General features: G+C 42.7%; 3 protein-coding genes across 5 annotated transcripts; 2 read left to right on the top strand and 1 right to left on the bottom strand.

The window, feature by feature from the left end:
* Positions 1 to 87,355: 87,355 nt before the first annotated feature.
* LOC134641563 (A disintegrin and metalloproteinase with thrombospondin motifs 15-like) lies at positions 87,356 to 105,475 on the bottom strand. Its single transcript, XM_063494037.2, has 8 exons — positions 104,649 to 105,475; positions 99,418 to 99,550; positions 97,307 to 97,474; positions 93,044 to 93,327; positions 92,780 to 92,957; positions 89,512 to 89,687; positions 88,650 to 88,825; positions 87,356 to 88,133 (listed from the first exon to the last, which is right to left on the bottom strand). The coding sequence occupies exons 1-8, from the start codon at positions 105,453 to 105,455 to the stop codon at positions 87,356 to 87,358; spliced, it is 2,700 nt and encodes an 899-aa protein (XP_063350107.2). The 5' UTR covers positions 105,456 to 105,475.
* A 1,248-nt stretch (positions 105,476 to 106,723) lies between these two features.
* Positions 106,724 to 124,373, top strand: LOC134641375 (A disintegrin and metalloproteinase with thrombospondin motifs 8-like). Its single transcript, XM_063493771.1, has 9 exons — positions 106,724 to 108,122; positions 110,056 to 110,295; positions 114,636 to 114,768; positions 114,892 to 115,059; positions 115,866 to 116,158; positions 118,429 to 118,615; positions 120,741 to 120,913; positions 121,203 to 121,378; positions 121,881 to 124,373. Exons 1-9 carry the CDS (start codon positions 107,406 to 107,408, stop codon positions 122,623 to 122,625), a joined length of 2,832 nt encoding a protein of 943 aa, XP_063349841.1. The 5' UTR covers positions 106,724 to 107,405; the 3' UTR covers positions 122,626 to 124,373.
* A 1,965-nt stretch (positions 124,374 to 126,338) lies between these two features.
* zbtb44 (zinc finger and BTB domain containing 44) lies at positions 126,339 to 142,514 on the top strand. Of its 3 annotated transcripts, XM_063493077.1 has the most exons (7): positions 126,339 to 126,403; positions 126,498 to 126,636; positions 130,692 to 131,791; positions 132,303 to 132,387; positions 132,909 to 133,060; positions 133,499 to 133,799; positions 138,321 to 142,514. In XM_063493077.1, the coding sequence occupies exons 3-7, from the start codon at positions 130,726 to 130,728 to the stop codon at positions 138,730 to 138,732; spliced, it is 2,016 nt and encodes a 671-aa protein (XP_063349147.1). In that variant the 5' UTR covers positions 126,339 to 126,403; positions 126,498 to 126,636; positions 130,692 to 130,725; the 3' UTR covers positions 138,733 to 142,514. The 3 variants fall into 3 exon arrangements, with proteins under 3 accessions (XP_063349147.1, XP_063349146.1, XP_063349148.1); XM_063493076.1 differs by having other exon boundaries at positions 126,350 to 126,636; XM_063493078.1 differs by having other exon boundaries at positions 126,350 to 126,636; positions 133,499 to 133,582; positions 138,321 to 138,463.
* Positions 142,515 to 144,179: the final 1,665 nt, after the last annotated feature.

The following is a 144,179-nucleotide window of genomic DNA, read 5'->3' as shown; positions in this document are numbered from 1 at the left end:
CGTGATTTTGTTTTGTGGTCAATAGCCAGTGAATGGGAATACTAGGGGGCCGGGGCATAAATTTGAGCGCATCAAAATCGATACAGTAAAAAAAAACAGCCCAGGTTGCGTTTTGGCAATAGTTATCCTTTAAATCTACTCAGGGCTCTAGACTAACTTTTTGACATGGGCGCACCGGTACGCCTAACTTTAAAAATTTAGGCGTACCGGCACAAAAGTTAGGCGCACTCAAATTTTTGAACCGCATCGCTTATCACTGCAGTTTTACATGTGCACTTTCTTTGGGGGGAAGTCCATACAGAAAATATTCATTTCTAAATTATTAACCCTGATGCTCCCCGCCAGGGGGGATCGTCGGCGGCGGGGTCGGGGGATGCGGGTCCCCCCCCCGCGGAGGTAGTAAGGAAGGAAGGCGGCTGGGGTCGCGAGGGCCCCCCGACGGGGTGGGACAGAGGGAGAGAGGGAGGAGGGAATATGCGGGGGTCGCGAGATCCCCCCGAGGGGACGGGAGACAAAGAAGAGAGAGAGAGAGAGAGAGAGAGAGAGAGAGACACGGGCGGAGGGGATCGAGAAACACGCCGGCGAAAGCCCAGCGTGTCGCGCGCCAAAATGATAAGAGTGAGGATGGCGGGTACTAAGCGTGTCGGGGTTTGGTTACAGAGGCGGTGTCCCAGCGCGCGCCGTACAACAACAACAACAACAACAACGACAACAAGGTGCCACCGAGAAAGAAGAAGAAGACAAATACAATGTCACGCACTAGACCGTGGGACCCAAAGAGCACTAAGGTCGGCGCCGGCGGATCGCTTTCGCCGGCGGTGTCGGCGGTGTCGTCGTCGTCGTCCCCTTCCTCCCGCTCCCCATCACCGTCGCCATCTCCAGCGCGTCTGGCGTACGCGGGGTGGGCTCCGGCGGCTCCGTTGTTGCGACCGGCCACGTTTCGCTACGGCGGTCTAGGGGTCGAGGAAGACCAAGACCAAGAGCATCAGCAGCAGCAGCAGCTGCATCAGCAGCAGCAGGAGGAGAAATCAGAGGAGGAGAACTCAGAGGAGGAGGAGAACTCAGAGGAGGAAGAGGAAGAGGAGGAAGAGACCGAGGAACAGGAGCAAGAGGCCGAGGGGGATAACGACTCGACAGCCCGAACGCTCGCAGACGAGGAGCGGTACTCGGAGGATCAGGAGGACGAAAACGATGGGGTTGCGGACCCGCATAGGTACTTTGCGGAAGAGGACTACGAAATGGCATCGCAACTCTGCCAGGACGGCGGCTCGCAAGGCGAGTCGAACTGCCGAGAGGGAGAGGAAGAAGCAGGCGCTGAACCGGGGCGGGGGACTTGGGAGATTTGGCAAGAGGACGACGCCGGCCGTGCTGCAGGTGGCATTCATGATCTTGGGCGCGATCGCAGCCACGGCGCTGTCGGTGAAACTCGCGACGCAGATGTAGCCGATGCTTATGACTATGACGATGATGAAGAAGACAAAGACTATGAAGAAGAAGAAGAAGAAAAAGAAGAAGAAGCAGAAGACGTCCTCGCCGATGATGATGATGATGATGATGAAGAAGAAGAAAAAGAAGAAGAAGAAGACGTCCTCGCCGATGATTATGACGATGACGATGAAGAAGAAGAATTAGAAGAAGAAGAAGAAGAAGAACAATTAGAAGAATTAGAAGAAGAAGACGACGACCTCGACCCCGACCCGCACGAACGAGGCCCCACCGAAGAGGCCGTGGCGGCGGCGGCGCGAGACGAGGCCTCCGCGTTCATGGCCTACTTCCCGCCGCAGATAGAGGACTCGGTGATCGCCATGACCAACCTCGAAGCGGACAGGCGCAGGCCCGCCATCGACGGGTGGAAGCGCATGGGTCGCGTCGAGTTCAGGGCCTACGTGGGGCTGCTCGTGCTCGCCGGCGTGTACAGGTCCCGGGGAGAGGCCTGCGAGAGCCTGTGGGACGCAGAGAGCGGCAGGTCCGTGTTCAGAGCCGCGATGCCGCTCAAGACCTTTCGAGCCTACTCGAGCGCGCTGCGCTTCGACGACAGAGAGACCAGACGAGCCGCGTGAGGCGAGGGCGGCCACGACAAACTGGCCCCCATCAGAGCCGTGTGGGACGAGTGGTGCGCGAGGCTGCCCGCCATGTACCGACCGGGACCGGAGGTCACCGTCGACGAGAGACTGGTGCCGTTCAGAGGTATGTTTGGCGCGTGTTGTGCGCGACTGGGGGAAGAGAGGAGGAAGAGTAGCGGGCACGACGACGACAACGCTAGCTTTGGTGTATTGCTGTTGGGTTCTGCGTTTGTGCTGCTTTGTACATGACTTTATCTTCCACGTGTGCTCTCTGTCAAACTCACGTCTCTTCTTCCGTTTCTGCCCGAATCTCTCCCCACTTTCCCACACCTCTCTCTCTCTCTCTCTGTCTCTCTCTCTGTCTCTCTCTCGCCATCAGGAAGGTGTCCGTTCAGACAGTACATGCCCAGCAAACCGGCCAGGTACGGGATCAAGATATGGGTGGCGTGCGACGCGCGTTCCAGCTACGCGTGGAAGATGCAAGTGTACACCGGCAAGCCCGACAAGCGCGGCCCTCCCGAAAAGCACCTGGCCACTCGAGTGGTCGTGGACCTCACCGAGGGATTGCCGCCGGGACGCAACGTCACGTGCGACAACTTTTTCACCTCGCGCGAGCTCGCCGACAGGCTCTTTCGCGAAAGAGGCCACACCGTGCTGGGCACTCTGCGATCGAACAGACCCGAGGTCCCCAGGGAGCTGCGTTGCGTCAAGGGCAGGGCCGTGGGCTCCGTCGAATCCGTAGTACTCGGCGGCTCCGCGGGACCGAGAGGAGGAGGAGGAGGAGGAGGAGGAAGAGGGCCCGACACGATCATCCTCTCCTACGTGGCCAAGAAGAACAAGAACGTGCTGCTCCTCACCACCGCTCCTCGTTACCACCGCCGCCGCCGCTCCGGCCCCGAGCCCCGGCCTAGCCGCCGCATCAGCAACGGCAACAACGGCAGCAGCAGCAGCGGCAGCGGCAACGGCGGCGGCGGTGGAGGAAAACCTCCCTTGGTTCTGCACTACAACCGCACCAAAGGAGGCGTCGACAACCTGGACAAGGTCGTGAGCACGTACAGCTGCAGGAGAAAGACCTGCAGGTGGCCCGTGGCCCTCTTCCACAACATGGTCGACGTGGCGGCCTACAACGCGTTCGTGCTCTGGAGGGAAATTCACCCCGACTGGATGGCGGGCAAGCTCAACAAACGACGGCTCTTCCTCGAGCGACTGGGCAAAGCGCTCGCGCGCCCCATGATGGAAGCCAGGGCGTTAGCGCGAGGAGGAGGAGGAGGAGGAGGCCGAGGAGGAGGAGGAGGAGGAGGAGGCCGAGTCGCGGCTCGAGGTACTACTGCTACCATCACTACTACCGAGGCCGACGATGCCGACGCTAGTACTACTCGCACCGCCGCCGACGCTACGCCCCGCGACTCCTCTCCGGTCAAGAGGCGAAGGTGCCGCGTGTGTCCCAGGAGCAAAGACGTCAAGACCAAGATCCTGTGCCGCGAGTGCCGAGCGCACGTGTGCATCAACTGCGCCGTCACGTACTGTCCCAACTGCGCCGCTTCACGCACCGCCGCTTCCCAGACGCCGCCGCCGCAGTAGTAACACAAGCGCCCCTCGGGGGTCGCTAGGACCCCCGCCCCCACCCTAATCATCATCATCATCATCATCATCATCATCATCATAACACACGCGCCCCTCGGGGGTCGCTAGGACCCCCACCATCATCATCATCATCATCATAACACACACGACTCCCACCGTAAACATCATAACACATATGCCCGAGGGGGTCCTAGCGACCCCCCCCAATCATCATCATCATAACACATATGCCCGAGGGGGTCCTAGCGACCCCCACCGTAAACATCATAACACATATGCCCGAGGGGGTCCTAGCGACCCCCCCCCCCCAATCATCATCATCATAACACATATGCCCGAGGGGGTCCTAGCGACCCCCCACCCCCACCCCCAATCATCATCATAACACATATGCCCCTCGGGGGTCCTAGCGACCCCCCCCCCCCCCAATCATCATCATAACACATATGCCCCTCGGGGGTCCTAGCGACCCCCCACCCTAAACATCATCATCATCATCATCATCATCATCATCATCATCATAATAACACACAGGCACCTCGGGGTCGCCACGACCCACGCCCCGAGAACAGCCGGGCGCACAAGGGTTAACTAACAATCTTGTGCTTAAAGTGCTTTGTCAATATTGTAGAAAATGTTAAACTTAATCATCATCTTGGCCTCCTCTGACGACCTGTTTGCTGCTGCCTGCTGCTGAAAGGCAGTGGGGAGAGGGGACACTTGGGCAGTGCATTTATTGCAGCATATAATGTGTTTTCTGGATACACTGTGCTTTTTCAGCATTCAAAGATTGATGGCACCGTGTCAGAGCTGGCTATGAATTTCAGATGGATCAGGCCTTAACTTAACAAAAAAGTTATCAATAGTTCTTTTCATCTTTTCTTATTACCCACAGCTACATCCACTTCTGTCGGGCCTAGGCTGCTCACTAGGGCTGGGTATCATCACTGATTTCTATAATCCATGCGATTCCGGTTTTCAAAGTCCCGATTCGATTCAGTTTAGCCTCAGACAGTCAGAAATATTATAATTCTGATCATTTATCAGTACTGATACATGTGAGACTTCATCAGAATTGTGAACATCACAGCAGATGCCTTTGTGTGAAAGTAACTGAGGATAAAACAGAAAAACATGAAGGAGATTTTCCTGGTCTGGCTTTTTATAGCAGATAACCTTAAAAATATTCTGCAATTTTGCATAATTTTAAGAAGTTTAAATTTCTTCAGTATTGAACAACAGAAATTAGGTTTTCTTGTCCGAGGTCATTTAAGTGAAAAAAGAAAAAGACAGCGCTGTAAACAACAGTAGACTGGTGGGTAGTAAGCGAATGAATAATGCAGAAAACAGATTTGAGACGGGAAACTGTTCTTGAAGTACAGAGAGAGAGAGAGAGAGCTGTGCATGAAGTGTGATTTTTATCGTGGTGGAAGCAAAACAGCAAAAGTCAGAGGGAATTCATGACGACATTGATCAAATGTGAAGCGTAGTTTGCTGCTTCTTTTGCTGCTGGCTCGGCGAATTTTGGTTGGAGAGAGACAAAACCTGCAGCTCAGAATCAGCGCAAAAAGACGGAAACAGCGCAGACCCGACGCATCAGAATCGCTGAGCTCCGACAGCGTGTCCGTGTTCGGGCCGTGGGGTGAGAAAGCCGAGAAAGACAAAGCTGATTCTGATGCGTCGGGTCCGCTCTGTGTTTACGTCTTTGTGTGGAATCCGTTAATGAATTGATATCGCTTTATTCAAGCTACTCACCTCTCTCTTCCACCTGCACTTTCAACTGGACCACGGCCAATCAGAGAGGTCTCGCCCCTGACTATCTCTGATTGGTTTAGTCCGCGATAGGGCATAATGTGTGTATGTTGTTGACCACATGGAGAGTTGCAGGGATTTCTTTTTTTTTTTGTTACCTGAAAATATTTTTTTTTAGTCGCACCACTGAAAAATTTGGTCGCACTCTAGAGCCCTGCTACTTATGTAAAAGTGATACATAGACAACGCAGCCCTAATCACAATCATAATTTGTTGGAAAACGTATTTAAGTTTCCTATTGATTTATCATAGAACTTGAAGTTAATGGCTGAATGCATGGTGATGAGACCTATCATTCAATCTACATTTTATAGCGTATGAAACTGCTCACCTGGACATGAACCTGAGCTCGGCCGATTAAGATTAGTGTCTCCTGTCCATCTTTCTTTAGCAAAACTTGAATAATACCACTGCTTACCTCTTATTGAATCTTTGGGTGCAGACTTAATTGAAGAGCCTCGTATAAACAGGCAGGGTGTGATGTTTAGGGAAACCAAAGAATACAGGTGCCATCATTTCTGCCAGAAGACTCATGGGGTGCAACGAAGCTTTCATTGTGGACTGGCTAGATACCTTCTGCATTCAGAAAGAAAACAAGAAGGGCATACACCATAAACAATAATAACTGACAAAAATAATGAGACAAGAAATTAAAGTAACAAAATAAGTGCAAATCAAGTTTCCCTGTGTTGCAGTGTAGCTGAATGTTTTTCAACAATTTGATTTACGGTAAAACACATACCAAATATTTCCAGCCAAGGTTTGTTTCAATCTTCAGCATGTTATTCCTGCCATTGTCTTGAAACTGTTTCATCTGTCCCTCTCATTTGATGCTGTTTACAAAAACAAAACAGCAATATTGTAAAGGGAAAAAGGAAAATGAATTTAATGGAAAAAAAGAAAAAAAGATTATGACCTGAAATCTCACCATTTCCTGAGAGTCACAGGTCCTTTGAGTATCCTTATGGTTTCTGCTCAAATTCAGTGTCTGAAAAGGGCAGGAACAAAACAAACTTTTTTAATCATAATAAAGACAAAATAAGATTTAGAGACAGACAAAGAAATGTGTAAAATATTTACATTTATATTTAAATATTTACACCGAAAGAAACAACGTGGCTCATTCCGATGCAGTTTACAATGAAGCACGTAGCCCCTTGATGACTGAACTACCTTACCACAGAAATTACAGGTTAACATAACTCCATGTACTTTGGTAATTCCTCCCTAGCAAATTAAGCAGCCAAACACAGAAACTAATCCAGAGCAATGCTTCCCTCGCGACAGTAATGCTAACTCAACTCACAAATGCTAACTAAATTCACAACCTCACTCATAAAAAACGAACTGCTAAAATTATCTATAAACGCTGGGCTGGTGGATTTTTATAACAGAGATAACTTGAAGTTGCATGTACTCACCTCACCTCGAACTAATTATAAGCTGCCAGGATGTCTACAAATTCCGAAGATGCTGTGGTCCAAGCAGCAATAAATGGCGCTAATATACGAGTTCAAAACTGTGTCCGTTAGCCAACTTGAGTCTCCTGCATGAAAAAAAGAGCGGTTGGCACACAGCTCAGCAGCGCACCGCGCTATTGGTCATTTTCAGGTGACGTCATCCCGCAATGTAATGTCGCTCTTTGTTTCTTTAGGAGGAGGTTCGAATTTGATCAGAAGTCACGTCTGCAGACCGCTGCAGCCACGTCTTGCCTTGCTTCCCCTTTTTTTGGTGAAATGGTTCGCTCATACTGCACAATGTTGCTACCAGAATTTTTTTTTCTGTACACAGTTTACCAGCAGTTTAGCTACCAATCAACAGCGATCACACAAACTCAAAATTTAAGGCGGACCCACTTAAGGTGGTCTGATAATATGGCGTGAAACACAACAACATCAAGTTGTTTTAAAATAATAATTAAAAAAGATTATTGAAATCAATTTTATTCACAGCCATGAACTTTATTTTTAACATCTTCTTTTGCTGTTGATTTTTTTAATCAGAAGGTTAACAATGATATACTGCAGGCCTAACTTTTAATCTGTATATCAGTATCTGAATTTTAAAATAAAAAAAAATACTATCAATTTTATTGTCTTTCACTGCTGATATTTGCTTTTTTTTTTTTTTTAAATGGTATTTACTGGTTGTATTATTACAGTGGACCCTATTTTTTTTAACATCTTGCTTCTGTGAAAATGAATGTTTTTGTTTGCTTAAAAATCTACAGCTTTATACTGTGAATTCCAATGTGCACAACCCCAAAAGATGTAGTTTTACTCAAATAATACCGTAAAGTTTTTCAGACATTTTCAACATTACAATATTTAATTGTAAATTGTATGCATGTTTATTTGTTTTCGCAGACAATATTTATAATTTCAACATTTTATTACAGTAAAAAACAAAGTTTTATCCAGTCTCACAATTAACGGTTATTCAATCTATTTAATACAGTAAAAGGAAGTTTTTGGTTTTACGCTCCATTACCGTTGGAATTTGACGGTGTTTTGCCGTATATTTTACTGACTTTTTTTACAGTGTAGGCTGGGCAAGAACCTGGCCAAGATAAGAGAGTGAAGTAAGTAAATATCAAAAATCTGTCCTTCTAATTTAAAAACAATCATTTCCTTCTGATTTCTTTACGTCACTGTTTTACTTGGAAGTGTTTTTGTCTTGAAGAGCAAACAGGAAGTGTAAAAGCATAGATGTGCATACTAGCAACATGCGCACTGCGGGAAGTGAACAAAGACTGTTCACCACATGGGAATCTTTACAGGGGCGATTGCACACACACACACACACACACACACACACGACCCCGTTCAGCTATCTTAGTGAGGACCTTCATTGACTTAATGGTTTCCCTAGCCCCTGACCCTAACCCTAACCATAACCCTGACACTATATAAATAAAATTGAATTGAATTGAATTGACTGACACTAAAACCACATTTTGAGCCTCAAAAATGCCTTTAAATGCCTTCAAATTTGTGAGGACCGGGTTGTGTGTCCTCACAAGTGACTTTTGGTTCTCACAAGTATAGTAGAATGCAGATTTCGGTCCTCACAAAGATAGCTAGACAGGAACACACACACACACACACACACAGTTGTTAGCTGGTAGTTTTACAGCATTCCAGAACTGATGAAGACATCCTGATAGAAGCTCAGAGGACTTTGGTGACCCTTGGGGGGGGGAAGGCCAACAAAACGTTTCTTGGAATTTGCTAAATGATTTTTTCAGATCTGGGACAGTGAGGATTCACAGTGACCGGCTCACCTTTTGGATGATGGTGTCAAAGCAGCCCGCTGGCCAACTTTACTGGTGTCAGTGTTTTCCACTGCTCTGCCTGCCAGTGTACTGACCTCACATCAGTTTCACCACCTCCAGGACGGCTGAATGTGCGGAAAAATTGCACCTGCCTTGCTTATTGCGTTTGTCCCTCCAGGACATCATTCCTTACCCTCACCTGTCATTAGTTAGAGGTTTAAAGGGCGACGTCCTTCTCGTGTAACAAACAGACCTGCTTTTACTAAAGTCCTCACATATAAAGGATTTGTTTTTGTCCGGTCTCACCTTGGCAGTTAACTGATCAGGGTTAGATTTTCTTTGTTCTGTTTTAAAAATAATTTAGATGCTGTTTCTGTCAACTAATTCCAAGAAAAGATCAATCAGTATCAAACCATCCTATTCAGAGTCCATCACTGTGCTCGCTGATGACAGAGGATCGTTTCCCCCTGAACTTTCCTCAAGTATAATCAGGTTAAAATAAAGAATATATAAATATTAAAGTTCAATCTTTGAAGATCATACACCATTATCCTAAACCTGAGACACTTTAGGCATAAACCTTTAAGGATCAACTAATGACAGGATGGGAAGAAGCAATCCTGATGAGTTCAAAAGCTATATGTGCTGATAGATCAGATATCAATTAGACCCAGGTCTCCCCTTTATGTATTTACTAGCCTTTTTACTGTTCTTTCATCTTTCATATCATAAAAATGAATCAGAATCTGTAATTTAGGCCTGCAAGTACTGTACATCCAAGATATATGACAGCTGGCAAGTTAAAAAATATTCCAAAAATTAAAACCATCCTTCGCAATAAAAATGAAAATCACTTTTCAAAAGACAGCTAGTGACAGTTTGTGAATGGCATATTGTTGTATTTCACAATAATGGAAAACAAAACATGTAGAATACTTTTAACATGAAATTTCACAAAAATTCAAGTTTAAAATATACTACGAGGAATTCATATATTTATTATATTTATGTTCAGATGTTTGCCTTAGATTTCACTGTGCACAAAAAATGGTCTGAAAGTGGGAGGACGAGCCAAAAAATAAATATCTCGAAAAGTATTTTTAAATGCGAAGGAAAACATTTCAGAGTAATCATCATACGTGTCCAAATTTAAACCATAAACCAAACATCTGTTGTACCTAAATCAGTCCTTTTTGGCCACAGTGCCTTCTTATTGTGTCAGTCAGTAGAACTAAATAAACTGCTGGGACTCTATTCTTCAATGGCATGAAAGTTCTTTCTCACTTTGCATTTAAGTGTTTCTTTAAAAGGGAAAAATTCTCCAGTGTCTTTACTCTTGCATGGCTATCCTAATTCAGTTCAATTTTTAGTTCAGTCTTTTGCCCATCTATGAGAGTCCAATCAGGATCTTTGATATGAACCTTCTGTCATTGAACCCCTTTCAACCTTAACTCACGAAAAAAATCTATAAATGGAGAAAAATAGAATATAAGAAACTAGCCCCAGGTGGAGAAGTTCAAGTGTCTCAGGGTCTTGTTCACGAGTGACGGGAGAAGGCAGCCGGAGATCGACAGACGGATTGGTGCTGCGGCCGCAGTGATGTGGACGCTGCACCGGTCCGTCGAGGTGAAGAGAGAGCTGAGTGCAAAAGCAAAGCTCTTGATTTACTGTTCGATCTATGTTCCTACCCTCACCTATGGTCACGAGCTGTGGGTAGTGACTGAAAGAAGGAGATCGCAGATATAAGAGGCGGAAATGAGCTTCCTCCGAAGGGTGGCTGGCCTCTCCCTTAGAGATAGGATGAGGAGTTCGGCCATCCGCGAGGGGCTGCTTCTTCACATCAAAAGAAGCCAATTGAGGTTGAGGTAACCCTTTTTCCATGGATGCCTCCTGGGCGCCTCCTGGGTGAGGTGTTCTGGGCATGTCCCACCAGGAGGATGCCCCAGGGCAGACTCAGGACACGCTGGAGAGATTATATCTCTTGGGAACGCCTTGGTGTTCCCCCGGACAAGCTGGGTAGAGGGAGGTCTGGACTTCTCTGCTCAGGTTGCTGCCCCTCTCGACCCGGCCCGGATAAGCAGAAGAAGATGGATGGATGGATAAAAGAAAATAAATGGAGAAGTATTTAATGAATGCCTAGACATTGAAACTACTAAGACTACAAACTGTTAAAGTGTTAACTGATGAGGGATGACAGGAGATCCAAAGAGTCTTTCTCCTTTAGGCTTCTATCCACTCAGATGTTGTTCTGACCTTAAAAACGTCTCCCCCTGCAGGCTGTTAAACACTACGCACTTTTAAGATGTAAGGTTTTCATTAAAAAAACGCTGGTGTTGTGCATGTTGGGTCTCCAGCTGTCTGACTTCTCTAAAAATAGATCTTACTGGTTGTCAACTATTCTGTCTTGTTGTTGCATCATTAGCCAGTTCACAGCCATCTTAATTTGATGAGCAGCTCAAAAGTGAAGCCTTACAGCATTCTGGCTTCTTCTCAAAGCTATTTTTTTTGTTCTGTAAAAAAAGCTATTTTGACCTCTGGTGCAGTCAGATGAAGTCGGGGCTGTTGACTAAAAGATGAATGTTGAGGTCTGTGAGCAGGATCAGCCATCCCTCCATACGCCCATCTAATTGTCAGTTCTGTTACGTTTAATAATTGCTTTGCCTCGAGCTGTGTTTGACTGTTTTTCCTCTCACCCACTGAGGACAGTGAAGCTACTGTTGCATTTATTTCAAAACACAAAGGGTCTTTATTCTCACGGGCTTCTTAAATTCCCTCCAGAATTCAGTCTTATTGTTGTTGTAATTGTTGCAGATGTCTCAGTGTTGTAGACAACTGCACAAAAAAAGTTTCTCCAACATTAGTGATGGGATTTCCGGCTCTTTTTAGAGAACCGGCTCTTTCGGCTCGGCTCACTAAAAAGAGCCGGCTCTTTCGGCTCCCAACCGGCTCTTCAGGTTGTTTTGTTGCTTTAATTTATTTATTATTAACAATAATATAAAATTATGCACAAAAGGAATTACTAATGTAAAAAAAAAGTGGTTTTATTTATATATGTTTATATATAAATATATACGGTGGCCCCTAGAGACAAAGCACGTACAAACTCCAAAACACATTTCTAGCGTTAACTGAACTTCCAAAACAGAGCTACCTAGATCACTTAAATTACACAGTTGAAAGCATATGTGTATTGTTTGTGTATTTATGCACAAGCACTCATATATATTCAAATAATTAAAAAAAATGTTCATTTACCTGTTACTACCACACACCAAATCCGGTCGTTGGTACTTGCTGGTTTGTGTAGCCACTAGGTAACAAAAGCTCAACACTGTGCCTAGCATCCTGGAGCACTTCTGTTGTCTTTTGTATGTGTTTTGGAGTTTGTACGTGCTTCGGAGTTTTTACGTGTTTTGGAGTTTTTACGTGTTTTGGAGTTTGTACGTGTTTTGTCTCTAGGGGCCACCATAAATAGACATTTATTTATTCACTCCACATAAAATGTAATAAATAAATCATATAATACAAAAACCAACTATTCACAGTTCAACTTTTAACTATTTAAATTTTCAGCTTTTTCCTTTTAAACAAATTTAAAGTGAAACAACACAAAACACTACAAACCACAACACAGTTAAATATAAATTAAAATAGGAAAACAAAAGAAGATGCACATTCTCTGTCATATGGGCCTGCATGAATAAACTTTCTGAATCCTTTATCATCCGCAACTGAAAATAGTTGTGGATGATTACTATACCTTTCTAATGTGACGTTGTTGTCCCTGGCTCTCTCTCTCCCTCCCGCTCTGTTCCTGTGCTACTGCGAGTGTAACTACCGCCCCTCCCCCCTCTGCCCAGCGCAAAGCACAAGGCTCGCGTGCGGAGTGAAGCGAAAAAAAAAAGTGCGAGAGAGAGGATGAGAGAAAGAGAAAAACTGCTGGCTGACTTCTGGCATGATAAGTGGTATGTCATCCAGATATGGGCCAGGCCTGGCATAGATGGCACTGTCTATGTGATGGCATGCCGCATCTGGCCCAATTGTAGTTTGGTTTGTGGCCCAGGCTCATAGAAAACAGGTCTGGCCGGGAATCTGGCATCAAGCTGGCACTTCTGACTGACTGGTGTCACGGCAGGGTGTATGTCAACCAGATGTGGGCCAGGTCTGGCAATGATGGCACTATTTATGTTCCTATTTTCCTGTTTTAGTTAGAAGACCCAAATGCCATGTTGTAATACTATACTGCTATGGTAGCCAACGTTTCAAATGCAGGTTTGACAGGTTAGTGAGTGTACACTTTATCTAGTGACGGTTTACTCATGTTTACCACTGGGTGACTGTAGCTCAGGAGGTAGAGCAGGTCAACTACTGATCAGTAGGTTAGGGCTTCGATCCCCGCCTCCTCCAGTCTGCATGTCAAGAGTTTGAATGTAGTTAGGAAGCACTCAGTTTAGCAAAAGTGTGTGAATGTGTCATGTTGTACAGAGCACTTTGAGTAATCTGGGAGAGTAGAAAAGCGTTATATAAGAATCAGTCCATTCACTGTGCGAACAGAGTTTCGTCATGTTACTTTTGCACTATTACGTTCTGGCACATGTTGTTATTACACATGGTACACATGAGGCTGACTTGTGGGGCCTGAGCTGAAACTGTTCTGGGCCAGCACAGGACCACCAGTGTGTCTACCTTGTGCTGGCCCATGTGTGGGCCTCCTCTGGCAAACCAGATCTGGGCCACCAAAGGGCCGTCATTCTTTGCAGGGCCATGTGTAAGCACATTGTGTGGGCCAGATCCAGGCCATACCAATTTTGCTATGTGAGTAACTGATTGACTGTTGCAATGTTGCTTCTGCTTGTTTCTGAGAGCGAGGAGGCTTCGGTCTGTTTGGGGTTGCTGACTGTCATCGATTGAGCCCACCTCTCCAAACACCCATCACTGATGATTGACTTGAGACAGAAAAGAGGAGATTTTCATCAAATCAGCAAAACAATTCTAATGACAAACTTATCTGCACACAATCTCCTGCAATAGTTTTAAACCATCACAGGTGAAACTAAACGATGCTTTGTGACCTTTTTATATGTAACCAGTGCCAGCTTATGAAGACTAAACCTGTGCTTTGCTACTTGGGCCTCATTTATAAATTATGTTGCCAGACTTAACAGTCATACGGTCCATGTATTGCTACTGTCACCAGTGTAAATGACTTCTTCAGATGAGCAGTGTCACTTGTTTTAGAAAGTAGAAAATTAAACATGTACATTGCTGTACTTTGTACTGTGTTTTTACCCTGAGTAATTACACTTTGCATGTGGAATGAACACATGATATTTTGGTATTGCTAACCATATGACATGTTGCAAATATGAACCTGTTACTCCTTTGGAACCCGTGCAGACCTTTTTGGCTTGTGAAAAGGTGCACATAGTTACTGTGAGGTCCAATAATTAGCCCTAGATAGCACACTGGTACCCACAGGAACAAAAATGTACTTGTACTCTACCCCTAATTTTGAGTTTGTACTTGTTAACTACATTACAATATGCGTTTAAAATAGTCTGTAGCACACAACAGTGGACTTGTGCAGCTGGATTTAAGCTTAGTTATTCTTCTCCATTAATGTGCCACTTTTTTAATGATACTTGATTTGTTGCAGTAGCTAATCCTGAGAGCTGATCTATCGAAAAAGCATAAACTTATCACTGAATGTTGGTAATATCAAACACAAGGACAAACTAGATTTGTTTGCTTTTTGTGCAAAAACGTGACATGTAGGATAAATACACAAATGAGCAAAATGACCTCCAAATGGAAGGCAAATGTGTGATCTTATTACAACCCATAAAAGCACAATAGCTAACATTTATATTACATCATCTCCCAAGGTGAAAATGATTGTAAGCATAATCACGAGCTGCTCTGACAAAATGTAAGAAGAATGCAGGAATCAGTTATAGCAGTGCTCCAAGTAGGCACTCATTCTTCAGGTTAATGGTTCGGTTGTAGAGCAGTCTACCGCTGGCCTCTGAGGAGCAGGTGTTAGTTGTAAAATCCAACTGCTAAGCTCCCTCCTGCTGTTTACTAGCCCAGCAGGCCAGGCTGGGTGTGAGTCTAGTGCTAATTGAACATCGGTACTCGGCCCTACAACAGGCAATCTCTACCAGGTGCTGCCATCCATGCGTAGTTGTGCTTAGAATAAACAGTCCTGCCCTGCACACCATTCACACCATTAACATATTATTTAAGGGACATTACACCATAACACAAGTGCGCACACACACACACACACACACACACACACACACACACACACACACACACACACACACACACACACACACACACCCAGACCCACACACACACAAAGTCCAGGCACAAAGAGTTCCTTTTTATCCCAGACCACATTTAGAGGAAGTTACACTCTCACAATCATTTTTAAAGATTTACAAGGCACAGTATAATTAACTGGCTCAATTTAACACAGTGTAAATGGTCATTTTTCACTTCATCTGTAAAACGTGCTCCACAGGGATCCTGTGAGTCTAATGAAAACTGGTCTGCACAGATACAGCTGAAACAAACTGGAATAAGATGAACATTATATCATGCTATTAGGCTTTAAGATGTGTTACTGTCCATTAGAGTTGGATGTCTCGAGACCGGTCTTGGTCTCGAGACCACTTTTACGTGGTCTTGGTCTTGTCTTGGTCTCGACTGACTTTGGTCTCGGTCTTGGTCTCGGTCTTGCGTTCTCAAATCGACGTAGTGTTCGGGAGATTTGGAGTCAACCATCAGCGGAGCGGGGGGGTGGCTTACTGGGCTTAAGCCCGGGTCATTTTTTCAGAAGCATGGGGTCTTTGGGAATGTAATTTGTTAGTTAGATGCCTGACTGACAACTGTATAAAACAAAAACAACACACGAAGCACATAGCGCACCGTCGTAAATTCCCCCTAATTTTGGTATGGTCCCAGCTCAGGCACTAGGCGACTGAGCACTTACGCATGTGAGCGAGGGGGGAGAAGCTGCTGCCTGCGAGTTTGCTGCAGACAGAGGAGAGCTTAAGTTTGACCAGGTACCAAAGCAAATCATTCGTACTGTACAAATAATGTAAATATGACGGTGTATCACAAAAGATTGATGTCAAACTGATCACTTGACCCATATTACGTTACTTGCTCTTCGAGTGAATCAACAAATGGCGAAATGAAAAACTGAACAACAACAATGCTGTTTTTTTTAGAGAGTCTTAGCTTACATGTGTGTTTATTTCATATTTTCAGTTGTTTCCCTCCACGGCTAAATAAAACACTCTAAATCAGTTTCAGTTATGTACTGATGAACACAACAATGGACACTAACAATGGCTTCTTTCAAAGAAAAAACTCTGGTAGATGTTATTTTATATATTATGCTTTGTATGTTGTTCAGTATATTTCTATGCAAAACAAGAGGAATTTCAATACACAGCAGTATATTCACAGTTGAAACCAGATATTTACATACACTTAAGGGAAAAAATATAAAAACATTTTTTTTACTGTTAAACATCAATTTAGAGTAAACTTGTTTTGTTTTAGATAAATAAATATTGAAATATCTTTTGAATTAGTTAAATGTCAGAATAAAAAGAGAGGGAGCTGACTCTTTTTTTATCACTTTCATCAAATTTAGGAGTACATGTACACTAAGTTTATTGTTAATTAATAAGAAAACTCCAGACGATTCCATTCTGAGCTTAAGAAGCTTCTGATAGGTTAGTAGAGTCCATGTGAGTAAATTGGTGGCACACCTGTGGATGCATATAAGGCAAAACACAGAGCCTGTTTCTGTGACATGGGAACATCAAGAAATATCAACCAAAACACCAGGAAAAGAATTGTGGAGCTCCATAAGTGTGGCTCAGTTTTGAATACAATTTGGTGATACAGACAGAAATACAGACAATTTCTCTCTTTACTCTTAAATTTAACAAATATGTTTTTATATTTATCAATCTAAAAAAATAAACATTTAGTCTGATTTGATGTTACAATTAAAAAAGTGTTTTTATCTGAAGAGTTTATAAATATCTGGTTTCAACTGTATATTTGATGATGTTGGTGTTTGGCTTGATTGTCAGCACAAAGAGAGAGAGAGAGGAACAGAGAGGGAGAGAGAGGAACAGAGAGGGAGAGAGAGGAGCAGAGAGGGAGAGAGAGGAGCAGAGAGGGAGAGAGAGGAACAGAGAGGGAGAGAGAGGAGCAGAGAGAGAGAGAGAGAGAGAGAGAGAGAGAGAGAGGAACAGAGAGAGAGAGAGAGAGAGGGAGAGAGAGGAACAGAGAGAGAGAGAGAGAGAGAGAGGAACAGAGAGAGAGAGAGAGAGAGAGGGAGAGAGAGGGACAGAGAGGGAGAGAGAGGGAGAGAGAGGAACAGAGAGGGAGAGAGAGGGAGAGAGAGGAACAGAGAGGGAGAGAGAGGAGCAGAGAGGGAGAGAGAGGAGCAGAGAGGGAGAGAGAGGGAGAGAGAGGAACAGAGAGGGAGAGAGAGGAACAGAGAGGGAGAGAGAGGAGCAGAGAGAGAGAGAGAGAGAGAGAGAGAGAGAGAGGAACAGAGAGAGAGAGAGGGAGAGAGAGGAACAGAGAGAGAGAGAGAGAGAGAGAGAGGAACAGAGAGAGAGAGAGAGAGAGAGGGAGAGAGAGGGACAGAGAGGGAGAGAGAGGGAGAGAGAGGAACAGAGAGGGAGAGAGAGGGAGAGAGAGGAACAGAGAGGGAGAGAGAGGAGCAGAGAGGGAGAGAGAGGAGCAGAGAGGGAGAGAGAGGAACAGAGAGGGAGAGAGAGGGAGAGAGAGGAACAGAGAGGGAGAGAGAGGAACAGAGAGGGAGAGAGAGGAGCAGAGAGAGAGAGAGAGAGAGAGAGAGAGAGAGAGGAACAGAGAGAGAGAGAGAGAGAGGGAGAGAGAGGAACAGAGAGAGAGAGAGAGAGAGAGAGGAACAGAGAGAGAGAGAGAGAGAGAGGGAGAGAGAGGGACAGAGAGGGAGAGAGAGGGAGAGAGAGGAACAGAGAGGGAGAGAGAGGGAGAGAGAGGAACAGAGAGGGAGAGAGAGGAGCAGAGAGGGAGAGAGAGGAGCAGAGAGGGAGAGAGAGGGAGAGAGAGGAGCAGAGAGGGAGAATGAGGACAGAACAGAGAGGGAGAGAGAGGAGCAGAGAGGGAGAGAGAGGGAGAGAGAGGAGCAGAGAGGGAGAGAGAGGAGCAGAGAGGGAGAGAGAGGAGCAGAGAGGGAGAGAGAGGAGCAGAGAGGGAGAATGAGGACAGAACAGAGAGGGAGAGAGAGCAGGTGAGACACACATGTCAGTCAAATGGTTGTTTGCCAAAACTCATCAGAACATGTATCTCGTACCGAGTGTAACTTTTTAGATTCCGTTTGTTATTTTTCAAATTCTATATTTATTAAGTTATGCAGGCTTGTTTGCACAACAAAGCTAAATAATTATATAAACTTTTCTGAATCTAAATAGTGTACTTTGGTAGAATTAAAAAATAAGTGTAGTGCAGGTCTATGATGATTTTTAGTGCTACTATCATCTAGTTTTGATTCTGGTTCTGTCTTGGTTAAGTCCTAAGTAGTCCTGATTTTGAACTGTTGTAGTCCTGTTTTAATTCCGGATCAGTTCTGGGTCTGGTTGAATTGGGGTTTAGTCCCTGTGTCTTGATACAGCCCTGACTTTGTTCTGCCTTGCTGCTTAATTAAAAAACTAGTTTAAGGTGTCCTGCATGTGTGATATAGATTTTTCCCTATATGAAGTCATTCTTTTTTGAACAAAACTCAAAACAGAGCCTAATAAATCTTTCAGTCATTTCTACCCTCACTTAATTTCCTTTGGCTGCTCAGCTCTCACACAGTGGCTCAGCTATGCTCCAATCCCTCCATATTGTGGCCAATCACATGCGAGGATATAGGATAATATCATTATGTGAAGAACAGAGAGGGTGAGAGACGCGACAGTCAAGTGGAGCGTGCATCTGTCCTCTCAGTGAGTGAGTGAGACAGTAGACAGCGGTGAGGAGGGCTGTGCGAAAGCAAAAACACATAAATATGCCTGACACCCGTAAACGAAGCAGCATCTGGCTGCAGTTTAAAGACTTTTTTTGTCTCAGTCTTGGTCTTGGTCTTGGTCTCGTCTCGACTTGGTTTCGGTCTTGGTCTTGTCTCGACTTGGTCTCGGTCTTGGTTTCGTCTCGACTTGGTCTCGGTCTTGGTCTCGTCTCGACTTGGTCTCGGTCTTGGTTTCGTCTCGACTTGGTCTCGGTCTTGGTCTCGTCTCGACTTGGTCTTGGTCTTGTCTTGGTCTCGGATTAGGCGGTCTTGACTACAAGTCTACTGTCCATTAATACCATTAATTAATACTGAATGGTCTTAAATGTGATCTCTCAATTATTGGACTTTGTTCTTCAGGCCTTTACACCATTACTTAAAAACCAGCTGTCTTAGCTAATTATAGGCCAATCTCCAACCTCTCTTATCAGGAATCATTTAAATATATAAAGACCTGGATAATTCTAACTCTAATGTCCTGCTTCTAACTTCAGATAAAACTTTGAATCCACTTTGGTCCTGTAAATGGTAAATGGACAGGTTCTTATGTAGTGCTTTTTTCCTATACGCCATGGTCTTTTTAGAAATAAGCATCTTTCTCCTGGCAGCCTTTCTAAACTAGTCATCTTTGTCTTTTTTGTATTGTCATGAATGTTAATATTTAATATGGTAACTGAGGCCTTTAGAGTTTGAGCTCTTGGGTTTCTTCTTTCCTAGGAAGCTGTAGCTACGGCCAACATCAACACATACTGTTCAGTTTCTATAAAAGTGACGAGTCTCTTGTTTGTTTATCTTCAACACTGTGCATGTCAACAAAACATGTAAGAAACTACTGTTTTACTGTGTATGCCCTGTTATTATAAGGAAGCTTTTTCTTTCAGCAATATATCATTTTGATTTAAAGCCTCTTATCATTTACACTGGGATCTGTAAGATTAGAGATAAAACATAAGAAACAGTCCTTGGACCAGTGTATACCTCTGCTATGTGACTCTTGGGACTTTTAGTTGTGATCAGATTCTTACATGTTTACATTCGTACCATGGGAATAAATGTCAAAGTAATTTTAGGGTTTTAATACTTTCTGTGAACTGTTCTTTTTCCAAGGTCGAATGTTTATAACATACACGTTACATTTAACGACTTTAAAATACAAGAACTGAGGACACACGTTTGAATTCATTTATTTTCATTTTTAAAGGGTCAGAAGTATACAGGCTCAAATGCATACATATATTGCTGCTGACATTTGGTTCAGTTTTCCAAACTGCACCTCTGCTGGACACTTTGGCAGTGGTGAAGCTGAAGAATTCAGAGCTAATCCTCCCTCATTATTACATCCACTTTGTGCAAAATACCAGTAACACTGGCAGTCTGATGCATGAGGCACCACTGCATCGCTGGTACACCGATCTTAGGTTTGAAATCGTCACTTTTAGTCATCCAAAGATACCTCTTGTCATTTTGGACAAATACAGTGCATGCACCGCGATACATGTCACTCAACAATCTAGTGTTGACTGAAGCTCAGCCACTCGGTTAAATAGTGAGCCAGTGACAACGATCATCAGTATGACTGTCAGCAGGTGTGGCTGGCTTCAGGTGCATCATGTTTCCACTGATCATCCATCAGATGTTTCTACAACTTGACTGGAATCCACATGAGGTAAATTCAGTCAAATGGACATTATTTGGAAAGGCGCACACCTGTCTCTGTGTAGCTGGCAGTGTAATCAAGCACAAACAAAGCCTTGTAGTCCATGTAAGTGTCTAAAGACCATGGGAATAGGATTGTAACAAGCACAGATCTGGGGAAGAAACATTTCTGCAGCTTTAATGGTCCCATTGAGCACAGTGGCCTCCATCATCCATAAATGAAGAAATGAAGAAGTTTGGAACCACCAGGACTCTCCTAGTGCTGAGACAAATTAGACACAACGAGACAGAAGAAGCAAAACTAAACACACTGAACATGGAGCGCAAAATAAAACAGGAAACACTAAGACGCAGACTAAATCACAACATGACACGAGAACTGAGAGGAAATGAGATGGATTAGAGAGATAACAGGAGGAGATAACGAGGGGGACGCAGGAACAGTTAACGGAGACAAGACAGAGAGCAAGGGAACAGTTTGGCTTCAGGGGACATTTGAATTGTCCAAGTGGGCGGCTGCAGATCTCAGTCAAGCTTGATAGTGCTGATTTTGGAGTAGGGGCACCGTGTCAGCCCATGTTGATGTAAAGCTTGCTTCACTGTGAGCCTTGATGCTGGTGTTCCACCAGTTCATGGCAGGTTTGAACCGTGGTTGTTCCTGAACATCCTACTCAGTTTTATTTCATTTGGGTGTGACAGTTTGGATCTTCTTCCAGACCTCGCCAAAATGGTGACTCATCTCAATAACTTGTACTCGCATATAATTATAATTATAATGTTGAACTGATGATTTCTACAGTTCTTGGACCCTCCTATTGTTGTAAACATTGGCCAATCCGAAGAGTGTGGTCAAACGAATTATGATTTGATGAAAAGTTAAAAGAAATTATCCTTGTAAAGTTAAAAAAAAACATCATAGAACCTTCAGCCCCACCTATTAAAAGATTTAAGTGCCTGTATACTGATACTGTTTGGATTAGAGAAAACCCCAAATGTTAGAGTGAATTGTTAAATGTTTGTCATTTTTATGCTTGCCAACTTTGATGAAAGGGATTCCACTGTCCTTCCCCCCAGATTCTCGGGGTTCTGGGTAGGGGGCTGTAAGGTTTTATTGCAGATACATCCTATCTGGAGGATCTACTTCTTTTGATCTAAGCTTCCTGAGTTTATGACCCTTTGATCAGCAGCACACACACACACACACACACACACACACACACACACACACACACACACACACACACACATTCCTACTTACATATAGAAGTTCACACATATACATACAATGCGGGGGGCGTTGCTTTGCTGTGTTTTGTGTGAACTGTCTCTCAATAAAAGCCAGCGAGAGGAGCCCATCATGGGGTTCATTGTCGTGCTGGACACAGATGTGGCCTCCCTTGCGCAAGTAATCGATCGAACACTGTTGCCTTGTTTTTCTTTCATGGGAATAAGTCCTGGATACAGCGGGGTCTGAGTTTAGACCCAACATTTATTTGGTCCTTCGAGCCGGATCCTAACACATCGCATCCACCGCGAGGAGAGGGAGAGGACGCCACCGTAACGTCTGGGATGATTGACGGAAAGCCCTAGTGCCTTGCTTGTCACTAGGCCGGAAAGTTTGCGTCTGAACTCCCCTCGGGATGGATGGCGATTGACGGGATACAGAGACTCTTCCCATGAACGGAAACAACACGAACAGTAAGTACAGAAGGCCTTAGAGAGCGGCTACGTGACCCTGCGTTGACCGCAGGTACGGGAGCGCGCTAGCCGCGTGAGAGAGACGCAGGCTTCTCCGCCGTGTGGGGCGTGGAGATAACCTAGGATCGGTAGCTCCGCCGTGAGGAGTGTTCGGAATCTCCGCCATTTGGGGCGTTTGGAGAGTGTCCGACGGTTGAATTCTCCGCCATATGGGGCGTTTGAGAGTTTTCAACAGAGAGCGCTAGCTGTGCGTGTAGACGCAAGCGATAGGCCTATGTGTGTGTGTGTGGGCCAGACGTGGTCTGCGTGAGTGTGGCTGATTGTTGTCTTGTGTGAGAATAAAATGTGTAAGGCTGCCTTAGAAGGGGATGTAAAATTTGTGGAGAAATTTTCACCGGGCAGCACGTAGTATGTAGGTTGTTGGCGTAAGAAATATGGATTTGAAGGGACATTAGTGGAAGTTCAATGTAAAATGCTTGTAGAAAGAATAACTGTAAGTGCGGCAGGTAAAACAGGGACAGCTAAGCAGAGGAATGAATTGCTGTTAGCAGTCGCTCAGTTGTGGCTGGAGCAGGCTCAGAAGAGGAGAGAAGCACAGAATGTTAAAAGAGCAATATTGCAAGCAGTAGTTGTGAAACCTGAGGATGAAACTACAGCTCAATCCACTGCAACTACTCTAGAACAACACCGTAGAAAAGTATTAGAAAGAGCAAGAATGTTAGCAGAAAGGAGAGCCAGAGAAGTGAGAGAGAGAGAGAGGTGTGTGTTGTTTTAAGCAGTGATGAGAATAATGAAAATGTGATGAGAGAGGAATACAAAAACATACAGAAATGCATTAACTATACTAACCCTACATGCATATACACAATAAATGATACTCATGAAGATCAGACAGAGTCTAAGCATGAGATTCTGTTTGTCATCTTGTCCAAGTCACTAGTAAGATGAAAGTGATACATAGACTAGTGGACTGAATATTATAGGAGGACAGATGGTTGCATCATAAAGGAGAAAACAGAATGCTGATGAGGGGTCTTACATGAGTGAGCTGATTGTGAGTTTCTGGTGTGTGAAGAAGTTTTACCATGGCACACATTTGGTTACATGAGAAGAAACGTATTATGTGATGAGACAACAGGGTTATGCTGTATGTTGTGTGTGGCTGATTGGATGAATGTTTGAGATTGATCTAGCTGTTGATTTGTCTTTTGTTACTAAGTTGAGCCTGCCAAATGGGTTGTTACGATTTATCCCCCTGGCATGAAAAACACGTGTCATGACTTAAACAAGGCCTTTCTTTCCTTTGCTTTCCTTTATTTTCTTTCCTTTCTTTTTATTTTGTTACTTTCATGGTGCACTGAAAGTTTCGTTTGATGATCTCTGTTTGAGCAGAGATGCGCGATTAGAACAGAAGCGCTATACGACTCGTCGTCAAGAAAACTGTTGTGAAAGTGAGTTTCTCCAAAAATTAAAATGGGCTTGGGAGAAAGCCACTTATTTGGGACGATCAGAAAACAAGTCCCTGCCAAAAAGGATTCAGCGACGTAATCCGATTCTAAAGTTTTTCTTTTTTGAAATGACGTCATTGCTGGCAGTAGAAACTTATTGCGTCACGAGAGGTTCTACTGTCAGCAAATAAAAAATGAGTGGAAAGACTTACTGACAAAAGCTGACAAGACTGACTGACTTAACACCATTGTGTGAAGTTAACCCCCACCTGACAAAGGTGTGGATGTATCTCTGTGTGTGTCTTCTGTTGCAGGAGCAGAAGGAGACCACAGGAGGAAACTTGGGTCACATGACTATGTGAACTCTGCAAATTTAACCTTTTAGTTTAAAATTTTCTGTGTCTGTGAATTTACCATGGGTTTGTTATTAACTACTTTGTGTTGCTCACAGAGATTACTGTGAGAAAGAGTGTATACGAATGCGCAGGGCTAACATTTACCTTTCTTTTTACAGCAGATGGTTAATCATGTGATTCGATCATGTGATTTATAGCAGGACACATCTTAATGATGTTTTTCTATCACAGGATTACTGAGATTTTGTGTGAAGAAAACTGTAGTTACAGGCTGTGTGTTGGTGATTAAATTACACTGTGTTGTGGAGAAAATGTTGGAAATTACAGGGAAGAAGTGAATACAGTGTGAGATATATTGTATTTGAAACTAGTGTTACTTTTCTCACAGCAGAGTGTTAACTTTATGACCATTCACAGCTCCTCTGGAATTTGGATGGCCAACACCTGACCACCAGGATGAACTGTGTGTTAATGTTTTTTTTTTCTTTAAGACTGCTTGTAAAGGATTCAGCACAGACAGACAAGTGACAATTGAACAAATGTGCAGTGGTTACAGAATAGTTGAATATGGGGCTCATTAGCTGGCCACTATTGAGCTCACAGTGATAAAATGAGTGGAGTGACAAACTTAAGGAAAGTCACCGATTAAATTGTGGAATAAATTGGGATGATTCATGATTTGGGACAAATTATGATAATAATAATAGTGATTTAATGACTGGAGAAAACTTGCACATGATATTTGTCTTTTATGCTGAATACTTTATTACTTTATTGGTTGAAAATGCGAAGTTTGATTTAAAGACTTTGTCTTCCAGGATACAAGCTCCAGGTGGAGCTGGGAGTTAGACAAGCCAAACATTTAGTTGCCAACTAATGTTTTTACACAGGGTTACAGGTTGGAGTGAAGCTGCTCCAAGGGACAAACCCTGGAGATTGTTTTAGGGAGACTGTGCAACATTCTTGTACATGTCTCGTTGGGGAGTTGACACATGGCGGAAGCCATGTGGCGAGAGGAGTGTCATTTTAATTTGCAGATGTCGCAAGATGCCATGACGAGGAGGAGTGACTGAGGAGATCGTCCTTAAGATGGAAGCTGAGGCCTGGAGAGAGGCTTCAGGAGGCTCGGAGATCAGAGCAGAGAGCTGTGCTACTGAGCTTCCAGGAGATCGTCATGAGGAGACTCTGCACAACAAAATCTTAAATGAGATAAAAGACTTTCAACGTTGACGTTGAGGAAGACAACTAAGGTGTACGACGTGCTCTGCCTTTAAAATCTTCAGCAAAGTTGAATCATGAGAACCTGAGGGAGCGTGCCAGGCTCCAAAAAGTGACAGCGCAGAGGAGGTCCAGCGATGGACTTGTGGTTTCGTGAACAGCACAAATGCCAGGTGACTGTGAAATAACTAACAGCATTTTTTCCACAGGTGAAGCCAGTAACTTACTATCCTACCAGATTAGCTCTAGTTGCTTGTGCTTTACCTCCATGCGTGAGATCAGTATGTGCAGCAGCTTAAGCTGTGCAATGTTTCAGGAAATAGTTTATTTCACCTTTTTGACACTGTTAGTTCAACACGAGGTAGATGTCTACTACTGTAGACTAAAATTACATTTCTGTCACCTACAAAACACTTGTCTTTAATGTTACTGTTACTCTTATAACCATACATAACCATAAAGTGATGCACAATTCTGAATCCGTTACACCTTTTGCCAACGGAAGAAGAGGGCACTTCTCATGAGTGTAGACAGCACATAGAGAAGGAGTGTAAGCTGAGGGATGACTTAATAGCTGTGCCACTTGGTGAGGGAAAGGTTTGGTTTGTTGATGTTTTGAGTTAACAACAGTAGAGGGACAGACTAAAACAGGTTTTACTGTAGTAGATAGTGAGGAAGTTATCTGTGCAGGACAACTAGCATGTTTCCTATTTGCTTGAGCAGCAGAGATGCTAGCTTTAATGGAAGTGTGTAAAGCTGCAGAGAGATAAGATGTGACAATATACACTGATAGCCAGTATGCATTTGCTACATTACATTTCTTTGTAGTACAGTGGGTGAGACGAGGTGTGACAGCCTCTACAGGGAAACCTGTAGAACACGCCAAACTCTTGCAAAATCTGCTGAAGGCAGAGTTATTACCCAGTAGGATTGCCGGTTGCAAATGTGTAGCACACATGTGAGGGAAAGATCCGGTTGCATTAGAGAATGCTTTTGCACATAAGATCGTGAAAGAGGCAACTTTAGGAGAACATGTTGTTAACGTTTTAGCAGTGCAATGCCAGCAGACGTTGGCTATTATGCGGGATGCACTGGTAGACATGCAGGGCCACTGACCTACTGCAGGGAAACAATTGTGATATACAGAAGGAGCGAGTTTGCAGGATGGTGTTTGTTATCTGTGTGATAAACCAATACTGCCTTAGACTTTGTATAAGACTGCTGCTATTTTGTGCCATGGGCTTTGCCATGTCGCAACAGGAGGGAGATAATGAGTAGTTTATACTTTAAGATTAAATACCCTTTAAAAAAAACTTTTTTGTAGGTCATGTATGATATGTTCAAGCACAATTCTCGGGGTAATTTGAGACCTAAGAGAGGGAAATTCCCTAGACCCAGTCACCCATTACAAGTTACTCACATGGACTATAGGGCTGTCCAGCTGTAATAACTATGAGTATTGTTTAGTGATAATGGTTCACATTTTGTAAATGAAGTGATTGGATTAATGGCACAACATCTAGGGATAACACTAAAACATCATTGTTTATATCACCCACAAAGTGCAGGGTTGGTAGAGAGACCTAATGGAATAGTAAAGTTAAGACTTAGGAAGAGACGCAGGACATGGTTAAACTGTAAAGAATGTACATGAGGATTACTCCAATAGAGAATGGTCTGACTCGTTGAGATTATATATGTTAGAGTATTTAGAGTTCTATTCTTCTGTAGTGATGATAGAAGAGCAGAAGAGAGAGCATATTAGCAGATTAGATGCTTAAAATGTTCAAAAATAAAGACGTCTTGAGAACAAATGATCTGCCAGATGATTCTGTTTCTCCGCAGGAGCAGAATCTGAAGTCTGGAGATTGGATGTTGACAAGGCCATGGAGAGGAAGTGCTGGTCCAGTCCACGGTGGGAATGTCCATATCGGATGCTGCTGACGATGACCACAGCAGTGAAGATCGCTGAAAGGAACACTTGGATACATCAAGCGCACTGCAAGAAGGTAACACACTTCCTGGCCGACTCTGGGTGATGGTGAAAAGGCCAGCGGTACAAAGGGGGGAGTATATCTCTAGGACCTCTCATCTCAATCCTGGTGAAGAAACCAACGGATCCTGAACCCAATTTAGAATGGCTGGGAATGTGCTGTTCGCCTTCTTGTGCCTGTGGACCCAGAGTGGGATGACAGGAGCGCACTGGGACAGAGCGAACCACACCCAGTACCCGCATTGGGTCTTCAACAACTACTGGTGGCAGTTTGGGAACACAACCGCTCACATAAAGAACGAGACCAATGGTTATGCTTGTGATGCCACTGGCTACACATTCTTCTGGACTGTGGCCATATAGCATCACTGAGAGCGAGACAGTTTGTTTGGTTGCCTTGGCAACACATCCAGGAGTAAACATACTTGGGACACTGCCAACTTTTCAACTTCTGAACCTGAATGGACGGTTGATTCACCAGTAGCTGGGACGGTGAACTGCTCTGGTACGACAGACCTGCTAGTCTGACTCCAAGAATCTGACTTGCTGCAGGACATTGAACAACTAAACGAACTGGAAACAGGCCAGTTGCCTATGTGAATGAAGGGCAATGGATTAGTCCAAGTTGGAGATTTATCATGGAATTTGTACAACATCACCTATTCTTTGTGTCCTCTGCAAGAAGGATGCAAACAGAGAAGCCTTTTGTCTACATTTACATGAACTGAGTTACATGAACACTTCTCTAAGCTGGTTGAGGCTTTGAGCCAAGAAGATCAAAACACCTTGATCCAATTTCCTTTACAAAGCTTTTCCTGTGGTGACAACAGGACAGGAGAAGAGTTGCAAATGCAGATAATTCACCACTTGACTCTAACCCCCACAGGATGCCCACAGTGTGAAGGTTTGGGGGATTGATAGGAGTCATAAAGAAGGGTGTTGACCAGGCTACAGCTTTGAAGTTAGCTGAGAGCCACATGGACAAACAATAAAGTCAACTGATGTGTTTGAATGTCTATGTCTGTATACAGTTGGATTGTAGTGACATATGATTTTTGAGTATTTTGATTATTCTTGTTTGACTGTTACATTCAGTTGTTTACTTGCGGGAATACATAATGAATCACATGACAGGAGTAGATGCACCACAAGGCTGGATAACTTGGTTAATGTCTGGTCCTTGGTGGCATTTTCTTTTGAAAATATTAATTCCTGTTTTTGGACTGTTGACATTTGATTTGTTTATGTATAGGATGAATTTTACCGTGTAAAAGATCAATGCGAACTAAGATGATTTCTGATACATTTGTTAATTATGTCCTTTTACAACAGTATGAATTGACTGACATGAATGATATGACAGAAGCCTGTGTATAAATGACGCCTGCGCTGAAATTGGCAAGCAAGAGGTGCATGGATAAGAATATACTACACAGGAATAATTTGGAGCATAAAAATCACAAAACAGGAGGGAATGTTAGAGTGAATTGTTAAATGTTTGTCATTTTTATGCTTGCCAACTTTGATGAAAGGGATTCCACTGTCCTTCCCCCCAGATTCTCGGGGTTCTGGGTAGGGGGCTGTAAGGTTTTATTGCAGATACATCCTATCTGGAGGATCTACTTCTTTTGATCTAAGCTTCCTGAGTTTATGACCCTTTGATCAGCAGCAGCACACACACACACACACACACACACACACACACACACATTCCTACTTACATATAGAAGTTCACACATATACATACAATGCGGGGGGCGTTGCTTTGCTGTGTTTTGTGTGAACTGTCTCTCAATAAAAGCCAGCGAGAGGAGCCCATCATGGGGTTCATTGTCGTGCTGGACACAGATGTGGCCTCCCTTGCGCAAGTAATCGATCGAACACTGTTGCCTTGTTTTTCTTTCATGGGAATAAGTCCTGGATACAGCGGGGTCTGAGTTTAGACCCAACACCAAACAAACCCAATTCTTTTTTTTTTTCCAACAGTAATGGGGGTCGCTTGGATGGGTGACGAAACGTTGGTCCCACTGAAAACGCTACATCCAGATGAACGGAATCAACTTTTCCTGGGATTTCCTTACCTGGATGATGGAGCATGCATCAAGATAATGCACTTACCTTGAAACACAAAGTCTTGTTGTGTGTTCCTGACAGCCACAAGACCTGCACCAGCTGGGCTCTCACCCCCTCACAGCTATAAAGCCTCATGTCTTATGGGGTGACTCAAACACAATAAACCACAAAATAACAGACAAATTGGGACAGATGGGAGAGGGAGATGAGGAGGGAAAAGTTTGTCTGGGAAAGACGAAAAGGACGGGGGGGGGGGTAAACAGAGAAAACATAGAGGTGCATGACGTGGCATCAATAAAACAAGAAAAGAGGAAGATGTGTTTTGTCTGTTGACGGGTAAAACAGGTAAAAACCCTGTGAAACAATCAGTTTTTCTAGGTGATTTCTGGAACATACACCTTTATTAACTTTGACAGCAAAGGTAATATTTGAAACAAAAGAAATTCAGTAAAAACAAAGAAAATAAATCTCTTAGGACTGTTTAGCTGTATCTCAATTTATCAGAACTAAAAAAAACTTTTTAGTTGAATGAGTAAGAGTGGGAATTCATCATAACTATAATGAATTAATAATACTATAATATAACAGGTGACAGAAGGGCAAAACACCCAGCACCTTTTATATTATTGTGATGATGTCAGTAAATAAATGAAGGCCTCTGTACCTTAGTTAGACTACATTGCCAAAAGTATTCATTTGTCTGCCTTCATATGAACTTAAGTGATATCCAATTCTTATTCCATAGGCCTACCCTTTGCAGCTTCAACACTTCTTGGGAGGCTTTCCATAAGGTTTAGTAGTGTGTTTCTGAGATCCTGAGAATCTCTGAGACTGATGTTGGACGAGAAGGCCTGGCTTGCAGTCCCCACTCTAATTCATCCCTGTCACGGGTTGCCAGGGCAAGCCGTGTAAATTATAAACGGACCCAAGATGCAGACTGCGTAGTAGTGAGCGAGCTTTATTAACAAAAGGGTGAAGTACAACACAAAAGAAAGGGTGGCGAGAAACAGAACTGAAAATATTCTAAACTGGGAAAACTAAAACTTAAACAACAAAACCAGAACATGAATGAGGGGAGAATGCACAAGGAGACGGAGGAAAATACACAGAAAGACGGAGGGGAATAACACAGACGAACCAGCAACTACTACAACAGAAGACACGACTAAAATACACTCAGAGAAACACAGGGAGATTACACACAGGTGGGGGACACAGCTGGGAGTGATTAACGTGACGAGACCAGGGAAGCAAACTGAAAACACTCACATAAGACGCAGACCTTCACAATAAAACAAGAAACACATACACGTAATGACACAATACACAGACTGGGAAACACAGAACATAGGGACATGAAACGTGAAAAAGGAGCGTACAAGAAACCCAAAATAAACAAAACCACAGAATAATAATAACTAAAACATAAACACGGAGTCGCAGACTCCGGACCATGACAATCCCAAAGGTGTTGAGTTGAGGTCAGGACTCTGTGCAGGCCAGTCAAGTTCTTCCACACCAAACTCACTCAATCATATCTTTGTGGACATTGCTTTGTACACTGGTGCACAGGCATGTTGGAACAGGAAGGTCTATCCCCAACCTGTTCTCACAAAGCTGGGAGGATGAAATGACCCAAAATGTCTTGGTGTGCTTTTTATTTATTTTTATTTAACCTTTATTTAACCAGGAATGTCCCATTGAGATTAAAAACCTCTTTTTCAAGGGAGTCCTGGCCAAGAGGCAGCACATTTCCAAACAAATACATACAAACAAACAAGATTAAAAATTACACAAAACAATTACACATTATTGAGGCAGTCTGTAGGCCTTTGAGTTTAGTTTTAAAAACATTTAAAGACAACAATTCAGTCAGTTTCCAGTCTTTCTGTAACAGGTTCCATGAAAAAGGCGCAGAGTGGACAAAGGCTTTCTTACCCAACTCTGTGCGGACAAGGGGAACAGACAGCAGCAGCTGATCATTTGAACGCAAGGAGTAAGAACCACTATTTGTCCTTGTGACCAAAGTACAAATATAAGGAGGCAACAATCCAAGCATAGCTTTGTAAATAAAAGTGTACCAATGCCCCTGTCTTCTAATGGCCAAAGAAGGCCAATTTACTCTTAAGTACAAGTCACAATGATGGGTCAAATATCTACAATTGGTGATAAACCTCAAGGAAGCATGATACATCGTGTCCAACATTAGAAGACATGAGGAAGAAGCGTTCATATACAGAATGTCACCATAATCTAACACAGATAAAAAGGTTGCAGTGACAAGACGTTTTTTTACTGCAAACGAAAAACACTGTTTATTACGGGGAAAAAAACGAAGTTTCAGCCTCAGTTTCTTTACAAGTCTCTCTATATGTGGTTTAAAGGTAAAGGAGTCATCTATCCAGACACCAAGGTATTTATATTCATGAACTATCTCTATGACATTTCCTTCAAGGGTGGACACCACTGGAATAGGCTCTGGGACCTTCTTTGACTTAGAAAACAACATTAGCTTAGTCTTGTCAGCATTGAGAACTAATTTTAGCTGGATAACTGAATGCTGGAAAGCAACAAAGGCTTTCTGTAAGGTTTCAATGGCCTGAGTAAGAGATGATCCATAGCAGTAAATAACTGTATCGTCAGCATAAAAATGCAAATTTGTGTCTGAGACATTTTGACCCAAGTCATTGATATATAAAAGAAACAGAAGGGGACCCAAAACTGAGCCCTGTGGCACCCCCTTGTGGACAGCAACAAATTTAGAACAAAGACCTTCAAGTTTAATGCACTGGGTTCTATTATTCAGATAATTTGAGAACCACGCTATTGCATGTTCTGACAATCCAAGGCTGAGCAGTCTGTTTTTTAGGACAGCATGATCAACAGTGTCAAAAGCTTTTGAGAGGTCAATAAAGAGTGACGCACAGTACAATTTCTTATCAAGTGCCATAATAATATCATTTATCACTTTCATAGTGGCAGTGTTAGTACTGTGTTTTTTCCTGAAGCCTGACTGAAATTTAGAGACAATATCATTAGAGTACAAAAACTCCTTCAACTGGTCACAAACTAGAGATTCCATGATTTTGGATAAAACACACAAATTTGATATTGGCCTATAATTAGTCAACACTGATGGATCACCTCCTTTCAATAAAGGCAGGACAAAAGCTGATTTCCAAACCGATGGAATTTCTTTGGTTTTAATTGAAAAATTAAATAGAATTGAAAGTGGTTCTGCAATATAATCCGCTGCCAGCTTCAAAAAATAAGGTTCCATCAAGTCTGGACCAGGAGGTTTTCTGTGATCCAAAGCCTTTAAAGCTTTATGCACTTCATAAACACTAAAAGGTACAAAGTTAAAACGGTCTCCAGAAAACATAGAGAATTCTGGGCAAGAATTTGTTAAAAAAGTTTCTGCAGAATCAAACAAGGAACCCACTGATAAAAAGTGTTCATTAAAGCAATTCAAAATTTCAGTTTTATCATTAATTGAGACTGAATCTTTTACAACAAATTTAGGAAAGGTTTGAGTCATTTTATTGACAGAGAGGGACTTGATTACTTTCCAAAATTTCTGTGGATCGTTGAGATTCTCAGTGGTGACAGACAAAAAGTATTCGGATTTGGCCTTTTTAATAAGAGAAGTGCATTTATTTCTAAGCTGTTTGAAAACAGACCAATCAGTGGTAGTATCTGTTTGCCTCGCCTTGTCCCATGCTCTATTACGCTTGTGTATGTTATCTGCGAGTGTCTGCGAAAACCAGGGATTTTCTCGACCTTTAATTCTAACTTTCCGTAAGGGGGCATGTTTATTAACAATTTCCATAAAGCTTTCCTTAAAATATGTCCAGGCTAACTCTACATCTGGTAATAATCCGATTTTTTCCCAATTAACTACTGACAAATCATGATGAAAAGCCTGTTCATTGAATTGTTTAAGATTCCTTTTACACACTATGCGCGGCTTACATTTTGGAATTTTAGCATTTCTACAAACAGCAACAACACAGTGATCACTTAGGTCATTACAGAAGACACCAAGTGAAGAGAATTTATGAGGTACATTTGTTAAAACCAAATCAATTAATGTGGACTTTTCAGGGCATTTAAGATTTGGCCTGGTAGGAAGATAGACTAGCTGGGTAAGATTAATTGAATCGCAAAATTCTTTAAATTCACCAGAAGTTGCATTTAGCCAGTCCCAGTTCAAATCTCCAGCCATTAGTAGTTCAGTGTAATTTAATTTAGCCAAAAGGTGCTTTACTGAAGATAATGCCTCTTTTGAAGCAGATGGGGGCCTGTAACACCCAACAATGGTTATCAAAAGAGTATTAGCAATATCTACATTCAAAGCCAAAAACTCCATTTGTTTACATATCGATTGGGACAGAACAATCGAGGCATTAAATCTTGATTTGACATAAATAGCTACACCGCCTCCTTTTTTTGGCCTATCAGTACGATATACGTCGTACCCATATATGTTAATGTCTTCGTTAGTAATAGATTTAGTTAACCAAGTTTCAGAAATTATAACAACATCTGCATCTGTAGATTTAACCCAAATTTTGACCATGTCCATCTTCGGTAGTAGGCTGCGCACATTAAGATGAATATATTTGACACCAGACATTATTTTAAAATCAGAAGGAGTCTGGGAATATTGCAGCTCAGGGCCAGGATTTGGTTGCACATTTCCTGACAAAAATAGGAGCAAGACAATCAACAACCTCTGTTTCACCTTTGATTTGGGTTCAGAACTTTGATATGTTGAACCCGAGCTGAAGCCTCCATTAAATGGGCAAATGAAATAAGTATGCAAGACCAGAGTAGACTGAAGTTTAGGGAAGTCTCTGGGCAAAACAGGCATGAAACTAATGTCATGATCCAACTGAGCTGGTAACTGCTCTATTTTTTGCAACATTATAGAGCATGTGCCTTTTTCAGAATTCTCTTGCAGATAAAGATCATTTTCAGAGATTCCCCTGCTATGTGTCCATATGCAATTGCTTATCCGAGGGTCCAAAAAGGCCAAGAGGAATATAAGAATAGTAAATACTGCCATCATCCACAATTTTAGTACTTAACAAAAGTGAACAGTACAGACCTGTGGGTGAAGCAAACCAGTTAGCTCCAGGAAAATGGCATAGGGCCAGGCCTAAGCGAGTTAACTCCAAAAGGATAGCGCTTGGCCAGGCCTGAGCCGGTTAACTCCTGGAGGACAGTGCAGGGCCAGATCTTGGCCAGTTTGCTCCTGTGGGAAGATGCTGGACCGGGCCTAAGCCAATTAGCTCCTGAAGGACGGTGCAGGGCCAGGCCTAAGCCAGTTAACTCATGGGAGATGGTACAAGGCCGGACCTAAGCCAGTTAGCTCCACAAGGATGGCACAGGGCCAGGCCTAAGCCAATTAGCTCCTGGAGGATGGTGCAGGGCCAGACCTTAGCCAGTTAGCTCCTGGAAGATGGTGTAGAGCCGGGTCTAGGCCAGTTAACTCCAGGAGAACGGTACAGGGCCTTAACCATGAAGAGTTCTTTTCACTGGAAATAAGGGCCAGAAACCAAGTCCTGGAAAACAGTCCCGCACCATAATCCCCCCTCCGCCAAACTCTACACTTAGCACAGTGCAGTCAGGCTAGTACTGTTCCCCTGGCAACCGTCAAACCCAGATTCACTGATTGGACTGCCAGATGGATAAGTTGCTCTAGAGAACATCTCTTGACTGCTATATATTACAGAGGCAGTGTGCTTCTCATGTACCACACTGCACTACAGTGAGCTCCTAAGAGCGACCCATTCTTTCACAAACGTATGTAGAAGCAGTCTGCTTGCCTTGATTTTATGCAGCTGTGCCCATGACAGTGATTGGAACACTTGATTACAGGGATTTGGACGGGCGAGTCAATGTGTGTAGGTACCAACACACCACCTGTACAACAGGAGTACAGTCACATGCGGCTTTCCTTCCTCTGCTGCTTGTAAATGAATGATTGTGAATAAGAGATGTTTTCCTCAGTAATAACACCTCTGTCATTATCACAGACAAGAGAAACTTTGTTTCTTTTTAGGTAAGCTTATTAAAAGTCACTTCATTGGTATGTTTGTTAAAACCCTCCTTAAATCCAGATTAAGCTGTTCAAGATTCAACACAAGCATGGAGATCTGAATAGGATTATTTGCAAAGATTAATTTCACTAATATTTCCACTTGCATGGTTGGATGGTAGGTCACAGTTGCTCTTTCATAGCATAACTTTACAGAGAATTAGTGAACTGACTTTAATTGATAGTTGTTTAATTTATTAAATTTTAGGATGAATGCAATGAGTTCAAATATCTCTTGTTTATTTAGTTGTATAGAGATGAGTAATTGTTAATTAATGGAAGGTGTTTTTGTTGTTATACAGATGCTCATAGTTATTTATTTGTTAGTATATGAAAAAATATATAAAAGGAGACTTAACTGGGCTTATGCTGTGTAAACTAGCTCTTCATTCTGTTGATGCAGCAGAAGGCAATTTCTTTTCAAACAACTGGAGTGAAAAAAACAACACAAAATATTGCAACATTTTTAAACTGGCCTGTAGATACTCGCAAAGAGCTTTCTTCAGATCCAAACCAAAGTGGCAACGAGCACAATCCAAGCCAGACAACATAAATCAATAATTTGAACTGAGCAAAGAAAAATCCCTGTGATCCTTTAACATTCCACACTGTTCAGTTTAAAGTGGAGGAAATAATTGTTTGATCCACTGCTAGGGTTTAAGTTTGCTCACATTCCAACAACATTACATAAAAATTATTAATTGACTTACATGTCACTGAGCAAAATAAGTATTTGATCCCCAACCAAAACATGGCTTTTGGTGGAGAAAGCACGGTGGTAAGAGGTTTGTTGTAGCTGGTCACACACCTCAGGAGGGATTTTGGTCCACTCTTCTTTACTGGAACTCTGAATCCTTTCAGTGTCTTGTTGCTGCTTTGTACCTCAAACTTTCAGCTTCCTCCATGTATTTTCTATAGGACTGAGGTCTGCAGACTGGCTAGGCCACCCAATGACTGGAAAGTGCTTGCCACTACTTTGCTGCCTTGGTGGTGGTTATAGAAGATCCATCCGCATCCCATCCTCAGTGTTCTGATTGAGGGAAGAGTTTCTTTTAAAAGTTAAAGTTAGGGATCCTTATTTTAAAGGGAAAGAGTCCACATAGGGAAACATGATCCTTCTCATTTCCGGCCATTTTAATTACCAACCCTTCTCTAAATCCAGCCAAGATGACTTTTGTCCCTAACCCGACTTGTAGGGACAAAGGACGGTGGTTCTAAAGTGCACTGACAAATCACGTAGTGGTATTTGATTTGAAATTACTGCTAAATGTGTAGTATTTAACCTACCTGGTACCCTGCCACACCCCTTGAGCCTGTTAATTATTGTACTTTGAATTCTTTCAGTTATGTAAACAGCTATGCTTCTGCTACTCTTACACATTGTACACACTCCTTCATTACTGAGGAACAGATAGCTCTGTCTTATGACAAGCTAAGAAATCATCCAGCTTTGCTCTCTGGACAACTGTTTTTTCTTTTTTTCTTGCAAGGTTGAAGTTTGGCAGAAAATACATTCATAATCACACATATTTCTCTATTTCCAAAATGTTGTCAGAGCAATGTGCAGACTTTCCTGATTACCCGCTGACTGAATTTACCACAAATGCAGCTAAAAACTTTTAAAAAAGCAAGACCCTGGTTTTTTTTTTAATTTTTGAGTAGATTTAATAAGAAATGGTGAAATATGCAGGTCATCCATCAGAAGCAGTCAGAATGGGCCTCTCTTCTTCTCCCTGTCCTGCCTGCAGCTAGCACGTCTTACACAAGGAATCTGAGAATGATGAATGGAGCTGGAACCTGTTAGGAAAACACCCTCGTCACGCCCACACTTCTTTATCTCTGCTCCTCGTAGCATCATCGCACCGCTGCTTTCTGTCGTTAAAGTCTTTAAAGCCGGGTCACACTGGCTTTTTCTTTGTACTGTTTAAACTTTGCGTTTTACGTTTGCTGATATTTGGATGTACATGGCTACAATTTAAAAGCCTGTAAAAGTCACTGTAAAATCTATAACATCCAAAAGCAGGAACAGCAGGTGTTAACAGTAAGTTAACATGACTGTCACACACTAATGTTTTACACATTTTGGTTTCTTTAATATTTGCACACCCTGAAAGGGAAAATTCTGGTATTATTTTAACCCACTGGATACCCGACATAGTCCGAGGTCATCATCGCAGCTTCCTCTGACTGATTTGTTCGAGAATAAAGTTGCAGGTATTTAGTACTTTGATAGTCTTACTGACCATTCAATGAACTTTATGTGCAAAGCAACATATTAAAACAGCACTCTGTCGTGTACATTATAAGCACTTTATCCATCTCATATCTACCACTGTTACCAATTTAGACCAATCAGTCTAATATGTGGAGGGAACCAAACAGGCACAGGAAGAATATGCAGTTCAATGTCTTGTCATGGTATGTTTCAGTGTGCTCAACATCCCACAAACTTTACCTCTGGGGCATTTTCTGACAGACCAGTTTGTACAAAAAGCCTCGTGGATCTCTGCATGTTTGCATCATAGTTTCTGCGGATGAGCCTCACCAGCATTTTAAACAAAGTAGGAGCCTGAGAAACTCGAATCAGAGGGAAAGGACGTTTTAAGCAGCTCACATTGAGCACCGCGGTTCATGCAGCACTTTAAACATCTGCAACAATGGCTTTTAGGACGTCGCCAAATAAAATGTGTCCATGTAACGATGTATGGAAAAAACAAACACACATGAAAGGGAGAGCCATTAACACTCCTTACATCTTACTGTGTGCAACTATCAAATAACTCCAAACAAAACAAACAGTTCAGCAGTTATTATTTCATTTTGATTTCTTTAAATTCAGTTTCATTTAGTTCTTGCGTTTTGTAAATGTTTACTTTTAATTTCATTTTATTCATTTCAGGCTGGTTTATGTGGCTGATGTTTCTCAAGCACAATATTAAATATCAAAGAGCCGTCCCTGTGTTCATAACGATCTGCATCAGAGTTTATTTATGTTTACGTTGACCATGCTGACAAAGACGTTTTCTGTGTATTTTTTATTTTATTTTAGTTTGTACGCAACATCATTTCATTCGTTTTTTTTCCCTTTTTTCTATTATGATTATTTTATTTCAGTTTATTGCATTTCTCTAAACTACTGAACATGTATGACTAAGATGCCATAGGCTTTGTTCAATCACAGTATTTAATGGTCTGTGAAGAAGAGAAGGCTGATCGTTAGCTGATAAAGACATTATAGCCACATTGTTTCTAAAACAAAACACTAAATATACTTCAGTAAGGACAGATCATTAGAAAGACTGAACCTGATTTATTGATGAACAGATACAGATTGATGTTTGGCGGTTAGCCCATCCTGGCTGTGAAAGGGATTAGAGCCGGAGCCCCTGGAGCCTCGACGCTGGTGGTGGAGATGAAGGAGGCTTGAATGGAGCTTGAGTGATGAGAGGTGGAGATGGGGAGGAGGTGGGTTGCACAATGGCATCTGCGAGGACAAAGACAGATGCACACTGATATTTAAAGTACGTGGCATGAATGCTGATTGGCCTGGAGAAGGCCGGGTGAAGGTGATTGGACTAGACCAGTGATGTCACAAAGAGCTTGACGGCGTATAAAGTTTAGATTTAGCTGGAAGCACCTGGGAGCGGACACATGTGAGACCATAGATCCTCCTCTTGAATTTAAGTCGCCCTAAATAAGACCAGCTTTTTTTTTCTGCACTAAAATTCAGTTTTCAGTCATTAAAGCAAAAAAAAATGAATTCCCATTTATGATGTTTACAGAGATTTTATTTTGAAAGGTCGAATGTAAGGCGAAAGGAAAAGATATAGAAAAAAGGACAACGAGGAAACGGGAGATGAACAAGTTAGCGCTGCAGACTGTGTTACCGCTGCAAGCCTGAGAATTAAAGAATGTAACTGAGAAATACTGAAGGTGTCATCATTAATGTTTGAGGCATGCAAACATTACACCATTGCTATTAATATTATAACTTGCCTGTTACTATGAGACAGCCTTTACAACAATAATGTAAGATTACTCTTTCCAGTTTCTCCATGCATGCTTGAACCATAGCGTTCAGGAGATCCTTCCAGTGTACAGTCCATGAAAAAGGATTCATTGGACAGCAGAAGATGTCGGTGAGGGTGGTCTGATAGAACGGCGTCCTTCAAATAAGGTCCTAGTCTGGAAAATGCAAATGGGTCAGCCATAATGATCTAGAATCAATAATGACTGGTGAGGTGTAATTGTTGCAGCTGATAGTCAGCTGATTGATGAATGCTCTTAACCCTGGAAACTGGATATAATCTGCTCTGCTCTATGAGCAGAGCAGCTATCTGAACACTACCCCATCAGAGGTCGATTATCTTGTTAATAATTTTACCTCCTCACTACGTACGACTCTGGATACTGTAGCTCCTGTGAAAACTAAGGCCTCAAATCAGAAGTCCCTGACTCCGTGGTATAATTCTCAAACACGTAGCCTAAAGCAGATAACTCGTAAGCTGGAGAGGAAATGGCGTGTCACAAATTTAGAGGATCATCATTTAGCCTGGAGAAATAGTTTGTTGCTTTATAAGAAAGCCCTCCGCAAAGCCAGAACATCTTACTATTCATCACTGATTGAAGAAAATAAGAACAACCCCAGGTTTCTCTTCAGCACTGTAGCCAGGCTGACAAACAGAGCTCTGTTGAGCCAACCATCCCTTTAACGTTAACTAGTAATGACTTCATGAACTTCTTCACAAATAAAATTTTAATCATTAGAGAAAAAATTACCAATAATCATCCCACAGATGTAATATTATCTACAGCTACTTTCAGTACCATTGATGTTAAGTTAGACTCTTTTTCTCTGATTGATCTTTCTGAGTTAACTTCAATAATTACTTCCTCCAAACCATCAACGTGTCTTTTAGACCCCATTCCTACAAAACTGCTCAAAGAAGTCCTGCCATTAATTAATGCTTCAATCTTAAATATCATCAACCTATCTCTAATAATCAGCTATGTACCACAGGCCTTCAAGCTGGCTGTAGTTAAACCCTTACTTAAAAAGCAATCTCTAGACCCAGCTGTCTTAGCTAATTATAGGCCAATCTCCAACCTTCCTTTCATATCAAAAATCCTTGAAAGAGTAGTTGTCAAACAGCTAACAGATCATCTGCAGAGGAATGGCTTATTTGAAGAGTTTCAGTCAGGTTTCAGAGCTCATCACAGCACAGAAACAGCTTTAGTGAAGGTTACAAATGATCTTCTTATGGCCTCTGACAGTGGACTCATCTCTGTGCTTGTCCTGCTAGACCTCAGTGCAGCGTTCCATACTGTCGACCATAATATCCTATTAGAGCGATTAGAACATGCTGTAGGTATTACAGGTACTGCACTGCAGTGGTTTGTATCATATCTATCTAATAGACTCCAATTTGTGCATGTAAATGGAGAGTCCTCTTCACACACTGAGGTTAATTATGGAGTTCCACAGGGTTCAGTGCTCTGTTTACATTATACATGCTTCCCTTAGGCAGCATCATTAGAAGAATAGCATAAATGTACACTGCTATGCAGATGACACCCAGCTCTATCTGTCCATGAAGCCAGATAACACACACCAATGAGTTAAACTGCAGGAATGTCTTAAAGACATAAAGACCTGGATGGCCGCTAACTTTCTGCTTCTTAATTCAGATCAAACTGAGGTTATTGTACTCGGCCCTGAAAATCTTAGAAATATGGTATCTAACCAGATTCTTACTCTGGATGGCATTACCTTGGCCTCCAGTAATGCTGTGAGGAACCTTGGAGTCATTTTTGACCAGGACATGTCCTTCAAGGCACATATTAAACAAATATGTAAGACTGCTTTCTTCCATTTGCGCAACATCTCTAAAGTTAGAAATATCCTGTCTCAGAGTGATGCTGAAAAACTAGTTCATGCCTTCATTACTTCCAGGCTGGACTACTGTAATTCTTTATTATCAGGATGTCCTAAAAACTCCCTGAAAAGCCTTCAGTTAATCCAAAATGCTGCAGCAAGAGTCCTGACAGGGACTAGAAAGAGAGAGCAGATTTCTCCTGTTTTGGCTTCCCTTCATTGGCTTCCTGTTAAATCCAGAATTGAATTCAAAATCCTGCTCCTCACATACAAGGTCTTAAATAATCAGGCCCCATCTTATCTTAATGACCTTGTAGTACCATATCACCCTATTAGAGCACTTCGCTCTCACACTGCAGGCTTACTTGTTGTTCCTAGAGTATTTAAAAGTAGAATGGGAGGCAGAGCCTTCAGTTTTCAGGCCCCTCTTCTGTGGAACCAGCTTCCAGTTTGGATTCAGGAGACAGACACTATCTCTACTTTCAAGATTAGGCTTCAAACTTTCCTTTTTGCTAAAGCATATAGTTAGGGCTGGACCAGGTGACCCTGAATCCTTCCTTAGTTATGCTGCAACAGACGTAGGCTGCCGGGGATTCCCATGATGCATCGAGTTTTTCCTTTCCAGTCACCTTTCTCACTCACTATGTGTTAACAGACCTCTCTACATTGAATCATACCTGTTATTAATCTCTGTCTCTCTTCCACAGCATGTCTTTATCCTGTCTTCCTTCTCTCTCCCCAACCGGTCGCAGCAGATGGCCCCGCCCCTCCCTGAGCCTGGTTCTGCTGGAGGTTTCTTCCTGTTAAAAGGGAGTTTTTCCTTCCCGCTGTCGCCAAAGTGCTTGCTCATAGGGGGTCATATGATTGTTGGGCTTTTCTCTGTATCTACTGTACAATATAAAGCGCCTTGAGGCGACTTTTGTTGTGATTTGGCGCTATATAAATAAAATTGAATTGAATTGAATAATCAAGAGGAAACTTCCAACGCTGAACTGTTAAAAACTGCAGTTTTTCTAACAGCCGTTTGAGGGTCCTCCAAAAAAAACCTAACACTGGTAGGGAAGGTTTGAGTGCAGAGTTAGATTTAGTTTTAGTGGACTAAATATCACAAGATCATCAAAGGTTAAATCTGATTCAGAAATACAGAGTGAAAAAGTTTGTCGTGTTTTTACCGCTGAAAGTTTATAAACTGTGTTATTGTCTTTGACATAAAAAAACAGAGTTTGTTGTTTAAAGAACTGTTGGTGAAACCTTGTCGTGTCAGAGACAGACAGCAGTCAAATATTACCTGGTGTTTCTATTTCTGAGCCACGCTCTGATTTTTAGTTTCCTGCTGGCTGATACTGAAAACTGCACTTGGTGTTTGTGGGTGGACTGTGAAGTTTATGTGTCCTGTATCTGTGCCGGCCTTTCTGAGCCGAGCTTATAGTCGTTCCTATTCAGAGACTGTTGTGCTGCTGATTTGACTCCCCAAGGACTGAACTGTATGTTCCCAAGCTAACCTACTCTGACTGTAACTCTGCCCAAAGCCTGAGCTGGAGGTCCTTGTTCGCTCTGGTCCCTCAGATAATTCGGAGCTGAAACAGCAGCAGTCCCTATCTCCTGTAAAGTTGGCAGGGCGATCTGCTGAGAGGCTCCAGCTTCCAGCATCTGCTGTGAATTCTGCATATTCCAGTTACTGGATGCCACCAGCAGGCTCCGTTATGTAGGATCGTTACCATTTCATCTTTTTTGTGCCTCATATTGAATGTAATTGTCTTAGTTAGCTAACGACCTGTGGCTGTGTCGTGTGGCTTTATTTTGATCTGTTCTTTCATTAGGTACAGGATAGAAAAGGGTCATTTTCTGCCACTCTGTCACACATTGAAAATGATGCTGCAAACCTGTAAACAAAATGAACCACTGTTGGAAAAAGCACCCACTGTAGATGATGTTTTGGTGCACGTATCCTGTCGAAGAGAGGCCCAGTGACTCATGCCTTTGTTAATGAGCTGTGCTACATTTTGTTGTTGCCTGCCTTTTTAACAGGGCTGTGTGGGTTTTTTCTTATGTGGATGACTGGTGGATGATATCATAAAGCAGGCTGCAGCAGATGTTTCACATGGCATTTGGACAGGCATTTCTGTGGCTTACTTCACACAGAACAAATAATGGACCAGGTCTGGCTTTTGTCCTGAGTGCTGAGGCGGGTGAGAGGTGGCTTTTTAAAATCCCCATCCCATCTCTGCCTTTTCACAGGCATCAAAGCGTAGGTCACTTTTGCCATTTACCTGTGTGGCAGTACGCCAGAGACTTGTTCTAAGATCCTCTAATATCCTCTCCTTTTTATTTCTCAGATAATTTAGCGGCTAGATCATCGATTTTAGCATGACAGAGGGTGTTTCATTTCTGTTGGCAGACCCCATGTTGTAAAGAAATTCACTCACAGATCTGTGAGGTATTTTGGATAAAAGCCCTGAGAAACACTTCATGCTCTAAATCTTTTTTCTTCTTTTTTGTTTTCTTACTTGGGTAATTGAGCACAAAGTCCAACATGTTTATATTAAGCATTTCAACACCGTCTTTAATAAAGCTGACATTTATGGCACAGTTGTTTCCACTTGTGTCAGATTGGTGAACAGTGTACAATGATGGACGAAGCCTAAGTGTCAGGATCTGGGTGTGAAAGATATTTTCAGACCGTGTCCTCTCCCTTTTTTGCTGACTGGAGGAAGTTTGATTCTCATGGTTTGTTCCAAAGACATTAGGCTTCTCATAACTGAGAGGCAGATGAGGAAAGTGTTAATGTCCAAATCCATCTGTGACGTGTGACAGCCAAGAGAAAGCTGAGGGGAGAAAAAAATGAGGTGAATATGGGGAAAGGCTGTTATATTGAACTAAAGGCTAACTGGCCTAATGGATTTCATGTGACTTTAAATGGTTAAACTAGGCCACTTTAAATTGCATATATTCAAACTAGTCATTATTGTATTGATTGCTGAGAAACTGTCAGTCTGAAACTGGAAACACTCCTACAAACCTGCATAGGTGGGGAATGAGGGAGGTCTCACAGCGCAGGTTATGTGGGGAGAGGAACAATGGTGCACATTTTGCTCTTAGATAGGGAAGACACGAATGGTGTCATGACAAGGTCCTAGGGTGTTGGCCAACAGTTTGGAGCAGCAACAATGGAGAAAACATCAAGTTTGGGCAAGACCAATGCTATCCATCCAGTTTATCAGGGAGGGAGAGAAGCCTTCATCCTCCAAGAAGACCAGGAAGGGTCAGCAACATCATGGGAGATGAGGTCTGATCTGGGAATGAAACTTCACTTTCCTCAGGTCATGCACTCTGTGCAGGCCAGTCAAGTTCTTCCACACCAAACTCGCTCATCCATGTCTCTATGGACTTTGTGCACTGGTGTGCAGTCATGCTGGAACAGGAAGGTCTATCTATTGTGAAAGTAATCAGTGAATTTGATGATTTGAACAGGTGAATGAATACTTTAGCAATGCAGTGTGTGTGAATACCAAACTTTATTATAGATTGTCCAAAATTTACAGGCATTCTTGGTATCAAGTGGTTGCGCATTTGTGACTTTAATGAGCCTACCAATGTTCCTCTACCACCACCAGCAGGACAGACCATTCTGTTTAACAGCTACTGTTTAGACTGCCACAGAACTGTGAACAGAAATTCAAAGGCAGGTAATGCAACCAGTTTGACCAGTGCTGGGTCTCCAAAGCAAAGCACATCTCTCCAAGCTCCCCCTAGAGACGGCTGAGCTCCACACAGATCGTGTCTTTTGGCTTCACGTATACCTTCCAAGATCATCTCTAAACTGGGTCACAGTTCAGTTCCCGATTCTGGAAACAGCTAAGTGTCTGCTCTTTTTTACCCACAGGCAAATGGACAGATGGACAGACAACAAATCAGTGCAATATGCGGTGCACTCCAGTCCACCGGGAGTTCACAGCTCTGCCACTGGCCTCTCACCTTGCTATCTGCTCCTCCCAGCCCAAGAGAGCGAGCTGACCTGTCCAGCATCACCTCCAATGCTGTCGTCACCTCTGTAGGATCACTAGGGCTGCCCTACTAAGAACCCAGGAACAGAATAAAAAGCCTCACCACCACTGACTCCCAACTACTTATCAAGTCACAAAGTTAACTGTTTTCCAAAAATATTTCCTTGAGAAGTGAGTCCATGAAACTAACCCCTAATTTCATTGGTCTGCTTGAAATTAAGGCACTCGTTAATCCTGTCACTGTCCATCTGAAGCAAACGTAGAAACATCCACACGTCCTGCCACAACACCCGGTTGAAGCATCTCTGAAAGAAAGAAAGCTTGCAAAAATATAAGTTAACAGATTTATCAGTATCATATCTCTATCACTGAGATACTTTAGAAGCTGCAGCCCCAGCGGTGTTTAACAGTCTGAGATCAAGTAAAGTTAAAAACGAATATGATACAAGGTCAGGGAGTAAAAATAGCTGCTCTGTCATATCCAGTGTTCTTGAAAAAAGTAATGCCTTAAAGCAATGCAGTATGTTACTTAATTACTCAGCATAGAAAGTAATTTGTTACATTATCCGTTACATTATGTATTGTCTCATAATTACCATTTAACAACATAAACCTGAGGCTAACACATGCGCACTCAGTTTTATCATCACTCTGGGTGCTTTGCTAGCTTGGTGTTAGCATGCTGCCTGCAAAGAGTCAAAGTTGTGTTAGCAGTATTGCGCAGTCCTTTCTGTCCTGGAAGCAGTTTGCACATCACCATCACACTCTTCTCTTTATTGCATCAAAAATAAAAGTGTTGTCCAGAATGCCCGACTGTAAGTAATCTCCACTGCAGCCTTTATTGTCTACGAACTTGTTGATCTTTACTCTGGCACATAACCTCATCCAAACCAAGTTAGGTTCACAGCATGATTTACCATGGCTTTGTAAGTGAAGCACCTTTGTAGTACAAAAAGTATGAATACACATGTACGGATCAGCTCAGCATGTGATGATGATTCAGGGTTGTGTAGAACAGCTCAAGAGTCAAGAATGTTAACTCAAGTAAGATGATACCGAGGTGTGTGAAGCAGGCTTCAGTTATATATGAGTTGATTCTTGTCCAAAATTACCTCCCTGGAATTTTAAGTAAATGTTGGACAGCTCAGGGGTCAAGCTGTCAGCTGATTCCCATCGATGATGAGACAATGCCTAAGATGGAATGCAAACAGGGATTGCTGTTAGTAAAATATGAAGACCAAAAAAGTTGCCAGGCCAAATACAGACCTGTGGGATAATTTGAGAATTCAAGCTTGCTATGAAAGTGTACACAACACCCCATTTTGCAGTTTTTGCAATAATAATTGTTTAGGTTGGACGAAATGGTGCAGAACACACTGCTCGCAGTTTTGTTATGAAAATGTGCAGCAGCAGCTGTTCATTGGAAATACATTAGTCATTACTGGCCACAGTTACATGTTGCATTAGTGTATGTATCTGTTAATTTTATCCATAAAAATAAATCATATATATATATATATATATATATATATATATATATATATATATATATATATATATATATTGATATGCAGAGGAATTAAAACTTTAAGAAACAACAAACATCTAGCTTTGAAACAGAAAAAAACCCAAATTTTCTACATACGCATTTCAACAGTGGAGCTCTCAGCGTGGAAAGCTTAAGTGTGTTACACACAGGTTTATGCTATCATCTCCAAGTGGGTCCTGTCAGACTAAACTATTTGGAATGGGGCAACATGACAGTGATGCATTACAGAATGCGATGGAATGATGAGGAGGGAAACCTGAGACAGACTGTGCGTTCCTGTGCACATACACCCATATAAACTCCTGGACTACCTCCATGTTTCATGCCAGAAAGTTTGGGTTATTTTGTATGCCAGGCCAGGCTTGTTGCAGTTCTGTTAATACTGCTCAGCAGGCAACCTGTAAATGTGAGGACCGGGGCTGGGACAGATATGTAGTGATGAACTGTGCTGAAGTGGGGGAGAGGGGCTCTTATCATAATCTCATCCTTTCCCAGTACACAGACTGTTGCCCAATGTCACTACTGGGATGGTAATATATGAATTATCTACAGTGATGAGTGTTATGTGACTCATTACCAGTGATGGGAATAACGGCGTTACAAGTAGCGGCATTACTTTTTTCAGTAACGAGTAATCTAACTAATTACTATTTCTATCGTTACAACGCCGTTACAGTTACTAACAAGAAAATGCGGTCACGTTACTACTTTTCAACAAACAGACGGTTGAAGCTGTCTTCAGTTTACCGCATCTTATATCAGTTGCACGGAAGTAGCTGTAAGTAATCTGGGCGCTACAGCTTTAAGCAGCAGCGCGCTCCCGCGGACGGCAGTCACTTTCTGATAGACGATCACTTTCTAGCACAACACCTGGAGCTAAGGGGGCAAAACAATCGCATGAGTGCTGCTGTTTGGCTGAGGAAGAATAAAGTAGTCATGGTAAGTCAATCACATGAACACTTCAAGATGACAAAGCAACAAGGTGATATATACCAGTTTTAAATTGTGTTGATAGGCCACGTAAAACCAGAGTCATGATAAACAAGATATACGCGGCGTTTTTTCCTCCATAGTTTCGTCACGTTTACTGTCTAAGGACAGCACAGCAAGCACTCTCTGCTTATGAGCAAAAAATACAAAAACAAACAAAACCAAACAAAAAACAGCCCATTCGTGTTGGTGGAAAAATGCACCATGTCGACCAATCAAAAAATGATATGGCAACATGACATTTGGTTGTTTAGGAAGAGGGGGAAGATTTAGGAGAGAGAGACAGCAGACAGCAGAAAAAGAGAGAGAGCGAGTTTTGAGATGTGAGAGATTTGTGACGTTTAGCGTGTTTGGAGTGTGTAGTTAATGTCTTGTGTAGTTAGTGTGTAGTGTTGTGGATAGTTTTGTGTTGTGTGTCAGAACAATGAGGCGACTGCTGTCTCCAGGTAGAAACAGGAGTGATACACCTGCTGCTGTCAGACCTGCAGGTATCAGGCTGTGATGTTCTCCTTTATAGTGGACAGAAATTATTTTTTTGAGTGGCACAAATAATTTGTGTGGCATCTTATTGAAGAACAGCTGATTGTTCTGTAAATAGTTTGAAATGGTTATTTAAAAAAAGAGTAAAACGTAAATGGCTGCAAATAACTTTGTTGTTTGCAAAACTTGTGCATATGATTTTCAAATTGACACTTTATATTTGCATTTAAAGTTATGAAATATAATTCAATAAACATGTTTGTGGTTGTTACAGTAAAAATATGTTGTAAATTACGTTGATTAAGCATTTTTGCTGGGAGTTTGCAACCCTATTAGTTAGGTTGTTTGATATTTCTACTAAATACTCTTTAAAATACCAGAATAGGGAGGATGGTGCAGGTTTAAGTTTATTAGATTGATCAGTGTTGCTGAACTATAAAAATTTTGGGTGCAGTGTATTTTTTGCATACAGGTATAACAGAATAGCTTTAGGCTCTTGTTTTTTAAAACTTGAGTATGAACTTATACAAAATGCAGCAAGATGTTTATAAAAAACAGTTTTATTGATTAAAAAATACACTATATGGGATTCATATCGGTATCAGCAGATATCCAAATTTATGATATCGGACTCGGTATCGGACATAAAAAAGTGGTATCGTGCCATCTCTAATTTGAACCTCAGATGGTGGGTGAGATGTGACTGAGAAAGTACCTAGACTCGCCTCTTTCCTTTTCTCCTTAGGTCAAGTTCTCGGTGTCTGCACTGAAGCACTGAAACTCACTGACAATTTCATTGCTGACATTTTCACAGGTGGTTACCAAGGTTTGTAATATAAGACCACTTTACTAACTTCAAAATTTTAAATCCCAGCACTGAGAGGCAATACCAACCCACTTGGTCCACTGGTCAAAGGCATGGGAGCCTCTGCACATGAACTTGACTGGCACAGTCAAAACATTGCTATCCAAGTTAGGAAGAAAATATAAAAGCAGGACATTCAGAAGAAAATCCACAAATTGATGGGATGGCTGTAGCTCAGGAGGTAGAGCCGGTCCCCTACTGATCGGAAGGTTAGGGTTCAGTCCCTGGCTCCTCCAGTCTGCATGGCAAGTATCCTTGGGCAAGATACTAACCCCATGTTGCTCTCTGATGCATCCACCAGAGTGTGAATATAGTTAGGCAGCACTCAAAGTTTAGAAGAGAAGTGAATGTTGCATACAGTGGTCCCTCGTTTATCGCGTGAGTTACTTTCTAAAAATAACACGCGATAGGTGAAATCCGCAAAGTAGCCAACTTTATTTTTTATAATTAGGCTGTGAAACCCCTCACTACACACTTTATACTCTTCTCAGACAGGCATGAACATTTTCACACTTTTCTCTCTTCTTTAAACTGTCAAAGTTCAAACCTTCATAGAAAAATAAGTCCAGTATTATAGAATGAAACCAAAGATCAAACCCTGTTTTCAGCTCCAGAACATGGGAATAGAGCAGCTGCCAGAGAATTCAACATTAATGAATCAATGATACGGAAGTAGAGGAAGCAAGAAGAATAAATGAGTAAAGTTTGACTTATCTGACTGTTTTGTTTTGCTTAATGTGCCTTATAATCCAAAAAATACGGTAACTTCTACCTTCCTTTAGCGTGTCCAGAAGTCCAGCTTTTTGGGTGATGGTTAGCATCTTCCTGCCTTTGGTGCTACTGCAGGAGCCGTTGACGGTGCAAAATGTTTCATCGGCATTGTTGTGTTTGTTGGGGAGAAAACTTACAAACATACAGTACAGCACTTCAGAGTCACACTGCTAGGGATTAGAGATTTATGTAAATCTGACGAGCTGAATGCATTCTGTACTGTACAGGAGACATGGCACGAGATTAATTGACAGTGGTCTACAGCCAATCAGGACGCAGAACACAATGCGCTGTAAAAAAACAAAAACAAACATGCAAAATTGCACCAAAAAAATCCGCAAAACAGCAAGGCTGCAAAAGGTGAACCGCGTTATAGCGAGGGTGCACTGTAGAGCGCTTTCAGTACTCCCGGAGATTAGAAAAGCACTATATAAGAATCAGTCCATTTACCAATTTAAACAGCCAAAAAACAAAAACAAAAAAATATGCCTGTAGATTAGGACTCTATACTGTCAGGCGTTTTGCTGCTGGTGGTACTGGTACATCGCATAAGGTGGATGGAATATTGAAGGAGGACAATCTCTAAATTCTTTAACTACACCTGAAATCAAAAGCTTGTTGAAGAAGTGGACACATTTGGGTGTTCCAGCAGGACAAAGATCAAAACTGGTTTTGAAATTGATAAAGCAGGCAAACATTAAGCTTCTGGAATGGTCTTCCCAAAACCTCGACATCAATCCTAGCAACCCAGTCTCACGACAAAGCATGTCATAGGCATGCCGGTCTCCTGTGTCCGTTTCCTGCTAAGCTGCAGTATCAATTCAATTCAATTCAATTCAATTTTATTTATATAGCGCCAAATCACAACAAAAGTCACCTCAAGGCGCTTTATATTGTACAGTAGATAGCACAATATTAAATACAGAGAAAAACCCAACAATCATATCATATGACCCCCTATGAGCAAGCGCTTTGGCGACAGTGGGAAGGAAAAACTCCCTTTTAACAGGAAGAAACCTCCAGCAGAACCAGGCTCAGGGAGGGGCGGGGCCATCTGCTGCGACCGGTTGGGGTGAAAGAAGGAAAACAGTATCAGCAGAGGGAGATGTAAAAGTGTTTAAACAGACATTATTAGCACATTTATAGGTAAATACATATCAGCCACCTAGTTTAATCACTTCTAGCATAGAAGGAGCCTGGAATGTACTTCATACCTTCCTCGGTCACTATGGCTTTAAATATATCATCTCCCCCTGTTGGTAGAACGCTGGTACTGCAACTTCTACACACATGTCCATTCCACACTTTTGATAGACAAAGGCTGTATCCCAATTCAGGGTCTGCAGCCTTAAAGTACGCAGCCTCAACGATCCTCAAGGGCCGCGTACTCAAAGACCGCTAAGGCCGGAAGTGCGAGGCTTGTGAAATGGGACGGTCCAGCCTCCGTCGAGCTGCCCAGGTTGCCTAGCAACCATGATAGCTGGAAACGTGTGGTTGACAGAAATGAAGGAGAACATATTTTGTTTGTGTGTTTGTTTCTACACGAGCTTTGTGTGATTTGATAAGTATCTGAGGCTGAGACCACGGGACTGTAAAACATGATAGTTGGGCTTCATTTCTGTACTGAACAGTCATTTAAGATTAGCTAGTAAATAACAATTAGTTAATGTTGTTCATGAGACTAAAGTCAGTGTAAATATAAAATGGCCAATATTATAGTTATTATATTAATCATTATAAGTTATTACAGCAGTGAGTTTGAACTCTCAAATCAAATCACTTCTATTGTCACATCACATGTGCAGGTACACTGGTACAGCACATGTGAGTGAAATTCATGTGAGTGAACTCTGTGTCTAATACCGAGCTTCAGTAAAGATTCAAGTTGCAGTTATTTATATGTCCTATCACCTTAAATCTTCACTCAAAGACAAGTATCTTTGACAGTGTATATGTAGATGTATTATATATAAGAGACAAATGTTGTTCCTTCAGTATGTTGGCATTACTAAATTTGGCTCAATGCTTACATATATGTCTAACAAGAAAATGTACGAGCTGTGAAAACTGTTTCTGACAGAATGAAGAGTAGACTGATATATTAAATATTCCTTTATTGGGTGAGAAAATCAGACCATGTCATAACTGCTTTAAGTCATACAGAATAGATATCAGAGCCTTAAACAGGCTGACTTCTGCTAAATGGGTCAAACTGGGCAGAAAGTATACAAACACATAACATCCTTATAGAATATGATGTAACACTATAGATCAACTTACCTCAGAATATATAAAGCATATAAACAATTACAACAATATGATGCAACAAACACAGCAGTGCTACTAATCCAAAATACTCAAAGCTTCATAGAACTGAAACAAACATTTATTTTTAGCTCCATTCTGCTGCTGATACATACTTTAGGTTTCTGAACATTAAACTTGTTGCTGCCTTTCATAGTGTGTAACTTGAAGGCCCTGAGTACTTTCTCCCACACTGAAAACACTGGAATGATAACATTATTTGAACATTACCTAATAAGACTGATTCAGGACAGACAATTAGTTATGTTAAACTTTCCTAGCAGTCCTTCACAAACAGGGAACAGTCTGTCTATTCTCTCCATCTGTCAGCTGCTGCTGGCTCTTCCTCCTCCTCTTCCTCACACACTGCTGAGTTTGTCCTGGTGGATCATCAGGGGTGCAAAGCCTCACAGATGATGTGCAGCAGTGGGTCCCTCAGTCTGTCCTCACTCTGGACACTTGCAGTTGTCACACATGGAAATCAAATGTGTGATAAGCTGCAGGATTCAAACACAAGTGTACCTTATAAATACATGTTCATACTTTTATTCCACAATCAGAGAGAAAGAAACAGAGAGAGTGTGCAGGACAGACAGACAGGTGACAGTCTCAGGTGTATACACTGCTACAAAACAGCACAAGAGAAGGAGGATTTAGTGTTTGTGTTATTACGAGTGCTAAACAAGAAGAGTTCCCAGATGGTACAGTGGACACATGTGTGACTCCTGTGATTAAAGCATCTTTCTTTCAGCTTAACGAGTGAACCGTCAGCTCGTTCAAACACACGTTAAAGTCCGTTTGGCTCGACACCACCGAACAGAGGCAGCAATATAACATAGCTAACATTAACAGTGCAGTGAATCCTGCTTGTGCCGTGATATTCAGGACTGCAAACCGAGCAGCATCACTGACTTTCAGCTTGTTGTGTTTGTGGATATATGACTGACTTTAATTATCCATAAAATCATCACATTCTCTGTAAGATTAAGGTCAGCTATTGTATTATTATATTTTAAAGGCTTTAAAACAAAGTAAACGCTGAAAGTACAAACATCACTAATGTCACACAACTTTGCCGACATGTGGCCAACAGTAATGTTTTAATGTTCCTCATTATTAAACATTTGCACATAAATAAGTGACATAATATTCAGTACTTACGTTTAACAGTTTACTCTTTGGCTGCTACGCTTCTGCCGTCTGCAGCAAAATTATCCACACCGACTGCCGCGCTATGAATTGTGGGATATGTTGGGCCACGAAGTCTACACCGCCACAGCCTTAAAATTCAGGGAAATGAAGGCCGCATTTCAGGGCCGCATTTCGAGCAGCCTTTGAATTGGGACAGCCTTCGGCGCACCGCTGTGACGTAATCGGCCTTAAAATGCGGCCTTTAAGGCTGCAGACCCTGAATTGGGATACAGCCAAAGACTGAAATGGACACGTGGCCGGGCGTGTCTGTTTGACCCTAGATAGAACATTGCGGATGGCCACCAAAGACATCTAACATGCTAAGATTTAATCAAATAGCAGCGAGGTGTTTGTATACTTTTAACCCTGTGTGGATTAGAGGAAATATCAAATTAATTTAAGCCGTTAAAGATGTATTCCAACCTGGAAAGAAAAAATGACAACAAGAACAAAAAAAGTTGATGAAATCATTAAAAGCCCCAAATTCATGAGTGTGATGACTGATGAGTTTATGGAAACTTTGGACAGTAACGACATACTGAGAGTGACTCATTGTGCAGGTGAGAATGATGTCACAGTCACAAAGGGGGGAAAACTAACAAAGTTAAACTGACAACCATGTAAACAGGTGACGACTAAACAGGAACCCAACATCATGAAAATTAGAAACTGGGAAAAAAAACGAGAAAAAAATCATATGTAGGTTTTTCTTAATACTTTTACTACTTCTTAAGTGTCTTTTCTTGAATTTGTGGTCTGTTATAAACTGGCTGCATTACAACTACAGTTACAACCTGACTTGTTGGAGGTAAGTGAGTGACGTGTTATCTGTGAAACCTGGAGGAAAACTGAAACATGGATGAAGGAAGAACCCGTTAAGTTTGGTGAAGATTCGAAAACTCTCATTGGTTTAGATTAGGAGGCATCGAAAATCCATCTGTCACCGGCACGGAAATCGTCAGCTTCACTGTAAATGTTTTTTAAAACAACATTCCTGTTTGAGTGAAATTACCTGATCATCATGTCGTGTATCTGCAGATGTCAAATAAATTGAAGTGTTCGGTAATCTTGTCTCATGAAGGTGTGTTCAGGTTGGTCTTACATCTGAAAACATCTTTGAAGTTTCTTTTGTCACTGACTAGATGTTCATAATATCTTCAAGTTCAGTGGACGAGTCTTCAAATGGAGACAAAAGCTCCAACAGTTCATTCAACAGGAATCACTTTAATTACTGAGAGACTTTAATTTTCTCAAGAGGACAGTGCTGAGTGACCAGGATGTTGTGCAGAGAAATAGTATAAAACTTCAGGTGTGTCATTTCCCAGCAGATTCAGCCATGGTGTCCTCCACAAAGAGACCAACACAAGAACCTGGCCAAGAGAGTAGTTCAAGGTTCAAAGTTTAGAACTATGCTGAAGTTGGAAATGCTTTATTTGTACCAGGAAATTTGGACGCAGGGTTCCAGGGTTGGACAGAAAAAGGTGTTAGGAAAGTGGGTGATCTTTTTTGTGATGGAGTAATGGTTTCATTTGAGGATTTAGTCTCAAAATTTCAAATCCCCCAAAAACACTTCTTTAAGTATTTACAGATTAGAAGCTTCATTTCTTCCATGCAAAATCAGTCTCTCAACGTTCCCCAGTTAACTAATTTAGAGGAGTTAATGGTGAAAAAATGTGGTAACAAAGGCTTAATTTCAACATTCTATAACTGGATTGTCTCTGCCTCTCTGATGTTTCATCAGCTTCTAAGTTAGAATCTTGGAGAAATGACCTAAATATTAATATTTCTGAGGAGACATGGAAGTCAATTTGCTTAAAATCACAAAAACAATCGATTAATAGTAACCTGAAGCTATTACAATACAATTGGATCATGCAAACATATGTAACACCAGTGAAATTGAACAAATATAATAACAGAATTCCAGATACATGTTTTAAATGTGGAGAAGCCCGTGGGACATTTCTCCACTGTATATGGGAATGCAGAATTGTCCGTGCATTTTGGCAGGTGATGAACAAAATAAACCAAATTTTAAATACAAAGATTGCTTTAGATGCAGAAATGTTGCTACTACATATGTATCCTAAAAATCTTAAACTAAGAGCCCATCAAATTAAGTTTATGGATTATTGTACATTACAGGCAAAATGTACAATTGCATTAAACTGGAAAAAATCAGATCCTGCTGCTATTGGTGATTGGATAAATTCTTTGGCACAGTGTATGGCAATGGAAAGGATAACATATTTTCTCAAAGACAAGTTAACATATTTTGATGATATTTGGAAGCCATTTAAAAACTTTATAAAAGAAGTAAACATGGGACAACTCCTGCAGGAGTGTGGATGAGGGGGAAATTGTTTAGTCTGTGCTTGCTGTTTCTATTTTTTTTCCCCCTTTTTGTTTCCTTCAATATGTATAAATGCCACATATTGTACTAATGTATGCATATTTCATGTGTTTTTATTTGATGTAGGTTTGGGAGAGAGCAGGGATGGGAGGTGAGGGGGGGGAAGTGTTCTTATTACTGTGGCATATTACTGTGAAAACAAACCTTTGTATGCTGTTGCAAAAAGCAATAAAAAATATTGTTTAATAAAACTATGCTGAAGTCACAAAGTCTGGTGCTCCATCTGCTTCTGGCTTAAGACATTATTTTTTGGTGCAACCAAATGTAATGAACACACTGATTATTAGTAGCTCAAAAAACACAACACAGAGATTGATAAATACTTTGGATTTTTGAGTAATGTAGTAGAAGGAAAGACAAAAATACAACAAACACTGTCTTTCCATTTTTGAAATTGAGAACTGAATTCTCAAAGGGCCTGAAAGTGGATTTCCCCAAACTTCAAAACCCACCAACTCAAAGATTATTGCTGTAAGAATCCTTCATATGAAATCTGATCCCTGCAGTGGGCACAGGATTGGTTTCTATGATTTGGACCCCCAACTGTTCGTTCCTCCTTCACTGCCAGAACCACTTGTTTCAGGGTTATTTGCCTCAGAAGTTGCCTTAGTGGCTTGCCACAATCCCTAACCACAAATCCATGACTACATCAATCAAACCACTGCTGAAATTTATTGTCAGTATGCTAAAAATCCACAAAACGTGTCCATATTGAGCTGTGCCCAAGATTGCACGAGCTTTCCTCTAAAGCTTCATTTGGCAATTATTCTGAGAATTCAAATGTTCTTATATGACATAAGCGTCTCTGATTATTTGGCTTTGATCAGTCATTTGTTGATCATAGTGGAGTGGATCCAGATGCTTTTCAACCTTCCTGTTTTTTCACACATGAACACTCAGCGCTCACTCTCCTGATACAGTTTGGCAGTTCACATGTGCAGTGTAGGCCAAAATACTGGGTAGAGTCCCAAGAGCCAAGAACCTTTAAACAGAAAAGCCCACATAAAAGAAAGACCCTATTGGTTCCAGTACCTGTGGGCCCAAAAACAGGTTGCAGCTCACAAGGTCTTCGTGTTCCTAAAGTGTTTGCACATTTTACCACAAAATATGGTAAAAAAAAAAAAAAAAAGAGAAGATGTTTTATTCATAAAATACGACCTTAAATGGTTGAAAACATAGTCCACTGAAATGTTCCTACCAATATTAGCATTGCAAATCAAAGAATCAGCTTTCATCCACATATGTGCCACAAACATCACATCATCTGTATTCATGTGTAGAAATAAAAACACAGTTGTGTTGGAGTTTAGAAAATAACTACTTTGACATATTGTGATTATTGTGGGTCTCCTAACTTTGGACAGATGCTTTGCTATTCCTGGTATGTTTTTATTATGAAGTGGAAGGCTTTTGCATTTTGTGTGCGATCTGTAAACTGTAATGGAAAATCTAACACATACTATTGATAATAGAGCGTTTAAGACTAGATTCATGTAAATGACATAAAAACATTGTTTATATTTAAAAATGGGGTGTCTGATAAAAGCAGCTGGATTACTTGGAGAGGACATTGCGCGACTGTCTTATCACATTTACTTCACAATAAAATGAGTTGACGCACACTCTGGATTTTGTTAATGCAGTTACATGATTGCTGTTTCTTTCTTTGTAAGAGACGCTTTGACCAGACCACAATGTCAGACTCTCTCCACGGGGCAGTTTTTTTGACATAAGAGCAATGTTTGATGGGAAGAGAGAAAGAAAAGAACACATATGTTATGTTTGGGTGGCTGCGGCTCAGGAAGTAGAGCAAGTCATCCACCAATCAGATGGTTGGGTCTGACATCAGGTTCACTGGAGTGTTGGACAGAGAGCACTTAGATATGGGAATGAGACATGTAGTATAAAGTGCTTTGAGTAGAGTAGAAAAGTGTTGTATAAGAACCAGTCTATATGCAGCATTCAATACAAGACTAAAGTCCAGAAATTTCACATTTTATTTTTTCTAAACTCTTAGCAGCAGAAATAGATTTTATTGATCCAACTGTTCTTTAAATTATTGTGATTAGCAAATGGACAAAGACTCTTTGGTAGAACATTTGTAAAGCATTAAACTTCCACACAGCATCACAGGTCAAAGACAGAAACGTCACCACTGAGGGTGCACGCTGGCTGACCGGCCCGGTGGTACCCCCAGGTGTGCGTGGCTGTGCTGAATGCGGGGTTTCCTCTCACAGGTTTGCTGTTTATTTTCAGCTCATGCATCAGAAACTGCACAATAAGACTGTGCATTTTAAGTTTTGATGACATTCAAACGACACGCGAATAAGCCAACAGTGCTGTATATGGTTTTACTTTGGACCACAATCAGTTCCCATCAGTGGATCTAAAGTGGTCCAGTGTGTGGTGTTAGACTGCTTTGAAGACATCAGTGATTAATGGTCTGTGTGAAAGTGTTCTGCTGTGCTGGTTATGTCACTCCCTGCGTCTCTCTTGCTCTCTTCAGCGTGACACCTGATACCTTTCAGACTATGAGGATCGTGTCACTGGCATCATCGTGTAATGTTTCATTTGTTATAATGCGACGGTCTTTGATCCAGTGCTGTCGCATTGAAAACAGACGCATGAATAGCAGCGGTAGTGAAAGGAGCCTTTTTACTGCCTATGTGTATGTGCGCTCGACTGCATGTTTTCCTTACAGCACTGTGTTGTTAAAATGCTGTGACACACACACACACACAGTTTCATGGTATGAGTGTACTATACATGCACAGTTCCTGGAAGTGAAAAAAATGGATGCATTATGTAATATAAGTCAACCCTGTGATTTAGATAGAGGTGCACGGCCGAGATCAAACCAGTGACTCATATGAAAATGTCATGGGTTTTTGGCACAGCATGGCAGGGGTAGTCACTGTAAAGATGACTGATGAAAACTGTAACAGTACCTGAAACTACAGCTAGCTGTTAGCTCACATGTGACGTTTTTTGAAGTAGAGATTTAGACCCGGATAAAACAAAACACATCTGGTGTTTGGGTTGATGGACCAGGCCGCTGTATAAGTTCAGCACAGGTTTAATTGTCAGCAAACTGTTTAATTATACTATATACCATAATTACTGAGACTAGTAGCAACGCATTCATAGCCAGTTTGTATCTAACTATGTTAGTTAGGCATGGATTAGGAAAGCAGGTACTCTAAACCAGGTGTGGGGAACTGCAGGCCTCGAGGGTCGATGTCCTGCAGGTTTTAGAGATCACCTAGGGCAACACACCTGAATCCTGAACAATTAGTTCATTACCAGGCCTCTGGAGAACATTTTAATTTATCCATTTAAATGAGCTGTGTTGGATCAAGGACACATCTAAAACCTGCAGAACACCTCGAGGCCTGGAGCTCCCCCCGCTCTAAATAAAAGCGTTCATTGAAAACTTGATAAAGTTCACAGAAAGATGTGTTTTCAGTCAACTTACCTTAAACAGTGTTAGCTGTATTAGTGCACCAGTGACCAGTGTTGGGGAGTAACAGAGTACATGTACCGACGTTATGTATTTAAAATACAAAGTATGAGTAACTGTATTCCATTACAGTTACCGTTTAAAAAGGTGGTATTCAGAATACAGTTACTTTGTTGAAATAAAGGGATTACATGACAGTCTTTTCCTGTTTCATATGTTAGGCTGTCCCCTCTCTATTTGGAAACCCAAACAAAACACGCAAGGCTCTAATGCCTGTGTCTCAATCTAACGGCCCATGTCAAGTCTACTTGCGGCCGCATAATGACGTGAAGAAATATTTTTAAAAATTACTGTTCAAAGAATTATTTAATATGAAGGCAATAGGCAGAGTGTTACAGCCCAGTTGTAAGTAAGCTGTTAAGACTCGACTGTACGCTGTGTTCGTGTTTTCCTCCGAAACAATAAGTTCCGTTGGAGCAGCCTTTCAACGCCTCTCTCTGTCTCTCGCTAGTAAACTTGACCCAGACAACAAAATGGTAAATGGCCTGTATTTGTATAGCGCTTTACTTAGTCCCTAAGGACCCCAAAGTGCTTCACACCACATTCAGTCACACACACATTGGTGATGGCAAGCTACATTGTAGCCACAGCTGCCCTGGGGCGCACTGACAGAGGCGAGGCTGCGGGAGACTGGCGCCACTGGGCCCTCCACCAGTAGGCAACGGGTGAAGTGTCTTGCCCAAGGACACAACAACCGAGACTGTCGGAGCCGGGGCTCGAACCGGCAACCTTCCGATTACAGGACGAACTGCCAACTCTTGAGCCACGATCACCCCGTGGTTCAAAACTAGCTTTACAAAGTAAAGCTAGTTTTCAGCTAGGAGCCCGACATGAACCCGACGTATTAGCCAGAGGTCCCTTTACTACGGTTCGGAGCCGCGGACCTGTTTTATATATGCGCGGAATAGTTTTCTATACGAGATCGCTGCAAAAAGTGCAGCCTTACCTAATGTCCACCTACTGTTACTCATTTATATTAAGATTTAAACATCTAGCTGGTATTGGTATGGAGAGAAACCTTCAGTAATAGTAATAAATCACACAGCAATAGTACATTCATGTAGTTGTAAAAAGCATGATAATATATTAAGTAATCCAAAGTATTCAGAATACGTTACTCTCATTGAGTAACGTAACAGAATACGTTACAGAATACATTTTGGGGCATGTAATCTGTAATCTGTAGTGGAATACATTTGAAAAGTAACCTTCCCAACACTGCCAGTGACAGCTGATAAAATCTGCTAATGTTATCTGAGATAGAATGGGCTGTTTGCTAAAAATTCAAAAGTCGTGTTGTAAGGGTTCACAGCCAGATGTTCCCGGCTGGTGTTTCTTGGGACTTGTTTAGCTGATTTTATTTTTTGTACCCTGCTACAAATATCCTGATTAATGGGAGTCTCTGAGGACTGAGTCGCCTCAAGAGGCCATTACAGGAACTGCAGTTGGTTTCCCGTGACGTGAGTTCCAGGAGTGAACAAAAGCATGAATTTACTGTTATTCTGTGTGTGTCTGTGTGTATTTGCACGTGTGTTGCATGTCCTGCAGATTGCTTGTTCTCTGGCTGACTGAGTCACTGTGAAACGTTGCCTCCCCTCAGAAAGACTCATCAGCGTGGGCTGAGGTGAACTGCTCTAGTGTAAACTTGTTAAGCAAACACAGCGTGTTATGATTAAACTCATGCTGTCTCAGTGAAGCGCGATATGCGACTTAGAGCATAGCAGTCGGCATCGCGGCAGCTGGGGAATGTCTCCACTATCGTCTCCTCTTGTTGTTGTTTTTCCTAGCGTTGGCTAATTTCTCCTTTTTTCTTCATTGCAAACTTTTCCCTCTGCACAGTTTGTTTCTGGTCTGGCCGTCAGCCAGCGTGGAGCAGAGGCCGCTCCGTAGGATCAATGCCCGCTGGCAGCTTCGGCAGATTCTTGCCATCCATCGGTCCCGTCTCCCGTCTCAAAAGGCAGTTTTGTTTTGAGAGGCAAGCAAGCATTTAAAATGTGCAAGGTCTCAGAGTGGAAGTGAATTAGTCATTGTTGGTGTCTTGAGTGGGACAGCAGGCTGGATCTCAAAGGTGCTGCTCTGTTTTTCATTAACTTGACCTTTTCTGGCTGGTGGAGCATTCAGTTTGTCACTTCTGAGTATACAGCTTTAGCACAATCTGTGCTGTCTGCTTTGGAAAACCTTGCTAAATTCATCAAGTCACGTGATCTGTGCACATGTCAGGGTGCAAGCACGTTTGCTAAACTGTTATTACAGTCGTGAAAATCCTCCGACTAGAATGACAGACACTACAAAGAGCCGGTGACACTCGTTTCTCTCTTTGCTCTCTGCTTTTCGTTACAGCCCGGATGATTGTTGAAACATTGGAGGAGAGGGTAACTAACCCGGCCCTTATTTTGTAACATCTCCATGGCAACGTAAATCTATGTAGGCACTGGAAAAACCCCAATTTAGACCTTACCATTTTTTTTCTTTGAGGGGAACAACAAAGGGGAAGAAATGAGAGACTAATGCCTCCTTATGTCACTCAGATATGGTGTTAGATAGTGTGCATGTTGTTTCTGCTAACACTGAATTACACATTCTAAATTGTGTGTGTCAGTGTGAGACGCTGGCAGCAGTTGCCAGCTGTCACTTGCGATTAGGAATGCAGCTGAGTGTAAAACATATGAAAGCGATAGTGTTTGAACAGTTACATGTGTTTTCTTCTTCAGCCTTTACATATGAAGTCTGGTATTAAATAAATGATTAAAGTACCAAGTCTCACCCAAAACAAGACAACTGTACTTGTGCTACATACTAATATACAATATATACAGTACACAAAACAATATGCACTATTGTGTGCTATTATAAGCAATGACAACAAGTTTGAAACAAAGACTTATATATATATATTTTTTTTTATCTTGCTGTCAGTCAAATTCCGGTGAATCTTTGCTAAACCTGACCCAGTGAGAAAAAGAAAAAAAAAGCCAAAAAACAGTTAGTTTAAATGCAACAGTTTTAACCCAATTAAAATGGCCATTTTAAGAGCAATGATCAGTATATTTACAGTATGGTACGAAAACTGAATCTTTTGTTTTTCATAACTCTGGGGTGTGGAGATCCTGACTGACAGTTGTCCCACGATAACGAGCTGTCTGCTTGGCCTCAACACTAACCACAGAATGTGAGCCAGATGTTACCACATGCTGTGTGATACAGCACATCCAAGCAATAAAGTAGAAAAATTCTATTATTTTATTAGATTAATAATTAGCGCTATTTGAATGATTTGTCTGGACGTTGGATCTGGACATGTCAAAATAATAAGAACATCATTTTCATCGTTACATCAAGCAGAAATCTCCGGGGCTGAAAAGCTTTTTGTTTGAATTTACTCATTAAACTCTTAAAGTTTTAAACCATAATTTATTTATATAACTCTTTACAAACAACACGTGGCCGGCCAAAGTGCCGCACAGCAGAAATATCAACAATAGGAATAATAAATACAATAAATATATAACAATAAAATACCCACTGAGTGAAAGGCCAATGAATAAAAACTGAGTTTTTTACCTGGATTTAAAGAGCACCACTGATGTAGACGGCCTAGTGTGAAGAGGAAGAGCTTCGGGGTCTCCCCTAAATTTCAGCCGTGATTTAGGGACTGAGAGCAAGCTCAGATGACCAGAGAGAACGAGGGGGGACGTAGGGCGAATATACAGGTGCCAGACCATTTAAGGATTTAAAAACCAGTAAAAGGATTTTAAAATAGATCCTAAATTCAATTGGAAACCAGTGCAAGGAGGCCAGAACAGGAGTAACATGCTCAGATTTTCTTTTACCAGTTAAAAAGCGTGCCGCAGCATTTTGCACCAGTTGCAGGTGTGCCAGAGTGCCCTGGCCAGCCCCTCGGGCCCCCTCGGGCCCCCTCGGGCTTGGCAGCTTTTTGATGGACTCTTTATTTGCATCACTGTCTAAAACATTGTGATGTTAACTAACTACTGACTATTGGCCTATTACAGACATATACTTGGTATTTCATCGATATTTCCAAATTAAACTTTTTGCGGTGACATGATGACATGCTAGGTGTCACTCTGGAATTCTTTCACGCTACCTGTTTTATCAATTCAAACCAAACAAAACAAACCAAAATAATAAAGTTATATATAAATGTAGACATTGGACGGCTGTCAGCTACAAGTCTTTACTGGACACCTGGTCGTGTTTGATGATAGTTTCATAATCAGAGCTGTGCTGAATCACACACCGATGTTGTGGACAAAAATGTTCTAATGTTATTTTGTTTGTGTGTGGTTTGAGATAACAGGAAAATAACAGTATTTCATCCATGTTTGCCGGGATCCCTTTGGGATGGAGCGTCTCACTACAATTATCTGACAGATCAATAAAGTAAATGCACTCCTGCATTTATTAGAACTAAAATAAGAATGAGGCACTAATACGCAGAACCTGCTTTGGAGATGACAAGTGATTAATAGACAGTTAACTAATTGTCCATCCTATTAAAGAGCCTTTGAAGATCATGAAAGGCCTTTTCTTGAACATTTAACACAACTCGAAAACTGGTGTTGTGTTTGATCACCGATTAAAGTTGGTCAAAAGTTTCAGCACGTCTGATTTCAAAGACTGCTGGACAGATTTCAGGGCCGACACTGTACATGCTTTTTCCACAGAAAAACATTACATCTGAAAATAGTTTGAGTGAAAGATCTGAAAAGATTAGCATTTCTTTATTTGTGCAAACTGGTTCAAACAGGATCAAGTGTTTGTTTTAAATATGTTGAAAAAAATAAATATAAATACATGCGAGTATAAAGATAAAAAGGGAATTCATTGTAAATAAGTGCTGCTGAATGCATCCTGTAAAGGTTTAAAACACACAATGCTGAAATCACACATGTGGCTGTGGTCTCGGCTCTAGTTCAGCCCTTCAGTGCTTAAATCTGAAACAAGCGAACAAACGAGACCGCCAAAACATTTTTGTGGCTGAAGTCTTCACTGTTAACCCCACAGTCACAGCTCGGATCCTTCAGATTTATTGATTCAAGCCACGCTCTCGCTTCCTTTAGAGGAAGGGCTTCTGTCTAAGCCGATACGGTACGAAGCAGGCGCCAGTGAATTCAGCTGAAGCTGTTTGTGCTGACTCAGGTGTGAGCTATCCTGTATCCAAATGGTGCTAATAAGCAGAGATCAATCACAGCAAACTTTCAAACATCGTTACAGGCAGAACGTCCGAGTCATTCAAAGAACAGCTTGTGGTGCTTCAGGTGTGTGAGAGAGCAATCATTAACTGTGAGCTTCTGTGAGCCCACAGGTTACACCTTTCAAGGTAAAAAGACACATGCAGGACTACGTACAGTAAGAAAGAACTACAGCTTTATAAATGAAACCCACAAATGGGTGTTCCTCAGTAAGTTCCTCATAGTTCGTTGGTGAGCTGTTCTTCTTCAAGACGAAATGACAAACAGTATAACAGATGGATTCTTGGGTTCTTGAGAGCTGCTTTTCCGATCTCACAATCTAGGTTAAAAAACAGATGTGATAAGTTGGGTTGGGTCTGACTGTGAAACTACACGCTTATTAACTAATTACTTATGACTGACAGTTTGTTAGCCAGTGAGCATGTTGCTTCATACCACAGATAATCCCACAGATAAAGGGAAGGACCGATATTTACACCACAGACTTTAGTTTATATTCAAAACGAGGGACCAAGCCCAGAAACTAAGCAGGAAATTATTGACAGAGGTCAGGACAGAAAGCAGCTTTCCCATAGACCTCTACAGAACCAGAGGTCTTTATGCAACCACAGCTATTGCCAGATACACTGCAGGTTTAAAGCACTTCCGCATCGCCCATGCTTCATATATCTACAGAGACAAATAGTGTCCAACAACTGCGGTCTGACTCGGACTGACTGCAGTTATTCTCAGACAGGTGGGCAAAGGTTTGAAAATACCTGCGTCATCCTGCAGCTATGCAACTATGTTACTATTTGTGGAAGAAAGTCTGTTTTAAGAATATGAGGTTCTGGCTCAATATAAGAAGCCAATGTGAATTTCTGTATATGTAGACAACAACATATCTGCAACAGATATCAACAACTGAATTTGTTTATCACAGTTTATTGTCACATTTTGACAAACTTGATCCAATTCAGTTGCAAACCAATAGCTACTGTAATAAGATGGCAAAGACTCTTTTTTTATTGACAATTTGTTGCTGTTTTCATGTCCCAAAAGTTGAAAACTGAACTGGCACCTGAGTGGTGCCAGACCTGGTCCTGTTCTTCAAAAACCATTTTAACACCAAACAACCTCCAGCAGAGCCAGGCTCAGGGAGGGGCAGCCATCTGCACTTCCAGTTGTGGATGAGGGGAGGAAGACGGGACAAAAGACCGGCTGTGGGAGACAGACAGAGATTAATAACAACTAATGATTAAAGAGTGGTGTATAAACACATAGTGAGTGAAGAAGAATCACCCAGTGCATCATGGGAGTCCCCCAGCAGCCTACGTCTATTGCAGCATAACTAAGGAAGGATTCAGGGTCACCTGGTCCAGCCCTAACTATATGCTTTAGCAAAAAGGAAAGTTTGAAGCCTAATCCTGAAAGTAGAGATAGTGTCTGTCTCCTGAATCCAAACTGGAAGCTGGTTCCACAGAAGAGGGGCCTGAAAACTGAAGGCTCTGCCTCCCATTCTACTTTTAAATACTCTAGGAACAACAAGTAAGCCTGCAGTGTGAGAGCGAAGTCCTTTCCCGGGCTTGATACTATACTGTGGGGTCTTTAAGATAAGATGAGGCCTGATTATTCAAGACCTTGAATGATTTTAAATTCAGTCCTGGACTTAACAAGAAGCCAATGAAGTACAGCCAGTATGGGAGAAAGATGTTCAACAGTAACTGGATAATTGACTGACAAGCAGTTTGTGGCCAGATGAGGCCACTTCCATCATTATTTTAAGACAAATTAAGCAGATTGAAGATCTGGAGTTGATTCCAAGTGTTGATCTTTCATTTGGTAGCTGTCCTCTGGAACTCTCAAGACATGATCTAAAGAGATGATAACGTAAGATGAATGATATGGTACACTAATTTTTTTTTTCAGTTCAAAAGGTCGTCTGTATCTAAAAATATATCCTATAGCTTGTAGCAGCGTATGCTGTCTCGTTTTTAAGCACCACCCTCTGTACTGGACTTGATTCTGTGTTCTGGGAAAAAAGAAGAAGGATCATTTGTTCTCTGGACAGCTGAGACACACACAGTCTGTGTGTGTGTGTGTGTGTGTGTGTGTGTGTGTGTGTGTGTGTGTGTGTGTGTGTGTGTGTGTGTGTGTGTAGACACCGTATTGGAAAAGAACATATGTTAGTGACTGGTCATTAGGCTTGGTAAGTGCACTATAGGACCAACCTCACATGTGCTGCACTTTGCAGACTTCCATTCGTCAGAATAACACATTATCTTGAAAGCTCCTGAAAGCACCAAGCATCAAATCATTCCCACTTCCAGCATGGAAAAATCTGTCTCCCACTGCCATAATGGACTGCCTTTAAGGCAAGGGGAGTTGCTAACAGGAACTGTAGGTCCTGTGAAACAACACAGAATCATACGTCAGCCCAGGGTTTCTCTCTTTGAGTCATAGCTGCTGATGTTAGGAGAAAGTCTGGGATCAGCTACGTACCTTTGAGGAGAGAAAAATGAGACAGGAGGGGGAAAAATGCATGCTTGAAACCTTCGGTGGGAAAAAAAAGTCAATACAGCTGTCATCATCCCTCAGTGGTCACTGTGTGGACCTGCCATTTCTCTCCTGTTTTACTGTCTGTGTGTGTGTGTATGGTGCGCTGGGTTTTGTGCAATGCCGGGACCTCACCTAGATTCTTGCCTTCTAGTTTTTGGAAACTGTCGGAGAGCCACGCGTGTCTGTGTGGGAGCCTGGGATCATCACCGCTGCGTAAGGTCTGATTATCGCACACTGTAAATAAACTGCAGTTAACCTGAGACGTGTCCATGACAACAACAACCAGGCAGAAGTCCCCGAAATCAGGAAAGCCCAAACATCATTTACTGTGACGCAATTGACCTCTTACAAGACGTTAATCATAATCATCACAAATTATTAACCGTGTAATATCCACCATGTGACCAGCGACCTGTTTTCGGTTCAGATCTTGACAGCCTGGCAGGAATGATGCTGAAGATGTCAATCATTAATTAATGTTTCAATTTTAAATGTGACCAGTTCATTTTTTCAATAGGCTGTATATCTGCAAATTAAACCATGAGTTAAACATTCCTTACCTTTTGATGCTGCCGGCCTCCTTAAGCCTCTGACAGTGGACTGTCTCTGTGTTTGTCCCTCTCAGTACATCAGTTGGTGAGCACGCCTTTTACTACAGCAACTTCATATTAAAGAAATAAACTGCAGTGGTCTCTGACAGATTCAAGTTTGTTCACATAAACAAGGAGTCTTCACATGTCTTGGATGTCCTTTGTGCAATATTGATAAACTTCACATACAAAATCCTGAATGACAAGGTTCCACTATAGTTTAATGACCTTTGTTAAGGAATATATATATTTCCGTAGTGTTTATTTTCTGATTATATTGTTTTATGTATTTTAAGAACAGGCCCATATATTAAAGGACACCTTTTAGTCATAAAGTGTGTCAAAGGTTATGAATTGCTGAGCAAGACTGAAACACTGTGCAGAGCAGGAAGTCTTGTGCAGAGCCTAGTATAGTGTAGTATTAAAATATCCCATACTGCAATACCATGACCTAAACTTTGGACTCATCAATGTAGCCACCTTTGGCAGATAAAACCATTTTCTCCCATATCTGTAGCAGAAGTTCCCATAAACGTGGACCTTGTAGGTTGCTTTGCTTTCACTCTTCTGTCCAGTTCATCCCAAACCAGCTCGATGGGGTTTAAGTCTGGAGGCTGTGCTGGACACTCCATGTTTTCAAGCTCACCATCTTGTTCTGTTTTCCTGAGGTAGTTCTGGCAGAGCTTGGACTTGTGTTTGGGGTCATCATGTTGCTGTAGGATGAACTCCTGATCAAGCAGAGGGTGCTGCATGGTGCTGTTGAATGCTGTGGTAGCTGTTTTGGTTCAGGGTGCCTCCCACTCTACAAATCACCGACCCTGGATCCAGCAAACAGTCCCAGACAATCACACTTCCTCCTCCATATTTGACAGTTGATGCCACACACTGTGGAACCATTCTTTCACCTACTCGACGAAGATCCTGCGTGATGAACCAAACAGTTTTGGTTCATCAGTCCATAAAACCTTCTTCCAGTCTTCAGTAGTCCAATGTTTCATGGCCCAGCCAAGCCTCTTTTTATCTTATTCTGACGTCTGGCTTTCTTACTGCAGCTTGTCCTGTCAAACCTGCAGCTTGAAGTCTTCTCCTCACAGCTGAAACTGAGACTTGCTTACTACCACCACTATTAAGCTGTGCTTGAAGCTGTTGTCCTGTGAGCCGCCTATCACCAGAGATGGGCAGTAACGCGCACTAAGTACTAGAGATGGACCGATCCGATATTACGTATCGGTATCGGTCCGATACTGACCTAAATTACTGGATCGGATATCGGCGAGAAATAAAAAATGTAATCCGATCCATGAAATATCAAAAAAGCACCTCACAAAACTTGCGACACGGCGTAACTCGGCTCATAACCGTAGCACGTGGGAGCAGTGTGCGTCACCTGATAGAGCGGCTGTGTGTATTTGGAGCCTCTACCAAACCAGCATTTCATCTCTGAGGAAGTTATCCCAGAGAGAAGTGAAGCAAGTGTGTAAGTTCATCTCTGAATGTTTGTAAAGCATTCCCACGTTAAGCTTAACAACCGATATATGGAGCGAGTGCCTCTTCTCTCTCTCTCTCTCTCTCCTGCTGCTACTTCAATCGTGAAACTGCTTAATGATCAGCTGATCGGCTTTTCTGTTTTGAGTCCGTCTCTCTTCTTTGTTTTTGGCCCACTTTGCACCAGAAAGAGGAAACCAGCGGCTGAACAACAGCAGCACGTTTAACCTTGATAAGCTGTTGTTAGAATTTATTTAATATTACTTTCTAGACCAGGATCCTTTTCTACGTAGCTGACGGTTGGTAACTGTGCAGGGGCGGATCTAGCAAAGTTTAGCCAGGGGGGCCGATAGGGCATGAACAGGGAAAAGGGGGCACAAAGACATACTTTTCTTTCTTATTCTCATTTAAAATATCTAGCTTTCAATAAATATTTATCTCAATCTTACACCCAAAGTTTTAATCTGATGTAAAATGTATAGAAGTCCATTACTGTATATAGTAACTGTTAAGTCTAATATACCCTAGTAAGCTATAGTACTTTTTCCTTTGGGAAGGTATGATCTGTGAATTCTGCAGTTCTGTTGAAGAAAGATGTTGAATTTATTTAATTATTCTTGAAAAATAATTTATTTCTGTGCATTTTGTTTCACCCTGCATCAAATTAAAGTTGGTTACATCAATTAAGCATCATGAGGTGGAGGGTGGGGGTGGTTCCCTATTTTTTTTTTTGCTGGGAGTTTGCAACCCTATTAGTTAGGTTGCTTAATATTTCTGCTAAGTACTCTTTAAAATACCAGAATAGGGAGGATGGAGCAGGTTTAAGTTTATTAGATTGATCAGTGTTGCTGAACTATGAAATATTTTGGGTGCAGTGTATTTTTTTTTTTTTACATACAGGTATAACAGAATAGCTTTAGTGTTGTTGTTTATTTAAACTTGAGTATGAACTTATACAAAATGCAGCAAGATATTAAAAAAACAGTTTTATTGATTAAAAAACACACAATATCGGATTAATATCGGTATCGGCAGATATCCAAATTTATGATATCGGTATCAGTATCGGACATAAAAAAGTGGTATCGTGCCATCTCTACTAAGTACTGTACTTGTAACAAGTACTGTCGATCAAACTCCATTCCTGCAGAACAGCTTGTTAACCCATGTTGTTTTCCTTTTGTACATTATTTTACAGTTTTTGGTAAACTTACCTTTTTTTTAACCTCTGGCAGTTCACCACTTACCTTTGCACCATTTCAACCATTGGAGTTGAACAACTTGAACTGGAATAAATATGGACTGGTTCTTATATAGCGCTTTTCTACTCTTCTGAGCACTCAAAGCGCTTTACACAACTTGTGCATTCACCCATTCACTCCATTTTTCTTAGTGCTTTCTAACTAACATTCACACACACATTCATACTCCGATGGATGCATCGGAGAGCAATTTGGGGTTAGTATCTTGCCCAAGGATATTTGGCATGCAGACTAGGGGAAGCCAGGAATCAAACAACCAACCTTCCGATCAGTAGATGATCTGCTCTACTGCCTGAGCTACAGCCACCCCAACTGGTAGTGTATATCTGAAATTTAAAATCTTTAAGTTTCTGACTCTACTAAATTATACTTCTTTAGCATGTTTTGATAATAAGATAAGATAAGATAAGATAAGATAAGATAAGATAAGATAACCTTTATTAGTCCCACATGTGGGAAATTTGTTTTGTCACAGCAGGAAGTGGACAGTGCAAAGTTATATAGCAAAAATTAGAATACAATACGAATAATATACTGTACACAACTGTACAGAATAGAATAGAATAAAATAAAATACTATATACAGTAGAATAAAAGAGAATAAAATATACAATAGGATAAAAATAGAATACAAATTCTATATACAACTGAGTAAATATACAACTTTGTCAGAAAAGAGTATTGCACTTAGTGTTATTGCACATTTGTGGATGTGTGTGTTTGATCAGTTAAAGTCTTTGTTGTGGAGTCTGACAGCAGTGGGGAGGAAAGACCTGCGAAATCTCTCCGTCCCACACCGTGGGTGCCGCAGCCACTGAAGGAGCTGCTCAGTGCTGTCACAGTCTCCTGCATGGGGTGGGAGATGTTGTCCAACAGTGATGACAGCTTAGCCGCCATTCTCCTGTCACTCACCACCTCCACTGGGTCCAGAGGGCATCCTAGAACAGAGCTGGCCCTTCGGATCAGCCTGTTCAGTCTCTTCCTGTACCCAGCAGAGATGCTGCCGCCCCAGCAGACCACACCATAAAAGATGGCTGAGGCCACCACAGAGTCATAGAAGGTCTTCAGGAGTGAAGAACTAAGAAGAACTAAGCCCTTCACTCCAAAAGACCTGAGCAGGTACAGTCTGCTCTGCCCTTTCCTGTAGAGGGCATCTGAATTATGAGTCCAGTCCAGTTTGTTGTTCAGATGAACACCAAGGTACCTGTAGCTGTCCACAGCCTCGATGTCCATACCTTGGATGTTCAGTGGTTCCAGTGGAGGATGTTTGTGCCTGCAGAAGTCTACCACCAGCTCCTTGGTTTTATTAATATTATTAATCAGATCTGATCCACCCTGGTCACTTGGTGTTAAAAACCAAACAACCATTAGTTTCTGTAGTTTTTGCCACAGTGCCCAAAGTGCGTCTTTTGTGGCAACATTAAAACTGTAATGGGTGCTTATGCAAGCCACTTATTACTATCCATAGTAAATTTAATTGGGAATGCAGTTATTGAGACACATAGTTCAACAGGGAGGAACCTAAGCCAGACAACAGAGCTGTGATGGTGTTCAACCTTTGTTTTTCCAAAAGCATTGTTTTTAAGTTCAAGCTTGTTTGTGCATTAATTACTTATAGGCTGGTTTACTAAAATTCATTAATATCATGTTGCTCTATAGTTCCCTTTCAGCTGATCCAGAGCACTGAAGCAAGAGAACTAACTGGGACTAGAAAGAGGGACAATATTTGGCTCTCTGGTTCCTTCAGCCTTCAGCTGGTTCTTCTATTATGGAACCAGTTTGGATTCCAGAGACACACAAGATTAGGACATTTATTTCTAACATTGCAATATAGCATAAAGATGGTCGTTGTGTTGTTGGAAAATTTATCCGGAACCACTACAGACTGTCTCATATGTATTTTATGACTTTCTTATGACTGAAGAACTAAGCCTGGGTTATTACATGTCAGCGACTGACTGAGTGTACAAAGACTCTGTGAAATAAAAGGTGCTCTGCATGCACTTCTTTGATGCCTTGGCTCAGCAAATGCACTTCACAGCCAGTTGTTTACAGCACTCCACATGCATTTAATTCTGTAACGCTGGTCATTCTGACGTTGTGGTTCAGTCAATGTAAAGAAAGGGCAACTTAAAGCCTCACAGGTTCCCATGAACTGGGAAACATCAACCCCCCATGCTCATTAGCCACGTGAGTGGGGCCTGAATAGATGGACAGGCCTCCATTTTGAGAAGAGGAGGGGGAAGTTCAATCAAAATCCGCCTGATTCTTGGCTGAGGCCCGTGTCAACTGCTGTGTTGTTGTGTAAAGCAGATAATGTGATTTCCGGACAAGAGTTCTCTTCACACTTCTCTGCAGCAGCGGCCCACTGTGAGGTAAAACTCCTTAAGATGAGCTCCAAGAGGGAGATTTTCTAAATACACTGGACTTAAGCTGACATTCAATAGGATCCCGAGCCATTCAGGATGCTACAGCCGGGTCCATTAAAGTGGCTAAGAACTCACACAGCACTCCTTTATTTTTTTAGCACAGGGTGATACGAGGTGATGAAATGGGCGGAGGAGCTGTGTCAGCCAGTGGAACGGAAGAGTAATGGCTGACTTCAGAGAGCTGATCTAATTTCCACATACACACTCAAATTAGAAATGATATTAATGCAGTGTCACACAGGAATGTATTCCCAATCCCTCATGGTAAACTCGGCCAGCTCGTACAGCAACTGTTTTTATTATTAATGCTAATTCAAACCACTTGCATGAATCACGGCTCTTTGTATTGTGCTGTACCCTGTCACATCCCATCATTATGTTCTAAATGCTGTTCAACTCCATGAACCTGTATTTAAAATTCAGGAGGGATGTTTACCAAAATATGAAAGAAAATGGCAAATAAATAAATAAATAACCTAAAAATGAATTAAAATGTTTATTAAAATTCATCATTTTTGCACTTCACCTAGTGTAACGGTGAAACTAGGGGGAAAAAATCTTTAAAAATATGTTGTGTGCTTGACTGGTGGTGAGTAAAAAAGGCCCAGTTTATACAGGCATGTCTCAGGCTACGAGTCTGTTGTCTGCTTTACTCTGATTAATGTAATGATGATGTATGAACATAAACATACGTCACTGTATCAAAGAAAACTTCAAACTAGCAATTAAGAACTTTAACTCACCAGCAGAATAAAATCCGCCTCCCCGACATCTACACTGTCCAACTTCTGCATTTGACCTGAATATAATGTCTGCAGGCCACGACACAGAACGCAGGTTTATTGTTCTTCCATGTTGAAAAAGCAGGTTCACAGGACTCTGTGCAGTCTGGTGAAAAACTAAATGCACCATTACTGCTGCCATAGGAATCGTGAGGGTAAATAGCATCCAAGTGCTGCAAACCAGATGCACTTGAGCAGGTCTGAACACCTCTATGTAAGCAGATGTTCTGACAGTTTGCCGGTCTTGAACATTCAGGTGTGCATTAACACAATGCCAGTCTTTCCAAGAGTGGCCAGCTGTCACAGTCCTGGGTCGTTGGCCCAGAATTTAGAGTTCAGGGATCTTTAGAGTCTTCTGTGAGCTCATGATCTTTTCTTTTGCATTCTGAGATGTGGTTTATGTTGCAGCTCTGTGTCTACATTGTTGTGAAAAAATCTCTGACCCTTCCTGATTTGTCACACTTACATGTTTCAGATCATCCAACTAATTGTCATATTAGAAAAAAAAGACTGAGTAAATAGAAAATAGAAAACGCTTTTAAAAGATGATTTCATTGATTAAGAGACAAAGGTTATCCTAACTGGCCCTGTGTGAAAAAGCCCCTCTTATTAAATCATGAACTAACTGTGATTAACCACACGTTTGAAAGCTGAATTCAGTTTCACTAAATACACTCGGGCCTGACGACTAGCAGACCAGTCCAATCAAGAAATGACTTAAACCTCTATGAAGCAGACTAAAGATCTGAAAGAGCAGCACATCACGAGGCGCTCTAAAGAAACACCTGAGAAACAAAGTCACTGACATCTATCAGTCTAGAAAGGGTTACAAAGCCATTTCTAAGGCTTAGTGACCAGTGAACCACAGTGGGAGCCATCATCCAGAGTCCATGATTCAACAAAAAGAAAGAGATTGGCATCCATGGGAGAAAACCACTGTTGACCAAAAAGAACACAAAGGCTTGTCTGAAATTTGCTAAAAACATCTCGATGATCCCAAAGAAAAATATTCTTGGTTCAAGCACACTTGGTCCCTGCAGCAGGATAATGATCCAAAACACACCAGCCAGTCCACCTCTGAAGGAAAAACCGACTGAAGACTTTGGAGTGGCCAAGTCAAAGTCCTGACCTGAATCTGATTAAAATGCTGTAGCATGACCTTAAAACATTCATGCTTGAAAACCCTCCAATGTGGCTGAATTACAACAATTCTGCAAAGATGAGTGGGCCAAAATTCCTCCACAGTGTAAAAGACTCAGTGCCAGTTATCACAAATGCTTGATTGCAGTTTTGCTGCTAAGGGTGCTGCAGCGCAGCTTGGCCTTTTTCACCCTTAATAATTATAAACTGCATTTAGTGTTTTTTGTGTTATCTTTGTCTAATATTTAAACCTGTTTCATGATCTGAAAATGTGACAAACATACAAAAGATGGGAAATCAGGAAGAAGGCAAAGACTTTTTCACACCACTGCAGTCCCTAAGAGAAGTAAAGACCATTGATGTCTATGTTGTGTATGTTGTGGACACAACTGTAAAGTGCAGAGAAGCTTTTTGTATATTTTATGATGTGATAATGGTACTGTTAAACTATGTGAAATAATACAACCAAAAGAAACAAATCTTCTTAATCAAATTTGGTGTTCTGTTTTAAATAATCTCTGCAGGTATTTGTGTTTAGATATTTGCTTTGGTTTGATGTTACAAAGTAAAACAATGTCCTTCAGACAGATGGAACCAAAGCAGAGATGTTTGGCCTTCATCACACAGCTGTTCAGAACAGTGATGGGAGGATGATGATTTTGGGCCGTTTTGCAGCCACAGGACTAGATGATCTTAAAATCATTGAGTTGCCCATGCATCTCTGCATGCATCTAGAGTCAGATTTAAAGCCATATGTCCAACATCTAAAGCTTGGCTAACACTGGGTCATATAACAGGGTCCAGTCTCAAACTGACTGAAATGCTTTAGTGGGATCTTAAGAGAGCTTTGCACAAGTGAAAGCCAACAAACTGCCAAGAAGCAACGCTGTAAAGAAGAGTGGGTCACAGTGAAAGTCATGCTGAAAACAACTTCAAGTTATTACCTCTAAAGATGCTTCTACAAGCTAATGAGTGATGGGGCATGCTGCATCTGTGACTGCATGGACTCACAGTCAGACTCACAGCAACAGTGTAACCTGAGCCCACAGACGATTGTGTTTCACTCATCAATATTTTAATATTAATCTAATTACTATAGTTAATATGAATGGTGTCAGACAGGAATGCCGAGACAACCAGTGCTGGGCTCTGCAGTTCTCCTATAGTCTTCAGTGCTGTTCCAACAGTCCATATTGCTTTTTATTTAAAACTACGGCAGCAAATCAGTCTTTTAACAAACCTTCTGTATATAAGATAAAATGGCCAAACCTTGTCAAACATGAAGTACTGACAACACTGACTGTATTTTGTTGTTTAGGTATGCAGGCTTTTTAAGAGAAACTAAACCTAAATTACATCAAACTTTACTCTTTCATTGCTGGTTCAACCAATCCGCTCACATCATCGGGTAACATAATCTCACCATCCTCCAGATTCTTTTTATCGCCCAAGCAGAAGTTCCAAGACGTAACGTTCAATCTGCACACGGATGGCCACGCTCACCAACCCAGCCTGTCTGCAATGCTCTGCGCCCAAAGTAAAACACATTAGTAATTTATTATAATGTCACTATAGTTTGTTTTCTTCTCAAGAACTGAACACCGTCTGTGGGTGAAGTGCATCTAGTTTGATCTTTGCAAATCCATATATTTGATTTGGGTGTGATTCAGGCCAGCATTAGATAGTCATGTGGCCTTGTGCAACTTTACAAGTCAACTTTTAGGGAACTGATCTCAGACGATGCTCTGGCACAGACTGAACACTCTTCATCACATCTTATCTATAAAAGCAAACGAGAAAGAACATCTGGTTTACTGGCTCAGAGTTTTACCCATGGAGATCTAGAGGAGTTTGAAACATGTCATTAACATATTTGGTTTAGCTGCACATTTACAGAGGAAGGACTTTTGGCTGAACATGAAGAAAACCATAATTTTACTGTAAATACTCAATGCCTGCTTTAATCCTTTACAGACTGACATGCTGATCGCGAACTTCAGGCATCCAAATGAAGCTAATGCATTTAAGACTGGGAGGTAGATGCTACCCTCAGAAGGAGAGCGGAAACGAGAAGGCTCAGTAAGCATCTCCATTTCCCACACCTGCCACAGGAGGGTGTAGGGTCTGCAATGGCAACGTCCTGGAGCACCACCAAGTCCAGGGCAGCACCCACACAGAGAGCACACCGAGTCACAACACCAGTCATCCACTCAGTTACCACAGAGTTTGCTGTTTAATCCTGTATGACCAAATCAACTGCAGCAATTCTAGCGAAAGCAATCGAATTTAACCCTCCGCAGCATCCTCCTCGTAAGCTCTCAGCGCTTGCAGGACACGTTCAAAAGTTATAAATTCAAAGGTCGTTTTCTCATGAACTTCATGTCAACCCTGTAAGCTCAGTCTTCAGGTCGGCAGTAGTCCACACATTCCAACCAACTTAAAATGGGGAAATTTGGCTCAAGTCACTTTGCTGTTCAAAATTTTCCAGTATTACACTCACAGGGAAATCTAGCCACAGTTATAGAAGTGCAGACCATGTCATTCACTGTAGAGGAAAGCAGGAGTCTCCAGGTTAGTGAGTCTCTCGCCTGCAGAGTGGCCTTTCTTCACCAGAGCATTAACTGTGTGCACTCAGCATCTGCAGCATCCCCCCCATGCTTCAAGTCAGCAGGAAAACGTCCTTTTAGTTTCTAAGAGTCATGAGGTGAATTTTGGGGTTAGCTCGTTAACGTGTTAGCGCTGTGCAGCCCCACGCACGGAGCGATCCGCGTTAACGAGCTAACGCAGATTTGCTGCGTTAATGCGGTTATGGCGTTAACGTCATTTTAATGAGATTAATGCTGACAGCATTATTATTTATATATATTTTAACATACCTAATGAAGGATATTAATATGATTCTAATTATTGACTTATCCTACAGATAATTGTCAATAAAAAAAGAAAATAGAATAACCCACAATGGAAAAAAGTGTATTAAACCTACACATTAGGAAAATGGATGGATAAAAAAATGAAACCCAAATACGATGATAAAGCCAGACAGGATTACCTGCTTACTGGATGCTATGGCGCCGAGTATGGCAGCCTCGTCGCGAGCTCCCCCAAGCAACAGCTGTTTTTTGTGTTTAATTTTACTTTTTCTTTATTTTTTCACGAGTAGCACATGTCTCCTTGTGTACGACCGACAAACCTTACTGGACATAAAAGATGGACTTTCTCATCACTTTCCGGAGTTCAAGTTTTGCAACACGGACCCTCCGTTTGCAGACCCCCCATTCATCTCACCTGAGACGCCTTTGTTCTGGGCCCGTGGAGGCCGCAAACGCCGACGCAGAGGGAGAAGATCTGGCGTTCTGGTTCGACTGAGACGGCGCACTAACAGACCACCGTTACCCAGTTTATTACTGGCTAATGTGCAGTCTCTGGAGAACAAGCTGTGCGAGCTTCGGGCACGGATCTCATTCCAGCGAGAGATGCGGGACTGCTGCGTGATCTGCCTCACAGAAACCTGGCTATCGGACAAGGTACCGGACTCCGCAGTACAACTACCGGGGTTCTCTGTGCACCGCGCGGACAGGTCACAGGAGCTTACTGGGAAAAGCAGAGGCGGTGGTGTGTGTTTCATGATCAACAACAGCTGGTGTGATTATGCGAACGTGCACCCGGTCAAATCCTTCTGCTCACCGGACCTGGAGTACCTGATGATTAAGTGCCGGCCATTCTGGCTACCGAGGGAATTCACAGCAGTGATTATTACGGCGGTTTACATTCCCCCACAAGCCGACACTGACCGAGCACTCAGGGAACTGTACAGCGCGATCAGCAGTGAGGAAACCGCACACCCAGAGGCGGCGTTTATCACGACCGGGGACTTTAATAAGGGTAACCTGAAGAAAGTCTCACAAAAACTACACCAACACATCCATTTCAGCACTCGTGGAGACCGGCTTCTTGACCACTGCTACACCTCTTTCCGGGATGCATACAAAGCCCTCCCCCGCGCCCCATTCGGCCAATCAGATCACCGCTCCATCCTGCTCCTGCCCGCCTACAGGCAGAAGCTGAAACAGGAAGCTCCAACCCTGAGGGCGGTGCACCGGTGGTCGGACCAATCGGAGTCTACGCTGCGGGACTGTTTTGATCACGCGGACTGGGAAATGTTTCACGTGGCTGCTAAAGACATTGATGAGTACACAGACTCAGTCTGCGGATTCATCAGAAAATGCGTGGAAGATGTCATCCCATCCAGAACAGTTAAATCCTTCCCAAATCAAAAACCCTGGATTAACGGAGATGTTCGCACAGCACTGGCGGCACGGAGCACCGCTTTTGCCTCCGCGAACACATCGGACTACAAACACGCACATTACCAACTCCGGAAGACGATCAAAGCAGCCAAACGTGAGTACAGGGACAAGGTGGAGCAACATTTTGACAACCCTCGGAGTATGTGGCAGGGACTAAACACGATCACAGACTTTAGAGGGAAAACCAGCACACCGCAGACCACGGCCTCTCTGTGTGAGGATCTAAACGTATTCTACGCTAGATTCGACACAGCGAACACCACGAGACCGGACAGTGTGCGCACCGCGGATGACGTCAGTGCGCACACTGTGTCTGAGGAGGATGTGCGGAAGTGCTTCAGGAGGGTGAACGCACGCAAAGCTACTGGTCCGGACGGGATTCCCGGCCGCGTCCTCAAGTCATGCGCGGCTCAGCTGGCTGGAGTGTTTACACACATCTTCAACCTTTCCCTCTCTCTGTCTGTAGTCCCAGCCTGCTTCAAAATGGCCACCATCGTCCCTGTACCCAAATCCTCCACCATCTCCTCATTGAACGACTGGCGACCTGTAGCCCTGACCCCCATCGTGAGCAAATGCTTCGAGAAGCTGGTCAGGGACTTCATCTGCTCTGCACTACCCGACTCACTGGACCCTCTACAGTTCGCATACCGCCACAACAGGTCCACTGATGATGCCATAGCCCTGACACTCCATGCTGCCCTGTCACACCTGGAGAAGAGAGACACGTATGTGAGAATGCTGTTTGTAGATTACAGCTCAGCATTCAACACCATCGTTCCCTCGAAGCTGGACAGGAAACTGCAGGATCTAGGACTGAGCAGCTCCCTCGGCAGCTGGATCCTTAACTTCCTGTCTGACAGACGCCAAGTGGTCAGACTGGGCAGCACCACCTCATCCCCCATCACACTGAACACTGGTGCTCCACAGGGGTGTGTACTGAGCCCTCTCCTGTACTCACTCTACACCTACGACTGCACGGCCATTAGAAACTCCAACATCATTGTGAAGTTTGCGGACGACACTACAGTGGTGGGTCTTATTACCAACGGTGATGAGACGGCCTACAGGGAGGAGGTCAGCGCCCTGACCCACTGGTGTCAAGACAACCATCTCACCCTCAACGTCACAAAGACAAAGGAGTTGATAGTGGACTTCCGGAGGTGCAGAGAAGTACACACCCCCATCACCATCAACGGCGCTGCTGTGGAGAGAGTGAGCAGCTTCCGCTTCCTTGGTGTACATCTGGCTGAGGATCTTACGTGGTCAGTACACATAAACAAAACAGTGAAGAAGGCGCAGCAGCGCCTCTTCTTTCTCAGGAGACTGAAGAGATTCGGCATGAGCCCCCGCATCCTCAGGACCTTCTATCGCTGTGCCATTGAGAGCATCCTCACTGGATGCATCACCACCTGGCACGGCAACAGCACCGCTCACAACCGCAAAGCTCTCCAGAGAGTAGTGCGGTGTGCTGAACGGATAATTGGAGGTGAGCTTCCCTCCCTCCAGGACATTTACAGGAAGCGGTGCCTGAGGAAAGCGGGGAGGATCATCAAGGACTCCAGTCACCCCAGCCATAAACTGTTCAGACTACTTCCATCAGGAAGGAGGTTCTGCAGCATCCGGTCCCGTACCAGCAGACTGAGAGACAGCTTTTTCCATCAGGCCATCAGACTGCTGAACACGTCATAGACACCTCACCCTCACTACTGGAACTTCAACATTATGCACTCCATACTGTATATAAATACCACTGTTTTGCACATACCAACCTCTGTATATTTTATATATCTTATTTTATTGTTTACTTTATTTCATTTGTAAAACATGTATATACATACTATATACACACTCAAACACACACACGTAGAAAAACATATTTAGTATACACATTCAGTAATGTATATACCTTTACATATTGTACATATATTTATTACTTTTTAGATTAGCCATTTTTATATTTTGCTTGTTTTACATTATTGTATTTTGCACAACTCTGTTGCTTGTGAAGCTCGCACACAAGAATTTCACTCACATGTACTGTACCAGTGTACCTGCACATGTGATGTGACAATAAAAGTGATTTGATTTGATTTGATATTTAGAAGTGGTTTACAACAAATGTCTCTTTAGGAAGAGGGAAACTTTGTTGTTGACGAAAGAATGTTGAGATGTTAAAGTCGAGTGTTTCCTTGACACATGCACACACCTGACCTCCTCCAGGTGTGGCTTTGACTTTGACCTTAGCATCGTAATCAGAGCGCGATGTTTTAGGGTGAATCTGACCCTGTAAACACGTCATTACTACTGACAGACCTAAACAAAGGACCACAGCTAGCTGCTAGCTCTTTCCAGTATTCACTTATGAGGTTGCAACCAAAAATTAAATTGACAAAAGAGATAAATACCCTCTGGGCCAAAAGGACTGCAGTGGGATATTTCAGGGGTTACCCACAGCTGGAAACATGGTCAGTTTAAAATGGATGAAAGCGTCACATTAGTACATTTTTCTCAGTGCCTAAAACAGGACTTTTATTTGTGTTAGGTAATCACAATGTCAAGTTTATTATGTAAGCAGCAAGTTGTGGGTGGGACACACAAATGCACATGTGCTGTGGACCCTACACAGGAGAGCAGCTCAGTGTTTAGCACACGTGTGTTAGGACGATCATTTTTCTTTGTATGAACTTGTGCTGTCATTGAGTCCAGTATCTGGTTAAATATTGCCACAGGTTTTTACCTTTCAAATCCAAGGAGACACATTAACCTGATTCTAGGTAGAAATGAAATGTACACACCTGTGTGTGATTCCCTGTGACAGTCTGCTTTCGCTAACCACACCTTCTAAAAAATGTTAAATATTATGACTAATAAGTCCTTAGATGATTGGAATGATGGTGTCCAAGTCTGCCCAACAATGCGTCAGGCTCACTCGCCAGGCCGGGTGTGTTATTACAGCACAGTCGAGACAAGGGAGCTTAAATCAGCAGAATACCAAAGTAGATGAATGAATGTGTTTTTATCTGTAGTCATGCTTCAGTTGAGGAAGGGCTTAAGTATCAAGACTGTCTCGTGTGATAGAAGACTGCTTGGCACAGCAGAAATATGATGTAACAGACACCAACAGGAACGCTTCACCAAACATCCAGTCAACAACATGTGAATGTGGAATATCTGAATATCTCAATACTTTATTTTATTCAGCTAGATGAATGTATACATAGTATACAATACAAGGGACAACAGTTAAAACAATATTATATGTGCATGAATAATAAAAATAACTCTACATTACCACCTTTTAGATGGTGTGACTGGTCCCTCTAAACAAACAGAAAAAAGGTTTCTGTTAAAAGACAGAGTCGATCAAGGACAATGCAAACTTCCAATAAACCCAAGGTCTGCAATGTTTCGCACATTTGATCATTATGCATGAATTTATGATTCAAAGTAGAGCGCAGTACAACAGCTGAACCCTCTGCAGTCCAAGCAATCAGAGGTGGCGACTCTAACACGACTTCAGACTAATCTTATATTTTAAATACTTAATTTAAAGACAAACTGGCTGTTTTGGAAGAAAGACGTGAACAGTCTTTGATGTGAGTCAGTTAAGGTTATTATTTTCCTCCTTATCTGATTGGACAGACCTGTGAGACCAACGTAATAAAATGAACATTTCCATATTGTCATTGTCTGGGGTTGGGATTTGGGTTGGAGCTGGGGTCACTACTAATCACCAATCAGACTCCAGAGGGTTAACGTCTTAGTATCTACGTGTTTGATTGGAATTTTCACACATTTAACATTCAGACGTTTCAATTTGTAATAGAAGAGCTGCCCGGCCAAAATGCATGTAAGGAATTAATGTGAAAGGTAAACTATAGTTCTGTAACACCCGTAAATGGTTTGCTAGTGAATATTACGAGGATAATGGCGAGTACAGACATACCAGCACGCCATGGATCAACTCTCTGTTCAACAACACATATTAAAGCTACTTGGAACACCAGGGAGGAAAAACAACAGGAGCTGCTTGGTGACACATGTGATTCGTTTGTTTCCATAAGCTTCATCAGGAAAACACATTTTTCTTTTTGTAAACCACAAAGAATATAATTTAACACGAGAGGAACCTGTCCAAAATTTTGTGTTATAAATGTAGGCAAAAAACAACAACAAAAAAAGCATTCGTTCCCTTCCTGTTGCATGTTTGTCACATGTTGTGTTATATTATTAAACACATTTAATAGTAGACAAAGATAACCGTAAATAGAAAATGCAGTTTAAATAATGATTTGCTTTATTACGGGACAACAGGGACAACAGCTACCTGGCCTTTTGTGAAAAAGTAAAAACCTAAATATTGGTTGGGCCACACTTGGCAGCAAAAACTGCAATCAAGTGTTTGCACAAACTAACAAAGAGTGTTTGACATTGTTGTGGAGGAATTTTGGCCCACTCTTCAGTTCTTTCAGAATTGTTTTAATTCAGCTACACTGGAGAATTTACATCCTGTTTAAGGTCATGCCACAGCATCTCAGTTGGACTCAGGTCCAGACTCTGACTTCCTGTGTTTCAGGTCATTTTGGGTCAAGTGGACTTTGAGGGACCATCTGACAGCCGGACATTCGCCTTCAGGATTTCAGCAGATTTCCTGATTCCATCAGTGTTGGCAAAGCAGACCAGACACACTCCCAACACCAAGACTTTTCCTTTTATCAAAGGCTGTGTCAGTTTGACACCAAATACGGAGACTTGAACTTTCCAAGAAGTTACATTTTTGTCTCATCAGTCCACACAAGTATTGGGGATCATCGAGATGTTTCTGGACAATGTGAGACCATCCTATCTTTTTGGTCTGCAGTGGTTTTCTCCTTGAACTCTCCTTTGGCCTCTTTCATATGGTTGAATCATGAACTCCGAGCTAACTGAGGCCTGCAGTTCTTTAATGTTGTTCTGGGGTCTTTTGTGACCTCCTGTGTGACTCACTGTCACACTCTTAATTGTGCTGAGCTGGCCACTGCTGGGAAGGTCCAGCTTTTCTCCAATCATGGATAATGGTTCACACTGTGGTTCTCTTTTACCAACCTGACAGATTGTGGTTAATCACAGTTAATTCATGATTTAACGAGAGTGATTTCTCACACAGATAAGTTTGGATAACTGAAACTGTCAATTAAAAACTGCAGTTTGTATCTACTGAGGTTATCTTTGACTATTTCTGCTGCTGGCATTTTATTTTTAATGCTCTGTTCTTTAAGTAAATTCTCTGGTTGGGAGTCTTATTTCTATTTTATCTATATAAATTTATTACAAATATTATTATCGACTTATTTTTTGCATGCAGTTTTAGTGCTACATTGTCCTGCCCTCGTCTCTGAGCTTACTCATTCTGTGTCAGAAATATGTCCAGTCGAGGATGAGGATTGTCAGTAGAAATATATCTATCCTGCTAGATTTTCATCCCAGGAATTTTCCCAGGGGACTAAAGACAAATGTATCATGTCCACAGATAAATGTACAGCACGGCCCATCTGTCAGTGTCTGCAGGCAACCTAAAATGTGAAACCTTGGACTGTCTGCACAGCAAAGTAAACTGGACACCATGTCGAAAGATGCTTGTGTTTATTCCACATTCTTGGCCCCGTGTTGTTAAGCAGTTGCACAAGCGTTTTGTTTTTCATACACGAAGTGCTTTCAGGAGATTCTCACAGTGCATTCAGGTCTTATTTTGACTTGGAGGGATTTCTGGAGTGCTGCTTTTACCACTTAACCTTTCTGTTGAGTTCAAATTCACTAATCCCTCAAAGAGCAACTGGAAGCAGCAGCTTGAATGGTTCTTCCCACAAAGTCTGTCACTGAAGCATTTCTTAGGCATTTGGGCTCCAGTTTGCTTCAAAATTACATCGCTGTCATAACTGGTTTAGACGTAGTGATAACATAGCAAGACAGTTATGATTTTTTTTTACAATAACTGATTAATTTCCATAATCTTTAGAGGCTTTACTGAGGAAAGAAGCAAACTACAAACCTCTATTGTTTGGCCTGTAAAATGCAGGCAAACATAAGGCAGTGGTTTCACGTCACTAGTTTTGTCTGGTAAACAAGTCAAAATGCTGAATTCACTTAGAAAATGAAGTACATTATTGTACATTTAAAGGTACAGTGGGTACAACTGATCTTCTTTTGTGGTCCCTTGTGGTTTGTGCTTTATGGAGTGTCTAGTCCTAAACCATGTAACTATTATTTTGGGACATATTTAGTGTTTATTTTAACAGGAGGGATGCAGCGACAAAGTGAGGGGAATAATCTGCAGAAAATGGTCTGCAGCCGATTCAAACACAGGCACATTTTGATATGGGTGGTCTGCTTAACCAGGTGAGCTATAGCCTGTTAATTAGGTGTACATTTAGTGTATGCTAATACTGACTAATTGGGAGGACATGAGTGCATCTACAGAAAAGTCAACAGGCAGAAGACCTTTGGCCAACCATCGCCCTCTGATGAAATCAGAATGCGTTAAATCTTAAAAAAATAAGGAAACCTGTAAAATAATCGTTTTAATCTTAGATTTGAAGGTTTTACTGAATGTGTCTACATACTTTGTCCCAGTATGTAGACACAAATCTAGAAGAAGCCGTGCAACCATGTATGCTTTCATGTATAAGAACATATATGTACTTTAATGGCCCTTTAAAAGATACACAAAGTTACCTGGAGGACAGGTATTTAGTCCTAGTTTGTATATTCATGTAGGGGTTACCTAAAGGAACACAAATGGAATTTTACTCTATTTTTGAGGGTGAGTGGGGTGAAGAGTATTAGTTCATGAATTTATCAATCCACCATTTCAAGTTTTTACCTGATCTAAAGCCTCCTGGAGGTCAGGGTTTGTCAGTACCAAGCCAGCTTCAGGTTGAGGACAGATATGAAAATCAGTGTGTGAGCGTCTGTGCAGCTCCTGCAGAGAGCTGTGTTTCACTGTGCTAAGGCTTTGTACCAGCTTACAGGTCTTTGGCAACATAGAAGAAGCAGCTGAACATATGTTGTTGCTCTATGCACAAAAGACACACACATTAGAAACAGCATCATACTAACCGACTACATTCACTGTATAGAATATAATTTCAGCTCAGCTCTAAACTTACTAATACTTTGGTCATTAATTCAGGAATTCTTTGATTTTTAGCGAAGCTGTCATCATCCACCAGGTCACCTGTGAGCCATCCAGAGTGAAAGGAAAACTTAATGCAAAATTTCACTCTGCGACAGGGCTACTACACAGAGACAGACACACACACAGACACACGCACGGTCAATTTAGAATCGCCAGTTAATCTGTGTGTCCACCGCACAGACACGTGACGCACATCCAAAGCCCACACAGAAAGGACCAGACTGGATTTGAACCAATCAGGATCCACCACACCACGATGTCACCTTAAAACTTTCTGAGTTTCTGTGCTATTTAAACCAAAACCCGTCGCTAACCCTAAAGAGTCATATTAGTCTCTAATGACCTGGGGATCATACTGACCAACACACTGTTTCTTTTTGGAGACATATAAAGCTGAGTTAGGTGTTTCATTTGTCCATATCAGACAACAGCCCATCGCACAAACCAGTAACTAAAAGGAAAACGAACATGTAGAAACTGCATGGATCAAGGAGGCCTTAAATGTGACATATACAGTACCATGTTTCACATTTTCATCAGTTCCTCAGTATTGAGAGAAGTCCAGTACACAGGCAAGACATCATCACAGCACAGTAATGGTTTTGAGATCGAATCTTACAAACTTTAATTTCCTTGCTTTGAGATCTCACCCTGTGTCGGTATACCAAGAAGTTAGGTGTGATCGCTGTCTTTACAAGTCTTTTGAACGTTTCCGACAGCAATTAAAAGTCTTTATGTGCATAACGGAATCTTTCAGTAATGGTCTTTCCACGTCTGGATAAAGCTGTGAGGATGAAGCAGCTCTGCTGCAAACTCTAAGTCTTAGAAGGTCTTTTGTATATGCAGGCATCACGTCATCGGTCCTGGAAGAGGTAGACAAACCACGAGTCAAACCTCCCACTGGAGGTTTGACAGTTTGGGAGGGGGCGGTCTCCTTCCTTTCTCTTAGGGAATAAATGTCTGTCCTTTAGACCATGGAAGACGGCCCTCTCTGGTGTAGCCCCTTCAGTCACAGTAACAGTCACCTGACACAGCAAATGAATCATTATCATGCTGATTAGGGCTAAAGGTTCACTTGACTGCCAAAGGTAACCCCCCAGGCTGCGCCTGTTCAGCTCTAGCATTGCTTCAGATTGCACAGGTCCAGCTCCTGAGGCTTCCTTTTCCCAGAGCAGTGCTCTCTGGGCAGATTCAGGCCGTTCTCGGTAATACAGCGCACCAGCCGCCTTTTAAAGCCCCTCCCACATGACTTGGAGCAGTGAGACCAAGTCCCAACATCCCACATGGGACACGGATCCCCGCATGCTCTTACTGACGCGGGCCGGTCAGCACCATCACAGTCCACAGCAGGACGTCCATCCACACTCTGGCACTGTACCAGCCTCTTCTGCAGACCACTCCCACAAGTCACTGTGCACGAATCCCATCCACCTGTCACCCAGTGACTCACGGGTCTCTTCCCCATCACCTGCTTCTTAGACTCAATTTTGTTGTTATCAGCCAAGACGCTGTTCTGTGATTTATGACTTTTTTCTTCTTTCCACAGAGTCTTCTCCTCCTTGCTCTCCTTAGCGATGTAGAAGGAGTAGCGTACTCTGGGAGGAGTCATCTTCCCTACAGAGAGCACCTCCACAGTCAGAGGCTCCTCCAGGGGTCTGGTGGCCTGAAGGATCTCCACAGATGTGGAGGTACCGCTGTAGCGCAGCAGGCTGCCCTTCACCAGCAGGTCACGCTCAACAGCTGACACCACGTAGTTGCCGTTCAGGAGGTACTTGCCGTGGCGGTTCTTCACGGCTAAGTAGTTTTCATCGCTGACCATTCCTCGGTAGCCCCGTTGACGGATGTCAATGTTGGACGCCCCAACGGGCAGCATCACCACAAAGTTGTAGCCATGGCTGCAAATGAAAAGGTGTCAAACACTGATGATGTCCAATCGAGTGGTTTTAAATTACAAGTGCCAAAATATCATTAATACAAACTAATTAGGTCCCAGTGCATAAGACTTGAACAGTTTTGGTCCCATGTGTTAGCGCACAATGCAAACAGCTAAACTTAGCACAATGACAGAATCCAGAATAAGACCAGGTGCCATTTCTATCAGAACCAGTCTTACCAGTACATCTTCAGCCAACTACTCTCTAAACACAAGCTTTCATTTCCTGTTTTCGGGTGCCAAGTATAGCAGAACTTCTTATTTAGGAGGTGAATTGTGTTTGTGTACAGCGAGTCTTTCAGATTAAATATGGGTTGAAATGTAATATTTGTGTCTTTGTTTGAAGCTTTTTATCAAAATCGATACTTTATCTTCATGATTTGATTCCACTTTGCTGATGTACTGAATTTAGAAACATTCTGTCACATGGAGCAAACTGTAATTTACTAAGTAAAATTTGTATGTGGGGATTACTTACACTGGCTTGGTGAACAATCCTGAGACCTTCTTGCAGCCTTGGTTGTCCCCACCACATACACCACACTTATCAAACTTCCTGTTAGAGTCCAGCTTGCCGTCACAGCCTGCCTTGATGCATTTTCCCTGAACGCACACAGACGTAGTGTCCGGGGAACATGGTGTCCCATCCACAACCTGCCACATTCACATCATGCATAAATACACACATCAGAGAGATCTACCAGCCTTTACAATTAAATAAAGCAGAGCCATAAATCACTACAAACCAAGAAGTTTCCCCAGAGTGATTGCCACACCATGTCAGTGAGACGTTGGCTTGTATTTCTGCTGATTTCATAAAAGGTTGCTGAGAAGCCACAGCTGTGCAGTGAGTCTCTCCATCTTTGACTTTCTCACCACTCTATTGATTCTCTGCTGCCACCAAAACATCAGCTGTCACTTTAAAAGTGATGGACGTAACCATCATCTCCCAAACCGTGAATAAGGCCAAGCAGTGACACACCAACCTTTCTAACTCAATGCTTCAGCTTCCCATCAGGTTTTGACTCCTGACTTCTGAAGTGTTAAATACTGAGGAGTTCAGATTCATTATGAAGCATAATAGTTGATAGGCCGGTGTCATGTCTGAGCTCGTTACACAGATACAAGCGTGGCAGGACTTTCATTTTGAAATTAACAGCAGCGTAATGAAAGCTGGCAGTGCTGATCTTTGTACTGTGTACAGCCATCACTTATCTTTCATTTAATGAACATAATTTGTGTTCTTGAACACGTTTTTCAGTGTGTTAAGAAAGAGTTGATTGAAACAGATACAATCAGACTTGTTTCCTGAGTGGAACGGCTGAAAATCAGATGCATACCTTTGGAGCAAGGACGTAGAAGTATCCGGTCCCATTGGCACGGCAGATGAGCTTGCATTTGTCCTTGGGAGAGATGCCTGAATATTTGGGAACCCAAACCACAGACGAGCCCAGCCGATTGGTGTTCAGGTTTAGGCCGTTGAAGGCCTCGCATTGCTCCTCGCGGAAGCTTTTATCTGGAAATGAAGCAACAGCCTCAAATTAGATGGACAACTACAACACTGAAAATTTGGTCCTGCAATTTTGTTAGCCCTGACTTTGCTCTAAAACGTGTCTTTTGCAGCCGGGCTGAAAAACAGAGCAGAGCTAATGGGGTCATGCCATTCTGGCTACATCAGCTTTTTAAACAGGTTCTATTTTTGGTATTTTCAGCATTTTCAGTTGGGATGAGTCAGGATGAAGATTAAGGTGTTTGGTAAAAAGCTTTCTGGGGTAACTTTGACTTGGGTTGCTGGACTATAAACTGCAAAAACAGACAAAACGTTTCAGCACAGACCTTGAAGAACATATATATTTTTATTTTATGCAATCTGTGACACTAATTAGGTCTCAGCCTAAAGCAACACAGAGTTTGATTACCACTGTAGGCTGTCAAGGTCAGTGTCACACTGGCCTAAAGACTAGTTGGAGACCACCTGACAACCACCAGTTGCTAGGGAAAAATCAGTATTCCCCAACTGGTTGGAGGCAGTCACTGGCAGCCTCTGTAAAACTGATTGCTGGAGCCGCAGCCACGCACAACAAAAGGACAGTTAGCATTGCTGGTGTTTGCTGCTGTTGCTGTGTAAAACTGGTTGCACTGTTGGCTAAGCAGCAGTGAAACTGTGAAGAGTGGGATACAAATCAGACATTTAATCTGCCTTCAAATTAAAAGTTGACTGGTTTGCTGGATTTAGTGGTAAGGCACTTTTACTTTGAAAGCAAACATTGACCATTTCCGATTTGTAGCACGTTTTCAAGTTTCACTGCTGCTCTGTGGTTAATAACTGAGTGCTGGCAGACATCGTGGCATGTTTTATGGAAACTAAAGTTTGGAGGTTGTGTGACTGATTCCACCTGGTGACAGACAGCAACAGGTCCAGAGTAAATGAGGTTGCCAAAGGGTCCTCGACTAGCCTCTAGGCCTGTGTGAATGAGCTCTAAGCTAGCCAGCTGTTAGTTTGCAGCAGTGCCGTTTTACTTAAGAACCAACTAACTTTTCATTAATTAAATAATCTTAATGCTGAGCAGACGTAATTTCTTCGGCCACAGAGCAGAAACTATGGTACCAGGTTAGCACTAGCTAGTCCCATTAATGCTGCTGTTTCTGTGCTTATGAAAACTGTTAGCAAGTAAGCTAACAGGAAAATAACAAAGCAAAGTCTATGAGGTATTTACAGTGGCTTGCAAAAGTATTCGGCCCCCTTGAACTTTTCCACATTTTGTCACATTACAGCCACAAACATGAATCAATTTTATTGGAATTCCACGTGAAAGACCAACACAAAGTGGTGTACACGTGAGAAGTGGAACGAAAATCATACATGATTCCAAACATTTTTTACAAATAAATAACTGAAAAGTGGGGTGTGCGTAATTATTCAGCCCCCTGAGTCAATACTTTGTAGAACCACCTTTTGCTGCAATTACAGCTGCCAGTCTTTTAGGGTATGTCTCTACCAGCTTTGCACATCTAGAGACTGAAATCCTTGCCCATTCTTCTTTGCAAAACAACTCCAGCTCAGTCAGATTAGATGGACAATATTTGTGAACAGCAGTTTTCAGATCTTGCCACAGATTCTCGATTGGATTTAGACACCAGACAGGTCAGGGATAAAGTTATTGAGAAATTTAAAGCAGGCTTAGGCTACAAAAAGATTTCCCAAGCCTTGAACATCCCACGGAGCACTGTTCAAGCGATCATTCAGAAATGGAAGGAGTATGGCACAACTGTAAACCTACCAAGACAAGGCCGTCCACCTAAACTCACAGGCCGAACAAGGAGAGCGCTGATCAGAAATGCAGCCAAGAGGCCCATGGTGACTCTGGACGAGCTGCAGAGATCTACAGCTCAGGTGGGGGAATCTGTCCATAGGACAACTATTAGTCGTGCACTGCACAAAGTTGGCCTTTATGGAAGAGTGGCAAGAAGAAAGCCATTGTTAACAGAAAACCATAAGAAGACCCGTTTGCAGTTTGCCACAAGCCATGTGGGGGACACAGCAAACATGTGGAAGAAGGTGCTCTGGTCAGATGAGACCAAAATGGAACTTTCTGGCCAAAATGCAAAACGCTATGTGTGGTGGAAAACTAACACTGCACATCACTCTGAACACACCATCCCCACTGTCAAATATGGTGGTAGCAGCATCATGCTCTGGGGGTGCTTCTCTTCAGCAGGGACAGGGAAGCTGGTCAGAGTTGATGGGAAGATGGATGGAGCCAAATACAGGGCAATCTTGGAAGAAAACCTCTTGGAGTCTGCAAAAGACTTGAGACTGGTGTGGAGGTTCACCTTCCAGCAGGACAACGACCCTAAACATAAAGCCAGGGCAACAATGGAATGGTTTAAAACAAAACATACCCATGTGTTAGAATGGCCCAGTCAAAGTCCAGATCTAAATCCAATCGAGAATCTGTGGCAAGATCTGAAAACTGCTGTTCACAAACGCTGTCCATCTAATCTGACTGAGCTGGAGCTGTTTTGCCAAGAAGAATGGGCAAAGATTTCAGTCTGTAGATGTGCAAAGCTGGTAGAGACATACCCTAAAAGACTGGCAGCTGTAATTGCAGCAAAAGGTGGTTCTACAAAGTATTGACTCAGGGGGCTGAATAATTACGCACACCCCACTTTGCAGTTATTTATTTGTAAAAAATGTTTGGAATCATGTATGATTTTCGTTCCACTTCTCACGTGTACACCACTTTGTATTGGTCTTTCACGTGGAATTCCAATAAAATTGATTCATGTTTGTGGCTGTAATGTGACAAAATGTGGAAAAGTTCAAGGGGGCCGAATACTTTTGCAAGCCACTGTATACACCTCCCTGACTGTTTTTACATTTTCTGGCTAAAACTGAAGAAAATGTTAAAAATACTGAACACATGTTTGCATTTTAATGTAATGCTAATCTAATACTTGGATATAGGCTTAAGGAGCCCTCCTTGGGGGATTTATTGCAGGATTTTGCCACCTTCTGTTTGAATTACTTGCCAGCACTGGACAAAAACACCCAATTATAGTTGCTAAGGTTTATTTTTATGGTGAATGGTCCGAGGATCAGCGTACCTGTGTCAGGACAAGGGCTGAGGTTACAGGAACGGTACTTGACACGAAGGCCGTAGCAGTATTTGCCTCCGTTTTCAGGGACAGGGTTGTTGCACTCTCTTCTGGCCAGCTGAACTCCCCCTCCACAACTTCTGGAACAGTCACCAAATGAACCCCACTTACCCCACCGACCATCGACCTGAGACAAAAGAACGATCAAAGCTGTCTGTGACAAAAATGCTAGAGCAGGATGGGATACTGCTTTCTTTCCACACCCTGTCTCACCTTGATGTGCTCAGTGCTGTTCTTCACAGAGCAAGCCCCCTGGTAGCAAACCTTGCCGTTGCCACAGCTTGTGCCATCGGCCCAGGGGAAATGTCGAGTTTGGCAGACCAGCTGTCCTCGGGCCTTTCCCGTGCACCACAGCTTGGAGCAGGGCTGCATGTAAGGGCAGGGTTTGGAGCCGGGGCCAAATGCAAGCTCGCACTGACGGTGCAGGCTGTAGCTGGAGCCGGGCAGGTTGTCTGGCAGTGTCAGCTGCTTCTGAGGCTGGTCCAGCAGACAGTCTCCTAGAAACACACCAAGAGTAACAGCAAAGCTTTATTCGTGGAGTGATCAGTTTCTTTAAATAGCTACACTTAAAGCTACACTAATCAATATTATTACAAAAGGAGAAATGCCTTATTTGCATGTAGGTGGTGCTGATTGAGAAAAACCTGTTATGTAGTTTATCTATGCACTAACAAGTGTTTGTAGCTGTTCTCTAAGCTCACTGTTTCTTACACCCTTGAATGTTTTGGTTCAGTCTCTTTACTCTCATCATTTTGTGCTGCAGGAAATGTGTGCACTACACTATATCACCTACCCAGTACCAAACAAAGTCTGCAGCTAGCAGACGAACACTTTGCAGCTAAAAAGCCAAATGGGATGAGGATGTGAGGCGGTGTCGAGAGCAAACACAGAACAGATGAAAGAAATGTAAATTGTGCACTTGTGTTTATCAGGTGGAAAGAAGCATGGCTGTCAATAAATTCAAACATTTCAGCATTGAATGTTGCCGGTCCTCTTTTCTCAGAGTCTGGTCATAGTTGAAAAACAGCTGCGACATGAAAGTTGAATGAATGTCACGGAGGATAAGAGGCTGATGTGTTCACTATGTCACTAAAGAAACACAGTTTAAATGTACAAAACTGTATGGGGCCTAAACGTGTTTAGAAACAGGAAACAGGCTCTGACAAAGCCCGTCTGCCTGCACGGTGACGCTGCTCTTTGGGCTTCTGTTCACAGCCACGTATTATCCGTATTTGTTTTTCTTTGCAGAAACCTCGTCTATATTTCTCCCTTTGCAAGTGATGGTCTGACGCGACCTTTATTCTCCACGGAAACATCGAGTTCAGTTTTTGGCGTCATAACATAGCTGTGGACGGGACATCGGGATTTCAACCAGGTTTGCTTGGATGATGCTTCCTGTCACCTGAACGTGTGAAAAGTCATTCGAGGTCACTGAGCTTCATCAGTCAGTGGAAATTTAATTGAAAATGTAACCAGTGTACGTTCACCTCATGCATTCATTTTGATTTGTTTTATATGACACTGAGACTGAGGTACATTTAGGTAAGTTAATGTAAGGTCCTGGCAGAGAGATAAACAATGAGCACGTTTAACATTGGTTATGTCAGACTTAAACCTGCAGCATCAAAGCCTATGGAAGACAGGCACTGCTTGAACTTATAAATAATGTGTGAACAAGCAGAGTGTGCTCTGCATGAGATGGTGCAGACGCCTGATCATGTTTAGTTTAAGCTAATGACTCAGTACTGTTAGCTTGTTCAGGTTCATCTGCTTGTTTTAGGAACGGCAGTCATTGGTAGCTGGAGATTAGGGGTGATATAATAAATTAGTACATTTAATGATTTCACTTACAGTCACCCTCAGGGTCAGACTGAAAAGGAAAGATTCAGGATGGTTAATCACTCTGTTTGTGTATTTTTAATCCAGAATAGAACAAATGTGTATTGTCATTATAACAGAGTGTTACAGTGAAAAAGCGTTCTGCTTCTCTACTGTACGTCAGAACGTACGTATAAAATAAACTGAGAGAAAGGTAAACACAGGTCGCTCATACAAATAATACTGGAAAAGGAAAATAATACATTTTATTATAAAACAATAATATAATATAGAATCTGTATTTTTAATGTGCGAGCTGTATGTCCTCCAAGAAGGCAGGAGGAAAGAACAGGTGATTTCACAGTGAGTGGGGTCCTTTGTAAAACAGCTGGAGTCAGTGGGGAGCTGTGACGCCGTCACCACCTGCTGTGGATTCTTGTTGTTCCCTGTAAGCAGCTGGTCAACCTCAGCACATGGCAGCAGGTCAGGAGTGTTGAAGACTGAGGCTACGTCCACACTAATGCGCTTTCGTTTGAAAACGCATCGTTTTTTCTCCGTTTTCCCCGAAGGAAAATGCAGCGTTTTGAAAACGCTCTCGAAAACGAAGTGCATCTTTGTACTTTTGTGTTACTCGCAGCAACAACTCCACCTCATTGTTAGTCCATTTAAAAAACTCGCTGCTTTTCCTCGACATTTTGCCGCGACTGTTTCAATGTGGACGCACAACTCTGTGAAAACGACAGAAAACGATAGTGTGGACGCGGAGCGATTTCAGACGAAAACGCCGTTTTCAAATCTATCCGGGCCAGTGTGGACGTAGCCTGAGAGAGGTTGAGTCAGCAGGTGTTGATGCAGACGATGGATTTGAATGTGACGATCTGTTGTGAAGATACTCACACCTACCACATGTTCCCTCTCTACCTCCTCTCTGTGCACGCAGAGGACCGAGAGCTCAGTGCGCTTTGAGTTTCAAACTCCACTGTTTCTTTATTCCCGTTAGGTCCAGGTTATTGTGACAGCACTAGTCTGTCAGATGCTGCTTCACTGTTCAGGAAGGCCTGAAAGGTTAGTCTTATTGGAGCTTGTAGGACTACAATGACCTCAGTCCACTGATGGCACTGGGTGTTTTGGCTGGAGGACAGCCGGCAGCTTGTAGATAGTAGATAGACATAATGTGTTTCCTTATCCAGAGAGCGTAGGAGGACGTTTATGAAACCGTGTGCGAGGTTACAACTTCAGGATTGAATAGCTGTGCCTGCTGAAGCAAGAATGTCAACCTGTGTTCTCTAATATCAAGTAATATTCCGTAATAAATGTATCTATATTATACTTTTCATGTCTTTGACAGTTATTGCTACATTAAGGTAAACTTGGAACCATCATATATTCCATAACATATGAGAAAAGTCCTCGGCTCTCTTGATCCATGGCCTCACCGGAGAAATCTTCATGATGACTTTATGGTCTCAATCACTAATTTAAGGTCTTCAAATCCAACACCTGCATGTTCTCCTCTACCTGCGAGGGTCCTCTCCAGGTACTCTGGCATCTCCCCACTGTCCAAAGACGTGCACTTAGTGGTGATTCTACATGGCACAGGGTGCACCTTTCACCTCATGATTGATGGCTGGCGTATCGTTCAGCGCCACACCCCATAAGAAGAAGAGGATGGGTGAACATTGCAGCCCCCAACAACAAACAGGTGATATCATGAGGTCTATGTACATCTTTTACATACAGTCAGTGGTTTTCTCTGATTCTGGCTCAAAATTCTAACATGTAGTAAAAAAACAAACTCTCATCCAAAGAATGAAACATGAAAACCACAGGAAACAGAACTCAGACTGAAAATCAACAGAATCCAGATGGGACATCCACCATGTCTCTTACTGATGTCTGACCGGCAGGTAACACTAATCACTCCGTTAACTTGTCATTTAGAAATTTGCTCTTGGCTAGAAATGATGAAACTGATTTCTGGACAAGGATCCAGAATTTAAATTTCACGTATACCAGTTAAGTACAACTTTATTATCAAATCTGAACTCATGACAACTTAACGTCATATATGAATGAAATGCTGTGGACTTGCCTCGGCAGTTTATCAGTCATGTAAAACAACAGTGTGACCAGTTGGTCCACATCAAGCCTCAGCATCAGCGTTCTGCCTGACGACAGGTGAGTTTAGTTTTTTACCTCGATCACATTAGGGGGGCGTGCTAAGCCGTCAAAAACCACTAAAATGTTGCAATGACAAATAGTATTTATATAAAATTCTCTATAACCAACATCTTTATAGTTTGCAAAGTCATTTGACTAATTACTCATATAAAACAGTGACATGTGCAGTTTTACCTTTTAAAAATGGCCTGGTTCTAACTAAACACTCCAGTGATAAACTTGCTTTAGCTACGACTTTTTAAAATAAAACAATATGATTGTGAGGCACAGTTCAATAACTGAATCCAAATGATTGAAAACATGTTAAACAGAAATATCATTTGGCATGAAATCAAGCAGAAATTACAGGCTTATCAACAAAAAAACGATTTTGTGGGTGCAGTCAGGTTGCTACCAGCTGAGAGCTGGATGACGAAGCCTGGACATAATTAGAGGTTAACCCGAGTCCAGAAACATAAGCAGGAAGTGTTTACTAACCGTGACCTCTGTCCAGGAACTCGGTAACGATGGCTGCACTGCACACAGACCAGGGTCGGCTCCTGTCTATCTGAATCAGCGTGGGAGACATCATGTGGTTGTCCTTTAGTTTCCCAAATACCTCCTCACATGCCTTCACATTGTCGTGGGGCATGTTGAAAACGTGGCCTGAGGGAAAACAGTGGGAAGAGGAGGACTCATTTTGGTTCTGTTTTCAGTAAAACACGAGCACAATGAGTTAGTGCGGAGATAAAGAGAAATACGAACATATTAATGCAAAGAGAAATCATTTACATACACACAGTAGCTCTACTCAGTCATCTGAAGCTGATGTCAGGAATAAAGCACGGCATACGTCCTGACAAGGACTTTATTTCCAAAGGAAATCATTGCATTCCCTAAATAAAAGCAGTGTTTTCCAAAATAAAAAAGAAACTGTGGTTTTAATGCGGTCGTTCATGAGACCGGTTTACTTCGAGGGGGAAATTGTGTAATTACTTAACATATATGAGGACAGTGTAAACCAATGCCTCTCCTGGGCCTCTCGGGTTACTCGTGCATCTGGTTTCAGGCTAAAGCCCTCTGTTTTTCAACAGGTTTCTCAGCGGTCACTCAGTCTCAGGAGTCTGTAAAAGTTTGTGCAGTTTAATGCTATCTATTACTAAACATTAAGGCAGCAGGCGGAGAAGAATTACCTATTTATTTTTTCATTAGGAGTCACAGATTTATGCTGGTAATTTAGCTAGCTAACAGGCTCTTCACAAATACTGGAAGAATTTTACAAAATGAATTTATTATGGTGCACAATCACCGTAATACATTAAAACTAGAATTTCATATAACCTGGTAACTGTCATGTCAGAATAATAACATTATCCAGAGTATGTCATGGTTCTGGGTCTGTGACCCAGTGTTGTGTGTATTTTAGTTTTATTTCATTGATTACTGTATTTTTCTCCATGTTTCCTGTCTTATTTTGAAAGAGTGTTGTGTTCTTTGGTCAGTGTATTTAGTTTCACTTCCCAGTAGCATCATTAGGTTCATGTGTATCAGCTGTGTCCTCATGTGTTTTCATTCCCCTAATCACCCTTGTGTGTATTTAGCCTGTGCTTTTCTGTTTAGTTATTGTCAGGTCATCTGTCATCCCCACCATAGTCACAGTCATAGTGTTTCTCAGTGTTTCTTAGTTTTCATGTTTAACTCCTGCCACCAGGCAAATAAAAGCTCGCTTTTTGTTAAAACCCAATTCCTCTGTCAGCATCTGCTTTTGGGTCTTATTTCCAAATACACCGGCGCACCCCGCCGTGACAGAGTACAAACGAAGTGATGTTTGTGGGTTGCATAAGAGGCTAAGCTAACGAGGCTAACAAAGAAAAGCACTGGGGGCAGGGCTAAGAGCTAGCTGTTTGTGTCAAAGTGTACTTTGTAACAGTACTTAGTAGAGTTTGGATAAAGCAGGCGAGCCATTCCCAGTATCTTCAGATCTTTATGCTAAATTGCTTGCTCTAGCTAATAGCTAACTCACAGACATGACAGTAGTATGAATCTGCTCGTGTCACTCCAGAAGATTTCCGTGTCACTCACTTCCACCCCAAATGTTCGGAGATATCCCTGAACAATAGTTTATGTACGTAGTTTACAATTAGCAGCCACTGCTGGACATACCAGTAATATTTACTGTGCTTTCGTTGCCCTTTTCCTTTCCACAGACTGGCTGGACTGTTAAAGATGTTGCTTTATGATATCAAATGAAATAGTTGAGATTTTTCACAGCTGCCATTTGCAGCTGCCAGAATACAAAGTTACATGGTGTGGCTGCTCGGTGAAACACTGAGTGCTGCTTTTGATTGCAATGATACTGATTTTCAAACACAGCATCAGATGAATGCAATTAAATCATTTGAAAGATTGAAACCCACCAGTCCCCCAGGATCAAGACCAAGAACCACAACCATACAATTCATCATGAAAATAATAAGTCCCACAGGCCGGGCTAGTCTGCGCACTGATTATGCACATACAAGTTTGTCAAACCCCAAATAAAAAAGTCATTCTGTGGTCGTGTTGGTTTAGCATAAGTATGAGATGTATAATGTGAGAAAACTTCTGACCAAGTTCATGAGCAGTTGTGAAAGCAGAGGGTAAGCCGTCATCCTCGATGACGGAGCAGCTCCTCTTCGGGTCGCACATGGTCCCAACATCAGCCATCCCCAGCGTATCGCAGGTTGTGGCTCCACAAAGATCCTGGTGACACAGAGACAAATGTGTGCTTCTTTATTCTCATTGGAAGCCTGAAAAATCAGATTGGACTCGGGCCATGTTCCAAACATGCTATGTGTGGCTGGGCCCTGAGCAACACATTGAACAGACCATGAAAGGAACTAATTCAAAGCATGTGGGAGTGTGGTTTGCTTATTCCCTGTTCTTAAAATATATTGAAGCAGAGGGTTGGGGGAGATGGGCTGCCACAGATTTCCTCTTTGTGTTTCTGTACAGAGGTAAGAATATACCTCCAGCGCAGCGCAGAGTGGAATAAATCCACAAGAATCAATCTGACTGTGTTCATCGCAAAGTCTGTTCCCATCTACTCTCTGCTTACATTCATCCATTCTTAATTTACAGAACAGTTAAAAGTAAATTGTTGGTTTTATTTGAACATGTGATGTTTTTATATTGATAAGAATCAGTCTGTTGTTTTATTTGTTGTCTGAGCGCCTTTATTAAATATATATTCCTGATATGCCCTGTTGTACCCTCTGTACAACAATTTAGAGAAAACCTGTAGTTTTGGAGCACCCAAATGCCACCAAATACAGACAGTACTTTAACATACACTTGATGTAAACTTCACAGCACTCCTTCAAAGTGGTATTCAGAGTAAAACTCCACTGTCTGCTGCACCAGAACTGAACACTTGCTGGTAGTCGTGTGCCTTTATGGTGGCCGCTGGTTCTAGAAAAGTAATTTGATTGAATTGCAAAAGTGTAATGATTGAAGTAAGTTGTACAGAGGAGTCGTCTGTACTCAAAACAAAACTTCAAGACAAAAACTTCAAGACAAAACTTCCAAAACCAGGATTATCCCCACACCTGTGCCCACATTTACAGCTGTGGTATTATCTTCTAGCTATGCTGTTAATGTAGTTTGAGAACAGGGAGGACAGATCACTCGTGGTTTTGTCCAAACTGAAACATTTCAACAAGTGTTGGATTGGTTTCCATGTGTGACACTGAGGGTCCCCAGAGGAGCTCTCCTTTGGATTTCAGTCGTCTCCTAAATCTTTTTCTAGCACCAATGTGCAAAGATTCAACATGAGTATCAGAGGTGTTTATGTTCCTTCCAAAAGAACACTGATGTGTTGCTTCATAAGGTGCTGGCCTTGCTATAACCACCAGTGGATCAAATTCTGGAAATGGTCGTTGCTTTATTTATGGCTGTGTTTATATAAAACTGGCGTTCCCATCAGCCTCAGGTGTATACTGCGCTTGTTGTTAACAAATGTCAGCGTTACAAAGTGATGAGTTATATAATGTGGTTTTTCAAGCGATCGGCTGAAGGAAAAGGAAAGTCCCTTAAGGATTTGGAAAGTATCTTTCTCCCTCTGCCTCAGTGGGATGCAGCTGCTGAGCAGGATGCATCCAAACTTACAGCTGTGTCAGTGAGCATGTTGAAGTTAGCTAGCGAGACAGCAGACAGGTTGGACTGTGCATTTTGGAGTGATTTGCATTAATCTGATAATTGCGGTCTGGCATGTGCTTCAGATTTTGTGATAATGACACCTTTTGATGGCAGTGCTGCTTGTTCTTCTGGCTGCTCTCTGTAGGGGTCGCCATGGTAGATCATATCCCAGCATCCTCCTCTCTCACACCAACCCTTTGCATGTCCTCCTTCACTATTTCTATAAAACTCCTCTTTCTCTTTTACTCACTACAAAATGTGGAGCTTCCTTGCAGCTCTACAATCAACATGCTTTGTTGAACATACCTACGATCCGTCCTCTGCACTTGTCCTTCTCAGCTTTGCCTCTCTTTGCCTACAAACACTTCTGTCACACATCACAAAGTCTCACGAGCATAATGTAAACCTTCCCTTTACAAATCAACCCTGACACTCGTCCCACCGACTCCACCCTGCCAGCACTGTCTTACTTCTGCTTTCATTCATCTTCTCTCCATAGCATTCCTCCATTTCCCCATGCTATCTTCCATCTGCTTCCTTTTCTCACTATAGATTCCAGCATTGTCCGCAAACATCATAATCCGCAGAGACTCCCAGCTGACCTCATCCGTTAGCTGGTCTTTCCCCGCTGCCAGCAAAGCGAGCCTCAGAGTCAGTCCCTATAGTGTACCACAGTTCTGGCACACTCTCAGTCCCCATGGCTGGGCCACCACCACAGCTCAGAAACCACACTAGCGAGGTTTCAACTAAAACTGTCACTCTGAGAGATATTACCAAGCTTGTTGCTGGTTATTTGTTGTGGCTATGGTGTCATGGTTAACCACATTTACCCAATACAAGCCTGATAGCAATAGAGTTAGCACAGCCAGAGCTACATTAGCCAATAGGCTAACACTGTCTGTGCAGTCTAACCAACGTGTCCACGCTAACACTGTTTATTTTTGATAACTTAGTAACATAACAAGTCACAGATTGTAATGTAACAACTCACTATGAACACTAAGTGACACTAACAAATACAAACAGACTAGTTTTCACTGCTTACATCCACATTAGTCTTTGACTTTAGCTCAGAGCATCGCTGCACACACTGCACGTGCTTGGTGTTCAACATTACAGCAAACTGTATTTTCCCACTGAACTTGTTCTTGGAATAATGGCCACAATTCAACGATTATCAGTAATTTTGTAGCAAAGTTCTGTCACGAGGCTCACTGAAAAGGTTTCTTTGTGTCTCGCACTTCTTTAGTCTCTGCTTCATTATGTCAAGTCAGGAATGATTTTGTAGCCAAGTGGCTTTCATGTACCTGTGTGTTCCAAGTGAATATGAAGACAGCTGAAAATGAACTTGTTAACCCAGTGTTGGCCCAGTAAGGCTGTAAACACACACTGCCAACCATGTGTACTCCACACATCTTAGACTTCATAACCTATTACATTATTTTTTCCAATGCAGCAGCTGGAGTCACTGTGCCCTACAAGGACAACAGCACTGGACCTGGACTTTCCTATATATAACAGTGTACAGCGTGATTAAGGGATGTTTCCCAACACTGGAACAATTTTTCATTCTTTTTGACGTAAATGTTTCTGTATGTTGCTACGTGTTAAACAAAGGAGGCCGACGTGTATCAGACGGTCAGCCAAAGTGGACCTAATGGAAAAATGACCCCCGATAATGAGCAGGCATTGAAGAGGGAGAGACGGAGAAGTAAGAATTACCAGCCAATGTTTACAGCTCTGGTGACCACATGGGATTATCTGACAGCTGTGAACAGGCTGAACTCTTCAGACGGTGCCAACTTACATCAGCTTGAATAAATGAGGGAGTCATTGGAATTCTAGCTGGATTCTTACAGAGTTTTTGATATTATGAAGATGGCCACTACAGGCAGATAGTAATCCAGTTCTTATTCGGCTGAGGCAGATAGAGGTGAAGTCTTTCATGGAAAGAACTGGCTCAGCTGGTCTTTTCCACTGATGCACTGCAGCAGCCAACAGAAAAGGGGACTCGCAGAGCTGTGCAAGTCCTGGGATGTAGCTGCACCTATACTGAGCCTACTGATCGCTAGTGATGGGTAAATGTGGCAGCTGTGCAGGAATTACAACAAGTCTCCACAGTGACACTGGCCATTTGTGTTATTATCACATCTTGATAACGATAGCCTGTGACACAGAGTCACAGACAAGCACTGTTGCTGCCACTGCTGCTGCTGCTGAGGATTACTCTTAAGGTCTCTGGGAGTTTGCATTGTCGTCAGGCTTGCTCTACACTCTAACAATCAAACCTAGAAGCAACAAGTAAGCCACCTTTTAAAACTGGGGTGAAAAACACGACAACCTTAATTAGCTGTGGTCATGTGAAATGGGTGTTTGAAACCCCACAATGCTGGAAAGTCAGTATCAAACTACTGGTTACAAACTCAGGGCCGCTAGTCTATTTATACCACCCACTAAAGACATACTAATCAAATAGTTATAAAGACATGAAACAACCACAGAAATGCAAAACAGCTCAAAAAAGCTGTGAAACAATTACAAGGAGGTGGAGAAACACTAAATCCCTGCAAATGACAGCTTCAAACAGAAATGCAAAGAAAAAAGACACAGAGACGTAGTGTCGATATAAAGAGACATGAAGTAAAAGCAAAACAAACAGAGACATGAAACGACCTCAAGCAATCAACAACAACTGCAAAGGGGAGCAAAGTACTACGAAAGATACTGCAAAACACAAACCAACATGACAAAAGAACAGCGATGAGGCCCAACGACCACAAAGACGTGTAAATGACTACAGAGATACAAACGACCCCAACAAAAACTCACTGTGGGACATAAACAGACGCAAACATACAAAGAGACAATCAAAACATTAATCAACTATAAACACATTCTAAACAACCTGAGACAGACACACAATGATTACATCAATGGTCTCAAACTTACATGAGCTGTGGGCCACTGCTGGCACTGTCGTCTCATTGGACGGACACTTTATGTTCAAGTAGTACAAAAACAAACAAATAAACAAGAAAACACCCACAAATATTTCCTAAAATGTTTTGTTTGTTTGTTTTTAAAATTACAAATATTGTATAAGAAGACAAAACTGCAAACGTGAGCACAGATTTTAACTGAATCCTTTCATTGAACAAACAAACACACTGGTCCTCTCTGTGCACACACGTGGCAGCACTGCTGCTGTCGTTCTGTTCATGTTTAACAAATCAAACTGCAGACATGAGTGTGAGTCTCTCACTGAGCTAACACAGCCTCAGCGTGTTTGTGCTCTCTGCTCATGTCGCCTTCATATTAAATCATTTTTGGCTTTTTAAAGAACTTATTTTAACATTGCACTCGACAACAAACAAAAAAGTCACTTCAAGGAACAAACTGCGTTATATTTCTTCACGTCAGCAAGTAGGGCTGACGTGGGCTGCAAGTGGCCCCCGGGCCGCGAGTTTGAGACCCCTGGATGACACAATGCATCTACTTCAGCTACAGCTGTGTTTTAGTCTTGGTGTCTAAGTGGACAGGGCGCCCTGTATGTGTTTGTGCCCCAGGCTCCAGGATCTGATCATCCGTCCATGAGTGCAGTAGTTCTGTTCTCTGCAGCACCAACACGAAGCATCTCTAATGCAGCTCTGGCTCTTTGACCTACCTGTTTAGTGAACAGAATGGCTGTGTCCCAGTACTCGGGGTGCTTGTCACTGTGTTTATTTAACTTCTTCTGCCAGGAGCAGAAGTTGCGCAGAGTCAGAGCAGCATTACTGGAAACCTTCGGTCCCTTGTCGTCGTCGTTTATCACCATGAAGCCCACCACCACTATGTTTATGGAGTTGAGGATGCTGGGGTGCTTGTAAAGCCTGGCTGCTACTGACATGAGGGTCAGAACGTAATGCTTTAGGCCATCCCCGTGAAATTTAGCCATAGATTCATCTGCCACAACCAGCACCTCCACAAACCTGGGGACGGCGGCGAACCTTTTAGACCTCCCCAAGGAATTGAGCACAGTCTCGGTTAAGCCGTCCGTCTCCAGTTCTCTCATGTACTTGTATCTCTCCAGGGAGACGGTGAAGTTGGTGTCAGGTGGAACTCCACACCTGCTGGTGAAGTTTCCAGCTGAGTGCGCTGCGCGTCTGCGGCGGCGAATGATATGCGTCCTGTCGAAGGAGTTTCCACGCACAGAAGCGGCCCCTGCGTCTTCAGTCTCGGTCTGGCTAATAAAATATTCCACGCCGTTATAGAAGAATCCCCCCTGCAGGCCTTTGCACAGGCTCAGCGCGGCAAAGGAGTCGGGGTCTGCGTTGACATCGCCGGAGTAGAAGCATTCCCTGAATTCAGAGCCTGCAAAGGTGTCGGGTGCTGAAACACTCCCAGCTGCAATGAAACTCGAATCTGGAGACAGATGGAGGTAAAAATCCTCTCTGAATGCACGAAGTCTAAACACGATCTCATCTTCATTCATCTGCTCGGCGCGCCGGTGCAAATACACTCCGGGCTTTTTCTGACTCAGGCGAACAGGTCTGCAGAAATCGACCTCCATGCAATGTGTCACCTTCAAATAAAGCAAGAACTGCGTAAAAAGAACGAAAGAACTGCTCGGCATCGCCATCTCTGCTCCCACTCGGGACAGTCCGCCGTTCCACTTCAGCTGCGGTGCGTTTGCATGCAGCAAGAAGTTGTGCGCAATGGCACCGAGCTCAGCCCGTGCGTCTTTTAAAAGCCTATGCACTCGCGCGTCCTCCCTGCTGCTTTCCCATCTTGCACCGTTTCCTGTCTGCACGCGAACTTCTCTGAGCTGCTCAGTTTTAAAGTCGCGCTAAACTCGAGTATCGCTGTCAAACAGAAATCTGAGTGTGTGTGCAGGACGGAGCTCATTGGTCAGGCTGTCCGCTTTGTGCTGCAGAGCGCAGCCACTTGTAGCTCTCCAAATATTATTGTTGCCGTACAGCATGAGCGACATGAGCATCATCCCCACACAGTCTGCTCAGACCACTCTGAATCAGACATGTTTCAGAAGAGCACACAGAGTAGCACTTGATCAGAAATAGATACACTGATAAACGTTGGTCATGAATTTCAATCTCATCAAAACATCAAGCAGAATCATTTACATGATATCATTGGATTCAGTAATAACGTGTATGTCACTTTAATGTTGCAGCTGGAGGTGATTTGAGTGACTTCAGTACTGCTGGATCAGTACAAGGGCATTAAATCTGTAATTTAATAAAGTACAGTAGTGAATGTACAAAGTTGGGGGTAGGGAGGATGAGCTCCAGCCGCTGGCCTCTGTTCTGTTCAGCAAAAACAGATGAAAACGTATCTGACAGAGATTGATTGATTTGGGAACAAGACCAAAACCCTCCTAGAATCAAGTGTTGCCACTGAGGAGGCCATCATGAAAGTAATGACTCTAATTTTATTGAATGGCCAACATTACAGAGTACGTCTCCAGCTTCTACTAAAGAAAAAGGGGAACAAGTGAAAACAGAAACTTGATTTTTGGGCAAACAGCGACACCTACTGTCTAACGAAGAGTGAGCACAAACGCTCGGTCCTTGTGCTTTGGCGCCATCTGCTGGTAGATGTCGTGATCTGTACATCTGTTTGGGGTGCAGGAATTTTTTGGCATTTGTTTTTGATTATTTGATTAGTTTAAAATTCAGTTCAAATGCAGTTTTTTATTCACTGTGTGTAAAATCTTGCTTTATTTTAGTATTTAAAAAGAAGCTTCTTCAAACGTCACATATTGGAGATATGAGAAGAATAACGTTCATCCAAAATCTTCACTAACGCGATTAGACGTTTCCCAGTGTTCGGGGTCAGTTCCAAGGAAACTCGGCGCCTTTCTTCGTCCAGCGGTGCTCTTTTGTGCGGGGGATAAAGCAGGCCGGATTTGGAGAGGGGCGGGGTGGGGGGCTCCGGGCCCTGTGGGGGCCTGCCACTCACACACCTCCGAAATAACTCGCGTAGCGGACTCCCAGCTATGCGTAGTATAGATGTCCTGTCGCTGCCATACAGCACGCTGGGTTAATAATAGGAGCGCGGTTGTCAAGCTGTTTCAGAAGGGGGGAGTGTCGGCCCATTCTCATTGGACCCGTTTTATCCTCGAGTTTCTCATGAAGTGTGAGTGGGAGGAGAATTTCCAGCAACGGAGGATATCAAAAATAAACCCCCTCGTGTCCAGAGAAGAAGGGAAAGTATAAATACCCCCGATATGTCCAGACTGCAGCGGTGCTGGTGAGCGGCAGAACAGGGAATGATAGCTGGCCGAAGCTGAGCAGCACACTCTGACTGGGAGCTCACTTTCATTTCAGTAGAGACGTTATTGCGACTGCAGAAGAGAAAGGACATCATCTTTGTTAGAGTCTTTATTTTTGATTCACTCTTCAGCGCGTTGCAACTGCAGACGATGTGTGCCACTGCGTGTTTGCTCTTTTCGCTCCTGTGCGTAGTCAACGCGGCACTTGCCTCTTCGTTTGAATCAGAGGATGTTGTACCTGTTCGGATAAACGCAAGAACCAGCGGGCGCTTCTGGAAGAGAAGCGAGGAGCAGCCGAGGTTTGTCCTCAGTGCGTTTGGCAAAGACTTTACTCTAAACCTCGTCCCGGACACCAGCTTCATCGCGCCTTCCTTCACCATCCAGCGCGTCAAAGCCAGAGACGTTGGAACTTTACGCAGCGCTCCAGGTGCCCGAGCCGTCCCTCAGAAGCTTATGAACAGGTCAGAGGAGAGCGAGGGCCACCTGAGGAGCTGCTTTTACTCCGGGAACGTGGATCAAGATCAGAACTCGCTCGTGGCTGTCAGTCTGTGCTCGGGCATCTTTGGTTCCTTTGTAACGGAGGGCAAAGAGTATTTGATTGAGCCCAAACTCCACGGCGGCCCCGGGTCAGCCTCTGCCGAGGAGCCGCACGTCATCAGGAGGAGAACATTCAACGAGAGCAACGGTGTTTCCCTCCCGTTTGATCACGCGGCCGTGGAGCAGCACAATGGGGAAAGGTTTACGCACGGCGACGGTGACGCAAGGAGGGAACCACGCCGGAGACGCTTTGTCTCCGCGCCACGGTTCATAGAGACCCTGGTGGTAGCAGACTCAACCATGACCCACTTCTATGGAGATGAAATAAAGGTCAGACGCCATGAACTCATTCTTTCCTGCACGCACACACTTACTAGGCGCCCAAACAAAGCTTGCCTTTAATTTCTTGGTTTAGACTCTTCCATAAACAGGCCGCTGTTGTAGACGTCATTCCATTACCCCCCCCCCCCCCCCCCCCCCCCGCCCCCTTTTATTTTCCCATCCTGTCTGCAAAGTCAGGATTCACACACTCGAAAATATAAAGGCAGGCATATGTTTTTCTCTCCGGCTACATAAAACATGTTTTGTCAGTGAGGGACCTTGGGAGGAAATCGATGAGCTCCCTGTTTTTCACAGAAAGATGTCAGGCCAAAGAAATGCAAGAAATGCTAGAGCACATTCCTAGGGACTTGGTCACCATTTGGCAGCAAAGCCTCAGCATCACCAGGAAGACTCACAGCGCTTACAATAGCTTTTCCATTCTGTCTTTACTCCGTGATTCTTTAAATCAGCCCTTCTCTCCCGCATAAAACCTTCAGTGTTTAAAGTGCACTAAATGTTTATTACGTCTTCCTTCCAATCTAAAATCAGTCCTGGTTCCAACCAAAGCCGAACCAGTAATAAGTAGGACTGTGCCAAAGTCCGCACCAGCCAAATTCTAATCTGTTTGTGTTTAAGTCACTCCTCAGCTGCCAAAGTCTCCATAGTATTCCCCAGGCAACCAGACACAAGGTGAGGAGAAAGGTTGCACTGATAAACTTGGCTCACAGTGGATTTTCCATCCCAAATCACACATTCCTTATTATTTTTATGCAGTTTTCTACAAATAGGGGCCGTTTCAGTGATTTGGTTGCCCCAGGCAAAAATCAACATGTGGTTCCGTGGGTGTGCTCACAGCACATGTGGAAAAACTTTCAATGTGGGACTATCAACCCACCCTAGAAAAAATGATTTCACCGAGAATACACATCACGGCAAAGCTGCTCACACTGTCTGTGATTTGGCAGCTCTGAAACACGGTGACAGAGCAGCTCAGTGGAAATCCCTGACGCGCCTCCTTTAATGATAATAATAATAATAATGGATTGCATTTATATAGCGCTTTTCTAGGCACCCAAAGCGCTTTACAATTCCACTATTCATTCACACACTGGTGGAGGCAGCTACAGTTGTAGCCACAGCTGCCCTGGGGCAGACTGACAGAAGCGAGGCTGCCATATCGCGCCATTGGCCCCTCTGGCCAACACCAGTAGGCGGTAGGTGAAGTGTCTTGCTCAAGGACACAATGACCAGGACAGAGAGAGCAGGGGGATCAAACCGGCAACCTTCCGGTTACAGATGAGCTTCCCAATCCCCTGAGCCACGGTCGCCCTATGATTGTGTCACGGGACAAGTAACTTTGGGGAAAATGATTACAGGCCACAGGTGCAAATACATGTACATGCCTACAGCTTTGGCCATCTTGTATGATGTTGGCATCCATTCCTTTTCTTTGTTTGCTGCAGCAGTAACATACAGTCCAGGACAGCTCCACATATCAACCAGTTTAATTTCCATTGTAGAGCACACATGTGCTCAGTGAGTAGTACTTTATAGTGTTTATGCTTTTATTTTTGTGCAATTACTGCATTTGGAAAAAGTCTCTTTTCCATTTGAACGCATCAAACGAGGCTCGGCACGTTAGAGCCGAGCTAACCAACACACTGGCCCCTCTACACGATTACACATGCACATCTAGTAAGTAAGAAAAGGCAAAAATGTGTTTGCAATCTTTTCAAAATTTTATAATGAAGCTTGTCCCGCAGACATAAAACATCATTAAAGTCCCCTGGAGTAATATACCGCACACATGCACACGCTTTCTTGTCAAGATTTCATAAAAAAATTCTCATTACCATCACGTGTATGTTTAGTTTGCGAGGGACAGCCAGCCTGGCTCCGAACACATCTGTAGGCTGAATCATAAATATCCTCTCCTCCACAGCACTACATCCTCACCCTCATGTCCATGGCCGCCCAGCTTTATAAGCACCCCAGCATAAAGAACTCTGTGAACATGGTGGTGGTGGAGATGCTGGTGGTGGAAGACGAGGAAATTGGACCGGAGGTCTCCAGCAATGGAGGTGTGGCTCTGAGGAACTTCTGCTCCTGGCAGCAGCGCTTCAATCCACCAAGCCAGAGGCATCCCGAGCACTACGACACTGCCATGCTGTTCACTAGAGAGGTGAGGAGCCAGCAGACGAGCATACATCTGATTTTGTTATTTTTCTCATTTTTTGTTTTATTTAAAGCTGTTTAGGTCTTTGAAATAAAACACAGCATCATCTGCAAATAAGGCTTTAAACATTTATCTTTTAAACAAGATGAACATCTTAACAAAAAGTCATTAACTACACTTTTTATAGCTTTTAACTGCACAAGTTCAGAGGTCGTTGAGAGGCAGAGAAATTGCATCATTATCCCTGAATAAAGGGATTGTTTAGTATCATGCAATTGAGATTCTAAGATCGCGCGATGACATCTGGACTGTGCAAATGAGTACTAAGCCATTTAGTAACTGAGACACAATTAAAACCTACAGGCAAAATTGAGAGTTACTGTGAAGTGTTCATTAAGTTATAATTTGCAAACAGCAGTGGCCTGAGAACTGATCCTTGAGGAACACCGGAGTATTTCAGGTTTTATTGAAAGGTTTAACAATGGGAAGTGATTTAGTCATGAAGCAAAAATGTAAATGCACACTAATAAATATTATTTTTTTAATGTTTTATTGAACAAATTCCTTTGTGTCCTGTAAAAGGTACATGTATTTCTCTCCACTGCTGAAGGTGGATTCTCATGTTCACATAAACTCACCGTATGCCACCTGCTAGCAACCAAAGCAATAAAGGAAGTTAAAAACAGCTAAGAAGGAGAATTAATGTATGATTCTCTAAAGTCAGTGGAGACTAAAACAGAGCTAAGGCTAATGCTTTTAAAGGGGATTTATTACAGCTACATTATATTATTAAAGCAGTTCTGCGTCGTTTTTATGTCGTAATGGGATTCTGTGCGACGCTTTTTCACCGATTAAATGAACTACAAGTTTATGGCAGCCATCCCAGCGCCCCTCTCCCTCCTTTTAAGCTAAGTTTCTTCTGATTGGCTGCTCTTCATAAATAAAACCCACCAAGTGGGTGGGGCTTGTACACTCACAGCAACAGATGCGTAACAGAGATGAGCGTATTAGGGATCTCTGCTCACAGTGACATCATACATATCCAAAAGTAGAAAAAAATAGTTTGAAGCGTAAGAAGGTCAGATGAGATTTGACCTCACATGGATAATTTGTTACTATTTGAAACTTTCATCATGTTTAATGTTAGGATCCTTTGAAGTAACACGTCGTGTGTGATACAAAATAGGTTATGTGCCCTCAGCTGGACGTGTTTAGCAGTTGATGTAGTGTGTGTGTGTGTGTCTGTGCTAGCAAAAAACACCTTGACACAGAGTCAGTCACCACGATAGGTTACAGCAGTCAAGCTTTTTCTTCAAAATGCGGTTTTGACGTGCTTCACAGTGCATTATTAGGATGGTCCTCTCACCATCACGTTCTGGCAGATTTTGTTTCCCGTTCAGAAGACAACCAGCAAGAATGAGTCCGAAAATAATCTCTGGTGGAATTCAGTGCCCGGCCAGCTGTGGGAGCATAATGCGGTTTCTCAGGCAGCAAAGCCAACCGCCCAGCAATTATCTAAGCCAAAGTGCCACACAGTAACACAGGTGCATTTTAGAGCAGCTGTAGTGACATTTGGAGGACTCCCAGCTGAAACAGTGCCTCGCTTTAAACCAACCGTTGTCATACGTTATTTTTTTAACAACCCATAGAAAAGAAAAACTTTCGAGCTGTCAATTAAGGATGCTGAAACCAGACTGCAGAGATGGAATAGCCGTAATCTTTTCCAAGCTGGGGAAATGTCAAAGCAAAGCAAACAAACTGTTCTTTATGGATGCTTCGACAGGAAATAAGTTCACAAGTCCTCGGGGTTTGAGTTGCGATTGGCTTGTTCTGCTGTATTTGGCTGCCTTCTTCCATCTGGTATGTGCGTGTTGACAAGGTGTTAGCAGACAATACATTAGGCGAGGAACTTCTCTATTATTAAATTTTTATAGCTAAGTGCCCTGGTTTGCGGCTCGATTTGATGACAGGCTTGGCATTTATCCGCCTACAGAATGACGTTAGCGTGTAAATCTGACCCCGGATCTGAGAAATAATGGAGAGAACATATGGCTTTGTGCTGTCTTGTGCTGGATTGTTGAAGCGGCTTTACTTTGGGGGAAACCATCATTCACGCAAACCCGGGTTTCTGTTTGTTTTTCCATTTCCGCAGAGATACGCTTTGAAATGCAGAGGACAGAAGGCTCCTCGTGGATGAGCTAACTTTAGTGCCCCTACAAATCAGGCCTGACAAGATGAAGCCATTTAAAATGGTCGAGCTTTAGTATGTGGCCTGCTCGGGGTTGCAAATGCGTGCCGTGCAAGCCGCAGTCAAAAGAGAAGACTGACGCTGCGGCTGGCTGTCGTAAAACGCAAAGCTCGCGGCGGGTTGCATGCATTGGAAACATTTCACTCATGCATCTTTGCGGTCTCACCGCGTGTGTGTTTGTACAACATTGCGGTTTGAGCTCTGACCCATACGTCGAGTCTTGCATCTGCATGAAAGGCATCTTTTGCTGTTGTGGAATAAGGTGTGCAAACACAGACTGAGCTGCATTCAGTCCCTGTTTCCAACTCCAGATGTCTTTCCAATCACAGAAGGTCCCGCCTCGTGTTTTTTTTGGAGAAGGCGAGGCCGTGGATGCATCTGTCCATCCTACACAGAAATAAGGAAAGATGTCTGATATAACACACGGTCACTTCTCCCACATTACAGCTGCAGACAGCTGCGGATATTTATTTGCTTTTGCTTAATGATGGAAACACTGAGTAACATGCTTTTGATTTTTTAAATAGATGGTGAAGGTTATATAACAGTCATCAAGGGTTGCTAATATATTTACTGTATTTACTATTTGACAGAATAATGGCTTTAAGTCTTTAACAGTCCAGCATGCAGTGCCATATATCCACAAGATATCAGGCAAACATTTGGGATGTATAAAATATTAGGACGTCGCCTGTTTCAGTTTGAATCTTTCTGAGTCGCTCTTTTAATTTAGTTTGAGTGAAACGCAGTTTTAGCAGCAGTGCAGCTGTTCCATTACCTTTAGTTTGCTGGCCACTGCCACTTCCCTCCAGTGTATACTGGTTCTTGTCACATACTGTACATACGCTCCAACTTTATGCAAAGCTGCACTCGCTATGATGGGCGGAGTCAATATGCAGCTAGCCACCAAACTATATCCACACAGGAGGTGGTTGTAACACCTCAGGCTGTTACTGAGTGTGCATGAAAACTAGTCAGAGTCCAAGCAGGTCAACACAATCAGGCTTTTTACTGCACAGAGGATGAAACTCGGTTTCCCCCAGCTCCACGTCACACTCACTCTTTTTAACAATCTTAAAATTGCTGCTTCGTTTACTTTGGCATAATGCACATTATATAGAGATTTCTTTACATACCTTTACTGTAAGAGGACTGATTGTGCTAGCTTCACTCTCCAGAGGCTCATTCTAAAAACCCTGTGAACTGAATATTGTAACAAGCAGCCACTGATGAAAAGTTGAACCAGTGATTAATTATAAATAGACTAGAATAAATGAGCAATTTAGCAAAAACGAAACAGCTAAAAGGTTGGTTCAAAGTAGAACGGAAAGTTTAAAGTGACCAAACAGCTGACCTAGAAACTAAAGGCAACTGTGCTCACGGGACACTTTGTTTGACTTTGGACCCTTTTTGTCTTTAGAACTGTTTTAATTCTTTGTGGTACAAAAAAGAAATGTTCAAAACGTTCCTGGAAACATTCCTCAGAGATTTTGTTGTTACTGACACGATAACATCACACAAGTGCTGCAGGTTTGTCTGCTACACTTCCGTGATGTGAGTCTGCGATTCGAGAACATCCCAAAGGTGCTCTGTTGAACTGAGATCCGAGTACAGTGAACTCATTGTTGTGTTCAACAAAGCAGTTTGATATAACTGAAGCTTTGTGGTGTGCGGTCATCAGAAGACGTGCACATAAAGGGCTGCACGTGGTCAGAAAAATACCCAGGTAATTAATGCCCACCGGTCCGGTGATGTAATAGGACAAACTGCTAACACAAGGCAGGACGGATCCATCCTTCCATGGTGTTTACATCAAATTCTGAACGTTGCAGCAGAAACCGGAGTGGCACCGATCGTCCTTTTTATTCGTTCTTCCTGCTGGAGTTCGAAGTTCATGGAACTTCACTGAGTTCCAGCTTTATCTGGAGAACCCGCTCCCCTCCTGTATTTGAAAAGCCCAGAACGTCCGAGATGCTGGTGTGAATGTAAGGAGAAGCCACCAAAGTGAAACTATGAATATGTAATTATGGAGAAACAAAGTAGCTCTGTTTTTCAGTTTATTCAAATCTGACATTTTTGTTCTGTGTTTGTGTTTCAGGACATCTGCGGTCAGAAGAGCTGCGACACGCTGGGCGTGGCCGATGTCGGGACGATGTGCGATCCCAAGAGAAGCTGCTCGGTTATCGAGGACAACGGCCTGCAAGCTGCCTTCACAGCTGCACACGAGCTCGGTGAGGTCACATTGGGTGGGCTGACGCGATTCTCTGCTTTATGGAAAAGCTTCTTAGATCGAGAGTTTTCAGTCATTCCTAAACACTCTCTCAAGCACCTACAAAAACTGTCACCTCCTGCAGGTCATGTGTTGAGCATGCCTCATGATGACTCCAAGACGTGTGAGAGACTCTTTGGGGATCTGGGAGGTCATCACCTGATGGCACCTCTGTTCGTCAGCCTCAACAAAACCATGCCTTGGTCGCCCTGCAGCGCGCTCTACGTTACCGAATTCTTTGACAACGGGCACGGTGAGGCACACTGCAGCTTGTTGCTCTACAGCGAACGCAGACATTAATGTCGATATCTTGTGCCAGTGTGGCTGCCTGCCACGCTGTGACTCTGTTATTAGGACTGACTCAGAGATGTATAAAACATACACTTCCTCTCATCCTCTCGTGAACCGAGGCTTTCCTGCTTAAACGTGCCGCTCCCCTTAAATTACGGGTTGGACGCTCAATTTATTTCGCCCGAGGTTTCCACATCCTGCTCTCTTTCTTTTGCCTTACCTCTGTTGCTCCCTCTCCCCCTGCCTTGTTGTGCATCTTGTATTGTTTGTATCCTTGCTAGATCTGTCAGTGAACCTTCTTTTCCACTGAGTCATAATATGGACTTCTTCCTGTTCCCCACCTCCTCGGCCAAAAGCAACAGCTGGTGTCAGCAAAATATGTTCTTTATCAGTTGGAAAATGTTTCCAACAAAAACTCATGTGGCTGAGAATGTTCATTCCCAACCGCAGATGTCATTGACAACTCCAGACAAAAGCTTATTGAATGCAATAAAGATCATTAGAGGAATAATGGAAAACAATCAGATTTGGATTACCTGTCAGACATCCAGATTCAGAGCATTAGGCTGCCTATAAACATGCACTACATTAGTTAAAGTGAAATTATTCCGTTTTATAGTCAGGACACAGCTTGCACTGAATACTTTCCCACTGTTGTCATGCCACACGCAGCATATTTACGATTGTCACTGTGCCGCGAGAACCACAATCTCCACAAACCCCGATATAATCGGCCTCATACGGACTTGTTTTGTACTGTAACCACAGGGGACTGCCTGCTTGATGTCCCAGAGAGCGCCATGCCTCTACCAAAGGGGCTGCCAGGCTCCAAGTACAGCGTGGACCAGCAGTGCCAGCAGATCTTTGGAGAGGAGTTCGTCCACTGCCCCAACACCTCCGACAGCGATATCTGCAGCCAGCTGTGGTGTCAGGAGGAGGGGACGCTGCAATGCTCTACCAAGAACGGGAGCCTGCCCTGGGCTGATGGCACCCCCTGCAGTGCCAATGGAACCTGCCTGCATGGCGTCTGCGTGCCAGTCTATGAGGCGATGAAGCCACTGGTAAGCCCAAGTCTTTTTCCCTGTTTTTTAAAAGACACCTTACTAAATTAAATTTGATGGCAGTAAAATCCTTTGCTTTCATGAACAGGGACCGGGAGTATCTCAGCTACCAGCTATGAACACCAGCATTAGCTCGTGGTATCAGCTGTGTAATTCTCACCACTGAGTCAGTGCCCCTCCCACACAACGTCTTTTATTTTAACCTCCTAAGACCCGAACTCTTCCACGGCATGCATTTTTAATTTCTCTTTGATATTTGGACTGATTGGGACCCAATGAATGTAAAAATAAAGAATTACCAGATTTTTTTTTTTTTTTACCTAATTTTTGTTTCTAAGAAAAATGAGATCCACATATGAGGATATTCATTTAAAATTTCAGTAGAACAGTAGCAGTATAATGTCCTCGTAAGTGGATATCAGGCCCTTGTAGAGCAAAATTAAGTATTTTGGTCTAAATAACCCAAAATGTGATGTCCACATATGTGGACGCCAGGTCCTAGGAGGTTAAAGTTTGACCTTTTTATTTTATTATTGATCAAATATTGGAAGTATTGCTAGCAGAAATTTTATCTCACAACACAAATACTGCATCCAAACTTGCCGACTTAGCAGCTCTTATTGAGTGCTCACACATGATCAGTGTGTACATTGAAAGATATGCTTGCAAAGTACTGTGGAGAAGCCTTAAAAATAAGTTCACCGTGATACACAACTAAGAAAGGGACACAGGTTGTAGGTAGATGTGCAGAAATGCACCTCCTGCATGCCTGTTTCACATCAGTGCACCTGCTGCCTTTGTGCCGCCGTGCCGTTTTTTCCCTCGTCAGTCGGTACAAAAAAAAGTGAGGCTGATGTTTGTTCATTCAGCTGTTTCCCAACACATGAGCCACACCATCCTTGTAAGGCCATAAGGTGATTAGGCTTGTAGTGGCCGTGGCGACAACATAAGGTCACGATTGCTTTTGGAAGAAAAGAAATATCAGTGCAGCTTTGAGACCAAAGATTTTCACACGAGGGTCAAAATCGTTGGTTTTCCAAGCTTTTTTCTGAAGCACGTGTTTTTTCAGTAACCCTTACAGTCTTTGGACCCTGTTCCCATCTTCTTGCATGTTGCATGCTGACATTGTTTATTTCACTGGCTCACCACCAAAGAATGTTCAAAGTGTCTGATGAGTCACTTCCTTTCAACAGAGTAATCAGGTTTGTAGTCATAAAGCTCTAATGAGGCCGGCATCCTCAGCACATTTTGGAGGTTTTGCTCATGCTGCGTTAGATAAGCTGTGGATAATGCACGAGTTGTCTCACAGTTTATTCTTAATCTGATGTTCCACTTGTTCGCTGCCCAAATAGTCTGTTACAGGACTAGTACAGACACCATTCACATTCACATGAATTAACATAAATGCACTAACTGCATGTCTTTGGAGTGTGGGCGGAAGCTGGAATACCCAGAGAGCCCACGCAAATATGGTAAGAACCATCAAGCTCCGCCCCAAACTGTGGATTCAAACCCACAATGATAGCAGAGAGATGATAGCAGATAGCAAAGCTAATACACTAACAATAGACAAGTGATGAGAGTCAGCAAGGCCAAAATATTCCCTGTGGTGGAGAATGTTCTTTCTTAAACTCACTGCTTCCATAATACAAAACTCTGCATGTTTGTAGAAAGTGTTGCATTAGCTGAGACCTGACTCTTTTTCATAAATGCTGCAATTTCAAGTTGAAGTAAAGACATTAAAGGGCTCAGAGAACGCATTATAAACTGAGCTGTGTCTGACTTTGGCGAGTTGAAATGCAGATCCTTCACGATACCTTTTTAGATTTCCTCAAAGAACATCTCAGCATCTTATTTAAGGTCGGTCGCCTTGATATCTTCTCCTTATGTTCTGAATACACATCTGTTTATGAATCCAGACATGCTGGCCGTTGGGATGTGGTTCAAGCTTATAAAACTTCTGGAAAGAACAACCTTGCTAGCAAACACACATGCACATGCGCACATACTCACTCAACGTACAAAATTGGAGCATGGCAGGTTCTACTAGCAGTGAGTGACACATGTGGCAGGAATGTGGGTAGAGTCAGACAGCAGGCGCGTGCCGAACTTCAACACAGATTTAGCCTCGAGTCGCGGCATGCCAACACGCTGTGCGGCCTCAAACCCAGAAGCCCAGACTGTGGTTTAGGCTGCACAGCTGACATTGCCTTTGGCTCAGAGCACTAACCAACTACTCTGCTCTTTTTTTCCTGTGTGTTTTACGGCAGATGGTTGTGGATGGCGGCTGGAGCTCGTGGGGACCGTGGCAGCAGTGCTCTAGGACGTGTGGAGGTGGGGTGGAGTTCTCCTACAGGGAGTGCACTAACCCAGTGCCTCAGAATGGAGGGAAGTACTGTGAAGGACAGAGGGTCCAGTACCAGTCCTGCAACATACAGCCATGTGACAACAATGAAGGTGAGGGTCAACGTAATACAGCTTTCAACTTTCAAATGAACAAAGAAACAGCTTCTTATATCGTTTGTCCCCTACTGAAAACATAAGACACAGCAACAAATGTTTGTCCCACATCTGCACTTTCCATTGTCCTACATTTGGCCTTGACTGGCAGCATTGACCCGGGGTGAGTCTGGCCGCCACAGACCTACTGTAGATCCGCTTTATGCAGGCCAGATGTTAGGTGTGTTGGCATATTTGAGCGAGGGTTGGCCCCACCGCACGTTGACCCCACCTTATGATGTTTTGGCCACATTTTCCAAACCCAACCCTCGCCATAAGCCACAGGAACATTAGGCCACAGGATGTGATCCCCGAGTGCCTCTGCCAAAGCCCAAGATCTACATCGCAACGTTAAGAAAAACTCTCTAAACCTGCTCTGAAATGTGCTGTGTTCTTCCCTAGGCTCCACCATGTCTTTAGAAATGAAAATTAAGCTTTGCAACAGATGGACATTTTTATGAAGAAAAAAACTAAACAAAAAACTACGTATTAGCTCGTGTTCAAACCACTCCACAAACTCTGGAAGAAACTGTGTAATCTCCCAACAAAACACATTAAGCTTGGTTCTATCTAGAACCTCTTTTGTGCCAAAGTGCTGCCAGTGTTGTTGAACCACACTGCATTTCAGCAGGTCTGGGAGATTTTTATGTAAAATCATGAGCAGGAGAACAAAACAGGTGCTTATAGACATCTACTGACCACTGATGTCAGCAGATCCAACTTTGTAGTTTTGCTGTTTTGACTCGTTCCAGCTTTTTTGCGACATTCAACTGTCTTTTCTCTACAGAGTTGTAGAGAAAAGACAATTCATTGTAGATAATGAGCGGGGACAGCAGAGCAGGCTTGGATTATAACTTGTGATATTCCGACTTGTGCAGCAGAGCTCGGATGGGGGAAGGGGTAACACAGGGATGGAAACAAGTGGCGAGCTGGAAGCTAAAAGTCTGATGCTGCAGACATTACAGATGGAGCCGCAGGCGAGAGGAGACGAGGGTCGGGATTCTGTAACGAGTAACAACAAAATAAGAACTTGCATAAGCACGCAGCAGGCTGGTAGTGGCAGAGTTACCAGAGTTGGATATTTGTAGAGAGCTTGATTGTTGTGATGAGGCACAGCTGGCACAGATCTGCTCGGACTCTAGAACAGCTGTTTGCACTCAGACAATCACAGGCCGACAGGGAGACGGCACTGGAGGCAACAGGGGGACGCTCAATCGAAAAACAGCATTTTCTAGACTGACCCACAGCCTGCATATAAAAGACAGATGTAGATGCTGTGATTTGAGCCATCTTGTAAGCAGGGATGGGGGGATGGGGGTGCGGAAATGACCACCCATGCAGCAGGGACATGTCAGTGACACTCTGACACTAGTGTGGACACTAATTTACAAATTAAGACTCATGTTGTAGACATGAAACTAAAGACTCCAATGAAACATATTCACGGAGGGCAGACCAGAGGAGTCACTAATGTATCACTGTAACTAATAATAGAACTGCAAAAACACACTATATGGACCAATGCATCAGGCCACGCCTCCTAATCTTTGAGTCAGAGTGTTTTACAGTCACGCACTGAACAGTGTAGCCTGCCTTTATAAACATTAGTAGAAGAATGGGTCGTTCTAAAGAGCTCGCTGAATTCCAGTGTGGTGCTGTAATAGGATGGCACCACTGCAACAAGTCAGTTCATGAAATGTCCTCCCTTCTAGATATCACGAGATTAACTGTGAGCGTGAATATTGCAAAATGGAAGCTTGTAGATCTCCCCAACTCGGCCATGAAGCATCCTCCATCGCCACAAAAACTGCAAGCTTCAAGCATGGCTGAGCTCCTGTAGGTGTGATGTGCAGCTGGCCCAGTACGTTTGTCCATATAGTGTTTTCTAATCAGGTTTTATGTTTTGATGCTACATAATTAATTGTTGTCCACCAGCCTGATCCAGACTCTGCTGGTGTTCATCTATTTTTCTGCGTTGCTCTAATGAATATAAAAATACAAATCTAGAGTTGATCAGGTGTTCGGATTATACAAATAATATTGTTTTGGTAGAGTATCTTAATTTATTGTTTCTTCATGTTAGGTAAAAGTTTCAGGGAGGAGCAGTGTGAGAAGTACAACAGCCCCAACTACCTGGACCACAACGGGAACGTGAAACAGTGGATACCAAAGTACGCTGGTGTTTCTCCCAGAGACAGGTGCAAGCTGTTCTGCAGGGCCCGGGGCAGCAGTGAATTCAAGGTGTTCGAATCCAAGGTACAATAACGTCACTCAACAGCAAATCTCAATGAAAGGAAAGCCAGTAGTCTGAAGCACTGGTTCAGTTTTTTAAAATCAGAGTAGTGGTTTTTAGAAAAGCTTCACTCATTGTAGTTTTTCCTGAAGTCCCAGCTCTGTTTCATAGCCAGTGTTATAACCAGCTCCAACATCATGACCGTGACCTCCATCCACTGATGAACACCCTGACATGATGTTGAACTATATTCAAAATATAGTTGAATGGGACATGTGTAGTGACCCACCAATGCTTGCTCCATCCCTGCAGGTGATTGACGGGACCCCCTGTGGCCCTGACACCACATCTGTGTGTGTCCAAGGACAGTGTGTGAAGGCAGGCTGCGACCAGGTGATAGGATCCAACAAGAGAGTGGACAAGTGTGGAGTGTGTGGAGGAAGTGGGCTCACCTGTAGAAAGATCACAGGCTCGTGGAACAAAGCAACGTAAGCCGATCAGATCAGCGATAATAAAAATGATAAAGCACAAAAAGGCTTAGACAAATATATGGATGTCTTTCCTTCTACTGCAGTTGTGACAAATTAATTAGTTGATTTATTGATTGTGTTGTTAGATCATATTTTGCCCATTATAATACAAATCTTTTTAAAAAATTCTACTTGCTTATGTTGTACTTGAGGCCCATTCACAAGAATATATTCACCCCAAATATCAATTTAGGTTCTTCATAACTTTTGGCCCAGCCATTTGTGGTATTCTGATTATCTGTCTCATTTTATTTATGCTTTTTCTGATCTATTCAACATAGTTTAGATAAGATTAGTAGTTTCATACATGTTGGTAGGTTGATTATAGTGTCAGCACAGCTTCTTTCACTCTTCTTCTGTTTCAAACCAAGTTCATCTTCTTTCACCTGGAAGTTCTAATTAATACACAGATAAGATATTCTATAGTAAACTGTTATCTGTTCTTTTTCTTCTCCATCAGCTATGGATACAGTGACATTGTCACAGTTCCCACTGGCGCTACTAACATTGACATCAAGCAGCGGAGCCACCGAGGAATCAAGCATGATGGCTACTACCTGGCTGTAAAGAGAGAGAGTGGCGGTTACATCCTTAATGGTAACTTCTCCGTGTCCACGGTTGAGCAGGACATTCCGGTGCTGGGCGCAGTGCTGAAGTACAGCGGCTCTTCCACGACGCTAGAGAGGATCCAGAGCTTCAGGCAGCTCAAGGAGGCCATCACCATCCAGCTCCTCGCCACTGCAGGAGATGGTAGCCCTCCCAAGGTCAAATATACTTTTTTCATCCCTAAAGATGTGACTTTGAACAAACCCAAGGAGAAGAAGGGCTCGTCCCTGTCTTTGCATATGATTCATCCGTTTGGCGTGCCTGAATGGGTGCTGGGCGAGTGGTCTCCGTGCTCCAAGACCTGTGGATCTGGGTGGTCCAGGAGAAATGTTGAATGCATGGACGACGAAGGCTTCCTCTCCAGTCAGTGTGACAAAGACCTAAAGCCCATAGACATCAGGCCCTGTGCAGATCTGCCCTGTCCCATATGGCAGATGGGACCTTGGTCTGCCTGCTCACGAACTTGTGGTCAGGGGGAGCGCCACCGCAGCGTTTTCTGCATAGACTACACTGGGAAGACTGTTGAAGCAGAACAGTGCGATCCAAGAAAGATTCCAGAGCCGGTGTCTGGGGAATGTTTCAACCAGGACTGCTTGTGAAGAACACGAGCACAGCGGACTCATGGTCATAGTGCACTTATGAACAATGGATGGATTACTGAACAGGCGGACGCACCAAGAATAGTGCTGGGGTCCATTAGATCAGGGACAGTATGACTACAAACACACACAGAGCGATCCACAAAACCAAAGAAATGATAATTATGACCATTCTTTTTCACCTGCAAGATGTTTGTATGCCTCTTTCTATCTGGAGGGTCTTGTTGTTACGCAGGAGTGGCAGTAGTGGCAGTGGTGGTGGGTGGGGGGTTAAACGTCTACATCCCAAGGCCCATTGCCTCATAATCCATCCATGTTATCAACTGGTTGCATCAAATCACATCAAAGGCTTTTAGCTGAATATTGCTTTGTCATTCTGTTGACATTTGACAACCACTATTGAAACAATGGAAATCTACCTCAGGATGTACATGTGATGCTATGTATAGTTACTAAGAGAAGGTGCAGTGTGTGTGTTTCCTCCAGAATGAGAAATTTAGTCCAGCTTAAAAGATTGTTTTTGGAGGCCGTCTGCTATAAACAGCAGTTCGGTGGGGCTAGAACAATGAAACCTGCTGTCAGACACCAGCACAGTGTAAATATACCTCCAGCTGTAATTCACAGAATCAAGCCCCTATAGAGCTTTGATCGAGCCACTTGCCCTTAAATAAGGTACGGACGTACGATCGAGGCCCTTGTGATTGCTTCGTCTTTTCAAACACACATTAACCCTAGAACACTATCGCTGGGTGATTTTCACCCGAGCAAATACATTTACATGATTTCTCTCTCCTGCAGCCGTTAGTGTGTCGAGGAGATTGTGCCTTCACCAGGGAAGTCTCAAATGTCCCAGGAATGGGTGTATCAAAGACCAGCTTTCCAGCGTCATTTTTTTTTTTTTTTAGGAATTTTTTGTTCTTGAATTCCAGATTTTTCTGGAATTTTGGAGCATTATTTTAGCATCCCCCCATGACACTTTTTTTCATTTTGTTAGACATGGCACAGTTGAAAGTAAAAGCTGACCACTCTGATTTGTCATGTGTTTGATATATTTTGATGACAAGTACTTTTTGTTGGTCATATTATATCGGGTAAAAATCACCCGGCGTTAGTGATTGTGTTACTATTTATAGCGATAGTGTTCTAGGGTTAATGTAATTTGTGTTAAATTCGTGTGACGAGGACGTCATGGTTTTATCTGGAGAGTTAGTATTGTTGAGCAAACCAATAGCTCTCATTATATTTACTGGTTGCTGGAGCCAACATCAAAAGCTAGGCATTTCCCACATGTATTAGCCTCGATCATGTCTGGTCTTTGTGATCAGAAAACCCAACGACAGACCATACCACTCGACCCCGTAAAGTAACCGTAGCCTTGTTCCATGTCCACTTGCATCACAGTGTAGTTGAGCAAAACAGCAGTACAACCAGTCTGCAATATTTTATTTTGGAGGTGTTATTACTAAGTTAAGTGATAAGCATATTATCTATCATGTATATGAAAAAATAACAGTAATTTTATTCATTTTCCCTTTAGTTCATGCATCATATGCAAATGTTCACAGATGTTTCAGACTCATGTGTGTATATTTGATTTCTTCATTCCTGTTGTTAATTTACAGTATGTTATAAAAGAGATGGAGGATTAGGCCTGTATCCCTTCAGTGAAGGAATATGCTATTATTACAGCTTCCTTTTTAAGCTATTTATTTTTGTAAAGTTTTTACCTTGGACATGTAAGTAACATGGCAGACGCTGCTGTCTTTGAGATAATTGTCTATAAAATGGTCAAATAAACACATTTATGTCGATGCGTTGTTCTCTTGTACTGTGAGTGACCCTCCACAAAACATCACTAAAAACATATGAAAGTGGCATTATTAACTACACATAGAAATTTCGGTTGAGTGAATATTAGCGATAAGGACCCATAAATTTCACAAAATATTTCACGTAAGATCTCCAGTATGGAAGCCCGTTTCCGCCACTAAAAAAACAAACAAAAAAACAAGTATCCATAACTCGAAATTTCAAGTTATTAACTCAAAATTTTGAGAAAAGTATTTGAGTTACTTTTCTCAAAATTTCGAGTTAATAAGTCTAAATTTCAAGAAAATAACTTGAAATTTCGAGAAAATAATTCGAAATTTCGAGTTATGGATCCCTTTTTCTTTTTTTTTGTGGCGGAAATGGGCTTCCATACTCCAGAGCTCATTTTTAGGCTGTATGACACTAAAACTCACCACAGATGTGTGGAATTCTTTTAGGTGGCCTGGTAGCTTTTAAAAGTTGGGTGAGGCAAGTTTTACAAACCGAAACCTTTTCCAAAGTTCTGTAAAAATCCTCCCACGCTGGAATAACTTCTCCACTCAAATATTTCAAAGACAGCCATATGAGAATATATTCAGTAGCTGTGGTTAGGGAGGAACCCAGCCACTTAACAACATCCTGTTTTAACGCCTGTTATTCTATATTCTGAGCTTGGATGATGTGAAAATCATAATAGTTCAAAAATACCAGCATGACCATAATCACGTTATCCACAGTTCAGTTTGACTTTCAGTTGGTATGTAATGTTTCAGCAGACCGTAGAGCTTTATCACGCTGAAGAAATTCAAAGTCTGAAATGAAAGCTGTTTAAAAGAAATAACGAGAAACTTTTTTGAATGTCAGTCAAATGATGACCAAAAAATATCTGTTCTGCTTCCCGTTCAATCTTTCTCCTGTGTAGGAGTGTTGGGGGCTGTTCATATGTTACAGTCCATCCATAATGATGGTTGTCGTCATCTTGTTTAGTTAGTCATTTTATTATCTTCTTACACCAGTTCAAATGATTTATTATTATTATTATTATTTCTGCTTTTTTTCTGGCATTACTGGGAAAATGGACCTCAGCCAAAATGCTATATTGCATTGCAGAAGGTGGTCAGGATTATCCTCTTCACCAGAGCTCAGATGATCCAGTGCTCTTCACCAGCTTCCCCCCCAGCAAACCACAGCAAAGTATACTGAACTAGCCACAAGTGACTGATAGAAAATCTCCTGTACTGTGCTGCACAGACCGAAGCACCTCAGCTTCCTCGGAGTTTAGCCTGTTGTTGGTCTATGTACTCTTCCACCACATCAACATCCTGTCCCAAGATATTCACCGGTTGTGCAGCTGTCCTCTTACTTCATCTCTAGTCTTATTCAGATACAGAAGACTTTTCTCCGACTCCATAAAATCACCCACTGTAATACTCCTGCCCATCACTAATGTGACCACTGCAGATTCATTAAGAGTATTTCTGCAGGTGGCATGACCCCGAGTACACTGAAAGTCTGAGGTTTACATGGTTAACAGGAGCTCCTGATGTGCACACCATCATTTTATTTAAAAGTTACAATAAACAGAGGCATCAAGAAACACAGGATGTTGTAATATAAAAGGATTTAGAAGAGTTAAAATCAGAATTTCCAAAAGTCAAAATCACAGATTGTAAGTAAAAGATTATCAAATTACTTTAAATAATAGATGTGATAATATAAAGACGAGTAAATGTACAAATACAGCAGATTTGCACATGCTGTGATTCTATGAGCATCGCTATAGAGAAAATATAAACTTGAAACAAATGCATACAAACAGTGGGGACCCCCAAGCTGCCCCGAGGTGTGCGTATACAGCTTAATGTGAGACTTCCTGTTTCTTACAGTACTGTACAGTACAGTGGGAGATGCGCGTTGCATTGTGGGGGTACAAATACAGCGCAGAAAGGACAGCGGGGAGCACAAAGGGGTAAAAACTGCACCTCGGCAACTTTTAACACCAGCCTGCTGTAATGTGAATTCATGTGAGCTTTAATTAAAGCGCGACTTTTGGCGGCTGGCAGGCTGACAACTGCTGGAAGAGCGAGGAATGTGAAGGGAGCGGAGAAGAGCGGCAGGGCACACCGCTGTCTCCAACTGCTTTGTCAGCTGAGCTGTTTGCGACCCGAGGCCCATCCGTTATCACAGGCCTCACCCGAGAAGGTAAACTACCTTCGTCCGCTGTGTCTGATAACGCTAACCGTGGTGTTTATATTCCTGTCTGGTTGTGTTGCTTTCTCGACACTGAAAACGACAGACAAACCAACTAAGAGCGCCGTGTTGTCTCAGCTATCGCTAGCTTGGCAGCTAATGCCAGTTAGCTCCCATGGAGCAGCTGCGTCAAAGTGCAGCGGCTAGTCTGCGGTCAAAACGGAAATGGGAATACGTCGGCTTCAAAATAAATGAAGTCAATTAAAAATGTTCTCTTATTTTGTATATTTCTGTCTTAGTATTTATGCAGATTGGTAAAAACTCAGACTGCAGTGCAGTTCAGAAAGCTAACTTAAAAAAAACACCACAGGTCTACCAGCAATAGTTGTGAATAACATATGAATATAAATGATGACTAGTATAAATGGATATTATAGTCATATAATAGTAGTAATCACTTTACGTCGTGCAAGTTGTAGGTAACAACTGTGTTTTAAACCCGTTGAACGACATCAGTAACTGTCACACATTAACGTGCCCCATTTGCTTCAAATGATTTGTCAGGTTCGTTTGGCTTTTATTTTGAAAATTCCAATCGCCTCCTGGCAAACTCGGCGTCTGTTTGACACCGTTAGCCAGTGTTTGCTAAACTGTGATTGTTGTTGCAATCATGTTCGCGGAGCATCTTGTCCACTTGAAACTGAGATGCACACACACTCGAAACACACACACACAGTCGTTCTTTGTTTTTGTTTTTTATTCACATTCTCAGCTTTCCGCTGTGTTATAGTCCTGCACTTGTGCTCACTTTGGTTGTATGCAATGCAATTAGTATAAGTACAGGATGAAGGCCACGCCCCCTCCACCCTATCGTCTGTCATATAGTTATTGTTTAATCAGTTGCATGCAAGCTTATTCGTCTTATTATTCACCTGCTAATAAACTAATAAACAGCATCAAAACAAATCCAAAGTGTAATGTGGGAAACAATCATGCTCACTTTTAAGTAGCTGTTACAAAGAAGTATATTTATGCATTTTTCCTCCAGAATTTGTGTTAAAAATAAAAATCTCTTTCAGAGTGTCAAACCTAATATTTGAACTCAACATGAGGCTCAACGTTATTGTGGAGTGTTCAACAAGTCATTTTGAAATGTTCTCTAAATTAACTTTAGAGTGCCTCCATGGTGTAGTGATTTAAATAGTCCTCTAATGAGTGAAAGGGCCTTGGTCTGATCACAGGAGGACACAAAGTGAGGAAGAGCTCCTGGTGTAAAGAAAAAAAATCTCTTGTGAATAAGCGAGCAGCCAGAAGTTTACCAAGTGCCACTTTAAAAGGCTTTGTTCCTCTGGACGTTACAGTTTGCCATCGATGGTATTACAGGATTCTCCCATGAATTTCACTTCAAAATTCTTTCAGTGTCTCTGTCAGAGGAAAGTTTGACGAGGCGGGTAATATCATGGGTTAGTACACCGGGCAGATGCTGCATATGTGGAGGAATAACATTTGTTATTGATTTTTCTGCACACGTTTTGGAATAACTGGGATTAAATTATGAAAAAGTTGAATAGTCGATGCAATTATTTCTTTTCTTCAAATACATCTTCTCTCTTGTTTTTTATCTAGACGGTAAGAAAGATGGACATAGCTTCCACCATCCTGCAATCTGAAGGCCACCAGGTGGCAACAGGTGTGATTGTTAAGAGACTCCCAGTCTTACAGAAGTGTGTCGGGGTGAAAAGGCTTTCTTTTTTAGCTCTCTGCTGTTGAGTTCATTGTCTCATTATGTTAGTCACCCATTATGAGTGACATCACACTAAATAAAAAATGAAGCCTGTTTTATAAACGTTGGTCAGCTGTGGTGTTTTCCACTTGATCATTGGCTAATGACTTACAGTCACAGGCCTGTCTTGTGAATCCACAGGCCTCACGTTCTACTTTTAGAAACAACTGAGAGCGTAGTGCTCTATTGAGAAACCATAGCGACTTTTAAGACAGGACGGGGCCTGATCGTTCATAAATTTGAGAGAAGAAGGATTTTACCCTGAATTCTGGATTGAACCAACCTGGCTTTGGATCAAGTCAAGACTTTCAGGGAGTTTTTAGAAGAACCTGAAAATCTGAAACAGGATATTTCTCATTTTAGCAACATTGCACAGATTTAAGACATGCCTGTTGTGAAACCTGACCAATTTATTGCTGACATTATTTGCCAATATTAGCTATTTACTGCTAGATTGGCATTTATAACAACTGATGAATGAAGAATTTAAAATGTAGAGACACCCTTCAACCATGTTGTGGGTGTCCAAATTGCCTAGTTTGCCCACCAAAGAGGATTCTGCAGCGTCGCTGCTGAAAACACGTACTGTGAATGCTACAAAGAGAACAACCAGCGGATTCAAGCAGAGTCACGCAGACTGTAAATAAATAAGAGTGCGTAACAAACTTTTTATGTTTCTGCGTCTGAATGAAAAAAATATTGTCTGGTATTTTGAATTCACTCTTAAAAATGATTTGTGTCGTCTGACTTCATAGGTAAATGCACAGCAATGCAAATATAAATATATAAAGAGAAGTAGAGGTCCTTGCACTCTGGAGCTCCATGATTCCCTCGAATCAGCACAGCCTTTTTTATTGTGAAATGTCTGTTTGCCATCTCAGTTTCATGTTAAAGAACATTGATTTGAACAGGTTAATAGAAATCTCTTTTTCTGACAGGAGTCTAACCTCGTGGTGGAATTAAAGCTCGTTTTCTAATATGCTCTGTTTGCTGGTTCAGACTCCTGTTGCACCACCGCAGCCCAAATCTATAATTCACTTTGCCTTTACTGGGCCAACATGGCCCAAGAGTATTTTCCTTTGGTGAGGCCGTGTGAAGGAGAGTGCGCTCTCCCTGTGAGAGCCCCTTCACTCGAGCTTTTGTTTGATGGAAATTCTCATGCCTCAGAGAATCCACATGTCTCGCAGACAGCTGCTTGAGCGTCCTGTAGTGCGCTGGCCTCCACATGGGTCTGGCTCGCATCACCGCGCATCTGCTTTGATTGTTGTTACATAACTTGGCATTTTGTCCTCTGCGTTCCTACCCCTGCCTGCTTTCAGCCCCCCTTTACCTTCCCCTCAGAAAGCACCTCTTTATATTCCTCTCTACCTTTATCCACTGTCCTCTGAACATCGAGCACTTGCCTTTCCCCCTCTGTCTCTGCTCTCGACGTCATGTCTTGCAGGGTAATATTTGACCCCTCGTTTTGTTTCTGTACTTTTGATTGTTGAGTAAGTCAGTGATTCCACACCCGAGTCTTTGACAGCTCGGCCTGGATTTGACACATTGACATTGATTTAAAGAATAATCATGTAAAGTTTGGGTCAGTAGAAAAGTCTCAAATTAAAATAAAGACAAAACAGGCTCTTAAAATGTCTTCAATGTCCTATTGCTTCTTGGTGTTCAAATTGAAGGATTTATTTCAAATCGGAGCGAGTGCGATTACTTTTTGAAGTTGTCACATTACTCACTCGGCATTGTTCTTCTTTGGTCGTCACACACAGTCATTTTAAGACATAGTAATGTGGTGAGACACACTAATGTGTCATCTTCTGCTGGTCCTTTGGAAGTGTAACAGCAGCATCAGAGACAGCCTACATATAAAACAGCTATTCAGTAGTCATCATAGCCATAAGTAATGACATACTGCTGCAACAATCAAAAGTATAGTTTATAGTATAACAGCAACTTGACTGGAGTGTGTGAATATGTGAGAAACTGGGACCTGTAGACTCAGTTAAAGCTCCTAAAGTAGCAGCCCTTTAACCAGATTCCTCGTTTTATCTGTCAAAAAGTCTAAAATCCACAGACATGTCTAATTAGTCGTACACCTGACCAGCAGCTATACGGTATATCATTTTTACATTGTTTGGTTAAGGTTTAAAAAGGATCTTGGAGAATATCCAAAGTATATATTCATTCACAGCGATCTGTTTCTTTTTCTCTTACCGGTAGAAAGGACTGGCGCGGTAACGCTACTCTTTTCCAAACTGAAGCATTTATTTATGACTTTTTGTCTCTGCAGGACACGCATCCTTTGGATAAAGAGGAATTCCAACATGGGGGTGAAAACCTTCACCCACAGCTCGACCTCGCACAGCCAGGAGATGCTTGAGAAGCTCAACGCTTTGCGCAACGAGGGTCATTTATGCGATGTCACCATCCGGGTCCAAGACAAGCTCTTCCTGGCCCACAAAGTGGTTCTGGCCTGCTGCAGTGAATTCTTCCGCTCCAAACTGGTGGGCCGGCCAGAGGAGGAGGACAAGTTTGTATTGGACCTTCACCACGTGACGGTTAGCGGTTTCGCTCCCCTGCTGGAGTACGCCTACACTTCGACTCTTTCCATCAGCACGGAGAATATCATCGACGTCCTGGCAGCTGCCAGTTACATGCAGATGTTTGCTGTGGCTAGTACGTGTTCGGAGTTCATGAAGTCAAGTATTCTGTGGACTCCGGGTAACAACAATAACAACAACAACATGGGAGCGGATAAACCTCACGAATCGGCACCGGAGAGCGCCTCGTCAAACTGTGCCCTGACACCGCTGGATGGCAGCGTGTCGCCGGTGTCGTCCGATTGCAGCGTGATGGAAAGAAATGTTCCCATCTGCCGCGAATCGCGAAGGAAACGCAAAAGCTTTGTGTCGATGGCTTCCCCCGAGAGTCCGCTCAAATGCACTACACAGATGGTCACCACCTCCCCTCAGATCCCCAACCCATCGCCCTCGTTCTCAGACAGCGCAGCCCAGCCCGTGGAGTCCTCCCTGGCCTTCCCCTGGACTTTCCCTTTCGGTATCGACCGGAGGTTTCACTCGGACAAATCGAAGCTGCCGGAGAGCCCTCGCTGTTTGGAGCAGGGAACCCCGGGGACCTCGGAGGTAGTGGTTGGCCGTCGGCTCAGCGACTTCCTAACGTGCGAGAGCTCAAAAACGGTGTCTTCACCTGTCGCAGCAGAGGAGGAAGATGTAAGGGTGAAGGTGGAGCGTCTCAGTGACGAAGAGGTCCAGGAAGCGTCGTCACAGCCAGTCAGTGCCTCTCAGAGCTCGCTGAGTGACCAGCAGACGGTGCCGGGGAGCGAACAGGTCCAAGAGGAGCTCCTCATCAGTCCACAGTCCTCCTCCATAGGTGACCGTCTTCGTCCTACCTTCACGGTGCATTGTTGTATCATATGTGCACCGATTATATTTGGTTAAAACATTCGGTTTAGATAAAACTTCGATGTGCATATTGTGTTTCTCACTGGTGTAGCGGGGCTGTGTCCTGACCCACTTAAGACAGTGCTGCTTTGCAAAGTGTGCAATCAAAGCTGCCTTGCCCTGCTCCCAGAGCTGCCTCCCCACCCACTGGATTTTTATTTGTATTGTCTCAGTGGAAAGTTTTATTGTCCACTGGTCCAAATTCTGCTTGAAAGGCTTTTCTGCCTTTCCATAAATAAAAAAAGGAAATGGAAACATTCGTCATTTTTTCCTAAACTGTTTAGTGGCACAGTGCTTTGTTATCCAGCAGCATCAATCCTGAAGCAGGGGATTAGCCTTCAAAGAGTGTATTAGTCTAACCGTGTCCAAGATGTCATGCTTTAGGCTTTATTTTCAGTCGACAGCTACCGTGAGTCATTTTCTTCCCTCCTTCTTCCCAGGCTCGATGGATGAGGGCGTGTCAGAGGGCTTACCGTCAATGCAGAGCACCTCTAACGCTGGAGGACATGCAGAAGATGATGAGAGGTATCGTGATTTGTTGAAACTCGCTGTGAACCAATCATAAAGTAGGAAAGAACATATAGACGCGGCTCTCGCGACTGAACGTCTGGGCCACACCTGGTTAGATAATAAAGACGTCTTGTTTAAATGATGCACTGTAATCTAAAGAATGGTCGTTGTGTGATGCGTGTTAGCACGTTCCTCAGTGTGGCGCACATCGCTGTCATCACTAATCACTTGTGTGGTTGTTACACACGACACATATAAACACATATATACTTGGTTAGGGTTGTGCTTTCTGTTAACTCCTTATATTATAACCAACAGATGCAACAAGGGTATTTGTAGGTGCGCGCACATGCTTGTTCATGCTCACACTTTTGCTACGTTGTGCATGTCGAGTTGTTACCCGGATCCGCTGTCAACACTGTTAAAATAGAAGAAGGGCATTTTGATGATAGATTAGAGCTATACACTGTAGACTGGGACTGGACTACATCAAATCTATGACTAGCGCTTTAATATGTCCTCTGTTTGTGTTTCAGGTTGGAAGGTATTCAGTATCCGTACCATCTCTACATCAGTCCTTCAACACGGCCTGGCACCAACGGCCCTGACCGGCCCTTTCAGTGTCCGACCTGCGGAGTCCGATTCACACGCATTCAAAACCTGAAACAGCACATGCTCATACACTCCGGTAGGTGAAATATGAAAGCAAGTGCATCACAAGATTCTTCATATATGACTGCACAGCACCACGCTCCTTTGAAGTAAACAAAAATGTTGCAGCCTTTGTTTTGGCGTTTTTCTCTTTAAACATAAAAATCAAATGCATTCTCCATCGCAGCACTTAGAGGGACATTGTTGTCTTTTTACTTGGAGACAAGAAGAACAACTGGGTTTAGTTACATTTCTTGGTTGTGAAGTTGCTAATGAAGATTTTAATAAAAAGGTTAAACGATACAAGTTGCTGCTCTTGTAAATGCCTCAGGAAACAAAGGAGACTTTCAAGGAAGCCCTGATTTAAAAAACCTTAACAAAGGCTTTTTGTGATCTCATCTCACACGCGTGGACACAAACACTTGTGTAATGCTAATGTACAGATCAGCAAGCGTGGTTTTGTCTCTTTTTCCAGGCATTAAACCTTTCCAGTGTGACCGCTGTGGGAAAAAGTTCACACGGGCCTACTCCCTAAAGATGCATCGGCTGAAGCACGAAGGTAAACGCTGTTTCCGGTGCCAGATTTGTAGCGCCACATTCACGTCCTTCGGTGAATATAAGCACCACATGAGGGTCTCCCGACACATAATCCGCAAGCCGCGGATTTATGAGTGCAAAACGTGCGGCGCCATGTTCACCAACTCTGGCAATTTAATTGTACACCTGAGGAGTCTGAACCATGAGGCATCCGAACTAGCAAACTACTTCCAGAGCAGGTGAGGAGTCAGGGGGCGCCGCCCCCATCATTTACTCAGATCTCACCTGGATGAGAAAAAAGTTGAGTTTAGATTCTAACAGAAGGCTCGTTGTCGTGACTTTGGCTTTGTACAACTGTTTTTCAGATGATTTGAATGCTTAGATCAAGTGTGTCTGTATTTACTGGGGAACTTTAACTGCTTTGACACAATTGTTTTATATTTTGGGAATAAGGATTATCTGATGAGTTGAATGAAAACGTCATGACCGCTCTGATAACTGTGGTGTAAATGTGAATACTGATAATACCTAATAAGGCCTTGGCCACAGCACTTTGGCCTGTCTGTTTGTTTCGGTCACTGCTGTGTAACGGAGCACTGTGTGCTGTGGCAGGTGTGGAAACCCTTTGCCACCATGATTCAAAACATGGGAAAACTGGGAGTCGTGCCCCGTAACTGGTCCCAGCAATGAAATAAAACAGAGAATATCATTTTCAAGTTTCTCTTTGAATAAACAACAGTCATTCAATTACATGCATATGCTTGTAGATTATTATTCTGATACTCAACTAATCAGATCATGCATCCATTGGACGTAAAACGTACAGCTGATTGCACCAGCAGCATCTGCTCTATCATTAGCTTACAGCTGGAAGTGTTTAAGGTGCTCACTAAAAATAAAGACAAGATGATAGTTAATTAAACTTTTAATGAAATTTGCAGATTGTCTCAGTGGAGTTGAATAAACTCAGCCGTCTGCTCCTTACTATCTAAAATATAACAGGACACTGGAGTAAACTCTCGACCGTCTCACACTTCTGTTTAATCAGTTTTCTGCTTGACGTTTATTCAGCTGTGTGAAAACTAGAACTTTAATCTCAGCCAAACCGATTTACTCAGGAACAAATAAAACACTGAAAAAGCCAAACAATAACATTTATAATAAGAGTAATATTAAAACTAAGTAGCTGCCGCCATTGTTGGAAACTGGAATTGGCTGGGCTGCGCTATGAATTCTGCGATTTGTCAGCCGCATTTGGAGGAGTCTTCGAATTTGGACATCCTTTGTCGCGTCGCATAATTGGCTTACAAATGCAGCCGCAGGAGGATGCGTCCTCTGAATTTGGACACAGCTACGATACCGGACACTGCTTCTTCTTCTTTGGTCTTTAACGGCAGCTGGCGTCCTTGTAGATGCAGTGCTGCCACCTTCTGTTTCAGTCCGTTATTACACTCTTAAATCAACGATTTGATAGTCGACATAATCATGACTAGTCGACTAATCGTGGCAGCCCTAGGTGGGATGCTAATAAACAGTACCGTTGTGAGCTGGGTGTAGCAGCAGAGGAACCAGTCCCCCAGCTGCTGCAGGCTCTGGTTGGAGTCCATCACCAGCTCACTTTGGAAAACGCTGCTGGTAGTTTAGTTACCGTTCGACTGGCCCAGCTTATGGCACACTAAGCAAACAGTTCCTGGCTGTAGTGTTGCATTTACTGCACAGACACGAATGGTATCAAGCTTTTCATTTAGGTGTCAGTAAAGAAAGTGAGTGGAGACATTTCCCAAAATGTCAAATTGTTCCTTTAACATTCACCACTGAGAGGAAATTACAAATACCTCAAATTTGTTTCAGCTCTGACTGAAAGAATTCCAGAAGTAAGAGGATGAAGTGAGGTATCGAGAGTACAAACAAGAGCTTACTGAGTTTCCTTAACACACAGATTAACTGTCCAAATTATAACTCGTAGTAATAAGCACGCCTGAGAAACTATAGCGTACTGTAGCAGGTACTGTGTGTGGTCATGGAATGCCTTTGTCATCTCTGCTTCTTTAACCAAATCTAGGAGGTTATTTGTTGTCATCATTTCAGCTACTTAGTTTTAATATTACTCTTATTACTCTTTCTGGGTCACAAAATAAACTTTTAACATATTTTCAGGCGAGAGTGTAGCTGTGTCAATTTCAAATATCTGCTCGATTTATCGAGACATCACATATTTGCAAAAGTGCTCCGACGTTTTCGGAGACGTCTGTTACCCACCAGCTCGAAAGCTGACCAGGAAGTTGAGGCTCACTCGAGCCGGCGAGAACGGCAAAATTTCAGATCACCGCCATCTTTCGCTACTCAGGTTAAACATGATATATAAGTCACTCAGATAACTTAAAAATGTTACTGTTTGGCTTTTTTCAGTGTTTTATTTGTTCCTGAGTAAATCGGTTTGGCTGAGATTAAAGTTATAGTTTTCACACAGCTGAATAAACGTCAAACAGAAAACTGATTAAACAGAAGTTTTAGATAGCAAGGAGCAGACGGCCGAGTTTATTCAACTCCACCGAGACAATCTGCAAACTTCATTAAAAGTTTAATAAACTATCATCTGTCTTTATTTTTAGTGAGCACCTTAAACACTTCCAGCTGTAGGCTAATGATAGAGCAGATGCTGCTGGTGCAATCAGCTGTACGTTTTACATCCAATGGATGCACGATCTGATTAGTCGACTATCAAAATAATAATTTGTGGCAGCCGTAGTTTGACACTCTGCACATGTGCAGCTGCAGGATCGACGGCACTGACACATTTGAAAGAACATCCATGGAAACCATGTGATGAAAACCGAGCTCGGTATCACTTTGGCTCAGGCCAGCACCAGTTTCTGTATCTAGATGAATTTCGATAATAGTTTACAGCACTCGTATGTTTGCCTGTACCAAACATTCATGTAAAGGATGAATCCACCAATCCCACACACTGAATCAGTGCTGTTATTACACTAATGACTGAGTCAGATGAAGATGCATCACAAAGATGATTAATTTATTAAAAAAATTAAACTATGCTGTAATTACAGAAAAACACTCTAAACATGTTTCCTCGTCCTTACTAATTTTTATTTATGATAGAGCGTGCTGTCATAGAAGGCCTGTTATCCCTGTTTTATTGTCTGCTTTATATATACTGTACAGTGATTGTACAATTAAGCTGAAGCCTCAGGCTTTGGCTTGCTCTAAACATTTAGTTTCTGACAGTTTTTCCACTTTTGGCTCAGTATGATGTCAGTAAATATGGTCGTCTCAGGCACACCATCGCTGTTTAAACCCAGTGTTTATGAGGGAGAGCCAATCACGCCAACGTTTACCTAAAGAGAGGGCAATGACGCCGTCTGTTTCCAAATGCTTAGGAGCTGCAACAGTTTACGATGTTTTTCTTTCAGTTGTAAAATACTGAAAGTTACCCCTGAAGACGTTTTCAATCTGCTACCATGTAAAAGAAATACAAGCAACAAACCTTACACGTGTGACCCTGATGATGGAAAATGTGGAGTAGCTTTTAGCTTTTAAGCGGCCCGATTATGAGTTTCCTGGTTATCTGGATGCTGAAGGTGGACAAAGTTTCAAAGAAGGAGTTTGATGTACTGTGCAAAAGTCTTGAGCGGATTTCTTTATATATATTTTCTGCTAGGAAAATAGGAGATTGTTACAGTGACTTGCTGAGCTTCTTCTGGAAGGACATCCCAAAGCTCTTATTTGGACGTTGACTGCATTTTGTTCCCTTCTCTCTGAAGATGATCCCACACTGCTTCACTGAGCTCTGGGCTCTCACTGGTCCTCGGTGTGGTTTGTCTAAGCAGGTATACTTTTACTGCATTGGCAGGATCATTGTCATGCTGAAGAATGACGCTGCTGCCAAGCAGAGGCTTTCCACATGGTGGATAAAATCTTATGGTGCTTTTCTGCATTCATGGTTCCATCAATTATGGCAAACTCCTCAACACCACTGACTGAAACATGTTTTACTGATAGGCTGCTAGTGACAAAGTGCCTAAACTGGTCCCTGGGTGTTAGCACTGATTCATCTGTTGAGTTTGGGCCTTTTAATGCTGGAATGATTCAGCTCAATAATAACCAAAAGAAGCGGCACAGAAAAAACTTGAAAGTCTGCCTGAGGGTGGCTCAAGACTTCTGCACAGTACTCCAAAGCTCAGGCTTCGGACCATCACAGACAGGTTTTAAACTGAGCTGTTTGTGCTGTTACACAGACAATCCCTAACCCTAATATGGTCATCTCAGGCACACGGCTCTCTCTTCAAATCGTCTGTTTACGAGGAGCCACCAATCAGAAGGGGGAGAGTTGTCTTGTTCCAGATAGAGTACTAACTGAAGCACAGTGGGATAAATATTTAACTTAAATATTAATAGAACTTGTTGGAGATTAGTTTCAGGTTTTTCAGCTCATTCCCTGTTGGCTGCAGACCCACTGCCCCTCGATAGTCTCCTCTGTTGGCTCGGTGTTACCATCAGGATAAAGTCTATAAATACCCAAACCTCATCCCTAAAGTAGCCGCGGTGTCATCGGTACATTTTTGGTCTACTGGTGGTCACAGTGACAGAGAACTCATCTCCATGGGCAGACACGTGGACATATGTTCTGTGTATTACAGTATATGTATATACAAGTATTTTACAGTGTGTTTTTGTGAAAATCACATGTGCAGTTATTGTCGGGTGACGGGGAACTTAACGTGTTCTCTTGGTCCACGCAGTGATTTCCTCGTGCCCGACTACCTGAGCCAGGTACAGGAGGAGGAGGAGGCGCTGGGAGTCCAGTACGAGCTGGAGGAGACCCAGCATCATCCGGTCTACCCGGGCAGCACCTCCGCTTCCACCACCACCCCCGCCTCGTCCTCCTCCTCAGTGCAGATGCCCGTCATCTCCCAGGTCTCCTCCTCCACCCAGAATTGTGAGAGTTCCTCTGGCTTCCTGTCACCCGAGCCCCTGGATCCCCTGGAAGCCCCAGCCTCCCCGAAGATGGACGCCGATGACACGGCGCCAATGACAGAGGAGACCAAGATGGACAACAGCGTGGGTGGCAGTTCCCCAGAGGTGTTTGAAGAAGAGCAGCAGCAGCAGCAACATGCTCAGGCCAAGGAGGTGGCTTCCATTACCATAAAGTGATTCGAGTCTTCTACTTGCCCGTTATGTCTTATTTTGCAGTCATGTCATATGGGAATATCGGTTGGGACGACTGAAAGGGACGACTGGATGTTGACGCCTCATCGTGTGAAACTGTCAGGACGCTGCGATTGAAGTTTTCTGAAGACTTCGACTGACTTGATGGCGTTTCTCTACACAGACGCTGAACACCTCACCAAACCCAGCAACTCAATGTCAGCTGTTGTCATTGTTGTGGGGTTGTTTTTGTTTCAAATATAATATTTCATAAACTTTCACTGTTGATGTGAGATTTCAGTGGGTCAGAAGATCTCACTCGAAATCCAAGGAGAAGTTTTTTTATGAGTCACTTAAAGGAGGAAGGTTGTTTTTTCCCATATGACGTGAATGCAGCACAAGCTAAAGTCATTTCTGTCTTAGCCAATTTGAGGTCTGTTAAATCGAAGCCTTGCTCTACTTTTGGAAAGTGCCTGAGAGTTCCCATTTTAACAAAGTACCGTGTAGAGAAAGAAAAGGTCTTTGCTTTGCCAACAGTGACAAATCAAGTCTTTGGAAAAAAAATGTTTGTATTCATTTGTAGTGCTGATGCTAGTTTGTATTGGCAGAGACTGTGTTATTCCTTTAGTGCCGTTGCTATAGGCAAACTGTTAAATGTCAATATTATCTATATTGCAATAGCTTGTACTGTAGTTTTACTATTTGAATGCTGTGAATGTTGGTTGTTGTGAAATGATATGTCAGGTGTGTGTATGTGCATTTCTTTGATCAGTATGAACACATTTCATTTTTTGAAATTACTTGACAAAGTATTCCCAAACACATCTGTGCAGTATACGATTTTCCTGTTTAGACTTCGTGACGTCAAATATCTCAAGATTGGATCGGCACTAGAGCGACTTTTATTTTCTAATCCAACGAAATGGATACAAATTGAGACTGAAAAAATCACATTGTTACATTGTCGTCAACGACTGCAGTATTATATATTCCCAAATGTGATATGGCAATGTAGCATCCCAGCCTTCTTTCCAAAGGCAGTTCATTGGATAGATGTTGATGTGGCTCGCCAGCAGGTGCATTGGACACTGCATTCTGACTGTTGGAGCGATGTTACACTTACAGCGTGATTTTCTTTGCGGCTCTGTGGGACTCTGAGCTCAACCAGGATTTAGTTTTTTGCTTTCTAGTTGTTACAAAGGGGACGATTCCCTGACTACCATTAACACTCACTGAACAGTTTACTGGGAACACGTATGCTTTGAATACAGCAGCTCTGCTATAAATTCAACTTTTTTCCTGAAACAATTTTATTATTTTTGAATTCTTGCCACTGACACACATCCACTACATCCCCTGTAACAACGACCATTGTATAAGCTTTGTAACAACAACTTATGGATAGACGTGGCAGTGAATTACACTGAGCGGTAACCTGCAGGTGGCAATGCTAAAAACTGCAGTTCCTCTAATGGCCACTGGAGGCCGACTGTGGAAGCTTGTTAATACGCAGCAACTCACATATATGGGCGTTGACCTTGGTGCATTAAATTCATTTGTATGTGACCAACATGACAGGCTGTGTGCTAAAGCCACAAAGAAGCTCGTGTTTCAGTGTTTTATCAGAAACATCAAACTTTGCTCGTGTTGATAATTAGCTCTCCACCCTTTCATCAATAACATTGTGCTGGCTAACGTCGAGACTCTGAACTCTAAAACTAATATGTGACGTCACAATGACGAGGCGTATTTTTTACATTAACTGTTAAACTGCTCAGTGAGTGTACAGTGACTGTAGTGTAGCCCAGGAAGCAGGGGTGACCCAGTGTGACAGTCATCTGTGTGATCACGAGGCTGTCGAGTGTTAATGTGATAATGTTGTTTTGAAGTAACCCGGCTGCTAACGTGTGAACACAGCAAATACTGTGAGTTGAACCTTTGGAGGCCGTTCTTCATGTTACTGATTATTTTAAATGTTGATTTTCGGGGTCAGACTTTCTGTTACCCGCATTGTGCCAACAGGCTTGTGATTCTGTATTTGGAGCTTGTTGCACCTGAACTTTGAGACGAGTCGAATGCTACTGACTGCAGCTGGGATCTGTGCTTAGGTTCACCATGCCCCCCCCCCCCCCCCCCCCCCACCCCCCAAAAGTCGTACAAACATTCTTGCGCTCACTCCAGCAGGGTGCACGAGCTCGATTGTAAACGTGAGGATGAATACTGCTGAGAATCCAATCAGAGCCGTCTTAAGAAGCAACGGTGTCGCCCCGTGCCATCCGTTCAGCCCTTTTTTAAATGTCGTGCCATTTGCCCTTTTTCTCTGGGTGCAAACCGAGCTTTTTCCTCTAGGACCAAATGTTCTCTCTCTTATTGGGGATTTGCCGTGGCAATCAGTACTTGCACATATTAAAAGAAAGAGATAATCATTCAAAGTGGTCCATGTTATTTAGCTGAGGGGTCCTGCTGTTCTGCCCTTTACAACACTGTATGATGTTGTGCATTGAAGAGGCTAGCCTTAGTAAGTGGACCTATTAACTCTAGTTGCACAATTTCAGAATTGAAAAAAAAAGACAGAGTTTTCTATTCTCCACGTGTGTGTCACGCTTTTCATCTGTTGTGTTGGTGTGTGTATTCAGATCACCTTTTTTATAATGAAATGCTGCTGTTTGTCGAAACGCAAAGTGCCCAAAATATTTTTGTGAACCAATGGTGTGCAATAAATGGACCGGTGTCGTTTTAAAGGTTTTCGTTTTGATATATACATATATATATATATAAAATATAAATATATGAAAAAGAAAATAAGAATGTATCATTTTGTTTCAATCTAATGTGACTGAATGAAAGCAGGCGCGAGCCCGTTTGATCTGTGAACATCTGTAAGCTTTGACATGAAGCGACTGGTTGTGTTCAGCTCCTCTGTGTTTGTTCCGGAAGGTTGCATGTTCGTGTCGTTCCGTGAAGTGAAAGAGAGCATGTGCTGAGTTGGTGGTATGTTCTGTCAAGGCCTTATTTTGTAGCAGACTCTTCATCCGATCTGTTGTTCAGCATGCCCTCTTCTTCTTTTCTGTACGTTATCCCTTTTTTATGTGCAATGTTTCAAAAGATATCTTGATTATACGAGTACACTTGATGTTGTATATGTTTTCCAGTCCATACCATTTATTTAAAAGTATGAAAATAATAAAAAACAAAAAGTACCCCCCAAACTGGTAGCTCTTCATAATGGCATACATATATATATATATATATATATTTTTGGTGATTTTTCTATTCTGGTTGCTGTTTCATGGCATCTTTGGATATTCTTGTTAAATGTGAATAGAACAGCTTAGCCTGGGAGTGGGCGGGGCCTTGGTAGTCTTCACTTTGTGACTGTCTGCAATGTGTGTGTATATATATAAATATCCAGTATATACACTCATACTATGTTGCATATTCTTTATACTGTAGGCAACCTGATTACAACCTGCTTTGAGACAGATTGTTGTACTTTGTGTCTTTGATATTGTATTTAAACTGTAGTTTGGAGAACCTGTACAAAAACACCCCAGATAGTAATGCAACCTGCACACACTGTATCCGGGGAACTGACGTTTGTGGTGGTGTTGAGTGTTTTAACTGGATCATATTCCACAGTTGGCTGTTAAAAACTGACGAGACCACTCTGTATTTAAGAGTTTATGGTTGTTCTCAATCTTTGCTAGTGTTCTGGCTTTGCAGTCCTGTTGTTCTTAAAAATAGTTGTTTTGTAAAAGTTTAAAATGTAAATAAAAAAATCAAAGTCAGAAAGATTGTCACTGAACTTTGAGGATTTATTTCGGAGACTGTGTGGAGTAACACGCTAGGGTTGTTGGCCCTGCCTTTGTCAGGCTCTGTCCACTTAACCTGGACCCCGTACTTCAAGACAAGTTGAACATATACGGGACATTTTTCTGTTATCAAGCAGTCACAGATACAGACAAGTACAAGTACAGATAAGACAATAATATTAGGAAAATATAAAGACAGCTTCTACAGACAACGAAACCACTTCATGTTTATAAAGTTGAACCCACTTAAAAGCTCCCAAAGAAAATATACCAGCAAAAACACGGTGCTTGTAAATCAAGACAATCTGACTGATTACAGTGGTTTCTTCCATTAATTTCATCTTTTTTATGTGGCAGTTTTAGCATTTATTCTTTTAGCTGCAGCTGTGCTTAACAGTCTCATAGTGAAGAACAGATAAAGCCTTAACTGAGACAGAGGCTTAGTCTAACTACAAATTTGACAATTCGGTTCAACTCAGTTTCATTTTGCGCCAAATCACAACAGCAGTCACTTCAATGTTCTTTACATTATAAGACGCTGCAATAATACAGAGAAAATCCCAACAGTCAGATGAACAAGCGGGAAGGAAGCAGACCCAGGCTCAGGGAGGAGCACACACCTGCTGCTACTCGATGGGCTGAGGGGAGGAAGAGAGCCAGAGATTAATGATAACTAATGATTAAATGCAGAGTGGTGTATAAACACTTATTGAGTGAAAAGAGGTGGAGAAGTGAAGAAGAAACAGTGTGTGCATCAGTGCATCATGGGAAGCCCCCAGCAGAGTTACCCCCATATCACCCTATTAGAGCACTTCGCTCTAATAGGGTGATATGGTACTACAAGGTCATTAACAGGGGTCGGCAACCCTGGCACGCGAAGGGTTAACTGATGGCACGACCAATGCTGGACTGGCCATCGGGCATTTGCTCGGTGGCCCGGTGACTTTTTTTTTCCTTTGTAACGGTTTAAACAATGAAAGGTGGTGGTTTGGCCAGATGCTGGTCGGTGTGTAAAAATAACTCAGTTGTTTGGTGGTGGCTATGGCGGAGCTTCCTCAGATTCAGTAAAATTAGCAAGTGGTGGAGGCCAGCAGGTGGATGAGGGAAAGGGGAGGCAGGAGGAGCAGAGACCCGAGGCGGCCGCCGGTCCGAGTGTCAGGTGAACTGAACTTCAGGTAAGAAGTTATGACCTGCAGTCTATCTGGGTCAGATATAAACCAAGTTTAGGTGGAGTTTATTTTCGTTGTGCTGACTTTTTACAGTCAGTTACAATAACTCGTACTGCGTGCTAGCTAGCATGACGGAGTTTCTATACAGCTGGGTGGGTGCTGTGATGTTACTGATACCACAGTGAACTGTATTTTATTCATAAGGTTAGTTAGTAGAGTTGCCTGTAAAAAGACGGAATCGTCCCTCATTCAGAGAAAATATTACGCGTTTCGTATTGAGCTGAAAAGGAACACAGTTTGTCCCGGACTTCAGCTACAATGAAAAAGACACAAAGCTGGATTTATTCTGTCGTTACGCTGCAGCTGCCTCTTCTTCTCTCACCCCCCCCCCCATCTCCCCCCCCCTCCCCCCCCATCTCCTGTTGCTACTTCGCGCTAAACAACAGCAGCACGTTTAAGCTTGATCAGCTGT

Source organism: Pelmatolapia mariae, linkage group LG14 (assembly GCF_036321145.2).
Source record: "Pelmatolapia mariae isolate MD_Pm_ZW linkage group LG14, Pm_UMD_F_2, whole genome shotgun sequence".
Taxonomy (NCBI): domain Eukaryota; kingdom Metazoa; phylum Chordata; class Actinopteri; order Cichliformes; family Cichlidae; genus Pelmatolapia; species Pelmatolapia mariae.
This window is presented reverse-complemented; position numbering and strand designations above follow the sequence as displayed.

Excerpts from the sequence above, each read along its gene's own strand:
- LOC134641563 (XM_063494037.2), bottom strand. The coding sequence starts at position 105,455 with ATGAATGAAGATGAGATCGTGTTTAGACTTCGTGCATTCAGAGAGGAT. Across the intron at positions 97,475-99,417 it reads CACAACTGCTCATGAACTTG|GCCACGTTTTCAACATGCCC; the intron begins GTCAGAAGTTTT and ends GTTTTCCCTCAG. Across the intron at positions 88,134-88,649 it reads GGATTGTTCACCAAGCCAGT|CCATGGCTACAACTTTGTGG; the intron begins GTAAGTAATCCC and ends TTTCATTTGCAG.
- LOC134641375 (XM_063493771.1), top strand. The coding sequence starts at position 107,406 with ATGTGTGCCACTGCGTGTTTGCTCTTTTCGCTCCTGTGCGTAGTCAAC. Across the intron at positions 120,914-121,202 it reads TCAAGGTGTTCGAATCCAAG|GTGATTGACGGGACCCCCTG; the intron begins GTACAATAACGT and ends CCATCCCTGCAG. Across the intron at positions 121,379-121,880 it reads GGCTCGTGGAACAAAGCAAC|CTATGGATACAGTGACATTG; the intron begins GTAAGCCGATCA and ends CTTCTCCATCAG.
- zbtb44 (XM_063493077.1), top strand. The coding sequence starts at position 130,726 with ATGGGGGTGAAAACCTTCACCCACAGCTCGACCTCGCACAGCCAGGAG. Across the intron at positions 131,792-132,302 it reads TCCACAGTCCTCCTCCATAG|GCTCGATGGATGAGGGCGTG; the intron begins GTGACCGTCTTC and ends CCTTCTTCCCAG. Across the intron at positions 133,061-133,498 it reads GCACATGCTCATACACTCCG|GCATTAAACCTTTCCAGTGT; the intron begins GTAGGTGAAATA and ends CTCTTTTTCCAG.